Below are 144179 nucleotides of genomic sequence, written 5' to 3' on the forward strand. Positions count from 1 at the left end.
TCATCGGTACCATGGATATTTATATGCGTCTTTTTGATCGTGCGTTATTACACTTTTTGTTTGGCGGTATGATAATAAATCATTATTTTTTGCTTCGTTTTTTATTTTTATTTTTTAAGGGGTTCGCTAAAGGGGTTAACTAATGGGACAGTTTTATAGGGCGGGTCGTTACGGACGCGGCGATATCTAATATGTGTACTTTTATTGTTTTTTTTTTTTATTATTTCCAAAAAATGGATTTATTGGGGGAATATTTTTTTTTTCTAATATATTTGGCGATTTTTTTTTAATTATTTTTACACTTTTTTTTATTTTTTTTTTTACTTTATTAAATAGTCCCAGGTGGGACATCACTGTCCTGTGACAGATCGCTGATCTGTCACATCACAGATCACTGTGACAGATCAGCAATCTGTCACAGGCATTGAAGAAGACTTCCTCATGCCTGCGCTTTGCAGGCACTGAGGAAGCCAGCTTCCTCAGGCCCCCGAAAGCCCCTGTCGCCATCCTGGATTCGGGGGCCTGGAGGAAAGGAGCCCCCCGCAGCAGCGCTGCACATTGCGCTGCCGTGGGGGGCTCAGGGAAGCACGGAGGGAGCCCCCTCCCTGCCGATGCTTCCCTTTAACCCCCGGTACACCGCGATCGTGTTTGATCGCGGTGTGCAAGGGGTTAACGTGTCGGGGGCGGTCCGTGACCGCCCCTAACACATTGTGCCGGGTGTCAGCTGTGATAATCAGCTGACACCCGGCCGCGATCAGCGGCGCTCACCACGTGGGCGCCGCTGATCGCGGTAGACGTACTATCCCGTCCACGGTCATACGGGCCCGGGTACCATGGACGGGATAGTACGTCGGATGTCAGGAAGGGGTTAAACACTCTTCCAACCTTCTAGCCATTTTCTCCCCCAGCACAGCTGCACCCTCCCCATTGAGGTGCAGCCCGTCCCTAGCGTAGAACCTGTAACCAACTGAGAAGTCGGCCCAGGAACTCAAACCCCTCCTTCCTACACCAATTCCTGAGCCACTTTTTAAACTCCCTAATCTCCCGTTGCCTCTCTGGCGTGGCACGTGATACAGGAAGTATTTCCGAAAATACCACCTTGGAGGTCCTTGCTTTAAGCTTACAGCATAATTCCCTGAAATCATGTTTAAGGACCTTCCACCTACCTCTAACTTTGACTGCTGGATCCTCACCAGCCCCTCCCAGTAATCTGTCAACCCGATCAGCGATGTGTTGGACTCGAGCGCCAGGTAGGCAGCATACCGTTCGACGATCCTGTCTTTGTGACAGATTGCCCTATCTGTTCCCCTAATAATTGAGTCTCCCACTACCAGAACCTGTCTGGCCTGCCCTACTCTCCTATTTCCCCCCTACTGGAGCAGACACTCCTCCGGCTTTCAGAGGACATGCCTTGCTGCAGCAGTGCTACTCCTGCACTAACACTCCCCTCATCAGCCAACTTAGCAAACTTATTGGGGTGTGCCAGATCAGGACTAGCCTCCCTGGTGCTCTTCCGTCAACCCCACCTTCTAACTGTCACCCAGCTAGCTGCTTCATTGTCCTGCAGCTCCAACCTAGCATCCCCCCTCATCTATCCAATTGAGCGTCTGCTCAGTGAGCAGAAGACTCATTTCCATATTGTCTATGGATCGCAGTGTTGCCAGCTGCACATTTAGATCTAGTATCTGGGCTTCCAAATGCACAACGTGCTCACATCTCGCACAGCAGTATGCACCCTCGACCGGATGTTCAAGGATTTCATACATGCGGCAAGACGTGGACTGGATGGCATTGGCAATTGTGGAGCACATCCTAATGGGGATTGCACCAGACAATAAGATAAGCAAAAATAAATCAAAAGTATTAATAAAATATAACAGCAATTCAGTAATACCTCCCTTGGAAACTCCCTGAATACAAAGTCACTGAATCTCAAGTCACACACTTACCACATTTTGCACTTACGCTCAGGTCACACTCAGCTCACACTCGCTCAGGCAGAAGATTTAAAAGATTTTTTTTTTCCCCTTTTACCAGTACATCACCCTGCTGCTCAATTCACTTCCAAACCTGAGTTATATTTGTCTAATATTTAAATTTATTTGGTAGTCTGAAATATTAAAGTGTGACAAATATGCAAAAGAATAGTAAATGAGGTAGGGGCAAACATTTTTTCACACAACTGATTGTCTATGAAAATATATATTACAAAAAAATAGTCTGCTCTATCCCATATTGAGACTTAGTGTGTCTCAGAGTGACGAGGGGCTGCCTGCTGGCCACATTGCGCTGTATGTCTGATATAACGAATGAGCGCGTTGAGTAACAAGAAAGGAAGGCTGTGAAAGTGATGACTAGTCTTCTTACAAATTTACTTGATAAATGAACATCTGAATTCGGTGTTAGATAAACATATGTGTTAAAAAAACAGCATTAGCGTTATTTCCACCTGAAGGCAGCTGTAGATCAGCAGCACTGCTTTGTAAATCATTCTGTATTCAGTTAAAGGTATAGGCTATCAATCAAAAGCCAAAGGATATACTGTAATGCAAAGTTTTGAAAGTTTATCAAGTTATACATTTAAAATGATCCAATTACACATTACATCATATTTCAAAAAACCTTTCGATAGTAAAGAAAAACAATTTTGAAACATTGGCCAGCAGAACGACTTCCAGTTCTGCTATCCAGCTGTCTCTTTCCCATTTGTGGGGAGAAAAAATTATTTTATTCTGCCTCTGTGTACAGGGTCGTAGTGGCCCACTGGGACACCAGAGAATTCTACGGTGGGTCTGGGTCCTTGGCAGGCCCCTAGCAGGATGTAAAGGAGCCCACTAATTTCAACTAAATGTGCGTATGAGGAAACAGAGTCCAAGTAAATGTTTTGTGGTGCATAAATTCTGCACCGCAATAGTTATAATGGCCGCTTGCCTCAGAGGTCAGTACGCCCGTTGCAAGTGGCGCATGACAGTGACATCACCGGCGTATGACATCACTGAAATGCGCCGCCTGCGACACGGTGTACTGAAGTCTTGAAGTCAGGCTCTGGCCTGTGAAAGGTCGGTGGCAATTTCAACACAACCGTGCTGGACCTGAAGCAAGAGAACGCCGAGAGCAACAGTAGGTAAGCAGAACAATTTCTTTTTTTTTTCTTCCTTTTTTCTGTGGATGCGGCATGATTGAGACCTAGGACAAGTGGAATTTGCATGTGGGCCCAGTGCAAGGGGAGTGCATATGGGGCTCAGGAAAAGGGGAGTGTATATGGGGCCCAGGACAAGGGGAGTATACATGGGGCCCAGGATAAGGGGAGTATACATGGGGCCCAGGACAAGGGGAATATATAAGGGGCTCAAGACAAGGGGAATATATATGGGCCCAGAACAAGGGGCATAGGGAGCCAAGGACATAGGGTGCCTGGATCTTGAACATAGGGGCTCAAGATGGGGCAACATAGGGTCCCAGGATGGAGGACACTTAATTAAGGATTTCAGTTTGAGGGACTTTTTTGCTTTATGGAGGCCAAAATGTGGAACATACATTAGTTTATAGTGGCAAGTGGGGGACATAATTACTGTAGGGGCCATATAGGGGACATTATTACTGCTTTAATATAATTTACTTTATATAATACTGTTTTCCATGGGGGAAATAAAAGAGAGGTCCTGTTGCTGTGCAGGGTGGCATTATGTTGCTTGTTTTCTTCACCTGGTGTAGTGTATACGTCGGGGAATGTGCTCTAGAAGTGATCAGCTATTGATAACTGTTATTTTTTTGCAGAGAAGAGCCTCAGCTGGAAAAAGTGATGGCCGTTTGTGCCAGATGAATCTCAAAAGTGAAGATGAAGGACTTCACCTAGAGATGTCACTGGTACGTCGCTATGTTACCTGTACACTGAAGCTATACACTATATACAGGGATTATGTGTATAATGTCACTGATGATTGCTGTATTATCTATACACTGACACTATATACAGAGCTCCTGTGTATAATGTCACCAGTGATCACTGTATAACTTGTACACTGATACTGTATACAGAGTTCCTGTGTATAATGTCACTGGTGATCACTGTATTACTTGTACACTGACACTATATACAGAGCTCCTTTGTATAATGTCACTGTTGATCACTGTATTACTTGTACACTATACACTATATACAGAGCTCCTGTGTGTAATGTCACTGGTTATCCCTGTGTTACCTGTAAACTGGCACTATATACAGAGCTCCTGTGTATATTGTCACTGGTGATCCCTGTGTTACCTGCACACTGGCACTATCTACAGAGCTCCTGTGTATAATGTCACTGGTGAGCCCTGTGTTACCTGTACACTGGCACTATCTACAGAGCTCCTGTGTATAACATCACTGGTGAGCCCTGTGTTACCTGCACACTGGCACTATCTACAGAGCTCCTGTGTATAATGTCACTGGTGATCACTTATTACCTGTACAGTGATACTGCATACATAGCTGCTGTGTATAATGTCACTGATGATCACTGTATTACCTGTACACTGACATTATATACAGAGCTTCTATGTATAATGTCACTGGTGATCAGTGTACCTCCTATACATTGACACTATATAAAGAGCACTTGTGTATAATGTAAATGGTTGTAATAACAGTGTTGTTCATATTGTAATTTTTATTAATGATGAGTATTGTAATATTCAGTCACTATATCGTAATATATGGTCCGGTCATAGTGTGGGGGAATTTATCCCTTGTATGTGGTATTATTCATTTACTATGTGGTGGCAATATGTAGTCCAGTCATGGTCTGGTGGTATTTTCCCCTAGTAAGTGAAATTATTTAGTCGCTATATGCTGGTAATATGTGGTCTGGTTACAATGTGGTGTTATTTCTCTCTTGTACAGAATGTGGTATTATTCAGTCACTATGTGGTGGTAATTTGTAGTCTGGTCACAGTCTGGTGGTATTTCTCCCCTGTATGTGGTATTATTCAGTCACTATGTGGTGGTAATATATTGTCTGGTCATGGGGTGGCCGGGTTTCGCCCTTGTACAGTATGTGGTATTATTCAGTCAATATGTGGTGGTAATACATAGTCAAGTCATGGTGTGGTGGTATTTCTCCCTTGTATGTGGTATTATTGATCTTGCTATAGGGGATTGTGCTGTATCTGGGGGTCATTTGATCTCTCTGATATTAATTAGGAGAAAATTCTTTATTTCCATTAGTGATTAAATACTTGGAAAAAGATGCATTTATGGGGTTCTCCTGTGAAAACAAGTAATCACTTATCCACAGTATAAGTGATAACTTGTTGATTGGAGGGGGTCAGACCTTGACCTGCCGATCAACAGAATGTGGAGCTTTTATCCCCATTAGACTGGAACAGTCTGTGAGACTCAACAACTGATCAATCCATTTCCTCAGTGGCTGTGAGTGCTGTGCTTGTTTTTTCTGGAAGCCCCAAAGAGTTTGAATGCAGCTGCAGTAAGACATCCCACCAGCTGCTGCATTTTAAAATGGGTATAAAAGTGTCCTGTCAGAGATAAAAGTTCCCCATTATTCCGATCTGTGCAGTTTCCAATGGTCGAACCAAAGTTATTACTTATCCTCTTGAGCCCATAGATTGGTGTATTTGAACCAAAGAACCATTAATGTAACCTACCGTAACTGTACATCCAAATTGTGGTGGCGCACAGTAGATGTGCAGGAGCCGCCTGTGTGTTACAGTTAGTGCTCCACTATTACAGGGATAATGGCTAACAGATATTTGCATATAGCTGTAGGGTGGGTCCCTAGGGTCAATTCCTCCTGTGGGACCCAGACTCCCCAGTCCGATACTGTCTGTGTCTATATCAGTAGTGTGTCTAAAAAATTATTCTACTCTGAAGCTGTCTTTTTGGGAGTAGTGTGTCTAAAAATAAAATCTACTGTACTGCTGTATCGGTACAAGTTGTGGCTGTGCCTATAAAAATAACTGTGCTATTAAGCCTCTGTGTGTACTCTGCAGCCCTGCCTCTGGGAGTACTGTGGAAAAAGCCTTTGTGTGTACTGTGCCAAAAAGCCTCTGGAACTGCTGTGCCAAAAAGCCTCTGGAACTGCTGTGACAAAAAGTTTTTATGTGTATTGTGCCAAAAAGCCTCTTGGAGTACTGTGGCAAAAAATCCTCTATGTGCACTGTGCAAAAAGCATCTGAGAGTACTGTGCCAAAAAAACCTATGTGCGTACTGTGCTAAAAAGCTTCTCTGTGTATTCTTCAGCTGTGTCTGTTTGAGTAGTGTGCCAAAAAAATAGTTAGACTCTGAACCCGAGTCTGTGAGAGTACTGTGTGTAAAAACAAATTTTTCTACTCTGCATCCGTGTCGGTGGGAATGCTGTGCCAGAAAAACATGTATGTAAATCTTGTGTGTACTTTTATGACACTTGTATGGCAGCATTCAACTATTTATTTTTTTTTTTTTTCATTTTTTTTGTTTTGGTATTCCTATAATATAGTTAGGAAAATCTAAAAAATAAGTTACAAAAAGACGCTACTCGGTGTTTTCTCTTCTCTTAAATAGAGAGGGTTATATTCATAATGACCCCGAAAGAGCGCAGCTCAAAATAAATTATTGTTAGACAAAACCATCACTGTGACTGACGACTTAAGATGTGGCGAAAGCCTATTGTAGATGGATGTACTTCATCAACACAAAAGAAAAGGTCAAGTCATGGAAAATGTACTGACTCTAGGATCTATGCTGTGAATGGTATTGTAAAAAAGCATAAAGAAATGGATCATATGTACTGAATGACATGTCACTGAAATATGTCAAAACATAACGTAAATCAAAGTATATGAACTGAGTGACTTAAAATACCCAGAACTATAAAGACAAAGTAACTCCAGGAGTGTTCTATAACTCAACATTAAAGATACTTGTGATTCATTTCAAATGTATCTTATTCCTTATTCATATTTTGACACTTGTCATCCAGTCATATATTAACTTGGACTGTTCAGCATATACAGTAACACAAAATACAAAACATGTTTCAAATTGGCATAAGCACAAAAAAATTACAGTCAGTCAATTTCATAAAGCAAAACTTTTGTAGTGACTCTAAAATATCAGGTTAAATTCAATGTTAAGTACATGGTCAACTTTGCTCATGTATAGAATGTAGCCTAAGACAACTTTCACATTAGCGTTTGTTAGCGCTGCGCTTCGTGCGAAATAGAAACACATGCAAAAAACGCATCATGCATTTTGCATGCGTTTGCGCTTTTCAGGTGCTTGCGTTTTAACCAGTTTGTAGCCATGTTAACTCTTAAAACGGTTGCGATTTCAATCGCAGGCGTGCGCATGTCTATGCGCACGCCTGCGATCCCATAGACTGCAATGTGTTATTTTTGTACACTCCATGCACTAGCGTGTTTTTGACGGCGTTGGACAGACCCAAAAATGCAACAGGTTGCGTAGGCGCACATTACAAAAAAGGCATGCACACAAAAACACATACAGTGGGGAAAAAAAGTATTTAGTCAGTCAGCAATAGTGCAAGTTCCACCACTTAAAAAGATGAGAGGCGTCTGTAATTTACATCATAGGTAGACCTCAACTATGGGAGACAAACTGAGAAAAAAAAATCCAGAAAATCACATTGTCTGTTTTTTTTTCATTTTATTTGCATATTATGGTGGAAAATAAGTATTTGGTCAGAAACAAAATTTCATCTCAATACTTTGTGATATATCCTTTGTTGGCAATGACAGAGGTCAAACGTTTTCTGTAAGTCTTCACAAGGTTGCCACACACTGTTGTTGGTATGTTGGCCCATTCCTCCATGCAGATCTCCTCTAGAGCAGTGATGTTTTTGGCTTTTCGCTTGGCAACACGGACTTTCAACTCCCTCCAAAGGTTTTCTATAGGGTTGAGATCTGGAGACTGGCTAGGCCACTCCAGGACCTTGAAGTGCTTCTTACGAAGCCACTCCTTCGTTGCCCTGGCGGTGTGCTTTGGATCATTGTCATGTTGAAAGACCCAGCCACGTTTCATCTTCAATGCCCTTGCTGATGGAAGGAGGTTTGCACTCAAAATCTCACGATACATGGCCCCATTCATTCTTTCATGTACCCGGATCAGTCGTCCTGGCCCCTTTGCAGAGAAACAGCCCCAAAGCATGATGTTTCCACCACCATGCTTTACAGTAGGTATGGTGTTTGATGGATGCAACTCAGTATTCTTTTTCCTCCAAACACGACAAGTTGTGTTTCTACCAAACAGTTACAGTTTGGTTTCATCAGACCATAGGACATTCTCCCAAAACTACTCTGGATCATCCAAATGCTCTCTAGCAAACTTCAGACGGGCCCGGACATGTACAGGCTTAAGCAGTGGGACACGTCTGGCACTGCAGGATCTGAGTCCATGGTGGCGTAGTGTGTTACTTATGGTAGGCCTTGTTACATTGGTCCCAGCTCTCTGCAGTTCATTCACTAGGTCCCCCCGCGTGGTTCTGGGATTTTTGCTCACCGTTCTTGTGATCATTCTGACCCCACGGGGTGGGATTTTGCGTGGAGCACCAGATCGAGGGAGATTATCAGTGGTCTTGTATGTCTTCCATTTTCTAATTATTGCTCCCACAGTTGATTTCTTCACTCCAAGCTGGTTGGCTATTGCAGATTCAGTCTTCCCAGCCTGGTGCAGGGCTACAATTTTGTTTCTGGTGTTCTTTGACAGCTCTTTGGTCTTCACCATAGTGGAGTTTGGAGTCAGACTGTTTGAGGGTGTGCACAGGTGTCTTTTTATACTGATAACAAGTTTAAACAGGTGCCATTACTACAGGTAATGAGTGGAGGAAAGAGGAGACTCTTAAAGAAGAAGTTACAGGTCTGTGAGAGCCAGAAATCTTGAATGCTTGTTTCTGACCAAATACTTATTTTCCACCATAATATGCAAATAAAATGAAAAAAAAACAGACAATGTGATTTTCTGGATTTTTTTTTCTCAGTTTGTCTCCCATAGTTGAGGTCTACCTATGATGTAAATTACAGACGCCTCTCATCTTTTTAAGTGGTGGAACTTGCACTATTGCTGACTGACTAAATACTTTTTTTCCCCACTGTACGTGCGCGTGCAAACGCTAGACCATGCGCCCGCCATGGTAAACATAGGGGGCATGGCACATGCGCATGGTCACGCACGATGCGCTGCGCAAAAAAAACGCTAATGTAAAACCAGCCTGAGTCACCATTTTCAGTTCTGTCAACACAGGCGCTGGGACGTGTCACACAGATGACATCCCAGTGTGTCATCAATTTGCACATGTGCGGGACATTTTGTGTCCAGTGCTGACAGTAAAAAATGAACATGTCAGAGTGTTTGGCGCTTACTGTAATGCTTCTTCTCCGGTGCCAATGAGTGTCACACGGATGACATCCATGTGTGTTATGCATATGCACGTGTGCAGAACATTTTTGACCCGTGATGACATAAAAAATGGACATGTCAGCGTGTTTTACCCACGGACACACGGTCCATCGAAACATACTGACATGTGTACAGACCCATTCCCTTGAATGTGTCTACATGTGTAAGTGTCTCCGATACGTGTGAAACCTGTCACCACATGTATCGGGGACACTGACATGTGAAAGAGGCCTAAGGGTCCCGTTTCACTTAGTGATGCACCAGCGATCCCGACAACGATACAACCTGGTAGGGATCGCTGGTGCGTCGCTAAATGGTCGCTAGTAAGATGCCAAACAGGCAGATCTCTTCAATGACGCATCAGTGATCCCGACAAAGATGCAAACTGGGAAGTATCGCTGGTGCTTTGTCACACAGAAGCTATTCTGAACGATTCCAGCCTGTGTCCCTGAGTTCTGCATCGCCAACAAGGTCGCTCTTCGGCGTCAAACACAGTGATGCGAGCTGGCCAGCGGGACGCCGACGATGAAAAAATGGCCCAGGACATTCGAGCACGATCAGCGATATCCAGCTGGGGGGGCGGTCGCCGCTATGTGTCACATGTAGCGAGATCGCTGTTGCATCACAAAATCGGTGACGCATTAGCGATCTCACTATGTGAGACTGGGCCTTAACATGTAGCTTGAACAAAGATATGTTTTATTCTAGCCATTTCCTCTCTGGTTGACCACAAGAGGTAGTAATGGCAGATATATTAGGAATAAAAAAGGCTGATAACTTTTCTCACTCCAAATGGCATCGTGGGCTATAAATGATCTAGCGATAATGAATGTAGAACTTTTGGAGAAAGATTGGACTTGATGGACCTGTGTTTTTTTTCAAACTTTGTAACTATGTGATTGAAGAATGTTCATCTACATTAAGGGTAAAAAAACATATTCGTTCTCAAGGAGTTTACTCAAAGTGCTGGATTTTTACAAATGTAGAAAAGTATTGAATAAATGCAGAGTTTTCTGGAGAATAATAACACAATTTTAGATGAATCTATTGTTTTTCATTTATGTGACTCGTATGGCTCAGGGGAGTTTTCTTCAATCATTGCGAATCCTGTTCATGATAGCAAATAGATTCAATGTTATTATTACACATCGACTATCCTAATCATTACTTAATGATTTGGACTTTCCTATTCTTGATTTTTGCTACAGGTTAATGCAAGAAGAACAAAAATGATGAAGATCTCACTATTCCAGGCTATTTCTTCTGCTTGTACACATGGACATTTTCCATCTACATATTAATCTTTTAAATAAAAATATAAATGGAAAGGAAATACTACATGTATGTAATGTATGTCACACAGGCAACGAACACGAATAATTTAAAGGCGCATGTCAGTGAAACCTCTGGCGGGATCCGAGTCAGGACTTATTTTCTGGGTATAGCTGCTGGAAACCTTTTACTTATTAAACAAATTGCACTTTTAAAGGCAAAATGTATTTATTAAAATATATTTTTTTAGAGAAAACACAATTTTTTTATTCCATAAGCAGTTGAATATAAAGGCAGGATTTTGCATATCAGAGGTTGTCCGATTCTTTAACGTTGATCAACTATCCTTAGGGTAGGTAATCAATACCAGATTGATGAGGTTGTGAAGCAAACCACCACCTTGTCGATCAGCTGTTTCTGGTGGCCAGGTTCGATCAGTTGCGGAGTGCCACAGTACAGCTGCATAGTGGCCGATGTCGGGCACTGTACATCTGTCACCTATGTGATTAAATAGGGGTGGATCTGCTATACCAGTGCTGAAGCCACTGTGCAGCTTATGGCTCCACAACTGATCACATCTAGATGCCCCTTGCCCTGGGGACAGCTGATCAGCAAGGCTTTATCAAGGTTTGAGACCTTGCAGGAGTTCCCGCCAGGTCGAATTTTCGAAAAGTCACTATAGGCCACACTTTCTTCATTTGAGCCACTGTGGGTCACCAATGGGACACCACCTGATTGCTTATACATCATTCATGAGGGTGTGCCAGTCACTTTACATTGAAATGCTCTGCGCCTGATAAGTACTGACAAATTGTAAAGATACCACATATTTAAGGACCATACAAGCACACACCAAACTTGTGAAATAATCTGCATGTATCGCATTCAAGACAGAGGAAGATCAGTGTCACCGGGATCCTTAACTGATTGCTGCCTGTGGACACAGCTTAGGTATATTACACAAGTAGGTCTATCTGTCATGTTTAAAGGGGTTGTCCCCTTTCTGAAAACTGCGGTCCTTGGGTATAGAGTGTTGTAAAACAAAAAACAGCTCTTTTTTACTTTTCGCCGTCTTAAATGGAACCGGTCAACTTGAACATGCAGTCTGATCTGAAGCAAAACCAAAGAAATGAGCCAGAGCCTAATTTGGTATTTGTGCTATGTGTAAGAGCATGTCGACATTGTGGTGATTTCACAAGCAAAATTGAAGAAAAAAGCAAAATGAGCAAATACCGTGTAGTAAATTATAGTAATAGAACATGTAAATGACATAGAGAACTTATCCCATGCAATATGGTGTACCCAGTTGGGAAAGTCCTAGCCTGTCCTTATTATTAAAATTTCACCTTGTGTCAGCCGACCTCAATGTAGATAAGGGCAGGGTTGGATTGACGCTCGAGTGTTCACACACACGTCCATGGAAAGCCATATAGAGGAAATGACTAGTTCAAAAAGGGAAGGGGGCACTCCCCTGTTTATTACAAAGTACTAAAAACTAAAGCAAAACCAAATAAATGAGCCGGAGCATAAGTTCATATATGTGCAATGTGTAAGAGCACGATCACACTGTGGCCAATTCATAGACAAAACCCCCCCAAAAAACAACAACATTCAGTCTGCTCTGTCAACATCAGCAGGCCGATTGATTGTTTTGTGTAAAAATATTCAGCATTTTTTTTTGTATTTTATTCACTTTTATCCCTGATAATTTAGGTTTTAGGAGTTCAGTGGGTGGTCTTAATCAATGATGGATAGTTCTGTAGGCATTAAAGAGACCTCCCTCTGGACTCCTAAGCCCAGAATAAGCAAGGAGCCAAATAAATAAACTGAAAGCTTTATTATATCACTTTACACAATGTGATTTATTAGTTTGCTGAGCTTCCCCTCCTCTAGTATATAATCTTGGCAGACAACACATCATCTTCACGGTGACAGGTTTTCTGCAACGGCCTTGTCCGATAGTTAAGTATTCTTGGGGGGATTTATTACAAATAATAAAAGAACACATACTAAACTTTCAGTGCCCAGATGGAGAAACATTCGATGCCATTTAATTGGCTGCAGCCATTACAGACTGCTCGGGGGGCTTCCACATACCGGGAGAAAATGCATTTGAAGCTTATAGGTGTCATGATCACGTGTGTCAGGACGCAGATGATGTCGCAAGGCGAACCCATAACACACGTGACCCTGGATACACCGCCTCCAGTGGGGCGAATTTAAATAATAAAGCGTGCAGGTGGATACGCCGCCTCCACCTGGCGGATTTAAGTATTACACGCCATGCATACATATATCTGGAAACACCGCCTCCAGTAAGGCGCATTTAAATAATAAGGGGGGGAACCTGGGTAACTTTAACAATGGTGGGCCCTGCGATAGGGAATGGGGAAATGGAGACCTCCTGCACTCCCCTGAGCCAGTGTCCCTACACTCCTCACATTCCCTAAACAGGCTCCGCACCTGTCGCCGCACGCGTACCTTAACGCCCTTGCTCGCCCTGAGCCTAAACCCTCACTAGGGAATAGGTCGGTGCAGAGACTAATCCCACCACTGCACTAACAACACACATGAGGAAAGAGACAATACAGGGGAAACACCACTTATCTTTGCTCTGTTGCGTGCGCTCCTAGCAACAGAGCCCACCACCTGCGTGCATCTTCCCCTCCACCTGGATCCATCACCATAACTGGATCCGTCACCATCGTGCAGCCTGGGAGCTGAGTCCATCACCACTTGCAGCAGTCCAGTACACAGAGTCCCAAGATGAGTCCAGCCTCTGCCAAGAATCCAAGCATGCTCGAGTCCAGTTCTCAGCAACCAAGTCGAACATGCTGAGTGCAACTCTCTTCCAAGTCGCCACTCCTCTAAGCCATGCCCGCACTTCCCGCCGACACCATAAACTGCGACTCCACCAAGCCATGCCAGTCCTTCCTGCAGACACCATTAGCTGGCACTTGTTCTCTCTGGCTGACTGCGCAGGACTCCAATCCAGCTCCATCCTTCCACCAGGCTCTCCAACAACTCAGCAAGAAATATCACCAGCCATGAGTGAACACCCTGAGACCCATTTATAGAGTGTCACACCTGAACCATAATTAAGTGCAACCTAACCTAAGGTGCAATACCACAACCACCACCGGGGACAGTCAAAACACCTTTGAACTTAACCAAAGTAAAAAAAGTTCACTTTGTGCTTTTAATACCGCCAGATCCAACACTGGATCATGACAATAGGTAAATGGACAGCGTCCAATCCAGGGTGATCAACTCCAAAGGGTAACATTTATTCCGCCATCAAGTGAACAACGTTTCGACCTGTTATAGGCCTTCATCAAGTACAAGTAATAAAGTACAGGGCAGGCTTATATAGCGTGTTTTGCAAACATGTCCCAATCATCATAAAGGCCAAACCCTCCCATACAAAATACAACAACTACATTTATTTATTTAAAAGAGATAAGATCCTAGACAATTATACCTATAAGCAGAACACTACAATATAAAAAGATGGAAAATAATTCACATAAACATCAACGCAAACATCATTTATATAAAAGAATTGTGATGATCACCCAATCGGAGGATGGCTTCATCTTTGTCATGGTTATGAAAGTCCGATTTACACAAAGTGGGTCATGAATAAAATATGTAATTAATCCCATCTATAGATCCAATGAAAGGGTTCCTAGGAAAACGTGCCTAAAACAAAACATGAATGCATATTCAGGGCGTATCCACAGCCCACGCATCATAGTAAAGCATTAAAGTTGTCATGGTAACCTTAGCCCTACCACCATTTTGATCCCCAGGGTCCATCGCACACGCACGCGCAATGCCCAGTCATATTAGCCGGCCAGCAGACATCATTAAGAATCACTAAGGTCAGCCAATCGAAGTCATGACCTAATCCACACAACACCTAAGGTATATGTAATAACCCAGAACAACCCACAGAACCATTGACATAATTAAATGTCCAAAATACAGGAGGAGGAAGGAGAAGGTCAAGGGAGCAAAAGAAAGACAAGACATGAATACATGTCATTTGTATGCTATGTTATTGATAGACGTTATTCAAGGTCTGTATCAAGCTGCATCTGCAAGGCTTGGTCCCCACATCTTAATCCACCTCCATCCCAGTTTTGTCAGTAGAAAAACCATCTATAACAAAGAATAAGAATATTAATTAAACACATATCCAGATGACAAAAATGAAAAAAATATTAACATTATATATACTGACTACAACTATATTTAATTTAGCCCAAGCGGGTTCCTTGGAGATTTTGAATGTGTGTCCTCAGTAAGCGTTGCCAGCTACCCTTTTTCTCTGAATGCTTTGTAACTAGCGGAGTCCTCTGGAGCGGACTATGCTGGATCTGTGGGGATAATGGAACGTGAAAATGCCTCCTTTGATTATTTTTTACAGTCAAAATATTGGTTATTTGAAGAGTTGGGCAGCTCAATTCATGGGTCTCTAGTCCAGCGATCAGTAGTCTTTTGCAGATGGGCAGGAGGCTTGCAAATCTTTTCCCTTTGGTTATCCCTAGCTTGGCAGTTATTAGCCAGGACATTATCTGTGCGTCACACTGCAATAATGACTTTGAACCAGCCCTGGTTTTTCAAAAGCCACTTTGGGGATCTTGGAAGATTAGAGATATGAGAGCCTAAAGGCCCCGTTACACGCATCAATGTCCCAGCGATCCCACCAACGAACCGACATGGATGGGATCGCTGGGACATAGTTAGCTGATCGCTGGTGAGCTGTCACATAGACAGACCCTACAGCGATCAGGACCAGCGAGCAAGCTGGTATCCAAGGTATACAGCGGGTATCTAAGAGCTGCCGGCTCTTAGATACTCGCTGTTTACCCTTGAAACCAGCGTGCACGCTGGTTTCCAGGGTAAACAGCGGGTAACTAAGAGCCGCACGGATCTTAGATACCCACTGTTTACCTTGGAAACCAGCTCCCAGTGTCGCTGATTGTTGGTCTCTCGCTGTCACACGCAGCGATGCCCGCTGGCCAGCGGGAGACCAACGATCAAAAAATGGCCCAGTACGTTCGAGCGCGATCAGCGATACCCAGCAGAAGGGCCGGTCGCTGATACATGTCACACACAGCGATATCGCTGGCAAGATCGCTGTGGCGTCACAAAATCAGCGATCTCGCTGGCGATCTCGCTGTGTGTGACGGGGCCTTAACACAAAGTGGCTAGAAACTACTGACCTGACCAATGGACCGGAGTCCAGCGAATTGATCAACGCATCTTTAGTCATTTAAACATTATCTGTGCGTCACACTGCAATAATGACTTTGCACCAGCCAAGGCTTATTAAAAGCCACTTTGGGAATCTTGAAAGCTTAACACCCAGCTTAACACCCAGCGGGCAGAGACTACTGACCTGTCTGATGGACAAGAGTTTGGCGAATTGATCGCACACCTCTAGTCATCTAACCATTATCTGTGTGTCACACTGCAATAATGACTTTGCATCAGCCGTGGCTTATCAAGAGCCACTTTGGGGATCTTGGAAGATAAAAGATTTGAGAGCCTAATACCCAGCAGCTAGAGACAACTGACCTGACCAATGGATCGGGGTCCGGTGAATTGGTCAGCTCATCTCTAGACATTTGTCCGTGGATGCAATAATCAGATCTATCCCATTGTTCACTAAGATGTATAGAAGAGCCTTATCCTACACTCCCTGTAATTCCCTACGTACAGCTATACCACTATAATAATTGCACAGATGTCAAAGAAGAACCCATTCAATACCCGTATATTTCCTGCCAATGCTTTCAGCTCACCACAGGCACCATAGGCTGTGGAGAAAGATTATATACTACCGATTCATCATTTCGCATCCATTTTCATTACAGTCAATTTTTAATACACTGAGCAAAAAAAAAAAAAAAACACATTTCTGGGTAAGTGCATGATACCATTTATTTAGAAATGTTAGTAGGGTGGGGTATGGAGAGTCGTAGAAAAAAAAAACATGTATACAAATGTCGGCCAAATGTTCCCCTCCCTGCAGCTATCAGAGTGGAATGATTCTGTAATATTTAATGGCTTGTTTTGCTCCCTAAATGATACAACAATGAAAAGGATTATTAATGTTAATAGCATTCTTATCATATTTTAATAGCATCATGTATAACCGAAATGTCATCTCAGCACATATGTCTATCTCTCACCCAGGGCTCGGAATAATCACACTTCTTACTGAGAGGGAGAAGTTGTACAGCTGCCAGAGCTGGGAGCACTACCAGAGAAATGAGAGGGATCTTTCACTGCCCGGGCGATGAAACACAAAACCAAGACAACATTCATTTTCTCAACAACAAATACTATGAAGAGGAGATGAAAGGAGAAATGCCTATGGATTACATATTCAGGGCAGTCGGAGGATGGGGTAATAGCGGAAAGAGAAAACTGATAGCCTGGTAATCTTGGGAAAGGAAGGAGAAAATACAATGGGAAACAAATGATTCCGAAATGAATAGAATGTATAATTAACACGTGTAACACTCAATATTTGGATGTTTCTGACGGGACAAGGGTGGCGAAAATTGTATGTAAATTGTACCTAAAATTGCAGATAAATCTGACTATCACAATAAATCTCTGTCAGAAATCAAAATTGGGAGGTGAAGCAAAGTGGTCCGTAATCTCCTATAGACTTGTCAGACATCAATATTATGCAGATTTGTTTAGTGTCTGTGTAAGAAGAGAAACCGGGTTGGAGGTGCCTTTCTTGTGCCAGGTCCGGAACTGTCGGGGCTGTCTCCTCTGTTGTCCAGGGGAAAGTTTAGGCAACCAGACAGATCTTTATACTTGCTGACAGGGGCCTGGCTAAGCGTTACTAGGAACAGCACCCACAGGATTGGCGGGAGGGCGCAGCACGTGGCTGAGGACAATGAGCACTCCTGCTTCAGAGACCGTTATTGATGCAGATTCGCACCCGGCCATAACAGGAATTTACCGCGAGGACTCAGACCAGAAGCCCGCTGGGTGTAGGTTGACTCCGACCCATCGAGGTAGAAACCGCTATGCTACAGTCAGGGTGCTTCCATGACGCCTGATAGAGACAGTGGCTTTTACCGGGGACGGTTTCTTGAACTATCGGTGAAGAATCATCGAGCCTCGCTTAATTCTGTCAGCACAGTGGCCCGTACCCTGCCTGGTCACAGGAGTCTCTGTATTGAGGACTCCACAGAATGTTTCAAAGACTTAACGTTGCCGACCGGGCACAGACCGTCGCCTTCTTCCTGACCACACCCGATCCACACGGTGCCGACGGCTGTTGCCGCCATCTTCTACTCCGGGAACTTTTCTGTCAGGAAGACCTCTGATTGATAAGTGACTTCACTGAGAATGACTTTGTTATTTCTGCATTGATTTCTCCCTACCATACCCCTGTATTCCCTATATTGCCTGCATTTTACCGCACGTTTTCCCTATCTTCCTGCGTGGAGTAATACCCTGTTAAGTAAAAACTTGTTTACCCTTGGTCTGCCTCCTAACTGTCACTGCATCTGCCAACCTGCTCACATCTGCTGATCTGGAAAAAAAAGGAAAATTCATGCGTGTCCCAGTAAAGGAATCACACACAAGATAAAATTGGAATCTTCACACGTGAGAAGGGATTGAGACCAGACCAAAATCCAAGAACGTCTGCATAAGCCCAAAATATGAGAATAAAGGGATTGACATCGATGGATGTTATCCACGTTGCTGAATAAGACAAAGACGTAGATCCAGGTATAGTGAAATAAAAGATGGTGGTTTATTCAACGCATTTTGAAGTACAAGGTTAGATGTGCTCATTTTCTGATGAAGAAGTAACTTTGTGTTTTGAAACCTGTTGAATAAACCACCACCTTTATTTCATCATACCTGGATCTACGTCTCAGTCCTATTCAGCAGCGCGGATAACATCCACAGATATCCCTTTATGCTTGTACTGAAACAGTCACTTGCTGACCTGTGGACCTGCTGCAGATGAAACTCATTTATATATATTTCCAACCTAACAAAGGATACATCAGGTTAATATAATCAGAGTAAAACTTAATCTATCGGATACAACCCTATTTTGTGCTGATTTCTCCTACAGCTTCATCGTTTAAGCCCTAAATCTGTGTGAAATTGTGGGAAATTACAGGATTGCTACTTCCAACAGGTGGCACTATAGAATTCAAGTCCTCTTCCTCTCTGAAGAGGCATTTTGTATATTCAATTTCCCAGAGGAGCATAGCACAGCGAATAAGTCTCCTTATCTTGGCATGCCAGGGCCTCAAGGAGAAATGGTACCTCTTATACCTCAGTCGAAAGACTCTCACCTAACCCAATCAGTTCTCATACATTGCACTGATAAGGTGCAATACCCCGAAACACCGTATCTGCAAATTGAGATTCTGTTCCTACCATGAAGTTGGTCCAGTTCTCCATGAAACCAAACCATTCCTTCATACACCAATATTCACTTATTTATGTGTACCATGATGGCTGGGTTTTCACCAGCCACATCCAGCAATCTGTCTATCTGATGCATAATATACTGAACCCGAGCACCAGGCAGACAACACACTGTTTGGCATTCATGGTCTCGGAGGTAGATGATCGTGTCAGTCTGCCTTATAAAGCAAGAGAAATTCCTATCTGTGTATTTAGAGGATTATGTAAATTCCAACCAGTGACTTGTGTCCAAATAAATGAAATTCTAAATATTCCAGATGCTCCCATCCTTCATGTGATGTATAGCAGTAAACACTTGATAATCCTCAGGAATTGATCTTCGGAGAGCTCAGTTTACTTTTCATTTTCAGTAGATACCATTCAAAGTGATCACTAGGCAGTATGTACTCTCCTGCGCAGTCAGCTTGTTTTATTGTCTGATATTACTAACCATTGCTTTGCCAAATTATTGAGACAAAAAAAACGACAAAGTCATAACAGGTTGTAAATCACCAGACACAATTATACTTAAGATTAGAGTTGAGCGACTTTTGGTTTTTAGGGTCGCGTTTCGTTTCGTGAAACCCAACTTTTCCAAAAGTCGGGTCGAGCAAGATCGTCCGATTATAGGGAAAAGTCGGGGTCGTCCCGAAACACAAAACCCAATGTAAGTCAATGGGGAATAAAAGTCGGCAGTGAGAGGAGGACAGGAAACACACCTACAGTGCCCATTTGAATGCCAAAAGCATCAATTCTTCTTACTTAAGCTTGTCAACCTTAATTAACTTCATAATACAAGTTACGCACTGAAAAATGGGGGTTATTTGGCTACAGACTGTGGGGGGGAGGGCTGGCTCCAGGTTTTCATGTGCCCTGGGCGAAAGAGCGCCCCTTTAACACATACCACAACTCATCATGCTCCGATACGGCAGAGAAATAGCGGTATAGTACAATGAAAAATACCTCACTTTTTACATCTCATGACGAGGCCCATCTATTTCTCCATACAGAATCATTGGTCCCATATAATGTTTGAAACAGTATATGATGAGCTCCACATAATGCTACAGTATATGTTGGTCCCCATGGATGAAGCTCTACTGTCTTATGGGCCCAAATAATGCTCCAAACATAATGGGCCCCATTTCTAATGCTCTAGTGTATAATGGGCCCTGTAAATGCTGCTCCAGTGTCTGATGTCCACCTTTGGAATGTTCCAGTGTATGGTGGGCCCCATCTATCATTCTCAGACGGTGTTAGGCCCAGTATGGATTGCACATGATTGCACAAAGGTGAGAAAGGGTACCGTATCCCCAGATAACATGTATGGATAGTGTACACATTCAAAATATATGTCTATACATCAGGAGGCAGGCTCAGACGGTGTTAGGCCCAGTATGGATTGCACGTGATTGCACAAAGGTTAGAAAGGGTACCGTATCCCCAGATAACATGTATGTATAGCGTACACATTCAAAATATATGTCTCAGGAGGCAGGCTCAGACGGTGTTAGGCCCAGTATGGATTGCACGTGATTGCACAAAGGTTAGAAAGGGTACCGTATCCCCAGATAACATGTATGGATAGCGTACACATTCAAAATATATGTCTCAGGAGGCAGGCTCAGACGGTGTTAGGCCCAGTATGGATTGCACGTGATTGCACAAAGGTTAGAAAGGGTACCGTATCCCCAGATAACATGTATGGATAGAGTACACATTCAAAATATATGTCTCAGGAGGCAGGCTCAGACGGTGTTAGGCCCAGTATGGATTGCATGTGTTTGCACAAAGGTTAGAAAGGGTACCGTATCCCCAGATAACATGTATGGATAGCGTACACATTCAAAATATATGTCTCAGGAGGCAGGCTCAGACGGTGTTAGGCCCAGTATGGATTGCACGTGATTGCACAAAGGTTAGAAAGGGTACCGTATCCCCAGATAACATGTATGGATAGCGTACACATTCAAAATATATGTCTCAGGAGGCAGGCTCAGACGGTGTTAGGCCCAGTATGGATTGCACGTGATTGCACAAAGGTTAGAAAGGGTACCGTATCCCCGGATAACATGTATGGATAGCGTACACATTCAAAATATATGTCTCAGGAGGCAGGCTCAGACAGTGTTAGGCCCAGTATGGATGGCACGTGATTGCACAAAGGTTAGAAAGGGTACCGTATCCCCAGATAACATGTATGGATAGCGTACACATTCAAAATATATGTCTCAGGAGGCAGGCTCAGACGGTGTTAGGCCCAGTATGGATTGCACGTGATTGCACAAAGGTTAGAAAGGGTACCGTATCCCCAGATAACATGTATGGATAGCGTACACATTCAAAATATATGTCTCAGGAGGCAGGCTCAGACGGTGTTAGGCCCAGTATGGATTGCACGTGATTGCACAAAGGTTAGAAAGGGTACCTTATCCCCAGATAACATGTATGGATAGCGTACACATTCAAAATATATGTCTCAGGAGGCAGGCTCAGACAGTGTTAGGCCCAGTATGGATTGCACGTGATTGCACAAAGGTTAGAAAGGGTACCGTATCCCCGGATAACATGTATGGATAGCGTACACATTCAAAATATATGTCTCAGGAGGCAGGCTCAGACGGTGTTAGGCCCAGTATGGATTGCACGTGATTGCACAAAGGTTAGAAAGGGTACCGTATCCCCGGATAACATGTATGGATAGCGTACACATTCAAAATATATGTCTCAGGAGGCAGGCTCAGACGGTGTTAGGCCCAGTATGGATTGTACGTGATTGCACAAAGGTTAGAAAGGGTACCGTATCCCCGGATAACATGTATGGATAGCGTACACATTCAAAATATATGTCTATACATCAGGAGGCAGGCTCAGACGGTGTCAGGCACAGTATGGTTTTGACGGCCCAGATTACACAGCGGAGGAGCAGGGAGAGGTAAAGATTGCAAATGCTGGGGCCCTGCCCAAGCAAGGGGGGCCCACTCGTGGGCGTCGGTACTGGCACTGGGCCCCTCATAGTACAGCGGTGTGTCTGACGGCGGGTGTGCACCACCACCGTCAGAGACACTTGATTGCACTATGAGGGACCCTGTGCCAGTGCCCGCGCCCAAGAGTCGGCCTACCCACCTGTCCAGGGCAACGGCACTCGCACGGTGTCGTGCGCTAGGTGGTGACCCCGGCCATGGGGGGGGGAGGCAGCACAGTTAGGGAGTTTTAGAAAGTGGCATATGTTGATGTTGGACATTCACCTGATGCAAAAGGCGAAATAGGTGAAGTACCAGGAAGAGGTGGACCAAAGCAAGCCATTTTTCTGTCACCCTATGTGTCATCAGGGGAAGGTGGGACAAAATCCTTGGAAACCCATGCGTGGTTCATTTTAATGAAGGTTAGATCATCCACATTTTGGGTTGACAGACGGGTCCTTTTTTCTGTCAGGATTGATCCAGCTGCACTGAAGACTCTTTCCGATAGCACACTTGCAGCTGGGCAAGCGAGCTCCTGTAAGGCATATTGTGCCAATTCAGGCCAGGTGTCCAGTTTAGCGGCCCAATAGTCAAAGGGGAATGACCTGTGTGGGAGAACATCGATATGGGAGGAAAAGTAGTTTGTAACCATAGTTGACAACTGCTGTCTCCTGTCACTTTCCATCGATGCAGTATTACCAGTTGTGTGAGCGGTATTTGAAAAATCAGTCCACAACATTGTCATGAAACCCCTGTCTCCAACGCCACTTCTGCTGTGTGCACCACGAACACCTCTGCCAAGCTGCCCCTGGCCCGTACGGCTCGTGTGAGAACCATCACCGCTGCTGTGTGCTGGGAATGCCTCAAGCAACCGATTTACCAGAGTTGCTTGTTTATTAGCCAATATTAGGTCAAGGTTCTCCTGTGGCATGATGTTTTGTAATTTGCCTTTATAGCGTGGATCCAGGATGCTGGCCAACCAGTAGTCGTCATCGTTCATCATTTTGGCAATGCGGGGGTCCCTTTTTAGGATCCGCAAGGCATAATCTGACATGTGGGCCAATGTTCCCGGTGTCAATGATGCACTGCGAGTGCTGGGTGGAGGAGCACTTTCTGGCAAATCCACATCCCTCCAGTCACGCACAAACCCTGTACCAGACCTTGCCACGCCAACATTTTCACTTGCCCCACGAGATGCATCCTCCTCCCCTAAGTAATCATCCCCATCATCATCCTCCTCCTCCTCTTCTTCCTCCACCTCGTCCAGGAGAGGTCCCTGAGCAGACAATGGCTGAATGTCATCAAGGATTCCCTCCTCCTCTTCCTCCTCATCAACATTGGCTGCAGACGCCTGCTCCTTAAGGTGCGTCAAAGTTTGCATGAGCAGACGCATAAGTGGGATGCTCATGCTTAGGATGGCGTCGTCTGCGCTTACCAGCCGTGTGCATTCCTCAAAACACTGAAGGACTTTACAAAGGTCTTTCAGCTTCGACCACTGCACACCTGTCAACTCCATGTCTGCTCTCAAAGTGCCTGGCTGGCCGTATATCCTCCCACAAATGCATTATGGCCTGCCTCTGCTCGCACAGCCGCTCCACCATGTGCAGGGTGGAGTTCCACCTTGTTGCAATGTCGATAATGAGGCGGTGGTTGGGAAGGTGGAGCAATCGCTGCAGCTTCTGCATACGAACGGAGTGTACAGGCGACCGGCGGATGTGCGCGCACAGTCTTCGCACCTTCTGGAGCAGGGCTGTTAACTCCGGATAATTTTTGAGGAAGCACTGCACCACCAGGTTCAAGGTGTGAGCCAAGCAAGGTATGTGGCTGAGTTTTGAAAGGGCTATGGCTGCCACAAAATTACGGCCGTTATCACTAACTACCTTGCCTGCCTCAAGATGTACACTGCCCAGCCATGACTCAGTTTGACGCTTCAAGTACTCGGCCAGCACCTCGGCAGTGTGTCTGTCGCCCAAACACATCATCTGCAACACAGCCTGCTGACGCTTTCCACTAGCTGCTCGATAGGGGGACACATCGTGTGCAACAGTGGCAGCTGCAGATGGAGTGCTCGTACGACTGCGCTCTGTGGACGAGCTTTCGCTTCTGGAGGAGGAGGAGGGTCGAACGCCTACAGCCAACTGTTTCCTATACCGTGGGCTAGGCAGCACTGTCCCACCACCGCTGTCCCCTGTAGACCCTGCATCCACCACATTAACCCAGTGCGCAGTGATGGACACGTAACGGCCCTGGCCATGCCGACTGGACCATGCATCAGTTGTGAGGTGCACCTTTCCGCTCACTGACTGCTTGAGTGCATGGACAATGCGGTCTTTCACATGATGGTGGAGGGCTGGGATGGCTTTGCGAGAGAAGAAGTGGCGACTGGTTAGGTCATAGCATGGTACTGCATAGGCCATGAGTACGCGGAAAGCTGTGCTTTCCACCAACCGAAAGGGCATCATCTCAAACGAGATTAGTTTGGCAATGTGGGCGTTCAAACCCAGTGTACGCGGATGAGAGACTGAGTACTTTCTTGACCTACTCATAGTGTCTGGGAGGGTGAGCTGGACTTGAGAGCTGCATATGGTGGAAGTAGCGGTGGACAGGGCGGACTGAGAGAGGGTTGATGATGGTGATGGAGTTGGTGTTCTTTCTGATGGCCTAGAATCAGTCTTTCGTTGATATAACAGTGGGATTCCCTGACTGCTGTGGTCTTGCAACGACACCTCAACATTTGCTGCTGTGCAAACCGGTGGGCTTACAGTGGGGGAAACAATGTAGCGTTGCTGACTACCTTCGTTGTGATCAGTTGCACATGTGGCACTTGAGGTTTGGTGTTGTGTCCACGCTTGCAAGTGCATGCTGGTTAAATGTCTAAGCATGCAACTGGTATTCAAATTTTTCAGATTTTTCCCTCGGCTAAAGGTCTTTGCGCACTTCTTACAGATAACCTTGGCCTGATCATGAGGATTTTGGTCAAAAAAGTGCCACACTGCACTCTTCCTACTTTGGCAGACATTTTGCGGCCTAGCACGCTGTGATCTTTTGACCTTCTGGACAAGCTGTCCAGCAACTCTTTTGATGTTTGGAACCTGTCTTTGGAGTGCTCCGGGCCTGCCAGATAACAGCTGTTGCGATGTCGATGTCTGCTGTGGATGCTCCTCATCTGAGCTATTGGAAGCAGCACCCTCTTCTCCCATTGGATGCCAATCTGGGTCAACAACTGGGTCATCCATCACCTCCTCTTCTATGTCATGTGCACCTTCCTCTGTGTCACCGTGTATGGTGGTATAGTGTGCGGGAAGGGGCACCTGAGTCTCATCAGGGTCAGAATCTGGCTCTGTACACTGCGAGGACAATGTAGTGCTCTGAGTGAATGTACCAGCAGAATCATCCATCAGCGGCTGTGCATCAGTGCACTCCATGTCAGATTCATCTAGGCCTGGGTAATTCACCATTTGACTTGATAATCCAGGCATGGTATGTGAAAACAGCTCCATGGAGTAATCAGTAGTATGGCCTGCGTCATCCTTCAATCTTGGTTTGGGGTGAAGGACACAAGGAAAGGTGTGGTTCATGAACATGAGCCTCCAATGACGACTCAGTGCTTTTACTTTTTACAACTGAAGAAGAGGAGGCGATAGAGCTGGAGGCTGAGTCAGCAATGTAAGACAAAACTTTTTCCTGATGCTCTGGCTTTAAAAGCGGTTTGCCAACTCCTAGAAAACTAAGCGTTCGAGGCCTTATGTAGCCAGACGATGACGCAGGGTCAGCACCTCCTGCATTCGGTCCTATTTTGCTCTTGCCACTACCATCAGATCCACCACCAACACCATCATTACCAGCTGCCAACCCCCGCCCAATTCCACGGCCTCTTCCACCAGCCTTCCTCATTTTTGGTAGAAATGTAGACAAAATCCAACAAACTATATAGTAATGTAAAACAAGGTACAAGGTGTCTATAGGACAGGGGAGATTTTGAATTTCTGCAGACACTTGTGGACACTGGACACTTTTGGATTGTGTGAGGCCCACTGATATCTGAGCGCTATGTGACAGGCTCGATGGCACAGCTGTGACCAAAGTGACTAGAGGATAAGGGAGATTTTGAATCTCTGCACACACTTTTGGACACTGGACACTTTTGGATTGTGTGAGGCCCACTGATATCTGAGCGCTATGTGACAGGCTCGATGGCACAACTGTGACCAAAGTGACTAGAGGATAAGGGAGATTTTGAATCTCTGCACACACTTTTGGACACTGGACACTTTTGGATTGTGTGAGGCCCACTGATATCTGAGCGCTATGTGACAGGCTCGATGGCACAGCTGTGACCAAAGTGACTAGAGGATAAGGGAGATTTTGAATCTCTGCACACACTTTTGGACACTGGACACTTTTGGATTGTGTGAGGCCCACTGATATCTGAGTGCTATGTGACAGGCTCGATGGCACAGCTGTGACCAAAGTGACTAGAGGATAAGGGAGATTTTGAATCTCTGCACACACTTTTGGACACTGGATGGACACTTTTGGATTGTGTGAGGCCCACTGATATCTGAGCGCTATGTGACAGGCTCGATGGCACAGCTGTGACCAAAGTGACTAGAGGATAAGGGAGATTTTGAATCTCTGCACACACTTTTGGACACTGGACACTTTTGGATTGTGTGAGGCCCACTGATATCTGAGCGCTATGTGACAGGCTCGATGGCACAGCTGTGACCAAAGTGACTAGAGGATAAGGGAGATTTTGAATCTCTGCACACACTTTTGGACACTGGATGGACACTTTTGGATTGTGTGAGGCCCACTGATATCTGAGCGCTATGTGACAGGCTCGATGGCACAGCTGTGACCAAAGTGACTAGAGGATAAGGGAGATTTTGAATCTCTGCACACACTTTTGGACACTGGACACTTTTGGATTGTGTGAGGCCCACTGATATCTGAGCGCTATGTGACAGGCTCGATGGCACAGCTGTGACCAAAGTGACTAGAGGATAAGGGAGATTTTGAATCTCTGCACACACTTTTGGACACTGGATGGACACTTTTGGATTGTGTGAGGCCCACTGATATCTGAGCGCTATGTGACAGGCTCGATGGCACAGCTGTGACCAAAGTGACTAGAGGATAAGGGAGATTTTGAATCTCTGCACACACTTTTGGACACTGGACACTTTTGGATTGTGTGAGGCCCAATGAATATCTGAGCGCTATGTGACAGGCTCGATGGCACAGCTGTGACAAAAGTGACTAGAGGATAAGGGAGATTGGATTGCTTTTAAAAAAGCAGTTTGCGGAGCAGTGGGTAAACAGCAATGCAGGAATGTCAGGAAGCCTTAGAAGGCAGCCCAACAACCAACACCACTGATACACCACTATATAGCCTCCCCTTGCACTGCACACACAGTGACTGGTGTGTTGTGCAGGCCAAATTGCTAGCAGCAGAAGCAGTTTTTTTTTCTTCTCAGCAGGACAAAAAAAAAAAATTGGGATTGCTTTTAAAAAAGCAGTTTGCGGAGCAGTGGGTAAACAGCAATGCAGGAATGTCAGGAAGCCTTAGAAGGCAGCCCAACAACCAACACCACTGATACACCACTATATAGCCTCCCCTTGCACTGCACACACAGTGACTGGTGTGTTGTGCAGGCCAAATCGCTACCAGCAGAAGCAGTTTTTTTGTCTTCTTCCCTGCCTAACGCTCTCCCTACAGAATCAGCAGCAACCTCTCCCTATACTAAGATCGGCAGAAGTAAGATGGCGGTCGGCGTGCACGCCCTTTTATACCCCCTGTGACGCCCACCAAAGCAAGCCAATCACTTGCATGCCCTTCTGAAAGATGGTGGTGACCCGTGCCTATGTCATCACGTTGCCCACAGTGTCCGTGGATCCTGATTGGCTGAAAAAGAGCGCAAAACAAACTTTTGAAACGCGACTTTGGCGCGTAAGTCGCCGACCTCATGGCCGACCTCATCCTAGGGTCGGGTTTCGTTTCATGAAACCCGACTTTGCCAAAAGTCGGCGACTTTTGAATTTTTTCGACCCGTTTCGCTCAACTCTACTTAAGATGTGATACTACTCTACATCATTCCACTTGGGCTTATATATTTCTTCACCAATTATGACTTCCAGGCCTCGTTACACATCCTGGTGATTCCTGTACCGGAAAAACCTGCACTGGTGTGATCATTGTGGCCATATGTACAAAACACCATATTCGTCACCTGTCCAAGGATAATCCATTTGTCTCAGATCATAAGGCTGTGTGCACACGCTGCGGATTATGTGCAGATTCATCCGCGCGGATTTTGTAAAATCCGCAGGTGAAACCGCAGGTCAAAAGACCTGCGGTTTTACCTGCGGATTGCTCTGCGGTTTTGCCCTGCGGTTTCTTAAAGAAGAAGTTACAGGTCTGTGAGAGCCAGAAATCTTGATTGCTTGTTTCTGACCAAATACTTATTTTCCACCATAATATGCAAATAAAATGAAAAAAAAACAGACAATGTGATTTTCTGGATTTTTTTTTCTCAGTTTGTCTCCCATAGTTGAGGTCTACCTATGATGTAAATTACAGACGCCTCTCATCTTTTTAAGTGGTGGAACTTGCACTATTGCTGACTGACTAAATACTTTTTTGCCCCACTGTATGTAAGCACAACCGTATCTGCGGCCCTTAAAAATCTGACCGCATACGGACATGAAAAACGGACGTATAAAGGGGGCCTTAGGCCACGTTCACACATTCAGTATTTGGTATTTTACTTCAGTATTTGTAAGCTAAAATCAGGAGTGGCAAAATCAGAGGAAAAGTATGATAGAAACACGTTACCACTTCTGTATTTATCACCCACCCCTGATTTTGGCTTACAAATACTGATGTAAAATACAGACAAAATACTGAGCATGTCAACATGACCTTAGGCTAGGGCAGTGGTGGCGAACCTATGGCACGTGTGCCAGAGGGGGCATGCAGAGCCTTCCCGGTGGGCACGTGCACCATCTCCTCAAAGCTAGCACCGCCACCACTGTCCTCAACCCGCTCGTAATCTCCCTCATCATCACTAGCGCTGGCGCCGCGGCCACTCTCCTATGCTCCTAAGTCTCCCATCAGGCTGCGCATCACATGCTGAGCACAGGGATCTCACACATGCTCAGGATGAGGATAGCGCATGGGCTGGGGAGAGTGGCGGTGGCGCTATTGAAGAGACCAGATCAGCGTTGGAACGGGCAGAGGTGAGTATTTTTTTTTCTGCACATGGGTCCTTTACACTGTATGCAGCATCACATAGGGTCATTACACTGTATGCAGCATCACATGGGACCATTATACTGCATGCAGCATCATGTGGGGCCATTATACAGTATGGAGCACTGTGTGGCCATTATACAGTATACAGCGTCATAAGTGGCAATTTTACTTTTGAATAAGAATCCACTCTATTCTCAAGAACAGACCGCCACTGCAATCGGTGGCTGGTATCTTAGGCTTGGAGTGCAGGGCTTACAAGCTCTTTGCAATAGCGTGCTAATGTAGGAGTTGTTTTTCTAATCTAAAACCTCAGTATTCCAGTTAAATTGCCATGTTTGCACTTTGCGATAAATAAGTGGGTTTTAGATTGCAGTTTGGGCACTCAGTCTCTAAAAGGTTCGCCATCACTGGGCTAGGGTAACACCAACATATTTTCTCTCATCCTTGAGAAAGGGCCCAATTATTCTGATTACATTCTTATCAGACTCTGATCAGAGTTTAACCAGAGTTTGATCACAGTGTGATCTCATTTTCTAGGTTGAGGAGAAGATAGAGAAAAAGAAAATTTCTCCATCTTCTCCATTCTGTCAGTCCGTGAAAATCAGACTGTGATCATATTTTTTCCACAGACTCATTGCCTTACAAGGTCGAGTGTGATTTGATAATTGGATCCAACTTGGGAATGCTGCAATTTTTTCTTCAGATCGACTTGATCTGAAAAAAAAAATTGGCCTTGTGCTTGGCCTCGTAGAACAACATTGGTCAGAATGCGATCTGATCGGATAGCACTCAGACAAAAATTACGGTCATGTGCACAAGCCGTTTATGATGTTTTTCTGGCTTTATCTTTACCCAGTCTAGTCATTGACATTGTGCATGCTAGAGGAAGTGGCAAGTGAATAAAAAAAGATAATGTCTTGTCTCTCACGTGTCCATCTTCCACAGCCTTTTGTACTAATCTTCAAAAAGCACCCTCTGGGCTCTTCTTTACTTCTCCAACATCATCTTTCTCCATCTTCACTCTGTGTTAGGGCATCTGGCAGGGAGTAGGTGTGGCGCCCCTGAGGGTCCAGTCACCACAGAGGTACTGCACCTCACCCAGAGGTGTGGTGTATCCCACAACCAGGTAGGGTGAGTGCACCCGACCAGATTCCAACACCCACACACACACACACCAGTAGTGTAGCAGAGAACCCTTTATGGCCCCCTGCTTGGAACACAAAGAGTGCTGGGAGGTGGGCGGAGCGTAGCATAGAGCGGGAGCAGGATAGAAAGTGAGAACAGACCCCTCTGAGGGAGGGAAAGCAGAAGGACGTGTCTGGAGCAGCTCTACTGCTTAGAGGCTGCTGGACGGATTGGAATACAAGGGAAGCTCCCTAGGAAAAAAGGTTATTCTGGGACATGGCTGGAGCAAACTCCTCGTGAGTCCCTTATCCACACTGACTACAGGTCAGGTGAGAGAGAAACTGGTCACAAAGGGAACGGCCCCTAGCCTAGATCGCATTCTTCAGGGTGCCACTAGCAAGCCGATAGCTTTGGTTACTTTACGGACCATCGCTAGTCTGACTGGAAAGGTGGCTATATAGAGTCACAGAAACGGTGAGGCGTTGTCTGAACAGGATTAGCAGCTGCTGGCCCAGAATGATAATTGTGAAGTGCTGGAGTGGAAGGAAGGAGTTTAAGCAGCATATTGTTTGGAGACGGCCAGGAAAGGTACACACTGACAGGGAAAGCTGGAAAGGTGCATTTCATCTTATCTGGAAGTTGGCTGGAACCCTCACCTGGAGAACTCAGCACCAAAGCGGGCACCTGTACCGCGGACAGAACTGTGAGTAAAGCCCACTGAACTACATGCAATTGTGTCGTCCACATTCTTTCTGCGCCTCTCGTCCAGCACTGCTACATCCTCCACTCGACACTACCTCACCAGCTACTACCTCACTTCATCTGCCCTGCGACCCAAGCTCTACCTGTGGAGAGCTTCTACATCTCAGCTGCATCACAATATCTGTCCCAGAGAAGCAACACTGCAGCGCTGGTCAATCTGATCAGAAACCACAGGTGGTGTCACGAATCACTTCATAAACTTTATCCCCATAAATTCTACCCCTTTTACATGACCGCCTGAGGCCACGGACCGGGTCCCTGCCACTGTGACATTTCCCATTGAAGGTAACGGGCCCGAGTATCCCACGGCCTATGGGGCGCGTCATTGGCCTCTGACATTCTGATGTTTGTCATATCGTTGCAACAAGCGCCTCCCATAGCACTTACGAGGCTTTTTGTGGTGCACATATGACGTTGGTATGGCAGAAGCCTACTCACAACCAGATGCTCCAGTGCAAAGGAAAGATGGAAGATGTTGCGTGCCATGGAGAAGTTAAAAAGAGGCTGGAGGGAGCTGAATGAAGAACCGGGCGGGGGCTGTGGTTGTGTGATACATAAACAGAAAACACCTGAGCACTAAGCAGAGGAGGCAATGACTTTGGGAAGGGTGGACCTTTGTTTATATAGCGGTGTAGACTTTAAGCAAGAGTGATGTTGCTTTAACCCCTTCACCCCCAAGGGTGGTTTGCACGTTCATGACCGGGCCAATTTTTACAATTCTGACCACTGTACCTTTATGAGGTCATAACTCTGGAACGCTTCCATGGATCCCAGTGATTCTGACAATGTTTTCTCATGACATATTGTACTTCATGTTAGTGGTAAAATTTCATTCAAATAACTTGCGTTTATTTGTGAGAAAAATGGAAATTTGGCGAAAATTTTGAAAATTTCGCAATTTTCCAACTTTGAATTTTTATGCCCTTAAATCACAGAGATACGGCACACAAAAAACTTGATAACTAACATTTCCCACATGTTTACTTTACATCAGCACAATTTTGGAACCAAAATTTTTTTTTGTTAGGAAGTTATAAGGGTTAAAAGTTGACCAGCGATTTCTCATTTTTACAACACCATTTTATTTTTACGGACCACATCACATTTGAAGCCACTTTGAGGGGTCTATATGATAGAAAATACCCAAAAGTGACACCATTCTAAAAACTGCACCCCTTAAGGTGCTCAAAACCACATTCAAGAAGTTTATTAACCCTTTTGGTGCGTCACAGGAATTTTTTTGAATATTTAAAAAAAAATGAACATCTAACTTTTTTTCACAAAAAAAGTATTTCAGGTTCAATTTTTTTTATTTAACCAAGGGTAACAGGAGAAATTGGACTGCAAAAGTTATTGTGCAATTTGTCCTGAGTACGCTGATACCTGATATGTGGGGGGGAACGACTGTTTCGGCGCATGGCAGAGCTCAGAAGGGAAGGAGCGCCGTTTGACTTTTTCAATGCAAAATTGTCTGGAATTTAGATCGGACGCCATGTCACGTTTGGAGAGTCCCTGATGTACCTAAACAGTGGAAACCCCCTACAAGTGACCCCATTTTGGAAACTAGACCCCCCAAGGAACTTATCTAGATATGTGGTGAGAACTTTGAACCCACAAGGGCTTTACAGAAGTTTATAACGTACAACAGTACAATTAAAAAATCATATTTTTTCCACAAAAATGATCTTTTCACCCCAATTTTTATTTTCCCAAGGGTAACAGGACCCTAAAAGTTATTGTGCAAATTGTCCTGAGTATGCTGATACCCCACATGTGGGGGTAAACCACAATTTGGGCGCATGGCAGAGCTCGGAAGGGAAGTAGCGCCATTTGACGTTTTTGGCTGGAATTGAGATCTGACACCATGTCACGATTGGAAAACCCCTGATGTACCTAAACAGTGGAAACCCCCACAAATGACACCATTTTGTAAACTAGACCCCCCAAGGAACTTATCTAGATGTGTGGTGAGCACTTTGAACCCCCCAGTGCTTCACAGAAGTTTATAACGCCCGGGCGTGAAAATAAAAAATTCGTATTTTTTCCACAAACATGATCTTTTAGTCACCATTTTTTTATTTTCCCAAGGGTACCAGGAGAAATTGGACCCCAAAAGTTGTTGTCCAATTTGTCCTGAGTATGCTGATACCCCATATGTGGGAGAAAACTACTGTATGGGCACACGTCGGGGCTCAGAAGGGAAGTAGTGACGTTTTGGAATGCAGACTTTGATGGAATGGTCTGCGGGTGTCATGTTGCCTTTGGAGAGCCCCTAATGTACCTAAACAGTGGAAACCCCCCACAAATGACCCCATTTTGAAAACTAGACCCCCTAAGGAACTTATCTAGATGTGAGGTGAGCACTTTGAACCCCCAAGGGCTTCACAGAAGTTTATAATGCCCGGGCATGAAAATAAAAAAATTGTATTTTTTCCACAAACATGATCAATTGGTCCCCAATTTTTTTATTTTCCCAAGGGTAACAGGAGAAATTGAACCCCAAAAGTTGTTGTCCAATTTGTCCTGAGTACGCTGATGCCCCATATGTGGGAGAAAACTACTGTATGGACACACGTCGGGGCTCGGAAGGGAAGTAGTGACGTTTTGGAATGCAGACTTTGATGGAATGGTCTGCTGGTGTCATGTTGCCTTTGGAGAGCCCCTAATGTACCTAAACAGTGGAAACCCCCCACAAATGACCCCATTTTGAAAACTAGACCCCCTAAGGAACTTATCTAGATGTGTGGTGAGCACTTTGAACCCCCAAGGGCTTCACAGAAGTTTATAATGCCCGGGCATGAAAATAAAAAAAATCGTATTTTTTCCACAAACATGATCAATTAGTCCCCAATTTTTTTATTTTCCCAAGGGTAACAGAAGAAATTGGACCCCAAAAGTTGTTGGCCAATTTGTCATGAGTACGCTGACACCCCATATGTGGGAGAAAACTACTGTATGGACACACGTCGGGGCTCGGAAGGGAAGTAGTGACGTTTTGGAATGCAGACTTTGATGGAATGGTCTGCGGGTGTCATGTGCGTTTGGAGAGCCCCTGATGTACCTAAACTATTGAAACTCCCCACAAGTGACCCCATTTTGGACACTAGACCCCCCACAGAACTTATCTAGATATGTGGTGAGCACTTTGAACCCCCAAGTGCTTCACAGAAGTTTATAACGCTCGGACGTGAAAATAAAAAAATCATTTTTTTCCACAAAAATGATATTTTTGCCCCCAATTTTTTATTTTCCTAAGGGTAATATGAGAAATTGGACCCCAAAAATTGTTTTGCAATTTGTCCTGAGTAGGCTGATACCCTACATGTGGGGGTAAAACACTGTTTGGGCGCATGTCAGAGCTTGGAAGGGAAGGAGCACCATTTGACTTTTTCAACTCAGAATTGGCTGGAATTAAAATCAGTTGCCATGTTGCATTTGGAGAGCCCCTGATGTGCCCAAACAGTGGAAGCCCCCAATTCTAACTCCAACCCGAACCCCAACACACCCCTAACCCTAATCTCAGCCCTAGCCCTAACCCTAGCCCTAACCCTAGCCCTAACCCTAACCCTAGCCCTAACCCTAACCCTAGCCCTAACCCTAACCCTACCCTATCCCTAACCCTAACCCTAACCGTAATGGCAAAAATGGAAATAAATACATTTTTTTTATTTCAACATTTTTCCCTAACTAAGGGGGTGATAACGGGGGGTTTGATTTACTATTTATGGCGATTTTTATGTTTGGCGGCTGTCGCACGCTAAAAGACGCTTTTTATTGTAAAAATAGTTTTTGCATCACCACATATTGAGAGCTATAATTTTTCCGTATTTTGATCCACCGAGTCATGTGAGGTCTTATTTTTTTGTGGGACGAGTTGACGTTTTTATTGGTACCATTTTTGGGCACGTGACATTTTTTGATCGCTTTTTATTCCGATTTTTGGGACGCAGAATGAACAAAAACCAGCGTTTCATGAATTTCTTTTGGGGGGGTGCGTTTACACTGTTCCGCGTGCGGTAAAATTGATAAAGCGGTTTTATTCTTCGGGTCAGTACGGTTACAGCGATACCTCATTTAGGTCGTTTTTTTATGTTTTGTCGGTTTTATGCAATGAAAACTATTTTATATAAAAAATAATTATTTTTGCATCGCTTTATTCTGCGAGCTATAACTTTTTTATTTTTTCGCTGATGATGCTGTGTAGCAGCTCGTTTTTTGCGGGACAAGATGACGTTTTCAGCGTTACCATGGATATTTATATGCGTCTTTTTGATCGCGCGTTATTGCACTTTTTGTTTGGCGGCATGATAATAAATCATTATTTTTTGCTTCTTTTTTATTTTTATTTTTTAAGGGGTTCGCTAAAGGGGTTAACTAATGGGACAGTTTTATAGGGCGGGTCGTTACGGACACGGCGATACCTAATATGTGTACTTTTATTGTTTTTTTTTTTTATTTTCAAAAAATGGATTTATTTGGGGGAATATTTTTTTTTTTTTGTAATTTATTTGGTGATTTTTTTAAAATTATTTTAACACTTTATTTTTATTTTTTTTAACTTTATTAAATAAACAGCGATCTGTCACAGGCAGTGCACAAGGCTTCCTCATGCCTGCGCTTTGCAGGCACTGAGGAAGCCAGCTTCCTGCAGGCCCCCGAAGGCCCCCGTCGCCATCTTGGATTCGGTGGCCTGCAGGAAAGGAGCTCCCGGCAGACATTGCGCTGCCGTGGGGGGCTCAGGGAAGCTCGGAGGGAGCCCCCTCCCTGCCGATGCTTCCCTTTAACCCCCAGTACACCGCGATCATGTTTGATCGCGGTGTGCAAGGGGTTAACGTGTCGGGGGCGGTCCGTGACCGCTCCTGACACATTGTGCCGGGTGTTAGCTGTGATAATCAGCTGACACCCGGCCGCGATCAGAGGCACTCACCACGTGGGCGCCGCTGATCGTAGTTGACGTACTATCCCGTCCATGGGCATAGGGGCCCGGGTCCCATGGACGGGATAGTACGTCGGATGTCAGGAAGGGCTTAAGAGGAAGGAGCACAGTATGTCTGTGCCTGGTGTGTTACTGTGATGAGGGTGGGCTTATAACGAGGAGGTAAGTCTGTCTCTCTTCCTCTTTCTCTCACCGGATGAACTGAAGGAGACATCACCCATTAACCTCTAAGACCAAGGGAAGGGCAATCCTTCAGCCATGGTTCCCTAGAGGATAACTCCACAGGGTTTTTCCTTTCTTGAGCACTGATGGATGACTCTTTGTGAGCCAGGGTTTACCAAGTTTGTTCCCCTTAATGCTTTTCGAAGGGACTACTTTATAAGTTTACTAAAGTGATTTATAAAAAAAATGGCTAAAAGTGTCATATGTGACTTGGAATTTGTAACCTTTCACAGCCTTGAGGTTCAGGAGTCATGTGGAAGCTGCAGGCAAGTTAAGGCGGACTCATTTTAAGTAATAGAGGATATGAAACCTCATGGTGGGGAACAGGCTCGGCTTTGATAGCCAGCTTCAGGGACGTTATTGTTAGGAATCTGAGTTCTGCCATACCTATGCAGAAACCCAGGTCCTCACATTTATCTCCAGAGGCTAAGTCCTTTGTGCCAGTGTCTGAGCATGCTCACAGGACGAGCTCCTATCGGAGTTCGGGAGTCAGGTGCTCAGGTCCTGCTCTGAATCCTATTGGCTCCTATTGGAGTTCTGGAGATTTCCGGCAGGTCCCGTACGCTATAAAAAGCGCGCATGGCTGTTCCGCCATGCGCTAGTATAGTCATACTTGCTGCTGTATGTTTGTTGATGGATGCATGGACTGGTGAATGACTCATGTGAAACCCCCATTCCTTGGTTATTACGAATGTGTGAGAGTTTGAGTTAGAGCCAGTACTAGCGCCAGTGCGCCATTGCCCCAGCGCTCAGCAGCTAGCGTCAGCTTGCACCTGCTTGACAGCAGCGTTTCTACAGCAGCTTAGTTAACGCCGCGCTGCAGTAGCAGCTCTATGTGCGTTCGCACTTGCAATGCCCTATTTCCCAGACGTACACGGTAGGTCTAGACGGAGTTGGTGCCGTCAGCTAGGGCCGCTCCTGTGACCAGATACCTCGTCTGTGTCGCTGAGCTCCTGTGACATTCAAACAGACTCAGCATTGTTGCACATGTGTTTATGCTTGCAGCTCTGTGTGTGTAACAGAGCTTGTGTATACTTGCAGCTCTGTGTGTGTAACAGAGCTTGTGTATACTTGCAGCTCTGTGTGTGTAACAGAGCTCGCTGCAGCCTTATCTGTTCATGTGCTCTGTGAGTGAAACAGAGCTTGTCCAGTGCTCTCGGGTGAAGCCTTAACCCTGTGCACTCTACCGCCAGATACCTCTGCCACCACCTAGCAGCGGTCTTACCATCTACCGCACGGTGGACCCCGAGCGGTGAGCGCACTTTATTTATAATTTTATTTAGTGCGTTTCACCGCTCCTAACAGTTATAATGCTAACGTCAATCAGGTGGGGCACGGTGGTTAAGCACAGGAGTGAGGACAATAGGGTCATTGATGCCCTGAAAGTTAACTGGCTTTGTTTCAATGGTAAGCCAGTGCGTGCCGCCCCTTTATGCCTGTCTATCCTGGTGCTGCACGTCAGATAGCTGAGGATATCAGTACTTGTGAATCCCAATGTACCAGCACTTCACCTGACTCCTAGTGTGATTGCTTTAATCTTGTGATTTAACCCCTTACTGCCATGTGACGTACTATCCTGTCCATGTGCCCTGGGACTTCATTCCCAGGGACGGGATAGTACGTCACAGAGATCAGCGGCGCCCACGTGGTGAGTGCCACTGATTGCAGCCGGGTGTCAGCTAATTATCACAGCTGACACCCGTCACAATGTGTCAGGGGTGGTCATGGACCACCCCTGACACGTTAACCCCTTGCACACCACGATCAAATGCGATCGCGGTGTACCGGGGTTAAAGGGAAGCATCGGCAGGGAGGGGGCTCCCTCCGTGCTTCCCTGAGCCCCCCACAGCAGCGCAATGTGCAGCGCTGCTGCGGGGGGCTCTATCCCTGCAGGTCCCCAAATCCAAGATGGCGACGGGGACCTTCGGGGGCCTGCAGGAAGCTGGCTTCCTCATGCCTGCAAAGCGCAGGCAAGGAGGAAGCCTTGTGCAGTGCCTGTGACAGATTGCTTATCTGTCACAGTGATCTATGATGTGACAGATCAGCGATCTGTCACAGGACAGTGATGACCCACCTGGGACAATGTAATAAAGTTAGAAAAAAAAAAAAGGTGTAAAAATAATTTTAAAAAAATTGCTAAATAAATTTTTTAAAAAAATATTCCCTAATAAATTCATTTTATGGAAATAAAAAAAACAATAAAAGTACACATATTTGGTATCGCCACGTCTGTAACGACCCGTCCTATAAAACTGTCCCATTAGTTAACCCCTTTAGCGAACCCCTTAAAAAATAAAAATAAAAAATGAAACCAAAAAATAATGATTTATTATCATACCGCTGAACAAAAAGTGCAATAACGCGTGATCGATCAAAAAGATGCATATAAATATCCATGGTACCACTGAAAATGTCATCTTGTCCTGCAAAAAACAAGCTGCCACACAGCATCATCAAAAAATAAATAAAAAAGTTATAGCTCGCAGAATAAAGCGATGCAAAAATAATTATTTTTTCTATAAAATTATTTTCATTGCATAAAAGCGCCAAAACGAAAAAAAGACATAAATGAAGTATCGCTGTAACCGTACTGACCCGAAGAATAAAACCGCTTTATCAATTTTACCGCACGCGGAACGGTGTAAACGCACCCCCCCCAAAAGAAATTCATGAAATACTGGTTTTGTTCATTCTGCGTCCCAAAAATCGAAATAAAAAGCGATCAAAAAATGTAACATGCCCGAAAATGGTACCAATAAAAACGTCAACTCGTCCCGCAAAAAATAAGACCTCACATGACTCGGTGGGTCAAAATATGGAAAAATCATAGCTCTCAATATGTGGTGATGCCAAAACTATTTTTACAATAAAAAGCGTCTTTTAGCGTATGACAGCTGCCAAAAATAAAAACCGCCATAAATAGTAAATCAAACCCCCCGTTATCACCCCCTTAGTTAAGGAAAAATATTAAAAATATTAAAATTAAAAGAAAATGTATTTATTTCCATTTTCCCTTTAGGGCTAGGGCTAGGGTTAGAGCTTGGGTTAGGGCTAGGGCTGAGATTAGGGTTAGGGGTGTGTTGGGGTTTGGGTTGGAGTTAGAATTGGGGGGTTTCCACTGTTTGGGCACATCAGGGGCTCTCCAAATGCAACATGGCGTCTGATCTCAATTCCAGCCAATTCTGCGTTGAAAAAGTCAAATGGTGCTCCTTCCCTTCCAAGCTCTGCCATGCGCCCAAACAGTGTTTTACCCCCACATATAGGGTATCAGCCTACTCAGGACAAATTGCAAAACAACTTTTGTGGTCCAATTTCTCCTGTTACCCTTAGGAAAATAAAAAATTGGGGGCAAAAATATCATTTTTGGGGAAAAAAATGATTTTTTTATTTTCACGCCCGGGCGTTATGAACTTCTGTGAAGCACTTGGGGGTTCAAAGTGCTCACCACACATCTAGATAAGTTCCGTGGGGGGTCTAGTTTCCAAAATGGGGTCATTTGTGAGGAGTTTGAATAGTTTAGGTACATCAGGGGCTCTCCAAACGCACATGACACCCGCAGACCATTCCATCAAAGTCTGCATTCCAAAACGTCACTACTTCCTTTCCAAGCCCCGACGTGTGCCCATACAGTAGTTTTCTCCCACATATGGGGTATCGGTGTACTCAGGACAAATTGGACAACAACTTTTGGGGTCCATTTTCTCCTGGTACCCTTGGGAAAATAAAAAAATTGGGGACTAAATGATCATGTTTGTTGAAAAAGTAAGATTTTTTTATTTTCACGCCCGGTCGTTATAAACTTCTGTGAAGCACTGGGGGGTTCAAAGTGCTCACCACACATCTAGATAAGTTCCTTAGGGGGTCTAATTTCCAAAATGGTGTCATTTGTTTGAGGTTTTCACTGTTTTGGTACGTCAGGGGCTTTCCAAACATGACATGGTGTCCGATCTCAATTCCAGCCAAAAAAGTCAAATGGCGCTGCTTCCCTTCTGACCTCTGCCATGCGCCCAAATAGTCGTTTACATATGGGGTATCAGCATACTCAGGACAAATTGCACAATGTCTTTTATGGTCCTGTTACCCATGGAAAAATAAAAATTGGGGGTGAAAAGATAAATTTTTGAAAAAAATATGATTTTTTAATTGTACCGCTGTACGTTATAAACTTCTGTGAAGCCCTTGTGGGTTCAAAGTTCTCACCACCTATCTAGATATGTTCCTTGGGGGGTCTAGTTTCCAAAATGGGGTCACTTGTGGGGGGTTTCCACTGTTTAGGTACATCAGGGGCTCTCCAAACGTGACATGGCGTCCGATCTGAATTCCAGCCAATTTTGCATTGAAAAAGTCAAACAACGCTCCTTCCCTTCTGAGCTCTGCCATGAGCCGAAACAGTGGTTCCCCCCACATATCAGGTATCAGCGTACTCAGGACAAACTGCACAATAACTTTTGCAGTATAATTTCTCCTGTTACCCTTAGTAAAATAAAAAAAATTGAACCTGAATTATTTTTTTTGTGAAAAAAAGTTAAATGTTCATTTTTTTTAAAATATTCAAAAAATTCCTGTGACGCACCTGAAGGGTTAATAAACTTCTTGAATGTGGTTTTGAGCACCTTAAGGGGTGCAGTTTTTAGAATGGTGTCACTTTGGGGTATTTTCTATCATATAGACCCCTCAAAGTGGCTTCAAATGTGATGTGGTCCGTAAAAATAAAATGGTGTTGCAAAAATGAGAAATCGCTGGTCAACTTTTAACCCTTATAACTTCCTAACAAAAAAAAAATTTGGGTTCCAAAATTGTGTTGATGTAAAGTAAACATGTGGGAAATGTTACTTATTAAGTTTTTTGTGTGCCGTATCTCTGTGATTTAAGGGCATAAAAATTCAAATTTGGAAAATTGCGAAATTTTAAAAATTTTCGCCAAATTTCCGTTTTTTCACAAATAAACGCAAGTTATTTGAATGAAATTTTACCACTAACATGAAGTACAATATGTCTGGAGAAAACATTGTCAGAATCACCATGATCCATCGAAGCATTTCAGAGTTATTACCTCATAAAGGGACAGTGGTCAGAATTGTAAAAATTGGCCCGGTCATGAACGTGCAAACCACCCTTGAGGGTTAAGGGGTTACATAAAGCTGCGGCCATTTTGACAACCAAAAAATGTGGTTTGTGTATTTATTCCAGTGTCTAAGTTACTGTAGCTATGATTGTTTTAAGATGGAGTGCGGGTCCATCCCATATCCAAAAGTCAAGCGAGGTATTATATTTTTTATTTTTTTTCATCCCATATTTTTTCACGAATCCTCTGCTCAGTGAGTGATTGCCATGCTGTTCTATGAAAACTGTCTTGTTGATTTGTCTGTGTCTTGATTGACAGCTTGGCTATCCAATCCTGTAATTGGCTTGCTGACCTGTCGGTGCCTTGAATGACTGCTCAGCTGTCCAATCTGTGACTGTGAGCTATGGGATTTTCTCCAGGGGTTTGGTGTTCAAGTGATCGCCTAGTTACTTAACTGAGATGAATGCCCCTGATCCCTGCCAGATGTAGTTTGCACTTCTTGGTGATTGTTAGCCTGATTCTGCTGCTCTAAGTTCTGATCTTCCACTTCCTGACCCTTTGAACCATGTTCCTTTGGTATCCCTTTGTGTTGTCCTTTGGTTTTTGATTCACTATCTCTTGTTATTGACCCTGCACTGTGACCTGACTTACGCCTTCTTCTTTTCCCTTGGCTATCTACTTACTATCTTGGTATTGACCCTGGAACATCTGACTTTTCTGCCTCATGGTCTTTTTGAAAAGTGACTAGCGTCACACATTTATTATGCTCTGGGTCTACAGAGATCCTGGAGTGTAATAAGGCACATTCAATTCACCTGGAATAAATTCAATATAAATCATATTTAATGAACAATTGCCAAATTTGAATTTTGGCAAAATCTCTCATAACTAACAACCTTTTTAAAGACTTTCAATGCCTTATTCTTTTTCAAATATTGTAAGTGCATTAGAATACTGTTGTCTATATTGGGGTACATCAAACCTTTATATACCTTTACGTACCTGATCTAAATTAAGTAGAAATTATATCCAGGTTAGGTAATGTTCAACAAGATAATTACAACAGTGCTGGGTGGTACTCTTTCTCCTTGTGGAGTCTACCATCTGGCATAGGTAGACTTATAGACCAGGCAATGTTCCCATTGACAAAAATATGCAAATTAACTCCTCCTCAGTAGGAAGACTGTCTAGTGCCAACTGTTGGTGATAACTTCACTGTAAGTAAATTATTACAAGCTGTTCCACGTCTTAAGATATTTTGCCAAACCAGCTTTCTGAAAATGGTAAAAAACAATCGCCCGCAGACAGTTCTTTTGAAGAATTGGCTGACTTGGTTAAAAGCCTTTGATAGAGGTCTTGGAGCATATTTTCTCCAATATTTGGCAAACTTCGTTGAAGGATCTGACACTGACTGTCACAGAGTGACTGACCAGTGCGAAACGACCCAACGATTGGTCGGTCACCAAACAGCAAAACCGAAAAACAATCCAGGAAACACCAGGGGAAACTTTAACAACGGTGGGCATTGTCGGTAGGGAATCGGGAAAATGGACACCTCATGCACTCACCTGAGGAAATGCCCTGATCTTACTAGCATCCCTATACAGGTTCTTTCAACCTGTCACCAAGCAGAATACCTGAGCCCTCACTTGCCCTGCTCCTATCCCTAAGTAGGGAATTGGCAAGTGAGGACACTGGTCCTGTTATGAACTGGTCACCGAGGAGGATGGCAGGAATAGGCTAAGCCACCAGGAAGGTTGGTAACTGAGCGGATTGCAGACCCCTAATCATAACAGCACAACTAGCAGCAGCAGTGGAGTGTACCTATGATGCCCTATATGCCTCGGCACAGCCGGAGAGCTACCTAAGCCTAAAGCAAGAAAGGTGAAATCTAAACTGCCCCGGAGTAGAACCCAAAAGGAATAGATAACCCCCAAACATATATTGTCGGTGAGACAAGATGAGACACAAACACAGGCAGAAAATAGACAGAGCAAATGATGGGGCCCAAACTGTCTAGACAGGATAGGACAGGAAAGACACTGTCTGCAATCATGCAAAACCCTAAAAAATCCAACATGTCTGATGTACAAAAAACACTGAGATCTCATGACCTCTCCCCCACTAAGTCAGCATTCTGGTGTGAACTGGATGCAAAGCAAAAGAGACTAATATAACAGGGGACTGAACAAACTGACACAAACTGTAAAATATGGAGCAGGGCCCAGCGCTGCCCCAGCAGGGAGCATGCTGAATCCTCACAGCAAAACAGAAAGCAGAAAACGGCAAAACCAGATCAGATGCAAAGGATTAGCAAAAGAATCACTTAGCTGAAAATTGCAGGATCAGGCAGGAGACAGCAGACCTCAAAATGCACAAGGAGAAACAAATCACCAGCAGCAACTGAGGGAAGCCTGCTCACTTATATATATAGCTTGTAGTGAGGGTAGAGGTTTGCCCCGACTCCCTGGCAGCACCTCTGCTGCCCTACTGGAGTAGAAGGGGTAGGTTGCAGAAGGACGGCAGAGATCGTAGCTCCTGGGCAGCAGTCCTTACACGACTGACCCCAGCTGTCTACTTCCCTGGACCGCCAATCTATGACCTAATTGTGTTTTTTCAACCAAGGGAGTCCTAAGACCATGGGAGTTGGCATACCCTCCAAGATGTAGCATGACAGAGACTCTTCATGACAAGCCCCTATAAGCAGATGTATATTGTCAACGACTTGGGTAACCCTCCCCTGGCTGAGTGGGACAGAGTCAATGGCCTGGACGCTTGGGGTATCGCTAGCGTACTACTCATCAGGCCATGGGTCTGGACAAAATGAGCATCCACCAAATTGACTCCCGCTCTACTGTCCACAAGAACCGGAATATTCTCAGTTACCCCACCGACAACCACCTCAGCAGATAAGTTACACTGAGATGAGGAAATGGAGGAAATATACACACCCTGGTCGCCTCCTTCCACATGACCAGGGGGGCACGGCTCTTTAGATGGTACAGGTACTTTGGCACGTGCTGGGCAGAAATTGATAAAATGACCAGTTTGCACACAGTAAAAACATGTCCCCACTCCATGACGAACCGCAGGCAACCACGTTTGGGAACCAACTCCTCCCACCTGCATGGGTTCGTCCACCTGCTCAGGGGTGTCCTCCTCCCTATCAAGGACTACAGGGGGCACATTTGGTGTATGCCTCTCCCGCAAGCGTCTATCCACCAGGATGGCACCCTGATGGCAAGGGACATGGCGACCTCCAATGACCTGGGGCGGCGTACTGCACAAGAGTATCCTGAAAACTTGGGGACAGAAGCGGCACAAAATGACTCCTAAGGGCAGGGTCATTCCACTGTGTGTCAGTGGCCCACCTCCTGAACTCCGAGCAGTACTCCTCAGCCGGTCGACCCCCCTGCTTGATTTTATGGAGTTGGGATTCCGCCAGGGAGACGCCATCTGGATTTCCATACACCAGTGCCAGAGCCGTGAAAAACTCGTCCACTGACCGTAACGATGGAGAACCGGTCGGCAGGGTGAATGCCCAGGATGGGAGATCACCGTTAAGAAGGGAAACAATGATTCCCACTCGTTGTTCCTCACTCCCTGATGAATGAGGGCAGAGCCTGAAGTACAAATTGCAGCCTCCTGAAAAACTAAAAATGTATCTCTCCTTCCAGAGAACCTGTCAGAGATATCTTGGGTTCTGGTTGAGCCTGCACCTTAGCCGAGGTCCAGAACCCCATCAACTGCTGCAGCTGCTGCACCACCACACCATGCAGCTCCTTAAACTCATTGGTGAGAGTCTGGAGTAGTTGGGCAAAGGTCTGCATTTAGGCCATGGCTCACCAGAAAAAATGTGAAGGTCGGTGTTAATGTCATGGAGTGACTGACCAGTGCGACACGACCCCACGATTGGTCGGTCACCAAACAGCAAAACCGAAAAACACTCCAGGAAACACCAGGGGAAACTTTAACAATGGTGGGCCCTGTTAGTAAGGAACGGGGAAAATGGACACCTCCTGCTCTCACCTGAGGATGTCTCCTGATCTTACGAACTTCCCTATACAGGTCCTTTCAACCTGTCACCGAGCAGGATACCTCAGCCCTCGCTTGCCCTGCTCCTATTCCTAAATAGGGAATTGGCAAGTGAGGACATTGGTCCCACCGTTGCACTACGACAACATGAGGTAAGGATAGACAGACAGCAAAAGGAACAGGGTAACATAAATACATCATTAAGCTTACTGCTGTAAAGCACCACACAGCAGGATCTCGACACCAGACACATAATAAACAGCTGAGGCACCACTGCTCCCAACAAACTCCTTCTCCCAGCCAGACCGTTGCAGAAGGAACTAACACCGACTGTCAGCTGATGCATCAAGTGACCTTTTGAATGAAGGTGGGAGTGGTCACCACCTGCATCAGCAAACTCAGCAGCAATGTAATTACACCAGCGGCCACCGGGGGAAAAAACTGACATTAACCCCAGATGGCCTGAAACGCCAGATCTGCCACAGATCCAAAAATGGATCGTGACATTGACTTATAGGATAACAACCTCCAATAGATAGCACTGGAAAGTCAGCCTTTTTCCTTCTGGAGTAAAGCTTAATAGCAGTAGCAGTAGTACAATCCATTTTTTATTTTCCCATAATGCAATACTTTGGAGGTCAGACTTTTACAGTTTAGTTGCATAGACTAGATATGATTGTATCACTTCTCAGCTGCGAGCTGTGGCAACTACATACAGGTTTGCTGTTTCCAGTAGCATAGCTACCGGGGTCAATCAGAGGGGTTCACCCAGAGCTTCGCTGCTCTTAACTTTATTGGCGTTATGCTCTGTGGTAGAGCAAGGAAACATTATCTGCCTGCAATACCGCTCTCAGCTACGTCAGGATGATGCAATGGACAAGATGCTTCCATTGTGTATGCATAGGGAGGTTAAAGACTATGAAGGTCTGTGCATGCCCGATGCCCTAGCTGGGGTATCAGCAGGATGAGGAGGTTGTGCAGTTTTGGAAATAGATGGAGACGGTGCTGGTAATGTGAGAAGTCAGATGTATCTTTGTTGTAATCTCTGCAGCTGAGTCCTGGCTGGAGAATTTGTCAAGTCGGTCTGGGCCAGATGGAAAAGATGGGAAAAGTGAATGACTCCACTAGAAAGAATGCCAGCTGTAAGTCACCATCTGTAACTGTACTGTGATCTCTTATATGTTCTGCGGGACTGGTATGTACCACTATATGGTCACCATGTGGCAGTAATATCAGTGTTGGCCTTTGTATAGAGATTTATTTTCAGTAACAATGGCAGGCTCAGAATAAATGGTCACAAGGGAGCGCTGAGGTTGCAACCATGGGAAATAGATGCCGGGAGAGTCCATTGCAGCTCCAGCCGGGTGCCTCCAATGCAGGAAAAGATGCTGTAATATGACAAACCACGGTTACAACGGAGCACACAGGACACAGATTAAAGGTGGTAAATTCAATCCTGACCTATTTCTTGATCCACTGTGGATCAAGAAATTAACCAAGGTTGAATTTACCACCTTTAATCTGTGTCCTGTGTGCGCCGTTGTGACCGTGGTTTGTCATATTATTTTCGGTAACGGCACGGTCATCTGTTGGTGTTCGCTACACTAGATCTAATCAGGGTTACCTGGTTAGGGGCCCCCACAAATGTTTCGATCTGCCCTGAGCTGAACCCCTAGCTACACCTCTGGCTGTCTATGAAAAAAAAGCATTTTTCACTTTCATTGACAGCAAGCACATACCGGTAAGTAAAATTATGAGGAACTGAGGATTTTATCAATTTGCATTTGCACTAGTTTTTGCAGTAGAATAGTCACAAACGATGACATGCACAATATATGTGCACAAATTTGCAACTTTTCTTATCACTTGGAAAGTAACTGCACTCAGCATTACACTTCCCATGAATACAGGGCAACAAGCAGTGGCTGACCCTAATAAATAAAATAGTCTGAAAGATATAATCACGATCTATGTGTTGCACAGCTGGTGGAGCCTTGCACTCCTCACACACATCAGGACATGGGATATGGGCTGTGCGGAGGTTGCAGTTTCTCCCAGGCCTGGAGAAGGTTAAAGGTCCCTTACCACAAGAAGACAACCCTGGTACATAGTATGTAATGGTTTGAAATAGGTTTTGCATTGTTGCTAATGAAATTATTTATATATAGTTACATTAGGCCAATGATAGACATCATGCATTTAAGATTTCGAAAGGAGAGATTGTTTCTCTAAATATTGGCTTGGTGCGTTGCAGGACCCTAGAAAGCCATAAACGGAGCCATATATGAATAGTATTATTTTTGTAAGCTGCAGTTACAGCTATTTGTTTGCCCAGATAGACTTACTGGGTTCTACAGACCCACAGATGCTCTTTCTTCTAAGGAGCCAAATCAGCAACCAATCGTTTTTGTGCCAGAAGTCTGGTGTAAAACTGATTGAAATGGCTACAATTTATTTTTTTACACATTTTTTTTTACTTTAGACATTAAATTGTCAATCTCAGCCAACTCCAATAAAGAAAGTAAATGAGCTTAACCAGGGGTAGGAGTAGCCAAGCACGGCTGGCAAATACGTTGCAATTAACTTAAAAAATGTGGCGTATATTATGACAAAATTTACTCCAGTTTCTGAGTGGATTAGATTTTTTTGCACTGGCTAATGGAAACTGAATGATGTGGCAAATTCTTTAAGAGGCTCATCTAATGCTAGCGCACTCTACATTTACACTTGCAACCAAAAAGATAGTCTTCATGAATTGGGATCTAAATGTCTATAAACACATGAGCATAGCGGTGATCTATTTGAGGTCACCGCAGTTCATCGGGCCTCTCACAGTGAAGTGTTGGAACGCAGCTTCACAGCTAGTCACTGACGCTGCTCTCGCAGTACCTCATTGTCCCATGGTTTTCAGCGTGGACGGTTGCATCATGCCACCGTCTAAGTTGAAAACCACATATCGCAGAGATGGATTATGACATGGGACAGTATGGCTTTTCTGCACTTCAGACAGGTGAGGAATATGGTTGTCTTTCTTTTTTTTTACAGGGGACATGGGCTTCAATGGAATAGGCATAAGGTGACTATAACTGTTTTTTATTTTTAAATATATGTTTAAAACAGGGTGTTTTGTATTATTTCAAATAAAAGACTTTATTCTTGCTATGTATTCATTTCAATACATACTATGGGGTTACTACTATTACTAACTCCTGGGCTTGATGTCACCTGAAAATACAATCAACCCTATCATCCCACTTGCCACTGCCACAGACTAACATGTCTGCATTTTTTTCAAACAGGCATACTTACTGTGTGAAAGACTTGACAGGTGCACAACACCATTGAATACAATGGTTGGGCATATGTCAGTATTTGCAATCCTTAAATACGGACCACATATGGACATAAAAAACAGACGTGTGAAGATAGCCTTACAAAAGATTGCAATATCAATTCTTATGGAAATAATTTATGGACTTCCATGTGCTGCTTGACAAAATACAGAATCCCACTTACGGTGAAATATTAATAATAATATAATAATAAATTTTATTTCTATAAAATGTATTATTATTATTATTGGGAAAAAACGATTAATCTTTACCGTAAGTGGGATTCTGTATTTTGTCAGGCAGCGCATGGAGGTCCATAAATTATTTCCATAAGAATTCATGTATCAGCAGTCTCTCGGTTTGACCTTTGGACGTGCAGCAGCTGACTACGAATCCTATGTGCTTGATCTCTCCTACAAATAGGTGAGTGAATTTCTTTTAATCTTTTAATATTAACTCGGATAAGACCCTATTGTGCTTTTCTGTTCCATTAGTATATTGCATTAAAAGATTGCAATAATCACAGTATGCTCATGTGACCTCAGGTCTAACTATAATGCCTTGTAGCTATCACATCACATGGTACTGCAAAGCCAATTGCGGCAGATTATCATAGCCTATTTCGAATAGTCTAGGCAGTGTCATGCTCCACCAAGAAGCCAGACGGCGCACTGCTAGATAGATGAGAAAGGGAGCACTGCGACTATGGAAAGTTTAAAGATCCCACAAGGAGCAGAGGCCATCTTAGTGATGTGAACAGTTTGGAGGAAGAGAAGGTTGCCATGCTGCACCAGTAGCACAGCCAAAGAGGGTGTAGGGTGCAAATACATGCTTCCAAAGGCATGGGTGCAGATTACACATAGATGTGCTTCTCCCAAAATTAGAATATCAACAAAAAGTGTCAATTTGTCAATGACTGCCTTCTGGACATCTGTCAAGTCAGCAGTCTTCCCCATGATTGTGGAGCCTACCGAAGCAGACTAGGGGACCTTTCTGAATGCTTAGGAAGCCTTTGCAGGTGCTTTTAGTTAATTATTCTAATTTGCTGAGATAATGACTTTGGGGTTTTCTTTGGCTGTAAGCCATAATCATCAACATTAACAGAAATAAACATGTGAAATAGATCACTCTTTGTGTAATGACTCTATATAATATATGAGATTCACTTTTTGTATAGAAGAACTGAAGTACATTAACTTTTTGATGATATTCTAATTGTGTGAGAAGCACCTGTATGTATGCAATATATATATATATATATACTAGATGGCGGCCCCATTCTATCGCATCGGGTATTCTAGAGTTTCTGTTAAAATAAAAAATAGTTATATACTCACCTTCCGACGGCCCCCAGACTCTTTCTCTCCTCTCCACGCTCCCGGCATCTTCCGGTTCCAGTAATGCTTTGCCTAATGTATTGTACTCCAGTTACACCCAGATCTGCAGTCACTGTTCTCCTGTTACCTAATGTACTCCTGTTACACACAGAGCTGCAGTCACTGTTCTGCTGGTACCTAATATAGAGTACTCCAGTTACACCCAGATCTGCAGTCACTGTTCTGCTGTTACCTAATGTATTGTACTCCAGTTACACCCAGATCTTCAGTCACTGTTCTCCTGTTACCTAATGTACTCCTGTTACACCCAGAGCTGCAGTCACTGTTCTGCTGTTACCTAATGTAGAGTACTCCAGGTACACCCAGATCTGCAGTCACTGATCTGCTGTTACCTAATGTATTGTACTCCAGTTACACTCAGATCTGCAGTCACTGTTCTGCTGTTACCTAATGTACTCCTGTTACACCCAGAGCTGCAGTCTCTGTTCTGCTGTTACCTAATGTAGTGTACTCCAGTTACACCCAGAGCAGCAGTCACTGTTCTGCTGTTACCTAAAGTATTGTACTCCAGTTACTCCCACAGCTGCAGTCACTGTTCTGCTTTTACCTAATGTATTGTAGTCCAGTTACACTCAGAGATGCAGTCACCATTCTGCTCTTAATGTATTATACTCCTGTTACAGCCAGAGCTGCCGTCACTGTTCAGATCTTACCTAATGTATTGTACTCCAGTTACACCCAGAGCTGCAGTCACTTTTCTGCTCTTACCTAATGTATTGTACGCAAGTTACACCCAGAGCTGCAGTCACTGTTCTACTGTTACCTAATGTATTGTACTCCAGTTACACCCAGAGCTGCAGTCACTGTTCTGCTGTTACCTAATGTAGTGTACTCCAGTTACACCCAGATCTGCAGTCACTGTTCCGTTGTTACCTAATGTACTCCTGTTACACCCAGAGCTGCAGTCACTGTTCTGCTCTTACCTAATGTATTGTATATGTACAGGACTGTGCCTGTGTAATGAGTGATGCAGCAGTGATGCCTTTAACGGCTGTAATGTGCCTGTACAATAAGCGATGCGGCCGTGTTGCCGCGACGACTAAGCAACTGTCGCTGATTGGTCACGGCCTAACTGCCGCGACCAATCAGCAACGCATGATTTCGGTTACAGACAGACATGATAAGACGATTATATATATAGATATATGTAATATCTTTTTAAAGATAAAACAGTCTAAATTTTGCTAGTGCTGTTTCACCACTATAAAAAATTCTTCTGTAAACGTTATTCAGCTGTGATATGTGGACACAATATCAGTATCCCAGGCACAATTAATATGGCCACCATTATGGCTTTTCAGTGCTTGTTACTGAATTTTTCCACTATAGTACAGAAGGAATTTTCCTAGTCATATTGTTGCATAGCAAGAGAGAATTGCCATAACATTCTGTTATCGCCGTAATAGTTGGTAAAAAACCTCACACAAAAAATTATGCCAGGGATGCATTTCTTATTATTTTTATTTACGTATTTATTTTCAAGTGGATAAAGAAATGAAAAGTAAAAATAATTATAATTTTAAAAAACCTAATGAAATGACCTGACATTCTACAAAGTTCCATACTTTCAAATATATATATGTTGTATATGAAAATGACTTTTAATTAGTATTAAGAACAAGTACATTTTTACATTGTCTATTTTGTTATCTCAATGCAACACTGCACATTGGAACATTATACACTCCATACGCGTACAATAGTACTAATGATATAGGTTCAACATTTCTGAAATAAATTGCCTTGGCATTATGCAAACCGAAAGGGTCTAGTCTTCTTGTGACCTCCTGTTATTTCACTAAAATGTTATTTTTATTATTAAAAGGGTAAAGGATAGGACAGGCCAGCTCGGTCTCTTATCAGATCAATAAAAGGTTTGTGTTTGTTGATGGCTGGATAACCGAGCACAGGTCTGGAATGCTGCTCTCCATCTACATGGACATCCCAAGGGACAATTCATGAAAAAGCGTAATTAGATTAGTAGATGGGGAACGCTCATAATAGCGCTTTGTTAATCAAATGAACAGTTGCCTATTTATAAAATGACTGCTTAAATTGACTCTTATGTCATTGTTATGTTCAAATCGTTTCTCCTTGGTTTGTACCTCATTGTACCACCCATTGCGGCTTCAATTACATTAAAGATATGTTATAAATAATAATAATAAAAACAGGTATTCTAGTACATAAGCCCGTAGAGCCCACTTAATGGGTTGCTCACTTTTTAATTTTGCTATGGAAATCTCATCAACATCAGAAGGCCTTTTCTCACAAAGCTGTTTGAGCTGCAGACCCCATCTTGTGCCTAATGTTTTATCATTTTCTGCCAATTTATAAGCACAGTAGATCTTCAAATCAGTCAAAGTTAGGAATGAGCGGACCCGTGGAAATCTAAATCAATGGAGACCCGAAATTTAGAACTGGAAAATCTCTTTCTCTCTCCTACCCTGGATCCCGAATTGTACAACGGACTTCTCTTTCCCTCTCTCGTTCTCTCTTGCATGCAGTCTCTCTCACATTCTTTCTTACACACTCTCTCTCTAGTTCTCTCTCTTGTTCTTTCTCTCTCTTGTTTTCTCTCGTTCTCTTTCGTCCTTTACTTGCCCCAGAAATCCGATCAATAAAACCGTGTCACACACAGTGTAGGACAGACTAAAGGCCCCGTTACACGCAATGATATTGTGAACGATATTGTTGCAACGTCACCAGTTTGGTGACGTTGCAGCGATGTCGAAATGACAATGCTGCGTGTGACACGTAGCAACGGTCAACGATCAGTTGGCTGATCGTTAATCATTGCCTAATGGTCTGGGCCATTAATCTATCATTGGTCTCCAACTGAGCAGCACACATCGCTGCATGTGACAGCGAGAGACCAACGATCAGCGAGCTCCCAGCGCCATACAGCAGATGCTGGGAGCTTGTATTCAGGGTAAACAGCGGGTAACTAAGCACCGTGTGGCACTTAGTTACCCGCTGTTTACCCTGGATACCAGCGTGCTCGCCGGTCCTGATCGGGTATCCAGGGTAAACAGTGGGTAACTAAGCATTGCACGGCGCTTAGTTACTTGCTGGTTCTGATCGCTGGTGATTCTGCCTATGTGACAGCTCACCAGCGATCAGCTAACTATGTCCCAGCGATCCCATCCACGTCGGATCATTGGTGGCATCGCTGGGACATTGAAGAGTGTAACGGGGCCTTTAGTGCAACACAAAGGGATAAGGGAAGGGGAACCAAACACTAGGGAAGGGGGAAGTGGAGACCCCTAGACAGATCTAACATCACCCTGTCTATCCTACTGCACTAATATACAGTAGATTCTGCACCTATCGCCGAGCAGGATACCTAATTCCTGGGTGACCCTGGTAATAAGACCTGCTCTGGAAAGGACAGGATGGGCGCTAGTCAATCCCACTAACACTAAGGACAGCAACAATAAATGAAACAAGAGGGACACTTAGCGTGATTAAACTTAGAGAGAAACGCCGGCACTCTCCAAACCTCAAAAAGACGCTAGCAGACTGCCACAGCTCCAAGCCTCAACAGAGAATTGCAAATAGGAAATAACACTCTCAACTCCCCACAGGAAGTTGAGAGTTATAAACACCCAGATCCAGGTGATACCATTAACGCCAGGGGAGGTGGCCACTAGTCTGCAACGCCAACCGCTGAGACCTTCTGCAGCCAGATGCAGTGCGACTGTCTGCAGGTTCTGTCATACCAGTGAAATAAATGGACTTCTAGGAGAAGTCCATGTTCAGAGTTCAGCACCGGACACAAACCCTGAACTTTACAATTCGGGTTCACTCATCTCTAGTCATAGTTAATTTATCTCCAAATCTTCTAGTTCATATCATTCTAGAATAAAGAGAGAAAAAGATTGCATTCTAATTTGAGTGCAGATGCTGCTGTGATCACAGGACTTTATAAACTAGCAAGTTCCTTCTACAGATATATTTTGAAATAAATAAAATCTATTATTGCATTATCTACACATCAAGGTTTTTTTTAGTATATTGAAGATGAAAAATCTCATTCTGATTTACACTTTTTACAGAAACAAAAAGCAGACCATATACAGATGTTTAGTCTCAAGCCATTAGACACATAGCATGCACAGTTGTGTGATTTACCGCTAGTATTATCTATAGGAGAATTCTTAATAATATAATACTATATTACCCAGTAACTCACTGGTGGCAGCAGGGTTATGGCAATCGCGTGTCTGCTGATAAATGGAACAAATAAATAGTGGAAAAGAACAGGTCACTTTATAAGATCAATGATTTATATAGCTCAAAGGATACGAATAAGCTAAAATGGTTGCATTCTATGGTCTTAATGCTTATTTGTTGCTAATAAATCTTAAAATATTGGAAAATACATGGAGCAATAAAAAAGGTGATGACTAAAGCAAACATTTTTTAAAAGTAGAGCACATAAAGCTAAAATCAGAAAGAAAAGGCTCCATTTTTTTCAACTTCAGTAGAGATGATTCAAAAATAACTTATTGGATTAGATTGCAATTCACAGTGCACTTACTGTGTCATATTTAATAAAAATGGCATCATTTGCCCCCAAACCTTTTGGCTCTAATTCATCAAAGCAATTTTGACAGAATTCTGATGTAAATTGTTTTGAAAAGTCCAAAAATTTGGGATTTGAGGGGGGTTCAATATCAAAACAATTATGCCCACAGGTGGCGTATGAGGACCCAATGTGTCCTAGGGCCGGGTCTGCCTAGGAAGGGGTGTAGCTAAGTGGCTGCCTGGGGTTCACAGGAGCTCTTGAAGAACCTGGAACTGCAGCTGCTGACTTCAGAGGTCAAGTTCATTGACACTGATTAAGGACTAGGACTCCATTCAGATTAATCCTGGTCCTCTACAGAATGGTTACTGATATGGATCTGGGCTACGTTAAGACTGGGCTGATTCAGAGACTGGTTTTAGCAGACTGGACACAAACTAACCTGAGGACAAGGTTTCAGGCATTGGCCACACATGGATCAGGGGAGCAGTCTCAGGCACTGACCACAGTGGAACCAGGGATTCAGGTACAGGATGTTAGCCACACCAGTACCAGGGGACCTCACAACTCACTAGTAACAGAAGCTACAACCTAATGAATATTGTTGCTTCAGTGACTCCCTAAGGGGGAAGTAGTCTTTTATTCAGGATGAGCCCAAGCTATTTGCTGGGAGCCATCTTACAGGTGTACTAATTATACTAAATGTCTCTCAGCTACAGGCTAAGGGCATTTTACAATATGTATGCGCTGTAAGACCTGTAAGAGAAGAAAAATAACTTTTATTATACATACCTGTGGGGCAATCCGGTCTGATGGGTGTTGCTCTCCTTGGTCCGGCTCCTCCCATCTTCTTATGAACGCCGTCCTCCTGCTGGCTTCGTGTCGAGGACACGTCCCTGTGTCATCAACACAGTCTCCTTGGCACTGCGCTCCTGCGCAGGTGTACTTCTTTGCCCTGTTGAGAGCAGAGCAAAGTACTGCAGTGCGCATGTGCCGGGGCTCTTTGACTGGTGTCTGCACACTGCAGTACTTTGCTCTGCCCTCAACAGGGCAGAGAAGTATGCCTGCGAAGGAGCACGGTGCCGAGGAGACTGTGTTGATGACACAGGGACTCGTCTTCCACACGAAACAAGCAGGAGGACGGCATCGCAAGAAGAAAGGAGGTGCCTGACCAAGAAGAGCAACACCCCTCGGACCAGACAGCCCCGAAGGTGAGTAAAAAAAAAGTTATTTTTCTTCTCTTACAGGTTAGGATAGGGGCAGATATACAGCATTATAGAATGCTCTATATCAGCCCTGAAAGGTGATGGCTGTAACTTATATCGGCCAAAACTGGTGACAGGTACCCTTTAAAAGCAGGGGAGCCGGGAACTGCAGCTCTCACTGCTGAAGAGGACAGGTGTCACGCCGGGAACTACGCAGTGGAGCCGGGGTGGTGAATATGTCATCGTCCCTGGATGATGGGGAAAGGGGAGCTATACTGAGTTGCCTGCTGCGGCATTACTAAAACGTTAACCATGCCCCTTTTCTCTTAAGCTTTGGAGTAGGTACTATAACCAGTGTAATAATTGGCCTAAAACATTGAAACTTGGCTATGTCATTTCGAATATGAATTGTTACAATTTGAATAAACATTATCATTGTCTTACACGATGTACAAATGCCGGGCGGATCCACTGAAATATTTCCCAAGGAAACTCCATTAGATCTTGTGGTTGCATGTTTATGTATGGGAGTAGCAAATGATCATTATATTCACTGCTATCCTATTATAATTAGGCATGTTCCAGCTCAGTGCCAGACTATGTTTTTTATGTTTTTGTTTAAATCAGCTGAGATAGCTGCAGCAGTTTGCTCACGAGGCATGGGCCAACACATCTGTGAACATATTTCATATTATTTCAGTGATCAGTCTACCCTTCTTACTTAAACAGAAAGGTACCAACATGTTTGTCCTCATCTGTATTTGCTCCTCTCTAATATATCTCATGAGGATTAAAAGGAACCACAAGATCAATACTTGCCAACCTGTGGATCCAGTGTTGTGTTATATCATACTGTGAGATATAGATTTAAAATAGCTGAAGAGTCACTGGTTGGGGGTAACTATACTACATGGAGTTAATTAAATAGGCCACAGGCCTCAATCACGAGTCCCGCGGGTCACATGTGGCCGCCAAAACAATTTTTAATGCCCAAAGCCAAGGGTGGCTTAGGCAGCTATTGTTTGGGTTGCTTCTGCATCTTCTAGGTGCCGTCCAGGCTGTATTTGAGAATAATAGACGAGGCCATACAGTGTACTGTGCATGGATGCATCTACTGAATTATTTCATGCAAGCACACCTGACACGGCCTGCACTCACTGCAAAGAAGCTCCAAGCCACAGGCCTGGAGATGAGATGTGCAGTACAGCTCGAATTAACCTGTATAGATTGTAAGATTATCGTGAAAATAACTTTTCTGGGACCCCTTAAGGGTCCAAGCAGCAGGACAATGGAGCATCCCACAGGGCCTTAGGTTACTTGGTACCTGGCTGGTTGATTCTTAAAGGGGATGTCACGGCAGCAGTGACCCGGTCCGTGGCCCTGGGCGTCCAGTATAATTAATAAATGATGATGATAATGATAGGGTAGTTTGTAGAGGAAATAGTTTGTGACGCCACCCGTGGTATTCGGCAAGGGTTGCCTACACTGCAATGCAGATCCTCTGGGATGGTGTTAGGGCAGCCAAGATGGTTAAGCTCTCCACGGGTAGAGCTGTGTCCCAGGGCATTAGGATGTCAAAAGCATTGATAGTGGCTGTTGTGGTGAGTGCGGTGCAAGGCAGGTGAGACGTGAATGACACAGATGACACAGGTAAATGAAAACCAAGGATCAAGTCAAATGGCTTATCTAATCCAGAGGGACCCAACTTGTTGTAGGTGAGAAGACACTAACAAGCACAAATAGTGTTATACTACTGTGGCGCCCCCAGGAGTAAGGTCACCACAGTGGCATTGCCTTCCTCCAGGGAGGGTGATGTCAGGCTTGGCAACAATGACGGGTCTCTCTGGCAGTTAACCATAACATGCAACACAGTTCCCACTCCAGGCCAGCAGAGGGAGCTTTGAACCAATACTGCGGGGAAGAGCTTCTCTCTGGGGGCCAGGAGGGGAGATTAGTCAGTTAGTGTGAGGAGGGCAAAGAGTGTAGACATGTGGAGAGAAGCTGGAGGTTGGGCTGAGGATAGAAAGCTCCCTCCCAGTGATAGCACATTATCTGGAGCCTGGTCTCCACGGTTGCATGGATACTGAAGGTCCTGCAATGGAAACCAGAGGAATAGGAAGCTGTAAATGCTCTATTCCCAACTAAGACTCGGAGCCACAACAGCGACGGGTGAGCCAAGAGAAATAGAGGGCTACAGCTGTCTGCCATACGAGGTAGATCCAAAAGGGAAGAGGAAGGAGGAACTTCAGTGTATCACAGTACTGCATGTACCTCAAGTAAGCGCTAGTGAGGAGAATACACAACCTATCTGACAGAGAGATTCCTAAGTTGCTCCCAGGCTAATCATCTCCTGTACCATCTGTAATCTGGACCCTGGACTGCACTTACAAGTAAAGGTAAAGAAACTACATTCCGCTGTGTCCTTGCCTTCTTCCTGCAACTTCTTCAGCACTGCTACATCTCTGTGCCAGACACTGCACCCTCTTCCCCAACACCTATCTACACTGCCCTGGGACCAACAGCCTTGCCTGTGGAGGGTTACAACATCTTTGCTGCAGTACACAATCTGTCCCAGAGGATCTGTCTGCAGCGTCGGCTTAACACCTTCATTGCCGAACACCACAGGTGGCTTCACGAATCACTCATAAACTTTATTTCATCACTCAAACCCCCTTTTACATGGGCACCCAGGGCCACGGACTGGATCACCGCTGCTGTGGCACCTCCCTCTGAGAGACCGGCCCGGTACCGAGTACCCCACGGCCCTGGGAGGGCGACCCACTACCCTGAGCTCTAAAATTATAAAAAACAGATCTTAAAGGGGTATTCATATCTGGGTCATTTAATGTGTATCTACAGAATGATTAGTAGAAACTGAAAGAAAAGGGCGCAATAGGGTCTTACCCGAGAAAAATAAAGATATAAAACAATGATTTATACTCACCCTCTGCAGGAGAGTATCAGGCATAAAGGAACAAAGGTCAGCTTGCTGCACATCCAAATGACCACGCCGTGGCCATAAATCTTCAGATTCAAGCAGGGAATTTTTATGGATTAAACGTGAGCTACCAGACCATCACTCCTCACAGGTTGTGTAGTTAATATGTTTTTTAACTTTGAAACGCGTAGGGAAATAAACATATTAACAACACAACCTGTGAGGAGTGATGGTCTGGTAGCGCACGTTTAATCCATAAAAATTCCCTGCTTGAATCTACAGAATGATTGAAAGATGTGGTCCCACCTCACTTATCACAAAAAGGTCCAAGGTGCCCTAGTCTGTCTCTATTTAATGCATTAATTACAATATGCCATAAATGTCCGAGATGGGAGTATGTTCTACTTATGTTATTATCACCATAATTTACTATAGTTTTTTTAAATAGTCTATAAAAGTAACAAAAACTATAAAGTCTCATTCTGGAGGCCCTAGAAGCTACATATGGCTGCTAGAACACTGGTTCGGTAACATTGGTTTGATATGCAGTGCTAGTATATTGTACAGCAGAAGATCAAACAACTAGATCGAGAACCATATAGTTGACTACCTAGTTTAACTTTTTTTTAATTTTTACTCAACTGTTATCAGCAGAATTCCCTTGAATTATCATGACATATTAGTTCCCTGACAAAACAGATGCAAATAGAATAACAACCTTGAAAATTTGTTTCAAAATGTAATATAAGGATGTGACCATCCTAATGTATATGTTGTGATTATTCCTTTCAATAGCAACAATATGTTGTGAAGTTGTTGATTCATAGCTTATCGTCCCCAGGGCTCTTTAAGTCAGCAGGGTGTTAATATGTAGCATGTGGGCTCATCAGCTCATCGTTTTGTCCTCGTTTTCCGCAGATTAGCCGCCCGCTGCTCCCAAGAGCCCCATCTGGCAGGACCAGATCATGAGAGCAGAGCCGGAAAAGAAATTGAGTATACTCTTCCTGGAGGCTAAGATGTAAGAAGAGTGCTGTGTGTCCCCTAAATTAATGATGTCTTTGTGTATGAAAAGATTCTACTGATGTGTTTGCAGTAAAGCAACTGTAATTAGATCCCTGCAAGGAGGGATGGAGTAATGGAGTGATAATTCAGGATCATTTTTTTGACTCATACACACCCTTGTCATGGAGCTCTACAGGTTAGAGATTGCCCATCTGGAGTTTAAGTTTGTGATGGGTTTAGGGTCGTAGAACTCTCTAATGTACTTTTATTACTTTTATTAATTAGTTCAAAGCAACAAACAGAAGAATTTATTTTCAAAACTTTTCTAGGGAAGACTGTATTGAAGGCGCACAAAAAGATCCGATAATGTCAGTAAAGACAGTGCAAGAGAGTGTGCGCCCATTATGGCAGCTGCCATGAGTAAGGGCTCCTGTAGAAATCCGTGAAACTTGGTTACAGCATGGATTGCAATGCACAGATTGTCCTCGGGTCTCTCGATGGAAATCAAACGCTATTCTACATTCTAATTGTTTCAGAGACAGAAAGAGTTGAACTTTGTGATGCTGAAAACAAATATGATGCTTAACTTTGGTGATCGGCTCTAATTTTCAAGATCAGGAGGAGGTTGTAATTACTTATGACACCTTTTATGCAGGCTTATAGAAAAAATGCGTCTTTGTTTTTTTATCATAATTGTTGTATTATTAGTAGATAGTTTATTACATCATCTATTTAGTCTATTGAGCCTTTTCTATTCTATCAGCTTAGGGTGATTAATCAAAAAATGCTCTCTGTGTAAGGTATACAGTTTTAGGATTTCTTAGCTTTGTTTTATTAGCATTTATCTTGCATTAACAAAGCAAATAGTTTTTGCTACATATGTGGAGAAGTCACTTTCGCGTCACAAAGGCAAAAATTGACTACCATGATAAGGAAAGCCTACAACCTGTATGTAGGCTGCAGAATAGGAGATCAGGACAAGAGTTGGGCTCCACACATATGCTGCAATAGATAGGCATCACATGTTACCCAATGGTTGCGTGGGGAGAGGCAATCTATGGCTTTTGCAGTCCCTTTGATCTGGAGAGAGCCAACCGATCACACTACCAATTGCTATTTCTGCATAGAGTTCCCCATTAGCAAAGGAGTTTCATGGAAGAAGTGGACTTTACAATATCCCAAACATTCCAACTGCAATATGTCCAATGCCACATACAGAAGAACTGCTGATTCCAAAAGCACCAGAAACATTTTCAGTTGAGTCAAGTGAGGAAGAAGAGGGTGCTTGGTGTTATGAAGCATCTTTATCTCATGACGCAGACTTTTTGTCATTAACTTCAACTGAACTACACCTTAAAACAAAAAGTGAATTGAACAATCTTGTTAGAGATTTGGATCTGCCCAAGAAGGCTGAGCTCTTATGTTCCTGGCTACAGCAATGGAATCTCCTACCTGCAGATGATTGGATTTCTTTGTTCTGCAACCATGATAAAGATCTTGCCCAATACTTCTACATGGAGGAATATCTTTTGGCATGCAACAATATCAACAGTTTAATGGAAGCTCTGAAGAAAAGTCATAATCTAGAGAAATGGACGCTCTTCATCTATTCATCCAAAACAAACCTAAAAGTCATCTTGTTGCAAAGTGGAAATGCACTACCTTCAATTCCAGATTGTTATGCAGTCCGCATGAAAGTAAACTATGACAGCATGACATACCTGGTGAGGTGCCTGAACTATGACCAAACATTTGTGACACCTTTGTTGTGACTTAAAGGTGGTTGCCCTCTTACTTAGTCTCCAGGGTGGATGCACAAAGTACTGCTGCTTTCTGTGTAATTGGGATAGCAATAAAAAAGACTTGCCTCTTCAATATTCACTTCAGCCAGGGAGTAAAATTGTCCTTCAGCCAAGACTTGTTGACCCACATAAGATTTTGTTACCACCATTGCATACCACGTTGGGCCTAATGAAGAACTTTTTAAATGCAATGAATAAAAATGCAAAAAGCATTCAAGTATCTCATTAATACATTTCCAAGGTTGAGTGAAGCAAAGATAAAGGAAGGAGTCTTTATTTGACCTCAGATTTGTAATCTTCATCAAGATGAGGAGTTTCTCCGTTTGTTGCAGGGCAAGGAAAAGGCCACATGGGTAGCATTCACATTAGTGGTAACTCATTTTTGGGGAAATTCAAGAGTAGATAACTATGAAGAGGTGGTGGAAAAATCTCCTCAAAACACGTAAGGATTTTGGCTGCAGCAATGGCTGAAGTAAATTAATTTCTTATATTCACATCTTGACTTTTTTCCACCAAACTGTGGAGCAGTGAGTGACTTTCACAGTGAAAGATTTCACCAAGATATTACGGTTATATTGAAAAAATATCAAGTAAAATGGAATTCATCAGTGCAGATTAATGTTGAACAGTTGTAAGAGATGATCCGATCCAGGAGTACAAGAGACAAGCAAAAAAGAGTTGTCACTGAATGAGGACCAAATTTTGTAGTGCAATTTCTGTAACTGTTTATAGTTCGCCATAGTGTTTAGACTTGTTTTAGTTATTTTAGTTGTTGCTCAGTTTCCTCTAGATAAATTTCAGAAAATTGGCATCACAAAGTATTCTACATCTTTATATTTGTAAAAATAATATTTCAAAGTACTGAAACCTTTATGCATTAATTTTATAAGCAGTAAAATGAAAACTCTTTGATATCATATAAACAAGAGACAACTAAATATTTTCATTGTCAGGTTTGAATTCAGGATGTCAAAATCATAAAAAATGGATCATTTCAGCTGAGCGTGACAACTTATTGAAATATATAGAATGATGAAATGTGCCCCTTGCTGCTAAAAAAAGATGTTTGTTTTACTCTAAGGACTCCAACTCAAAGCAGAATATATTGGCGGCATCCAAAACAAACAGGAAACAGGGTAAAAAACAAAAAGCTGTCATACTTCGCTACTCCCCTGTTGAAGTTTACTGCCGGTGCTCCACTCGCTCTTTAAGGCTATGTTCCCACAATGAACTTTTGGTGAGTTTTTGCTCCTGCAGAATTTATGCACCTATTTTTTACATTAGGTAACGTGCATTTTTCACTGCGCTTTTGAATATGTTTTGTTCCTGAGTTTTTAGTGTATCTTTGACACTGCAGTTTTTTGCCTCTTTTTGGTGTGTCATGCTTTAATTAAAGCTGCTTTGATTTTGATACTTATTGGTATTTGGCTTTGAGAAAACCTTATTGCCATACTTATGGTAGGTTTGGATCACAGGCCTTTTTATGCGTTTCAAGCGCGGAAATGCACTCAAATTGCATGTGTTTTTTACCTGCAGATTTTCCACAATCTAATGCAAGTCTGTGGGAAAAATCCACATAGAAAACTCAACGTACCCACCAGAGAAATTGCCTGGCTGTGGATTTGAAACGTGCATCACAGGTCAGTTTACATTTCTATAAATCCCATACACTGTGTTAGAACCGAAAGACACTGCATTTTTGAAGCAGCAAAAACACGCAGAGTCAAAAATGCATCAAAAGTTAATCTTGGGAATGTAGCCTAAAGGGCTTACCCACTGCTTGGACAGCCGCTTCTGAATCCCAATGTTTTCCCCCCAGTAAAATAATAATACTCATACTCACGTGTGGTGCTGGCGCCATTAAAATGGTTTCAGAATTGGCTCTCCCAGTTATCACTTGAAATTGATTCTTCATGTATCCCTGTGGTGAATCAGCACTCGCTTCACTCTTCTGCTTTACGGACGTAATTGACATCCAGAAGAGGTGAGAGGGCAGCTCCAACTTCCTCTGGATTTCTTGATTTTTCCAGAGGAGGGAGAGAAAAACCAGTGCTGATGGATAGTCGTGACTGCATGGAGTCTGCTGTCATCCCCGTACCTGCCGTGACGGCTCTCCTGTGAATACCAGCTTCTGGCAGGCACTCATGTGTTTGGCAGCGCAGCACCAAAAAAAAATGCAATCGTATGCAATCAGAACACTGCATCTACCTCAAAATGGTATTAATCATAATGTTAGTTCAGGGCATGACATAAGAATATGGCGACATGAACAAATTATTTATTTTTTTTAAATTTTGAATTTTTTTCCCCCACGTAAAAAAACAAAACAAAATATGCATGTCTGCTATTCTCGTAATCATACTGACCTGGAAGATCATATACACATGTAATTTTAAATAAAAACTAAAAAAGAAATTTGGATTTGCCCCTTTTTTTTCAATTTTGCCCCACTTATTTTTTTTCCCGTTTTCCAGTACATCACAGGATAAAATGAATGGTGTAATGTAAAAGTTATACTTGTTCCACAAAAACAAGACCTCACATGGCTATGATGATGGGAAAAAAAGAATAAAGAAATGTAAAATAATAGTAATAATAATAAAAATAAATAATAATAAAAAAACCTTATGAATCCTGGAATGAGAGTGAAAAACAAAAACACAAAATCGGAAAATGGCTGATTAAAATCTGACTGAGAATGAGCAGATGGCTGTAGATTCTCTCTTTTGAGAGAATGGGCAGATTACTGTGTGCAAATGACTGATCACAGTTTGATCATAGCCTGATTCAATCTTCTCGAATGAAGAGAAGATGGAGAACAAAATTTCTCCATCTTCTTCATTGTGTCATTGAGCGGAAATTGGACTGTACCCAGATGTCACCCAACTACAGTCTGATGGTTTCCACAGACTCTTTGACTTGCATGGCAGAATGCGATCTGAATATCTGATCAAACTTGGACATGCTGAGATTTTTTTCCTCGGATCGACATTGGTGTCCAATCATTTACCTTGGTAAAGAAGTTGCAGTGGCCAGTGTTTGGTAATACCAAAGGCCTCGTCTCACATGGCGAGATCGTTAGCGAGATCGCTGTTGCGTCACAGATTATGTGACACAACAGTGATCTCACCAGCGATCTCGCTACGTGTGACTCACAGCGGCGACCGACCCCCCGCTGGATATCGCTGATCGTGCTCGAATGTCCTGGGCCATTTTTTGATCGCTGGTGTCCCACTGGCCAGCATGCATCACTGCGTTTGACGCCGACGAGCGACCTTGTTGGCGACGCAGAACTCATGGATGCAGGCAGGAGTCGTCAGAATATCTGCTGTGTGACAAGGTACCAATGACCGCCGAGGTCGTTATACGGATCGCCGTATCGCTGCTGCGTCGTTGAGTAGATCTGTCTGTTTGGCAGCTTACTAGCGACCATTTAGCGACGCACCAGCGATCCTTACCAGGTCGTATCGTTGTCGGGATCGCTGGTGCGTCACTTAGTGTAATGGTACCCTAAGCTTGGATAGTACATAGTCAGCTACCAGTAGGTAAATAGAGACTACACATCTTAAGGAGTTTAGGGCCCTTTAAGTTGCACCTCTAATAAAACTCACAATGCTGTGAATTGATTGCTATGCATTGCTCAGTAAATAACCACCATATTGACAATTTGTAATATTACATTTCAATGAAAAATCTAAATGTAGCAAAAATGCCATGATGTTTCACTGCAAATAGACTGTTTACATTTTAAAAATTCTGAATCTTATAATTACAGTTTATGTCTCTCACAAACTCATAACTTTAAAAATTCTTGGCAGATCAGATCAGAACAAGTCATTGATATTTAAATTAGCAAGATGCATGACATTCTCGTCATATGGTGCTTAACACTACAATTACATCTGCTTTAATAACATTTTTCTTCAGAATTTTTCAAATATCAAAAATACAATATAAAGAGGAAATGATAATTATATGAAGTGGATATAAAATGTTACAACCCCCCCCCACACTGGAATGCCAGGCTTTTGTCATGTAAAAAAAAATGCGAAAAATCTATTTCTAACTTCTTCCTTAGATTAAGAATCATTACAAGCTTTTATCTCAATCATACCAAAAGAAGGTAAGGACACACTACTTTGTAGCAGCTATCGTTCCATCTCTCTTTTGAATATTGACATCAAGCTTTGATGCCATACTTCTAGCCAGAAAAATAGGCGATATCCTCCCTTGTGTAATTCACCCTGGCCAGACTGGTTTTATTAAGGGTAGAGCAGGTAAGTCTAACTCCGCTAGGATTATCCATACAATTTCGTATGCCTTGAGGGAGAGGACACCTCTGAGTCTTCTTTCAGAAGTAGAAAAGGCATTCAACAGAATCAGTTGGCGCTTCATGGTGGGTACATTGGAAAAGTTCACTTTCCCAGCCAAATTTATTGATTCTATCATTTCCGTCTATTCTCAGCCCTCGGCATGAAAAAGAATGAATGGCACACTGTCTCAAAGCTTTCACCTTCAAAATTGAATGCTCCAGGGATGTTCTCTCCCTCCCTCTCTCTTCATTCTAGTCACCAATACAAAATTTTAGACAAGACCCTGACGTTCACGGTCTCAAAATTGAACATACATATCAAATAGCAGCTTATGCAGATGATATCCTTTGTAGAAATCTACAACAACCCTAACAGAGCTTTCCTAAAACTTGTAGAGATATCCATGCAATTTGGAGAACTAAACTTTAAAATCAAACTAGAAAAATCCGAAGCACTCAACATCTCATCAACATAAGGCTAGTTTCACACTAGCATTTATTCGATGCAGCGCATGGTGCCGCTAAGCCCCGCCCCCTGCTGGCTCCCTGCCCGCCCCATCTCGTCATCGCCGCCTACTATCGCACATGGACGCTTGCGATCTGCGCACCCTATCTTTAGCATAGGGTGCGCAGATCGTGCGCTAGTAGGATTTTGGTGTGCGCTGCGCACTTTTGAAGGTGCGCCCGTGCGCGCCGAACGCAGCATGTTGCATTTCGGCGCGCACAGCGCACCTTCAAAAGTGCGCAGTGCATGCCAAAATCCTACTAGCGCATGGCCAGCGCACGATCTGCGCACCCTATGCTAAAGATAGGGTGCGCAGATTGCAAGCGTCCATGTGCGATAGTAGGCACGATGGCCAGATGGGGCGAGCAGGGAGCCGTCAGGGGGCGGGGCTTAGCGGCGCCGTGCGCTGAATAAACGCTAGTGTGAAACTAGCCTTAGCCGACATTAGTCACCTATTGAACACACCTTTTAAATGTCTTTCAAACTATGTTAAGTTCTTAGGAGGTAGAATCACCAATACCCTGAAAAAGCTGTTCCAGTCAAACTATCATCCCTTATTAGAAAATATCAAATCTCTCCTTAAAATCTGTGATTTGCCCTTTGTATCCTGGTTGGGTAGGAAAAGTACAGTTAAAGCCTATATACTTCCGAAACTCTTATATACTTTAAATATCCTTCCCAATGATCTTCCACTAACCTTCTCCTCAGTCAAAAAACTTTCTCCCTATATATCTGGAAGTTAAAAAAAATCTAGACTCCTTTACAAACTTCTCACACAGTCAAAAGCAAGAGGAGGTGTCGTTCTTCTGGGTGTTTTTGCTTATTATATAGCAATACACTTATACAGAGTAATGAAACTAGTCAACTCTTTAAAACAGCACAGCAAATTGGATATGGAATGCCTACTGCTATATAAGCATGTTAATAGATACACCTGGACTGAAACCTCACGCCCTCCTGACTCGGGTTGCTATGATATCCCTAATGCTACTCTCACCATTAGAAAAAAATTGAACCCCCATCTGCATCCCTTCGACACTAGCACCCATTCCACTTTTCCCTACTTTCTGCACTGTAACTACTCAAACATATATAACTTATGGTTTTCAATACCCAACTACAGCATTTCTAAACAGTTGCACAACAAAGTCCCCATGATTGACTCTTGGCAAAAAGAATCCATGTGCCATCCCTGCAATTTCCTGTAACACAACCGTGCCTCTCATATCCTAATACTATGTAAAACAAGATTCCCTGTTCTTAGGGATTGTAACTGGCCAATCTACTCACTGAATTTCCCTTCCCAGTCCTCAGAAGGATTTAAAAAATATATGACCATTTAATTTCCCCAGAGAGGTCTTATAAGCCAACCTTCATTTACTCATAGGAAAAAGAACTCAACATCACCTTATCCAATTCCGACGTAAAGTCTATTCTGTCTAACGGCTTCTCCAGATGCATATTATTACAAGAAAGTTCTTACAAAATACTGTTCCGGTGGTATAGAACTCCAGAGTTTTTACACCATTTAGACCTAACTGAATGAAATCTGTGCTGGAGATGTGAATCTCACAGAACGACAATTTCACATATTTTCTCTTTTTGACCTAAATTAAAACAATTCTGGAAGGAGATAGAATTCTTAAGGAATGATGTTGCTGGTTGGCGTGGGTTACATGTGCTACTGTCATCTGGAGGAGCATGGACTGTGACTACAGACTGTGACTGGGGGGAGATTCAAAAGCTGTGGGCCAACCAAGTGTTGGGGACAGTGAGTATCACCTGGTACAGGGTCAGTGGAACTACTGGCTGCAGGTTGGGATGTTGTGGATTGAGATACATTGCATTGTGGCCATCTATCCAAAATTTCTGTAAGACCATGGAGGTAAGGAATAAAAAAATAGCTGCATTGTTAACCTGCCTAGGTGATTATTACAACCCACAACCTCAGATCTTCACACTTTGTTACTATTTGTTTCAGTGACCTTAATTGCACTACCATGAATACTATATTGGAATTTTTTTTGCATATTCTTTATTTAAATATTCAATAAATAAAAAAAATATTAAAAAAATCATACCACATATCTATTCAGAACCTTTCTCACATTTAAAGGGATTCTGCCACCCCATTTTAGCCCTATAAGCTGCGGCCACCGCCATCGGGGGCTTATCTACAGTATTCTGTAATGCTGTAGATAAGCCCCCAATGTAACCTGAAAGATAAGAAAAACACGTTAGATTATACTCACCGGGGGGCAGAGTCGGGTGCGGTGGGTGTCGAGGTCCGGTCCGGCGCCTCCCATCTTCATACGATGATGTCGCCCTCCTTGCTTCTCCTTCGGCTCCTGCTCAGGCGTACTTTATCTGCCCCGTTGAGGGCAGAGTAAAGTACTGCAGTGCGCAGGCGCCGGGAAAATTCAGAGAGGTCCAGCACCTGCACACTGCAGTACTCTGCTCTGCCCTCAACAGGGCAGATAAAGTACGCATGTGCAGGAGCCGAGGGAGAAGCAAGGAGGAGGACATCATCGTATGAAGATTGGAGGTGCCGGACGGGACGGCGACACCCATCGGACCAGACCAAACGCCAGGGTGAGTATAATCTAACTTGTTTTCCTTATCTTTTAGGTTACGTCGGGGGCTTATCTACAGCATTACAGAATGTTGTAGATAAGCCCCTGATGGCTGTGTTCACAGCTTATAGGGCTAAAATGGGGTGACAGACTCGCTTTAATGTCAACTAAAGTCTGTACAATTCCACTGAAAATTAAACTGAAATCTTTTCGGGTGGAAAAAAAATACAGAGCCAAAATAATGTTGTTGCATAAGTGAATGATTTAATTCTGTTCTTCTATGAATTTGTACAGGTGACAATAAAGGTATGAAAAGTTATTAAATGATTTTTGGTGTGATTTTATTTTATATAAAAAAAACTTCCATTTTAAAAGGGACGTGTAGACTTTTTATATCGACTAAAGCTTAAACAAGGTACCAGACTTGTGCTATTCTCCCCCATATAAAATAAAGATCTTAATTTTTTTTAAAAACAATCACATACCGTATATACTCGAGTATAAGTCGATCCGAGTATAAGTCGACCCCCCTAAATTTGCTAGGGTGGGAATTGCCGAAGATACTGGTAAATTTAATGCTGCACAACATACAGTATGCCCCCATAATGCTGCACAGTGAATGCTGGCCCAAATAATGCTGCACAACATACAGTATGCCCCCAAAATGCTGCACAGTGAATGCTGGCCCAAATAATGCTGCACAACATACAGTATGCCCCCAAAATGCTGCACAGTGAATGGTGGCCCAAATAACGCTGCACAACATATGCCCCCATAAATGCTGCACAGTGAATGGTGGCCCAAATACCGTAATGCTGCCCCCAAAGTGATAGGACTGGTAATCCTATCATGTTGCTGCCGCTGCCGCTGCCCCTGCTGGAATTTAAAAAAAAAAAACACTATATACTCACCTACGTTGATGACAGCTGCTCCTGAGCGTCGCCGGCTCTTTAGTGACTCAGGCAGAGGGCACGTGCTTTCCACGTCATCTCGCCCCTGCACGTCACTGCCGGAGGATGGGAGAGAGCGGCATGCAGAGATTTTGAACGCCGCGGCCCTATCATCGCCCGCCGCCGCCGCCAGGATGCTGCAGGGGACCGCAGACGAACACCGGGGACCGTGGAGACGACTGGGACCGCAGAGATGAGCAGTTATTTTCTCACCTCAATCCCCCATGCTCTCAGCCCGTGACAAGCTGTAAAATCACCAATCAGCACCCTTGGCTGCTTCAATAGCAGCTCTCCTAATAACAGCTCTCACTTTCCTGAACTGTGTGCTTGCTCAAGTGCACTATTATTTTACAAATACAGTGATAACAGTGTAACCTTCAGAACAAACAAAACAGCACAAAATAATTTACACTTTCTATTTTTAATTAATTGCCCTCATGTACGAGGTTTTCCCACTATACTGGGATTGCCCCCGAAAGAATAGCCCCTCGTCTCCACTGTTTTTTGTATACAGCCATTGGCTGAGTTAATATGTATGAATCAAAATATGGATGTAGCAATAATAATGTTAGTAATAGTCGCAAAACCGCCCCAATAACTGCCGAAACAACGCCAAAGAAGACGCTTCAGGAAAAATGCCGCCGGTATTTTCCTGAAGCATTTTCCTGTTGAAAAACTCAGCAACTAGCCCATCGTTTAACCCCTTAACCCCAAGGGTGGTTTGTACGTTCATGACCGGGCCAATTTTTACAATTCTGACCACTGTACCTATATGAGGTAATAACTCTGAAACGCTTCCATGGATCCCAGTGATTCTGACACTGTTTTCTCGTGACATATTGTACTTCATGTTAGTGGTAAAATTTCATTCAAATAACTTGTGTTTATTTGTGAAAAAAACAGAAATTAGGCGAAAATTTTTAAATTTCGCAATTTTCCAACTTTGAATTTTTATGCCCTTAAATCACAGAGATACAGCACACAAAAAACTTAACAAGTAACATTTCCCACATGTTTACTTTACATCAGCACAATTTTGGAACCAAAATTTTTTTTTGTTAGGAAGTTATAAGGGTTAAAAGTTGACCAGCGATTTCTCATTTTTGCAACACCATTTTATTTTTACGGACCACATCACATTTGAAGCCACTTTGAGGGGTCTATATGATAGAAAATACCCAAAAGTGACACCATTCTAAAAACTGCACCCCTTAAGGTGCTCAAAACCACATTCAAGAAGTTTATTAACCCTTCAAGTGCGTCACAGGAATTTTTTGAATATTTTAAAAAAATGAGCATTTAATATTTCAGGTTCAATTTTTTTTATTTTACCAAGGGTAACAGGAGAAATTGGACTGCAAAAGTTATTGTGCAGTTTGTCCTGAGTAAGCTGATACCCGATATGTGGGGGCGAACCACTGTTTCGGCGCATGGCAGAGCTCAGAAGGGAAGAAGCGTTGTTTGACTTTTTCAATGCAAAATTGGCAGGAATTCAGATCGGACACCATGTCACGATTGGAGAGCCCCTGATGTACCTAAACAGTGGAAACCCCCCACAAGTGACCTCATTTTGGAAACTAGACCCCCCAAGGAACTTATCTAGATATGTGGTGAGAACTTTGAACCCACAAGGGCTTCACAGAAGTTTATAACGTACAGTGGTACAATTAAAAAATCATATTTTTTCCACAAAAATGATCTTTTCACCCCCAATTTTTTTTTTCCAAGGGCAACAGGACACTAAAAGTTATTGTGCAATTTGTCCTGAGTACGCTGATACCCCACATGTGGGGGTAAACCACTATTTGGGCACATGGCAGAGCTCGGAAGGGAAGCAGCGCCATTTGACGTTTTTGGCTGGAATAGAGATCGGACACCATGTCGCGTTTGGAAAGCCCCTGATGTACCTAAACAGTGGAAACCCCCCACAATTGACCCCATTTTGGAAACTAGACCCCCTAAGGAACTTATCTAGATGTGTGGTGAGCACTTTGAATCCCCAAAGGCTTCACAGAAGTTTATAATGCCCGGGCATGAAAATAAAAAAATCGTATTTTTTCAACAAACATGATCATTTAGTCCCCAATTTTTTTTATTTTCCCATGGGTACCAGGAGAAAATGGACCCCAAAGTTGTTGTTCAATTTGTCCTGAGTACGCTGATTTCTCATATGTGGGAGAAAACTACTTTATGGGCACACTTCGGGGCTTGGAAGTGAAGTAGTGACGTTTTGGAATGCAGACTTTGATGGAATGGTCTGCGGGTGTCATGTTGCCTTTGGAGAGCCCGTGATGTACCTAAACAGTGGAAACCCCCCACAAATGACACCATTTTGGAAACTAAACCCCCTAAGGAACTTATCTAGATGTGTGGTGAGCACTTTGAACCCCCAAGGGCTTCACAGAAGTTTATAATTCCTGGGCATGAAAATAAAAAAATCATATTCTTTCCACAAACATGATCATTTAGTCCCCAATTTTTTTATTTTCCGTTTGGAGGGCCCCTGATGTACCTAAACTATTCAAACTCCCCACAAGTGACCCCATTTTGGAAACTAGACCCCCCACGGAATTTATCTAGATGTGTGGTGAGCACTTTGAACCCCCAAGTGCTTCACAGAAGTTTATAACGCCCGGGCGTGAAAATAAAAAAATCATTTTTTTCCACAAAAATGATATTTTTGCCCCCAATTTTTAATTTTCCTAAGGGTAACAGGAGAAATTGGACCCCAAAAGTTGTTTTGCAATTTGTCCTGTGTAGGCTGATACTCTATATGTGGGGGTAAAACACTGTTTGGGCGCATGGCAGAGCTTGGAAGGGAAGGAGCACCATTTGGCTTTTTCAATGCTGAATAGGCTGGATTTGAGATCAGACGCCATGTTGCATTTGGACAGCACCTGATGTGCCCAAACAGTGGAAACCCCCAATTCTAACTCCAACCCTAACCCCAACACACCCCTAATCTCAACCCTAACCCTAGCCCTAACTCTAGCCCTAACCCTAGCCCTAACCCTTGCCCTAATGGGAAAATGGAAATAAATACATTTTCTTTTAATTTTATTGTTTTTCCCTAACTAAGTGGGAGATAACGGGGGTTTGATTTACTATTTATGGCGGTTTTTATTTTTGGCAGCTGTCACATGCTAAAAGACGCTTTTTATTGTAAAAATAGTTTTTGCATCACCACATATTGAGAGCTATAATTTTTCCATATTTTGACCCACTGAGTCATGTGAGGTCTGATTTTTTGCGGAACGAGCTAACGTTTTTATTGGTACCATTTTCGGGCACGTGACTTTTTTTATTGCTTTTTATTCCGATATTTGGGATGCAGAATGAACAAAAACCAGCGTTTCATGAATTTCTTTTGGGGGGTGTGTTTACACCGTTCCGCGTGCGGTAAAATTGATAAAGCACTTTTATTCTTCGGGTCAGTATGGTTACAACGATACCTCATTTATGTCTTTTTTTATGTTTTGGCGCTTTTATGCAATGAAAACTATTTTATATAAAAAATAATTATTTTTGGCATCGCTTTATTCTGCGAGCTATAACTTTTTTATTTTTGTGCTCATGATGCTGTATGGCAGCTCTTTTTTTGCGGGACAAGATGACGTTTTCAGCGGTACCATGGATATTTATATGCGTCTTTTTGATTGCGCGTTATTGCACTTTTTGTTCAGCGGTATGATAATAAATCATTATTTTTTGTTTTGTTTTTTATTTTTTAAGGGGTTCGCTAAAGGGGTTAACTAATGGGACAGTTCTATAGGGCGGGTCGTTACGGACGTGACAATACCAAATATGTGTACTTTTATATCGGCAGGGAGGGGGTCGCAGGGAAGCACCGAGAGAGCCCCCTCCCTGCCGATGCTTCCCTTTAACCCCCGGTACACCGCGATCGTGTTTGATCACCGTGTGAAAGGGGTTAACATGTCGGGGGTGGTCCGTGACCGCCCCTGACACATTGTGCCGGGTGTCAGCTGTGATAATCAGCTGACACCCGGCCGCGATCAGCGGTGCTCACCGCGTGGGCGCCGCTGATCGCTGTGACGTACTATCCCGTCCCTGGGAATTAAGTCCCAGGGCACATGGATGGGATAGTACATCACATGGCAGTAAGGCTTCTTTCACACTTCCTGCTTTGTGTCTCCGGCACCGTGCGGCAAAAAGCCGTAGGGGCGGATCCGGGATGTGCCGGAGACACCGGATGCCTGTGTGGCCAGATACGGTGGCACCCACATTTAAAAGAGCAGCGCGAGACTCACAGTCTCCGCACATGCGCTGTGAGAAAAACTGGTCTGGCGCTGTCAAACATTGCAGCGAACGTTTTTTGCAGACGCCGGACGGCTACTTCTTGCCGTATCCGGCAAAAACCAGATGCGCTGCATACCCATCTGGCACGGTGCGGCGACAATACAACTCTATAGGACAAAACCGGATCCGGTGCCGGATCCGGTTGTTCCAAATTTCGCTGCATCGTGCCGGATTCAAAAAGCCGGATGTGTGAAAGCAGCCTAAGGGGTTAAAAGATGTTGTGTTCACACACCCTAATGCAGCATATGCCCTAGCTTCAGAATCAATTTTTACGTCTTGGGAAGAGTGTTCTAGCTTTTACAATGAACCACATATAAATTATATAAATACTTCACATTTATAGGAAAAGCTTATTTTTTTCAAGAAAGAATCTGAATGTCTTGATCATTACTGATTAATTCAAAAGATACACGAACCTGGTCAAAAAGCCCCAACTTTCATTTCCTTTGACATGTTTTTTTTTTCCCTTAGTTTGAAAATAGAAATCCAGCCTTTCAGCATCTCTTAATTTTTCTCCATGCTGAGAGCGATGAAATTGATACTTGCTGCTGCTATATTTTTATTTGAGAGCATTAACTCAGTTTCCCGCTGTGAAAAAAAACTACCATTCCTCCATTCCAGATGATTAGTTTGAAATTAGTGTTTTTCCCCAGCATCTTATTTTGTTTTAAATTCATTTTTATTTTTTCATTTTTTCCATCATCTTGACAGTTCTAGCTGACGGTTAAGTGCATGGCATATTAACGCTACGCTTAGGTCATGGGAAACCGGAGAAAGAAAATAGACGTTAATAATGTTGGTCCAAATGGTTGATGTTTAGTGAATGGAGCCAGTTTAGGATTAAAGAATATTTCATCCATGAGCTAAAGAAGAATGTTCCTTGTAGTCAGTTACTTACAAATGTTGTTTATGGTCTAGGACATAGTGCAGCCGGAGCTAGAAATACATTGTTTAATTACCCATCAAATACTTTATTTCTAGTCATAATTAATTGTGAAACTTTGGACTTGTTTGTTTCAATTGTGCTTGGAAATGTTTGCAGTATGTGTTACAATATCCATAAGAGCCAATAGGATTTAATTCAAAATATGGAATGCAATCTCAGACATGTCCGAGACATTAAAGAACACTATTTGTAGATATCTTCTAAATGATCAATGCCAAATGTAAGCCCAGTTGGGTTCAACAATAGTCTGATGAGTCTTATAGTTCAAATAATGAAACATATAAGCACAGAGGCGTAGCTAGGGTTTTGGTCCGGGGGGGGGGGGCGAAACTTCTGAGAGGGCCCCTAACCAGAGAACCTCAATAGATGACCGCGCTGCTGCCAAAAATAATCTATATATAAAAAGACCAATATTGATATTACCGCCATATGGTCAGTGGTAAATAATACCAGTCCTACAGAACATGTAATAGACTACAGCAGAGTTACAGATAGTGACTTACCTCTGACGTTTTTTCTGATGGAGTCATTCACTTTTCACGTCTTTTCCATCTGGCCCAGACCGACATGACTTCTCCAGCCAGGACTCGGCTACAGAGAATACAACAAGACACGTTTCACTTCTCACATTTTCAGCACTGTCACCAATTGGACTATTCTCAACCAGCACAAACTGCTCATCCTGCTGATACCCCAATACTGAGCCGCTGCTGCCGTATGTGTCCCTATTACTGCACCTGATACCCCAATACTGAGCCGCTTCTGCCGTATGTGTCCCTATTACTACACCTGATACCCCAATACTGAGCCGCTGCTGCCGTATGTGTCCCTATTACTGCACCTGATACCCCAATTCTGAGCTGCTGCTGACGTATGTGTCACTATTACTGCACCTGATACCCCAATACTGAGTCGCTGCTGCCGTATGTGTCCCTATTACTGCACCTGATATCCCAATACTGAGCTGCTGCTGCCGTATGTGTCACTATTACTGCACCTAATACCCCAATACTGAGCCTCTGCTGCTGTATGTGTCCCTATTACTGCACCTGATACCCCAATACTGAGCCGCTGCTGCCGTATGTGTCCCTATTACTGCACCTGATACCCCAATACTGAGCTGCTACTGCCATATGTGTCCCTATTACTGCACCTGATATCCCAATACTGAGCTGCTGCTGCCATATGTGTCACTATTACTGCACCTGATACCCCAATACTGAGCTGCTGCTGCCGTATGTGTCCCTATTACTGCACCTGATACCCCAATACTGAGCCGCTGCTGCCGTATGTGACCCTATTACTGCACCTGCTGTGTGGTTCTGTGTGACTTCTAAATTTTAAAGCAACCCTCTACAATATGTGTCCCTATTACTACACCTGATACCCCAATACTGAGCCTCTGCTGCCGTATGTGTCCCTATTACTACACCTTATACCCCAATACTGAGTCGCTGCTGCCATATGTGTCCCTATTACTGCACTTGATACCCCAATGCTAAGCCACTGCTGCCGTATGTGTCCCTATTACTGCACCTGATACCCCAATACTGAGCTGCTGCCGTATGTGACCCTATTACTGCACCTGATACCCCAATACTGAGCCACTGCTGCCGTATGTGTCCCTATAACTGCACCTGATACCCCAATACTGAGCTACTGCTACCGTATGTGCCCCTATTACTGCACCTGCTGTGTGGTTCTGTGTGACCGCTAAATTTTAAAGCAACCCTCTACAATATAGTGATGCTGGGTGCAAGTGCCCTAGAAAACAGTGCCCACATTTTGTCCCCTAGAATGTAATAGTGCCCTGTGTGCCCCTTTGAGTCACAGTAACCCAAGTTCCCCTATAAAAAGTGCCCACTTTACATTAGTAATGTCCCAAATCTCCTCCCTGTACAGCTCCTCTATACACAATATAATGCTCTCTTATACACAGTATAATGCCCCCTCACTGTATGATGGCCCCGTCACTATAATCACTGTATGATGGCCCCCTAGATAGCATCCATATAGCACAGTGGTCTCCAACCTTTCTGACCTTGAGAGCCACATTCAGCTTAGACAGAGGGTCGCGTGCCACCTTCAGCTCCCATCTCCTTCAAAGTAGTGTCACTCAAAACCCCCATTACAGGTATAGTGATAACCAATGCTTTTCCACATAAATCATTCCAAAGCATCACACTGAGATCCAGGGGTTCCCACAATACCCCCATTCAGTATTCTCCCATCAAGGACTCCCAACACACTGTCACATCCAGCTTTGAGCACCTCCTCTAACAGGTAGTACCATCCTCCAGCGTACCATACCTAAAACATCTCTAAACCCCTAAGACCAGGTAAGACCAGGATATGTGCAACCAGAGCTGCTCTTCTGTGCAGGGCTACTCACGTAAATCACTATTTTGAGATGTACTCCTCATACTTGTTTGCTAGACCTGGAGCTAATGCACCAAGCTGGCAGACAGTCGCAAGCCACAATTCATGGGACTGCGAGTAACATGTGGCTCCCGAGCTAGAGGTTGGGGACCCCTGATATAGTATAATACACCAGATAGTCCTCAATATAGTATAATGCACCCCCCATAGGCAGCCTCTATATTATAATGCACCCCCCATAGGCTGCCTCTGTATTATAATGCACTCCCCATAGGCAGCCTCTGTATTATAATGCACCCCCATAGGCAGAGTCTATAGTATGATGCACCCCCATAGGCAGCCTCTAAATTATAATGCACCCCCCAAAGGCAGCCTCTATATTATAATGCACCCCATAGTCAGCCTCTGTAGCCCCATAGACAGCCTCTGTATTATAATGCACCCCCATAGGCAGCCTCTTTATTATAATGCATCCCCATAGTCAGCCTCTGTATTATAATGCACCCCCATAGTTAGCCTCTGTACCCCCATAGGCAGCCTCTGTACCCCCATAGACAGCCTCTGTATTATAATGTACCCCCATAGGCAGCCTCTATACCCTCATATTCAACCTCTGTATTATAATGTACCCCCATAGACAGCCTCTGTACCCCCATAGACAGCCTCTGTACCCCCAAAGGCAGCCTCTGTAACCCTATAGGCAGCCTCTGTAACCCCATAGGCAGCCTCTGTACCCCTATAGGCAGCCTCTGTACCCCCCCATAGGCAGCCTCTGTACCCCCATAGACAGCCTCTGTATTATAATGTACCCCCATAGACAGCCTCTGTACCCCCATAGACAGCCTCTGTACCACCATAGACAGCCTCTGTACCCCCATAGGCAGCCTCTGTAACCCCATAGGCAGCCTCTGTTCCCCCAAAGGCAGCCTCTGTAACCCTATAGGCAGCCTCTGCAACCCTATAGACAGCCTCTGTAACCCCATAGGCAGCCTCTGTACCCCATAGGCAGCCTCTGTAACCCCATAGGCAGCCTCTGTACCCCCAAAGGCAGCCACTGTAACCCTATAGGCAGCCTCTGTAACCCCATAGGCAGCCTCTGTACCCCTATAGGCAGCCTCTGTACCCCCCCAAAGGCAGCCTCTGTACCCCCATAGACAGCCTCTGTATTATAATGTACCCCCATAGACAGCCTCTGTACCCCCATAGACAGCCTCTGTACCCCCATAGGCAGCCTCTGTAACCCCATAGGCAGCCTCTGTACCCCCAAAGGCAGCCTCTGTAACCCTATAGGCAGCCTCTGCAACCCTATAGACAGCCTCTGTAACCCCATAGGCAGCCTCTGTACCCCTATAGGCAGCCTCTGTACCCCCCATAGGCAGCCTCTGTACCCCCATAGACAGCCTCTGTATTATAATGTACCCCCATAGACAGCCTCTGTACCCACCATAGGCAGCCTCTGTACCCACATACAAAACAGAAGCCGCGGAGACACCATCACGTGTTTCTCAACGCAAGCAATGACCAGCCAGGTCTTTGTCCGGGAAGGAACAACCACGGGAAGGGCAGTCTCCAATGAAGGAAACCACCTATGCCAAAACATGGTATCCATCCACACACAGCTGCCTCGGGGTATTGCCCCTCATCAGTGCGCAGTAGGAAACTGGCTGGTAGGAGCAATGCCTAGTAAAAAGACTATGAAGAGGAGGATGAATGAAATCATGGAGATCAACATCCGACACTGCGGAGACACCATCACGTGTTTCTCAACGCAGTGATTCTAGAGCACTGCCCCCATCCCTTATGGGAAATATGCAAAACATGCAAAACAGAAGCCGCGGAGACACCATCACGTGTTTCTCAACGCAAGCAATGACCAGCCAGGTCTTTGTCCGGGAAGGAACAACCACGGGAAGGGCAGTCTCCAATGAAGGAAACCACCTATGCCAAAACATGGTATCCATCCACACACAGCTGCCTCGGGGTATTGCCCCTCATCAGTGCGGAGTAGGAAACTGGCTGGTAGGAGCAATGCCTAGTAAAAAGACTATGAAGAGGAGGATGAATGAACTCATGGAGATCAACATCCGACACTGCGGAGACACCATCACGTGTTTCTCAACGCAGTGATTCTAGAGCACTGCCCCCATCCCTTATGGGAAATATGCAAAACATGCAAAACAGAAGCCGCGGAGACACCATCACGTGTTTCTCAACGCAAGCAATGACCAGCCAGGTCTTTGTCCGGGAAGGAACAACCACGGGAAGGGCAGTCTCCAATGAAGGAAACCACCTATGCCAAAACATGGTATCCATCCACAGACAGCTGTTTCGGGGTATTGCCCCTCATCAGTGTGGAGTAGGAAACTGGCCAGTAGGAGCGATGCCTAGTAGAAGACTGTGCCCACATAGACAGCCTCTGTATTATAATGTACCCCCATAGACAGCCTCTGTACCCCCATAGACAGCCTCTGTACCCCCATAGGCAGCCTCTGTACCCCATAGGCAGCCTCTGTAACCCCATAGGCAGCCTCTGTACCCCCAAAGGCAGCCACTTTAACCCTATAGGCAGCCTCTGTAACCCCATAGGCAGCCTCTGTACCCCTATAGGCAGCCTCTGTACCCCCCATAGGCAGCCTCTGTACCCCCATAGACAGCCTCTGTATTATAATGTACCCCCATAGACAGCCTCTGTACCCCCATAGACAGCCTCTGTACCCCCATAGACAGCCTCTGTACCCCCATAGGCAGCCTCTGTAACCCCATAGGCAGCCTCTGTACCCCCAAAGGCAGCCTCTGTAACCCTATAGGCAGCCTCTGTAACCCTATAGACAGCCTCTGTAACCTCATAGGCAGCCTCTGTACCCCTATAGGCAGCCTCTGTACCCCCCATAGGCAGCCTCTGTACCCCCATAGACAGCCTCTGTATTATAATGTACCCCCATAGACAGCCTCTGTACCTCCATAGACAGCCTCTGTACCCCCATATACAGCCTCTGTACCCCCATAGGCAGCCTCTGTAACCCCATAGGCAGCCTCTGTACCCCCAAAGGCAGCCTCTGTAACCCTATAGGCAGCCTCTGTAACCCTATAGACAGCCTCTGTACCCCCATAGGCAGCCTCTGTACCCCTATGGCAGCCTCTGTAACCCCATAGGCAGCCTCTGTAACCCTATAGGCAGCCACTGTACCCCTATAGGCAGCCTCTGTAACCCCATAGACATCCTCTGTTACCCCATAGGCAGCCTCTGTACCCCCATAGACAGCCTCTGTACCCCCATAGGCAGCCTCTGTACCCCCATAGGCAGCCTCTGTAACCCCATAGGCAGCCTCTGTACCCCCAAAGGCAGCATCTGTAACCCTATAGGCAGCCTCTGTAACCCTATAGACAGCCTCTGTAACCCCTATGGCAGCCTCTGTACCCCCATAGGCAGCCTCTGTACCCCTATGGCAGCCTGTGTAACCCCATAGGCAGCCTCTGTAACCCTATAGGCAGCCTCTGTACCCCTATATGCAGCCTCTGCAACCCCATAGACAGCCTTTGTAACCCCATAGGCAGCCTCTGTAACCCCATAGACAGCCTCTGTACCACTATGGCAGCCTCTGTAACCCCATAGACAGTCTCTGTACCCCTATGGCAGCCTCTGTACCCCCATAGGCAGCCTCTGTACCCCCATAGGCAGCCTCTGTACCACTATAGGCAGCCTCTGTAATATAATGCACCCCGTTACAAAAATAAATAAATCTAATACTCACCTCTCTTCCTCCCGGCTCCTGCGCTGCTCCCTGCTCATCTCCTGGCAGCAGGCGCCGGGCAGTGACGTCAGCGCACCCGCTGTCAGGGAGAGGGGGATGATGGGAGAAGGAGCGCTCTCTCTCTCAGCACTGCAGTCAGCTGTATGGGCTAAATGCCGATACAGCTGACCCTGCAATGACGGGTGGGGGCCCACTGATGGCACAGGAACCCTCACTGCCTGCTCAGGGGCCCATAGCGGCAGAGCGGGGAGATCGATTCTCCCTGCTCTACCGCAGAATGTAATTGTATCGGCGTGCTGCACACGCTAATACAGTTACAGTAGTGTAGCTCGGGGTGGGACCCCTCAGACCGCGGGGCCCGGGGCGACCGCCCCCTCTGCCCCCCTGGTAGCTACGCTACTGGGCAAAGGCATCAACATAGAGTTTACAGGAGAAAAAAGAGGCATTCAAAGAAAAGAACACGGTCCCTACAGTCAAACATGGCAGAGGTTCCCTGATGTTTTGGGGTTGCTTTGCTGCCTCTGGCATTGGACTGCTTGACCGTGTGCATGGCATTATGAAGTCTGAAGACTACCAACAAATATTGCAGCATAATGTAGGACCCAATGTGAGAAAGCTGGGTCTCCCTCAGAGGTCATGGGTCTTCCATCAGGACAATGACCCAAAACACACTTCAAAAAGCCCTAGAAAATGGTTTGAGAGAAAGTACTGGAGACTTCTAAGGTGGCCAGCAATGATTCCAGACCTGAATCCCATAGAACACCTGTGGAGAGGTCTAAAAATGGCAGTTTGGAGAAGGCACCTTTCAAATATCAGGGACCTGGAGCAGTTTGCCAAAGAAGAAAGGTCTAAAATTCCAGCAGAGCATTGTAAGAAACTCATTGATGGTTACCGGAAGCGGTTGGTCGCAGTTATTTTGGCTAAAGGTTGTGCAACAAAGTATTAGGCTGAGGGTGCCAATACTTTTGTCTGGCCCATTTTTGGAGTTTTGTGTGACATGATCAATGTTTTGCTTTTTGCTTCATTCTCTTTTGTGTTTTTTCATTTAAGACAAATTAAATGAAGATAATAATACCAAAGAATTTGTGTTTGCAATCATTCTCAGGAAGAAACTGAATATTATCTGACAGAATTGCAGGGGTGTCAATACTTTTGGCCACAACTGTACATACTACATATATACTACATTAATACAACATACATACATACTACATACATACTTCATATATACTACATTCATACAACATACATACATACTACATATATACTACATTCATACAACATACATACATACATACATACTACATACTACATACATACTACATATATACTACATTCATACAAAATACATTCATACATACTACATACATACTACATATATACAACATACATACATACTACATACATACATAGTACATACTACATACATACTACAGACATACAACATACATAAAACATGCTACAGACATACAACATACATACTACATGCATACTACATACATACTACATACTACATACAATACATTCATACATTCATACTAGAGTTGAGCGAAACGGGTCGAAAAATTTCAAAAGTCGCCGACTTTTGGCAAAGTCGGGTTTCATTAAACGAAACCCGACCCTAGGATGAGGTCGGCCACGAGGTCGGCGACTTACGCGCCAAAGTCGCGTTTCAAAAGTTTGTTTTGCGCTCTTTTTCAGCCAATCAGGATCCACGGACACTGTGGGCAACGTGATGACATAGGCAGGGGTCACCACCATCTTTCAGAAGGGCATGCAAGTGATTGGCTTGCTTTGGTGGGCGTCACAGGGGGTATAAAAGGGCGCGCACGCCGACCGCCATCTTACTTCTGCCGATCTTAGCATAGGGAGAGGTTGCTGCTGCTGATTCTGTAGGGAGAGCGTTAGGCAGGGAAGAAGAAAAAAAAACTGCTTCTGCTGCTAGTGATTTTGCCTGTACAACACACCAGTCACTGTGTGTGCAGTGCAAGGGGAGGCTATATTGTGGTGGATCAGCGGTGTTGGTTGTTAGGCTGCCTTCTAAGGCTTCCTGACAGCTGCATTGCTGTTTACCCACTGCTCTGCAAACTGCTTTTTTAAAAGCAATCCCAATTTTTTTTTTTGTCCTGCTGAGGTACTGAGCGTGCATTTTTTCACACCATACAGCGGTGTACGCTCCTCACACAGTACCGTGTAACGGCTGTTATCACAGCCACAGTGAAGCTATCTGTGTGTCACTGTGGAAGGATAAGTGGAGGACTTGTTCCGTTCGTACAGACCTACACTCTAGGGAGATTCCTATTCTGCCCAATTCTACATACACCTTGTAGTTTGTGATACACTAGCCAATTTCTGCCTGTGACATAGCGCTCTGATATTCAGTGGGCCTCACACAATCCAAAAGTGTCCAGTGTCCACTAGTGTGTGCAGAAATTCAAAATCTCCCTTATCCTGTAGTCACTTTTTTCACACCTGTGCTATCGAGCCTGTGACATAGCGCTCTGATATTCAGTGGGCCTCACACAATCCAAAAGTGTCCAGTGTCCACTAGTGTGTGCAGAAATTCAAAATCTCCCTTATCCTGTAGTCACTTTTTTCACACCTGTGCCATCGAGCCTGTGACATAGCGCTCTGATATTCAGTGGGCCTCACACAATCCAAAAGTGTCCAGTGTCCACTAGTGTGTGCAGAAATTCAAAATCTCCCTTATCCTGTAGTCACTTTTTTCACACCTGTGCCATCGAGCCTGTGACATAGCGCTCTGATATTCAGTGGGCCTCACACAATCCAAAAGTGTCCAGTGTCCACTAATGTGTGCAGAAATTCAAAATTTCCCTTATCCAGTAGTCACTTTTTTCACACCTGTGCCATCGAGCCTGTGACATAGCGCTCTGATATTCAGTGGGCCTCACACAATCCAAAAGTGTCCAGTGTCCACTAGTGTGTGCAGAAATTCAAAATCTCCCTTATCCTGTAGTCACTTTTTTCACACCTGTGCCATCGAGCCTGTGACATAGCGCTCTGATATTCAGTGGGCCTCACACAATCCAAAAGTGTCCAGTGTCCACTAGTGTGTGCAGAAATTCAAAATCTCTGTGATCCTGTAGTCACTTTTTTCACACCTGTGCCATCGAGCCTGTGACATAGCTCTCTGATATTCAGTGGGCCTCACACAATCCAAAAGTGTCCAGTGTCCACAAGTGTGTGCTGAAATTCAAAATCTCCGTTATCCTCTAGTGACATTTTTCACACCTGCGACATCGAGCCAGTGACATAGCGCTATGATATTCAGTGGGCCTCACACAATCCAAAAGTGTCCAGTGTCCACTAGTGTGTGCAGAAATTCAAAATCTCCCCTGTCCTATAGACACCTTGTACCTTGTTTTACATTACTATATAGTTTGTTGGATTTTGTCTACATTTCTACAAAAAATGAGGAAGGCTGGTGGAAGAGGCCGTGGAATTGGGCTGGGGTTGGCAGCTGGTAATGATGGTGTTGGTGGTGGATCTGATGGTAGTGGCAAGAGCAAAATAGGACCGAATGCAGGAGGTGTTGAGCCTGCGTCATCGTCTGGCTCCATAAGGCTTTGAAGGCTTAGTTTTCTAGGAGTTGGCAAACCGCTTTTAAAGCCAGAGCATCAGGAAAAAGTTTTGTCTTACATTGCTGACTCAGCCTCCAGCTCTATCGCCTCCTCTTCTGAAGTTGTAAAAAGTAAAAGCACTGAGTCGTCATTGGAGGCTCATGTTCATGAACCACACCTTTCCTTTTGTCCTTCACCCCAACCAAGATTGAAGGATGACGCAGGCCATACTACTGATTACTCCATGGAGCTGTTTTCACATACCATGCCTGGATTATCAAGTGAAATGGTGAATTACCCAGGCCAAGATGAATCTGACATGGAGTGCACTGATGCACAGCCGCTGATAGATGATTCTGCTGGTACATTCACTCAGAGCACTACATTGTCCTCACAGTGTACAGAGCCAGATTCTGACCCTGATGAGACTCAGGTGCCCCTTCCCGCACACTATACCACCATACACGGTGACACAGAGGAAGGTGCACATGACATTGAAGAGGAGGTGATGGATGACCCAGTTGTTGACCCAGATTGGCATCCATTGGGGGAAGAGGGTGCTGCTTCCAATAGCTCAGATGAGGAGCATCCACAGCAGACATCGACATCACAACAGCTGTTATCTGGCAGGCCCGGAGCACTCCAAAGACAGGTTCCAAAAATCAAAAGAGTTGCTGGACAGCTTGTCCAGAGGGTCAAAAGATCACAGCGTGCTAGGCCACAAAATGTCTGCCAAAGTAGGAAGAGTGCAGTGTGGCACTTTTTTGAACAAAATCCTCATGATCAGGCCAAGGTTATCTGTAAGAGGTGCGCAAAGACCTTTAGCCGAGGGAAAAATCTGAAAAATTTGAATACCAGTTGCATGCTTAGACATTTAACCAGCATGCACTTGCAAGCGTGGACACAACACCAAACCTCAAGTGCCACATGTGCAACTGATCACAACGAAGGTAGTCAGCAACGCTACATTGTTTCCCCCACTGTAAGCACACCGGTTAGCACAGCAGCAAATGTTTAGGTGTCGTTGCAAGGCCACAGCAGTCAGGGAATCCCACTGTTATATCAACGAAATACTGAATCTAGGCCATCAGAAAGAACACCAACTCCATCACCATCATCAACCCTCTCTCAGTCCACCCTGTCCACCGCTACTTCCACCATATGCAGCTCTCAAGTGCAGCTCACCCTCCCAGACACTATGAGTAGTTCAAGAAAGTACTCGGTCTTTCATCCGCGTACACTGGGTTTGAACGCCCACATTGCCAAACTAATCTCGTTTGAGATGATGCCCTATCGGTTGGTGGAAAGCGCAGCTTTCCGCGAACTCATGGCCTATGCAGTACCACGCTATGACCTACCCAGTCGCCACTTCTTCTCTCGCAAAGCCATCCCAGCCCTCCACCATCATGTAAAAGACCGCATTGTCCATGCACTCAAGCGGTCATTGAGTGGAAAGGTGCACCTCACAACTGATGCATGGTCCATTCGGCATGGCCAGGGCCGTTACGTGTCCATCACTGCGCACTGGGTTAATGTGGTGGATGCAGGGTCCACAGGGGACAGCGGTGGTGGGACAGTGCTGCCTAGCCCACGGTATAGGAAACAGTTGGCTGTAGGCGTTCGACCCTCCTCCTCCTCCTCCTCCTCCAGTAGCGAAAGCTCGTCCACAGAGCGCAGTCATACGAGCACTCCATCTGCAGCTGCCACTGTTGCACACGAGGTGTCCCCCTATCGAGCAGCTAGTGGAAAGCGTCAGCAGGCTGTGTTGCAGATGATGTGTTTGGGCGACAGACACACTGCCGAGGTGCTGGCCGAGTACTTGAAGCGACAAACTGAGTCATGGCTGGGCAGTGTACATCTTGAGGCAGGCAAGGTAGTTAGTGATAACGGCCGTAATTTTGTGGTAGCCATAGCCCTTTCAAAACTCAGCCACATGCCTTGCTTGGCTCACACCTTGAACCTGGTGGTGCAGTGCTTCCTCAAAAATTATCCGAAGTTAACAGCCCTGCTCCAGAAGGTGCGAAGACTGTGCGCGCACATCCGCCGGTCGCCTGTACACTCCGTTCGTATGCAGAAGCTGCAGCGATTGCTCCACCTTCCCAACCACCGCCTCATTATCGACATTGCAACAAGCTGGAACTCCACCCTGCACATGGTGGAGCGGCTGTGCGAGCAGAGGCAGGCCATAATGCATTTGTGGGAGGATACACGGCCAGGCACTTTGAGAGCAGACATGGAGTTGACAGGTGTGCAGTGTTCGAAGCTGAAAGACCTCTGTAAAGTCCTTCAGTGTTTTGAGGAATGTACACGGCTGGTAAGCGCAGACGACGCCATCCTAAGCATGAGCATCCCACTTATGCGTCTGCTCATGCAAACTTTGACGCACCTTAAGGAGCAGGTGTCTGCAGCCAATGTTGATGAGGAGGAAGAGGAGGAGGGAATCCTTGATGACATTCAGCCATTGTCTGCTCAGGGACCTCTCCTGGACGAGGTGGAGGAAGAAGAGGAGGAGGAGGATGATGATGGGGATGATTACTTAGGAGAGGAGGATGCATCTCGTGGGGCAAGTGAAAATGTTGGCATGGCAAGGTCTGGTACAGGGTTTGTGCGTGACTGGAGGGATGTGGATTTGCCAGAAAGTGCTCCTCCAACCAGCACTCGCAGTGCATCATTGACACCGGGAACACATGTCAGATTATGCCTTGCAGATCCTATAAAGGGACACCCGCATTGCCAAAATGATGAACGATGATGACTACTGGTTGGCCAGCATCCTGGATCCACGCTATAAAGGCAAATTACAAAACATCATGCCACAGGAGAACCTTGACCTAATATTGGCTAATAAACAAGCAACTCTGGTAAATCGGTTGCTTGAGGCATTCCCAGCACACAGCAGCGGTGATGGTTCTCACACGAGCCGTACGGGCCAGGGGCAGCTTGGCAGAGGTGTTCATGGTGCACACAGCAGAAGTGGCGTTGGAGACAGGGGTTTCATGACAATGTTGTGGACTGATTTTTCAAGTACCGCTCACACAACTGGTAATATTGCATCGATGGAAAGTGACAGGAGACAGCAGTTGTCAACTATGGTTACAAACTACTTTTCCTCCCATATCGATGTTCTCCCACACAGGTCATTCCCCTTTGACGATTGGGCCGCTAAACTGGACACCTGGCCTGAATTGGCACAATATGCCTTACAGGAGCTCACTTGCCCAGCTGCAAGTGTGCTATCGGAAAGAGTCTTCAGTGCAGCTGGATCAATCCTGACAGAAAAAAGGACCCGTCTGTCAACCCAAAATGTGGATGATCTAACCTTCATTAAAATGAACCATGCATGGGTTTCCAAGGATTTTGTCCCACCTTCCCCTGATGACACATAGGGTGACAGAAAAATGGCTTGCTTTGGTCCACCTCTTCCTGGGACTTGACCTATTTCGCCTTTTGCATCAGTTGAATGTCCAACATCAACATATGCCACTTTATAAAACTCCCTAACTGTGCTGCCTCCCCACACCATGGCCGGGGTCACCACCTAGCGCACGACACCGTGCGAGTGCCGTTGCCCTGGACAGGTGGGTAGGCCAACTCTTGGGCGTGGGCACTGGCACAGGGTCCCTCATAGTGCAATCAAGTGTCTCTGACGGTGGTGGTGCACACCCGCCGTCAGACACACCACCGTACTATGAGGGGCCCAGTGCCAGTACCGACGCCCACGAGTGGGCCCCCTTGCTTGGGCAGGGCCCCAGCATTTGCAATCTTTACCTCTCCCTGCTCCTCCGCTGTGTAGTCTGGGCCGTCAAATCCATACTGTGCCTGACACCGTCTGAGCCTGCCTCCTGATGTATAGACATATATTTTGAATGTGTACGCTATCCATACATGTTATCCGGGGATACGGTACCCTTTCTCACCTTTGTGCAATCACGTGCAATCCATACTGGGCCTAACACCGTCTGAACCTGCCTCCTGATGTATATACATATATTTTGAATGTGTACGCTATCCATACATGTTATCCGGGGATACGGTACCATTTCTCACCTTTGTGCTATCACGTGCAATCCATACTGGGCCTAACACCATCTGAGCCTGCCTCCTGATGTATAGACATATATTTTGAGTGTGTACGCTATCCATACATGTTATCCGGGGATACGGTACCCTTTCTCATCTTTGTGCAATCACGTGCAAGCCATACTGGGCCTAACACCGTCTGAGCCTGCCTCCTGATGTATAGACATATATTTTGAATGTGTACGCTATCCATACATGTTATCCGGGGATACGGTACCCATTCTCACCTTTGTGCAATCACGTGCAAGCCATACTGGGCCTAACACCGTCTGAGCCTGCCTCCTGATGTACAGACATATATTTTGAATGTGTACGCTATCCATACATGTTATCCGGAGATACGGTACCCTTTCTCACCTTTGTGCAATCACGTGCAAGCCATACTGGGCCTAACACCGTCTGAGCCTGCCTCCTGATGTATAGACATATATTTTGAATGTGTACGCTATCCATACATGTTATCCGGGGATACGGTACCCTTTCTCACCTTTGTGCAATCACGTGCAAGCCATACTGGGCCTAACACCGTCTGAGCCTTCCTCCTGATGTATAGACATATATTTTGAATGTGTACGCTAGCCATACATGTTATCCGGGGATACGGTACCCTTTCTCACCTTTGTGCAATCACGTGCAAGCCATACTGGGCCTAACACCGTCTGAGCCTGCCTCCTGATGTATAGACATATATTTTGAATGTGTACGCTATCCATACATGTTATCCGGGGATACGATACCCTTTCTCACCTTTGTGCAATCACGTGCAAGCCATACTGGGCCTAACACCGTCTGAGCCTGCCTCCTGATGTATTGACATATATTTTGAATGTGTACGCTATCCATACATGTTATCCGGGGATACGGTACCCTTTCTCACCTTTGTGCAATCACGTGTAATCCATACTGGGCGTGAGAACGGCTGGCGAGCTGTTAAGCAAGCTACAGCACCTGTGGTTTGCACACGTAAGTTTTTCATTTTTTCAGGAATGACGGTTAGGCCTAATTCCGGAACTGCAGTTGACCTGCACTTACTGGGAAATCATCGTTCGCGGGTAATAATTGTAATCAGTGATCCCCATCACTAACGTTGTTCAGCGGGTTATCTGCACCTGTAAGCGACAAATGCTGGCCTTTTCAGTGTAGCGCACATGCAGCCACGGACATGTAAGGGCATGACACACCAGTTATTGGCCAATCTCATGTGCCAGAGCCTCACGTGTCCCTCTAGTAAGCCGGACTCGGACCGCAGGGCATGACGGAGTCTCGTTCGTTAACGGAATTAAGCTTGCAATGTGTGCATCTTTTCTGTAGCTGGCATGGTTGAGGTTTCCCAGGTGGAGTCGAATTTAACCGTAGGCTCCACTCCTGGTGGTGCCCTTCTGGACATTCCTTTAAGGTTCAGCTTTGAAACCATACTGCCCACGTAAAACAAAAACTTTGCCTTCATGAACGCTGTTTGGAGGGTCATGACTCGTGGGAATAACGCCGCCCAATCAGTTAACCTGCTAGAGAGATCCTTCGTTGCTCCCAAGCATGACATCACACTCCCTAGGAGGAAGGTAATGCCACTGTGGCGACCGTACTCCTGGGGGCGACACAAGTGCACTGATGCCCAGCCACTGCTCGATGAATCTGCTGGTACATTGACCCAGACCACTACATTCCCCTCGCACGCTACACGGCCTGAATCTGACCCTGATGAAACTCAGGTTACCCTTCACATATACAGTTCCATCTTACACGGTGACAAAGAGGAAACTGCAGATGAAAGTGCAGGTTCGGCCCACCCGCCATCAGACACACCACCGTACTATCAGGGGCCCTGTGCCAGTGCCGTCGCCAACGAGTGGGCCCCCCTGCTTGCTCAGGATCACAGCACTTGCAAGGTTGAAATACTGTGCAGTGAGATGGAAGATGGGGACGACGAGGAGTCCAGACTTGTAGAGGGATTCCCTAGCGAGGAGACTTATTTGATTGTTTTCAATGTTGGGACAGCAATTTTTGGGGAGCACTATACTCTGGAGAATGATAGATGGGGCCCACCATACACTGGAACATTCCAAAGGTGGACATCAGACACTGGAGCAGCATTTACAGGGCCCATTATACACTAGAGCATTAGAAATGGGGTCCATTATGTTTGGAGCATTATTTGGGCCCATAAGACAGTGGAGCTTCATCCATGGGGACCAACATATACTGTAGCATTATGTGGAGCTCATCATATACTGTTTCAAACATTATATGGGACCAATGATTCTGTATGGAGAAATAGATGGGCCTCGTCATGAGATGTAAAAAGTGAAGTATTTTTCATTGTACTATACCGCTATTTCTCTGCCGTATCGGAGCATGATGAGTTGTGGTATGTGTTAAAGGGGCGCTCTTTCGCCCAGGGCACATGAAAACCTGGAGCCAGCCCTACCCCCCCACAACTTTAGCCAAATAACCACCATTTTTCAGTGCGTAACTTGTATTATGAAGTTAATTAAGGTTGACAAGCTTAAGTAAGAAGAATTGATGCTTTTGGCATTCAAATGGGCACTGTTGGTGTGTTTCCTGTCCTCCTCTCACTGCCGACTTTTATTCCCCATTGACTTACATTGGGTTTCGTGTTTCGGGACGATTGGGAAATTTTCCATTGTCTAAATTTCTTAGTGCACCTTTTTGAGACGCTCATTTAGAGCTAGATGGTATTGCTTGCTTATAGAATATTTTCATATATTGGGTTATGCCCTTGTCCATAAGGAATAATTTTAGTATGTTTACTCAGTTGATATGAAAGCAATTCATATGGGTGTTACCATGGACATATGAGTTTGGCATTTTTTGTAGGCATGAAGGCCTTTGCAATATTATGCATTTGTTAATGCCAGCTTCGGGCAAATGTGCAATATGGCTCCACTATAGGATTGCAGTATCCCTGTTTTATCTGTGAATTTTCTTGTTATGTCATGCTATTGTATTTAATAAAATATAATTATTGGCAATTTATACTAGTTTGGTGTCGTGCATTAATTGAGACTTTTGAGTTTTTGCCTACAGTACTATTTATTGGGTTTTTGTTGATTACTTATGTATGTATGTTGTATGAATGTAGTATATATGAAGTATGTATGTAGTATGTATGTATATTGTATGAATGTTTTATATATGCAGTACGTATGTAGTATGTATGTAGTATGTATGGTTTTTTTTTCTTTCTTTTTTACATTCAACACATTAGCCGGATGATGGGGCTACTACTGTCCCATCATTGGCGAATGTGTCAATCACTGTCATTGTAGCAGGCGTAGCCCGATGGGACTTGTAGTCCCATCGGACGATGCCTGCACACACACACAACCCCGGCAGGCCCGCACAGACCCCCAGCATGCCCGCACAGACCCCCGGCAGGCCTGCACAGACCCCCGGCAGGCCCGTACAGACCCCCGGCAGCCCGCACAGACCCCCAGCAGGCCCGTACAGACCCCCAGCAGCCTGCACAGACCCCCTGCAGGCCCGCACAGACCCCCGGCAGGCCCGTACAGACCCCCGGCAGCCCGCACAGACCCCCGGCAGCCCGCACAGACCCCCGGTAGGCCGGCACAGACCCCCGGCAGGCCCGCACAGACCTCCGGCAGGCCCGCACAGACCGCGCATCATGATGACATCATTTCAGCAGCCAATCACAGCCATGCCATTAATTAACATGGCTAACACAACTGGCTCATTGTAAAAATATCGGTACTCGGTATCGGAACTCCGATACAGCGAATATCGGCCGATACCCGATATTTGCAGTATTGGAATGCTCAACACTACTCTTCATGGACTGTGCCATATGCATCCAGCTCTGACACAAGAAAGGAAGATCAACCAAGGTTGTGTCTTCATCAGCATAGCAAACAAAGGTGTGCCAGTCAAAATAGACTTGTCAGTTCCTTCCATTGTAGAAATTGCCACACAATGAGGTGCATTTATTTTTTTTCCTCATTATAGACTCTCACACCAATTAGAATTAGACTGTTATTCTGCTGACCCCTAATGGAAGGTTAGACGGTGCCAGGGGATCTTTAAATTATCAGCAAATCAATAAGTCAGATATGCTGTATGTATTATTAATATTGTTGTATAGAGGAATTTATTCTTTATTTATTGCAACCCTCACACCACACTCGATAACAAACCCTCAAGGATTGACCTGTTTTGGAACCTTTAGAACCAAATGATTTGTAAGTATTTTATCAATTCAGTCCAAGAACTAAAACTTTTTTTCCAATTTGACTGTAGAAGGACCTTTTTTTTGCAGGATGAGTTGTACCATTTTTGAGGTAATGTACATATGATTTATTGAACAAAATCTGTTTTGGTATAATGATGTCAAATATATTTTTGGCTTTAGTGTCATTGCTGAAATATAAATTGGGGGTTAAAACTAAATCGGGGCTCAAATTTCTGTCATGTGTAACATGACATTTGCTTGCAATGCATTTATAACATCAGTTTTTTACATATGTCATTTCATGCTAGTTTGCTAATAAACGAATCTTAAGATGCAGATAGGTAGATAGATCGATAGATAGATAGATAGATAGATAGATAGATAACTGCTCAAAGAAATAAAGGGAACACTTAAACAACACAATATAACTCCAAGTCAATCACACTTCTATGAAATCAACCTGTCCAGTTGTGAAGCAACACAGCTTGTGAATCAATTTCTCCTACTGCTGTGCAAATGGAACACCTAACAGGTACAAATTATAGGCAACTAGCAAGACAACCACTATAAAGGAGTGGTTCTGCAGATGGTGACCACAGACCATTTCTCTGTTCTCATCCTTTTTGGCTGGTGTTTTGGTCACTTTTTGTTATTGTTCTCACCCTAGAGGTACAGTAGCAAACCACAGAAGTTGCTCAGGTAGTGCAGCTCATCCAGGATGGCACATCAATGCGAGCTGTGACAAGAAAGGTAGCTGTGTCAGTCAGCACAAGTGTTCAGAGCATGGAGTGGTACCAGGAGACAGACCAGCACACCAGGAGATGTGAAGGGGGCTATAGGAGGGCAATAACCCAGCAGAAGGACTGTTACCTCCTCCTTTGTGCAAAGAGGAACAGGAGGAGCATTGCCAAAGCGCTGCAAAATGACCTCCAGCAGGCCACTAACATCCATGTTCCTGTTTAAACTGTCAGAAACAGATTCCATGAGGGTGGCATGAGGGCCCAATGTCCACAAGTGAGTGTTGTGCTTACAGCCGAACACCAAGCAGGGTGATGGGTATTTGCTAAAGCACACCAAGATTGGCAGATTCAACATTGGCGCCATGTGCTCTTCACAGATGAGAGTAGGTTCACACTGAGCGCATGTGACAGATGTGATACAGTCTGGAGACGCCATGGAGAATGTTCTACTGCCTGCAATATCCTCCAGCATAACCAGTTTAGTAGTGGGTCAATAATGCTGTGGGGAGGCATTTCTTTGGAAGGCCGCACAGCCCTCCATGTGCTAGCCAGAGATACTCTGATTGTCATTAGGTAGTGTGTTTAGAACCTCCTACACATTGTGAGACCACTTGAAGGTACAGTGTGTTCTGGGCTCCTTCTGATGCATGACAATGCTAGGCCTCACGTGACTGAAGTGTGTCAGCAGTTCCTGCATGATGAAGGCATTGATGTTATGGACTGGCCTGCCCGTTCCCCATACCTGAATGCAATCAAGCACATTTGGGACATCATGTCTGGTTCCATTCACTAACACCATGTTGCAGACTGACCAGGGGTTAAATGATGATTAAATCCAGGTCTGGCAGGAAATTCACAGGAGAACATCTGCTGCCTCATCAGGACCATGCCCAGGCATTGTTGGGAGGTCATTTAGGCATGTGGAGGAATATTTAAAATATTATTTAATTCAGTGATATCTAGGATGTGGTATTATAGTGTAGAGCAGTATAGATAGATCGATGTCATTGAGATACATAATCAGTGCAGGACATGTGTAGTTTACAGTACATGTATTTGGCTAATAATTCAATAAGTTAAATAAAAAAATGGAGTGAGATCCCCCTACTTAACTAGCTGAGGGAAAGCCAACAGCTGGAATCTGATGTTTATAGTATGGTGTTTATAGTCTTATAGTCTGGGAAAGGGGTAATAAACATGGAGTTTTCAGGCTACTAATGTCATCTCACAGCTGTCTACTTAGCCATTACTGTTTATTAACAAGGGGTGACCCCCCAAAAAATGATGTGGTGTTCCCCCTATAATTAATAACGGGAAAGGCTAAGTAGACTAAGATGCACCAATTCTGGCGCTTAGCCTCCGCTCTTCCCACTAGCCCATGCGCAGTGGCAAGTGGGGTAATAGCATTGGGGTTGATGTCAACTTTATATTGCCAGCTGACATCAAGCACATGGGCTAGTGTTGGCGAGGCGTCTATAAGTCTTCCCATTGCTAATCACATAGTCAAATGTGATAAAGCATAGAATAAAGTACTTTAATTGATATAAAGACACAGACACCTTTATCTGAAACACTTAACATCCTCTTTCATCCATTTATTAATGTAAAATCAAAAATAATAAACCACCATATTCCTCAACAGTCTCAAGAAAATCCATTCATCCCACAAAGAACTCCAGGTCTGCTACATCCAGACGGTTTGTTGAACGGTTACATGACGGAACCGCTCAGCTTGCCAGCCAGAACACACTGAGACAGGAGCGTGATTATTCTCCAGCATGTGTTGCGCTAATGTGAGAAAAGTCACCGGAGTTAATAGCAGATGAAGCAAGGTGACCTTACTGACATCATCACTTGCATCTCGAGAAGTGAGTAGTAACGTCAGTAAGGTGAGCAGGGTTCATCGGTTCATGTGTGCTGCAGACATGTTTATATATAGTGGGTCTGTTGACATGTCTGATTTTTTTGTGTGGACTGGGTGGTCCATACAAACTTGCAGAGAAGTGTCTAATATTGTTTCGTTCAAAACCGGGAACGCAAGTCAATAGGTCTGTAAATAAAGTCAAACTGCACTCGGATACCGAAGCTTCAGTTATGAATCAGCCCTGTGGCCAAAAAGTGGGCTACTGATAGCCAGACAAAGGGAAACCCCTTCTTCTGTCATACTGCAGAGATGCTGTGGTCACATCTATGGAGTAAGCAAAGCTGCACTAGAACAAGACCCTTGCTCACTTGTTGCCAATGTATCCAAGTTATTGGAAATTAGCTGTTAAAGTTAAATTTATCCAATGTACTAAATATATATATTTTATATTTTTTTGTTTCATAAACCAGCACTTTGTGAAAATGATGAGAAATGCAAAATTATAAAAAATCTATGATTATTATACATTGACCACACAATCTCACTGTGTATTATGATAACATTTATTTCTTCTCCTTTTTTCCCCCTGTCAATAACACATTTTCTGCAAATCTGAACATGTCTTCACTACATTTTTTGTAACTTGTGATTTACTCCAGACTTTCTGTCTTTCTATTATATAAATTGGTGAAACAAAAAAGTTCTTTGCTAATAATCCTATGTACCCTGTTGTGTCTATCATTAAAGCACCACTTCAGCTTTTTTTTTATTACAGTGCTGAAGTGGTGCTACTAACAAAAGATCCCTGTTGTACTTACCAGTCTTTGTATTCACCTCTTCCCGATGACACATCTGTCCCGCTCCGCTATGTAGTGACCGCAACTTCTGACTGACCGGAAGTCAGAGTTAATGGTCACAAGCTGTCAATGGAGGTCTATGAGAGTCACATAAGGCTCTCATTGACTTGTATTATAAAGTGACCTCCATCTCACTCAAGAAAACATTAGAGCGATGCGGCAGTTAATAAACAGTCGAGACCGACTGGAGCTGCACTGATAAAAAGTGAAGACGGCGAATGGTAAGTATAAGACTAGATGCAGGAATAAAAATCACTGGAGTGGAGCTTTAAATATTTATTCAATAATTCTTCTATTCACTATGGGCATGATTTATTATTTGCATTCTTTAAGGTCACTTTAACTTTTTTTTAATCTTATAGTATAGAGATGGGAGTATTTTTTTTAAATTTCGCCTACTTTGCAGAACTTTGACCAAAGATTTGATTTGAATAAATTGTCAAAAAATTCAATACTGTTAAGCTTGTAATTGCTTGTAAATTAAACATGGGTGAGAGGAAATAGAGAGAGAACCTCACTGAGCATAAGTGTTCACACTTTACAAGTGAAAGAGAGGACTCTTCTGACCATAATAGCTTACACTAAATAGGAGATAGAGAGAACCCTGCTGACCACAAGAGCTTACACCCTACAAGAGGGAAAGAGGACGCTGCTGACCATAAGAGCTTATGCTCTACAGGAAAGAGAGGATCCCACTGATTATAAGAGCTTACACTCTACAGGAGCGAGAGAGAGGATGCTGCTAACCATAAAAGCTTACACATTACAGAAGGGAGAGAGGACCCTGCTAACCATAAGAGCTTTCACTCTACAGGAGATAAAGAGGATGCTGCTGACCATAACAGCTTACACTTTACAGGAGAGAGAGGATCCTGCTGACCATAAGAGCTTACACTCTACAGGAGAGAAAGTACCACACTGACCAGAAGAACTGATACTCTACAGAAGAGAGAAGACAACACTGATCATAAGAGCTTACACTCTACAGAAGAGAGAGGACCCCGCTGACCATAAGAGCTTACATTCTACAGGAGATAAAGAGGATGCTGCTGACCATAACAGCTTACACTTTACAGGAGAGAGAGGATCCTGCTGACCATAAGAGCTTACACTCTACAGGAGAGAAAGTACCACACTGACCAGAAGAACTGATACTCTACAGAAGAGAGAAGACAACACTGATCATAAGAGCTTACACTCTACAGAAGAGAGAGGACCCCGCTGACCATAAGAGCTTACATTCTACAAGAGATAGAGGACCCTGCTGACCATAAGAGCTTACACTCTACAGGAGATAAAGAGGACGCCGCTGACCATAAGAACTTACACTCTACAGGAGAGAGAGAGGATCCTTGCTGACCATAAGAGCTTACACTCTACAGGAGAGAAAGTACCATGCTGACCATAAGAACTGATACTCTACAGAAAAGAGAGGTCACCACTGATCTTAAGAGCTTACACTCTACAGAAGAGAGAGGATCATGCTGACCATAAAAGCTTACACTCTACGGGAGAGAGAGGACCCAGCTGATCATAAGAGCTTACACTCTACAGGAGAGAGAGGACCATGCTGACCATAAGAGCTTACATTCTACAAGAGATAGAGGACCATGCTGACCATAAGAGCTTACACTCTACAGGAGAGAGAGGACCCTGCTGACCATAAGAGCTTACACTCTACAGGAGATAGAGAGAGGATCTCGCAGATCATAAGAGCTTACACTCTACAGGAGATAAAGTCTGTGCTTATAATAACGTTAAGAAGCAGCCTGTATATTCAGTGCTGCAACACATGAAGCATAGGGCATTCTGCTAAATCAATATCAATCTCTTGAAGTAACACACTTTACAATTGGCAATATCAACAATTATAATTGGCATAATCTTTAAGGAAATAAATTATTAACTTACATAGCGTGCGATGTCCGAGCCGCGTTCCTGCACCCCGACGCGTGTTTCATCCACACTTCTTCAGGGGGCCCCCATATTATTTATCAATAGAACATTATACATTAATAATGTGTGTTTAGTGATGTCTTTAGCCAGTGGTTTTCCTCACATTGGAGGCATTTGTCTTTTTTGTCATGAATTGTATTTTATATGAATTGTATATTTAATAAAATTGCAAGCTTTTTTGAGACAAATTCCTCATTATTTGTGCTTCTCTGTTCACTTTTCTCTTGATGTAGAGGTTTAAGTGACGGATGTGGTTCTAATCTTTTTCAAAATGTAGCAAAAAAATAGCTTAAAAAACTTCCAGTGTACATAAAGTCACTGCAAGAGGGGCGACAATTTTTGCGAGCTTTTTAAAAGTCGCAAATTGTAAAGCAAACAAATACATCTGGAAACTGGAAACCTTACCCACAGAGGTGAACTAAACAGCATACAGGTGAACACATACACAATAGAATTAACAAAATACGCCAATGGAAAGTTGAGCTTGGTGCAAAGGAAAAAAAGGTGCAAAACACCAAAAGCTACAAAAAACAGGTGCAAATGCAGTAATGAATCAAACTATTTATTCCTTAAAGGGAACCTGTCATGTCCTTTTTTGCTTTTAAACTGCTCTCTACATCTTGTCAGTAATGCACATTGCATCACTAAGGCTAGTTTCACACTAGCGTTTATTCGACGCAGCGCACGGCACCGCTAAGCCCCGCCCCCTGTCCGCCCCATCCGGTCATCGCCGCCTACTATCGCACATGGACGCTTGCGATCTGCGCACCCTATCTTTAGCATAGGGTGCACAGATCGTGCGCTGGCCGTGCGCTAGCAGGATTTTGGCGTGCGCTGCGCACTTTTGAAGGTGCACCCGTGCGCACCGAACGCAGCATGTTGCATTTCGGCGCGCACGGCGCACCTTCAAAAGTGCGCAGCGCACGCCAAAATCCTACTAGCGCACGGCTAGCGCATGATCTGTGCACCCTATGATAAAGATAGGGTGCGCAGATCGCAAGCGTCCATGTGCGATAGTAGGCGGCGATGACCGGATGGGTCCTGCAGGGGGCGGGGCTTAGCGGCGCCGTGCGCTGCATTGAATAAACGCTAGTGTGAAACTAGCCTAACATGTTTATCTCAAGCAAAACGTCTCAGTATTTATCGCAAAAATCACTTTTTAGATTTTGATAATTGCCCCACATACCTTCTATTTCAGTCATAGGGAAGAGAATCGGATCACACTAAAGTGACACTCGGATCAAATTCTGACAGCGCTTGATCCAAGTGTCATTAGCATAATCAGCACTATTTCTTCGCATGAGAAAATCAATGGGTGTGTGACCTCGCCTTAAAAAAGTAACACCTCTAGTGATGATCGAGTGTGCTCGTTACTCGAGTTTTCCGAGCATGCCCAGGTGTCCTCCGAGTATATAGGCAGTGCTCGTAGATTATGTTTCAGTCCCCGGAGCTGCATGATTTGCGGCTGCTAGACAGCCTGAATACATATGGGGATTCCCTAACAAACAGGCAAACTCGGAAAACTTGAGTAATGAGCACACTCGATCATCACTAAACACCTCCTTGTAGTGCATCTCTTCTACTCTCTTCCTTCCTCCTCTTCTCTTGTTACATAGACTTTGGTAGTCAGTTGAAATCAGATACCTCAGGGAGCTAACAGTCAGTCGTCTCTTGAGCAAAATGAAATTTACTGGGTAAAGAAGCATATTTTTCTGGTTAGGTATATTGCAAAGTTTTTAATATTTGCTTGGAGTATTGATTTTTTTTTCAGGCATGGTTTGTTGAAATGACAGTGACCACTTCAATCTATGAAATTCTTTTGAGGACCTCTTTTCTGAAAATTGTGTATCCCATATGGTATTGATTAAACCCCAGGGTTTTTTTAGTTCTCTCGCTACATGCGTTAGCGCATTTTCCAATTGTCAAATAAAGGAAACTTCAATCTCATTACTTTGTGACTGCAAAGTGTTTACAGTATTAATAAATGACAACATCATGCTGAGTGATGATGAAATATAAATGGCCACAGCAGGCTTTATTAAATATAACAATTATTTGCATAATTACAACATTTAATATTCTGAGGAGATTCTGGATGGCCCCTATCAGCTTCACCACTCCAACTCGGGTTGACAAGCCATCATGGCAGTAGTACATGGTACTGCTCAAACCATTTTCCTGTTACCTGGGAACTGCCCTATTGAGAACTAACCACACAAAATAATGAGGGGTCACCATACTGTCGATGGGACCCTGGTCCCATTATCCAAGGCCATCCCTGATGTCCTCACCTCCAGTATGAACCAGCGAGTCTCGCCCAACCTTAACCGCTTTTTCCTGACCTTCCCTTAGGTCCAAGGACCAAAGGTGCAATCTCACCTCATTCAAGTGTATCGGATGCGCAATCTCCAGCTCTATATTTGTCAAGACCAGACCCCTATTTTTGATCATGAAACTAGACACAGTCCTGTTCAGACGCCCTCTGGTTTTATTAATTTTGTCAACTGAACGACCATTATGCCATATGAGGCAGGCTATCATCTCTGACCACACCAGGATCACCTTTGGAAACAATGACTGAATGTGAAGTATATCAAATTTAACATCTTTAATCAGATGCCTGAATGACCTGGTTCAGAGATCATTACCTCCAACATACAAAACCAGGACATCCAAGGCTTGGTGCAATCTTGAATAATAATGTAGCTGAGGGAGAACTTCCCCCCACAGCAACCCCCAGGTTTCTGCCAAGTGCCAGTAATCTACACTCAGGTCATGCGTCCGCTCATAAAGCCACACAGTACATGAACGAATGACCCACAATCCATACCAAGCACATATCTGTGTCTGCAGGAAGTGGGTAAATGAAAACATGAAACATAACAAACAACCAAATGCTAAATGATCTCTTCACAAATGCAGATGAACATAAGCTCTACATCTGCAAGATTCCTAATGGCTGATCTGCTTGATCAATCTTTAACTTAAAATCCACCTTGCTGCTTCTGTGTGGCAGCTCGATGCTAAATAAATGGGATGCAAACTCAGTGTAATTTACCCAACCTGCCTTGTCTTTTATGAAAAACCACAACAAATTGAAATTTAGATCGGGCCTTGCCATCCTCATGAATCAAAAGGGAGCTCTGCACCACCTTAGACCTGTGAACCACATACAACTCTACACGTTGAATCGGGCATGCCATGGAGCCATGTATCCTAAATAGAACCACTTGTCTTCCTTGCCCATACTGATCCATTTTTGAATAGTGCAAAATACATAGTACATGATCCTGTAAAAACGATACATCCCCGCAGTCCCGATTGTCTTGTAATACCACTGTACGGCTGAACAATTTGCTGATCCTGAAAGCACCAAAAAAAGCAAGAGGGAAAGCTACAACAAACAACATTTCCTGAATCTCATTCAAACAAACCTCTTTTGAACTACTAATCAAACTGTTTAACAACACCTGTGGTGAGAAGCAATCCCCAATAAAGTACAGCAACAGTGGTAACAAATCAACACTCCTGCCTTCACTTCGCAACCTTTCACAGAAAACCTAAAATTGTTTCCAAGACATCTCATAATTCATCCTGGTAGCTTCTCTTACCGACTCTAACATTAACTCCCAAGCTATCTGAAGGCCAGGTCCTCTAGATGATCCAGTCTGTGTGTGGCAATGAGTCCCACTGAAAGCGAAAAATGGAATCAGTTATACAGTTTTTTTTACACCTGGAACATACTTTGCCCACAATAATGTATTAAATTTCAGACTTCACAACACTACATGTCTGGTCAGATTGATAACCATGGGAGAAGATGCCGACACACTGCTAAACGACCTGCCTCACTGCCAAATTTTGCTTTAAACCCTCTTATTACAAAACAGTTCCCCAAAAACGCAATTGAAACCATGGGACATATCTACAACAATGCCATATTATGCACTAAGCCCATTGCTTTTCATTCCTCCGGCCACAAACCTTCAAACTATCTACCCTGAAAATATGCCTCAAAACCATGGGAACCCAGTTCCAACTCATAGCTGTCAACCGATTCTTCCATCGAAACTGACCAACCATTCTACTAAGATAACAAAACTCTCAAATCAGCTCTGTGACAAGCAGATAATAGTATAAAATGAACCCTGCCAACTTTCAGCAAAATATCTGGCCCATTGGCATGATGCGTCATGCAAAATTTTAATTTGTGAAGGTGGGATTGGAGCTCTTTAAGGCAAGCCTCACCTCTGCCCTCAAATCTCGCACCTTATCCATACGTAATTGGCTTTCCATAGACATCTTCATCCAAAATAACACATAACTGTCGATGGACCTTCAATTTTCTCAGGAGCTAAAGTAATTTCAAAATTCCTTACCACCTACTCAACTGTATGTAGAAGGATAGAACATATCGCAGACCCTGCTGGACCCAGACACAAGAAATCTTCCAGGTAACACAGCACTGACTGTTTGCCCAATTCCTGTCTAATTACCCATCCCACGAACTCTTATGATATATCTATTCCCAGAGCTACAGATTGGTGGTTCCGTTCCATACATTGTTTACAACCAGCTGATGGTAACGGTTGATTGGAGGGGTTTTGGGTGTCAGACCCCCATAAATCTAATATTGATTCCCTATCCTAAGGATAGATTATTACTACTCTCCTATTAGAAAAGCTCGTTATTACTCCATAACTAGGCTGCAAGTTTTCCTGAGACAGTCCTTCTACGAATGTCTGTATTGAACCAGTACTCACACCAAGTACTTTGTCCGATGGTGTCAGTTCTGCATCAGAGCTAGATTACAGTAAGACAGATAGGACAAGCTTCAAAATGCAAATCTGATGGCATAGCAGAAAAACAGAAATAATACAATCATATTACAATGCTGTATAATTCCGTTGTCGTGGGACATGACACCCATTTACAATACCCCTAGGGGTTGCATCAAGAATTTAAATTGTTATGCCATGCAAAAGTTGTGGACCTTCAAATCCTTGAGCAAAATCAAGATCAATGGTAAACAATATTAAAACTAAATGTTCTGGCAAAATTTGGTGATATGCCTAATCTGGAGTCTAAAACTTGACAAGATTAATAAAGTTGAGCAAAGGAACTATTATTTAAAATTGTCACAATAAAACATCTACTTGTCAGTACAAAAACAAGCATAGAGCGGAGCTTCATAAAACACGAACTATATAACACATTCCAGGGTTTCATTGCGTTCTGTAATATTTCCAGCAATATTTTGTTTTGGAATAAATTTTAAGAAATAAAAAATCTTCCAAAATACACGTAGAATACATCTGAAGCAATTGCAACATTAATCATATAGCGCACACAACGGTCTCCAATAATGTATTGTTGGGCAGTTCCTTAAATTAAATTTTTCATGTAATTTGTATTCCAAAGGTTTAAGTCACACATTTATAATTTCACAGGCACAAAATACACAGAAAAAAAAGAGAATAATTTTAAACCTACAAATATTGGTTAGGGTAGATGACATATTAATGCTAAAATCAACACAAAATGCAATTTTCTGCAGATGTATGCTGCTCCACATGAAATAATAACTGTTATTGTTAGGCCTAGTGCACACAGTGTATAAGCCAAACATTTAGGATATATGGCATTAAAATCTCCCGGCTAATACATGAAATGTATCCATATGGGCTCAAAATAAGCCTCTTTTGATTCTCGTTGGGGTTGTATGTGTCGGTTGGCTACATTTTCCTACATAGCGGGCCATCACAAAAATATCTTATCTAGACTAGAGATGAGCGGATCAGATAAGATTCAAATTGTCTTGTTCAGGCTAATTTTCCCATGGAAATATGATTTGTGCAGTTATTCTCTGGGGATTTAATGTTCATTACTATTCTCTTTAGTCTCTCCGGACATAAAAAATAGAATACGTAAAAAAAAATAAAAAATAAACTTATACTCACTGCTTACTTCTTCAGCCCCTCCATTCCTCACCGTTACCTGTCCAGTCCTCAGCGCATCTTCTGATCAATGCTGCTTGTGCTACAATGCCCTGATGAGGCCTTGGAGGATTCTGAGCAAGCGGGTAAAAGGTCATGATGTGTACCATAACCTTTTGTGAAAATGAACAGAACTGCTCTTGGCCTCATAATTGCAAGAGGCCCAGGGATTTCATCATGAATGGAGGCGATCAGAAGATGTGAGAAGGAAGAAACGAGTGACAGTGGGGAGTGGAGGGGCCAAAGAGGTGTGCAGTATGGTGAGTATAAGGATTTTTTAAATTTTTTAACCTTTTAATTGTCATTCATGGATTAGAAAAATGTTGGCCAGATATTTATAGAGGTAAAATGGCATATACTTATACATTGGTGGAATACAGGATCTGGTGCTGTCTGCAGTCCTAAAGCGGCCATACAAATTAGACTAACGTCAGCCAAACCCACTGATATCAATGTGTTTGGCCAGCAGTCAAAGGTGTATGGGAGTCCCCGACAGATGATTGTTGGGAGAGATAAGGATTCGACATGTCCAATTTCAATCTGGTAATTCTTAAAGAAGCACTCCCACTAACTTTTTTATGCATTAAATGTGTGTGTACATGCATGGTACATAGCGCGAGTGCATTAAGATACTCACCTACTTCTCTCTCCGATGTCCAATGCTGTTCTTCTTTGTCATTGACGTCACTGCTCTACAGACTCCCAGGATCATGCTTCGCTCTGCATGACCTGAAAGTGACTTTTACAAAATTGCAAAAAAATTGTCACCAATAGTCACTGACGCTGCGCTCGCAGCTGCTCAGTCACCAGTGGCTCTCAGCCTGGATGGTCGCATCTTGGTACCGTCCAGGTTGGAAACTATTTCTCACCCAGATATGGAATACGGTGTGGGACAGAACAACAGATAGGTATGGTATATTGTTTTTTTTATTTTAGTTTTATTACAGGAGATCGAGGGCTTTGGTGTAATTAGGCGAAATCGTAAGTATGATTGAAGTAAGATTATTAAAGGAATCTGTGTCATTCATTCAATTAAAGAACTTTTTTTATGAGTGTCTGTGTCTTCTTACAATGTGACTATCGGGTTAGTAATGGGGGTGTCTTATTGACGTCTCTCCATTACTAACCTTGGGGATTGAAGTCACCTGACAATAAAAAAGGTGACATCAACCCCCCAAACAATCACCCCACTTGCCACCGCAACAGGGCAAGTGGGAAGAGCCGGGCAAAGCACCAGAATTGATGCATTTAATAGGTTGTTCCTTTTCTGGGCAGCTGCTATTTTTAGGCTGGGGAGGCCAATATCCATGGCCCCTTACCAGCCTGAGAACACCAGCCCCCAGCCATCTGCTTTAGCATGGCTGGTTGTCAAAAATGGGGGGGACCCCACGCCGTTTTTAAAATTATTTATTTAAACAATTAAAACAACAGCGTGGGGACCCCTCTATTTTTGATAACAAGCCTTGCTGAAGCTGAGAGCTGAGGGTTGCAGCACCTAGCTGTGAGTTTTTCCTGGCTGGCAAACATACAGGGGAACCCACGCTGTTTTTTTCAATTATTTATTTAAAGCGCAGGAGCGGTGTTATGATCCAGACCGGGTTTTGAGTCTTGTCTGCCCCTTTCCCGGTTTGGTCATGTCAGGGGTTAACTTTGCCTTGCCTCGTTTTGGTTTCAGGTCTGCTATTTCTTCCCTCTGCATCTTGCAGGTGATGTCAGTTATATTTTCTGAATTTGGCATAAGTATCTGATTCTGGTAGTACCCTGATTTGTCCTGATTTGCACGTGTCTGTTCCTTCCTCTCTGCCCATCTCATCTTAGTGTTTCCCTTTGTTTTTGGATTTCCCAGTGTTTGACTTGGCTTTGACTCTGACCTGACTTTGTCTCTTGTTTCTGGTACTTCTGCCTTTTGACTGGAATTGACCCTCTGGTGCTCCGCTGACTCTGCTTGTTTTTTCTCTTTGCACTGTGTGACGGTCTAGGTTTTGACTCAGCTTGTTTGACCCCTCTGCTGCTACCTGAGAGTAGCCTCACTGCAGCACTGCAGGTCTGCTCTTACAGACTTGCTATCATCCTTCTACTCTATTGCCATCTAGTGGAGCTTTGAGCTACCTGCATAGCTGCAGTGTGACTGTGACAAGCGGTTGATGAATACTCCCATTCGCAGCTCCTGCTCTCACTGTTATTAGTGGCTGCAGGTGTCAGATGATGGAAGCAGTAGTCCCATCAGCTGACACCAGTGAGAGGAGGTAAACTCCTCCAATCACAGCTGCGTGCTCAAGCTGTCTTTTGACAGCGTGGGAACCGCGGCTCTCTCATCTGCGGGAATGATTTCACTGCCGACCAGAAGCAGTGTTTGCTACGCTGTCATGCACATGACAGCGCGACAAACACCCAGTGTTCGGACAGCCGAATCTGAACAGTAACACAGACTTCCTGGTGAAGTCCATGTTGGGTGTCCGTGCCCGAACAGTAGGTATTCGGTACTTGAAATGGGGTCACGGTAGCCATCCTAGACCCCTATGCATGTCCCAGTGTAAAGTGTACAAAATGTATATATTTATTGGTATTACCTAATGTCGCTAGTATGTGTAGATATGTTGTAATATGTGTATTGTACAGGGAAAGTGTAATATTTGCGCTAGGCCACTAGATAGGAAATTTTAGTGCACCTAGTTTAGTATGGTAGTGTAATAGCGTAAATAGTTAATATAGGAGAGGTCATTGTAGTTATGGGAGGGAGTTTCCTGACTAGGAGGAGAAGGGTGATGACACCCAGAGATCTTTGGTGGCTAATAGCCGGTGCAACTTAGATGCCCCGTAATGTTATGCACAAGCAAGAGCCGAGACATCCAGGGCAAGTGGGACAGCACAGTCACAGCTGCAGTAGCTACAAGTGTGTAAGCTACAGGAGAAGACACGGCAGGACAGGCGGGCGGGTCGCTCACCATGTGGCAGGTTATAGCATGGGCTGATGCCCTCAGATCCGGGGTGAAACGGCTGAGGGAACACCCGGTGGCAGTGAGTCTGGACAGGGAGGACGCTGAGAAAACATACAAGATGGTACAAGTAATTCCCCAGTGAATCCGCAGGTAAAACGCAGGTCATTTTACCTGCGGATTCTGCATATTCCGCGACTAAAAATCCGCACACGAATCTGCAACATGTGCACATACCCTAACACTCTAAATAAAGCCATGTCATTAACATGAACAAAACTTAATAGTATAAATAAACTTGTAACAGTTTAAAATTGCTCTTTAACTTATCAATTACATCTTCTTTGATCAGTCACCCTCAAAAAATGCTCAAATCTGTCTACAAATCTGTCTGCAGTGAGGTATGAATTTATGCTTGCTACCAATGAAACTCTATTAAGAGAGGAGAGGCGAGAAACACAAACAAAAAGGCAACAGTATAAACTGCTGAGGCCTCTGTGACAGGAGAACTACTACCAAAAATGTAGGATTCAAGTCATGTAAATGCCATAAATTGCCTATGCATACAAGCAAAGCAGTTTTTCTGAAAAGTTCTCTGAAACTTCAGTTACACTTTCAATGCAATTATTTTTGGTCAAAAAATAATTTTAACATATGGCTTAATTAAAATTGTTGGATTGTTTGGCTTTCACAGCCTCTATGCATTATTGTACAACTGTACAAAGCTGGCTGCAGAATTAACAGTGAATCCATGATCTGATCGCAGGTCTACACCATACTCTCACTTTTCATGCACAATCTTCTAAGCTGATTTATGAGTACATGAAAGTTGAACTTTGATTTGTTCATTAATAAACTTAGAATATCTATTAAAATTCGATTTAGAAGGTCCTCTTGAATTTGGTCAAAAAATTCAATGCACATTAAATGTATTGTAAAAAAGGAGAGAAGAGAGTGCTGCTGGTGGTCAGAATGCAATACATAAAGTGCATATGCACATATTAGTTTCTAACTGTATTTCAAAATGAGACATTTAGCAAAAAATTGATTTCATTTGAGCTATCCCACCACGCCAAGGCAATCCCACATGGGGCAGTCCTACTCTACGTTTTTTATATTCGCTGTGCCATTGCGGCCTCCTAAATGTATTAAAAGCAAGACGCTTCAGGTACAATGACATCATTAAGTCATTGACTATTTTAGTTTTAACTAATTCTGCAGCAAGTTATAAAAGCCAAAAGGTCAGAAATTGCTAATGAAACATTTTGGAAAAATTGTATTTTTTTTGCCCAAAATACATGTGTTTTTGAAAAAGAAAATGCTTTTAACTCTATAATATATAACTCTTCTTTTTGTTACTTAGTCTAGTAATAGCCCACCTTTTCAATATCATGACAACAGGACACAGAATTTCCATCTCCTATATGAATGTAAATGTATTATTATTTTTTTTATTTCTTGGTTGAGTGATAGTTTTGGAACAGTCATGCTTTATTCCAAGACACAATCAGTGATGGTTTTGGCACTATTAACATACAAATCTCACCTGGCCTATTTTTCTGCTTATTTTGATATTCATGTAATCAAATAACTTTAAGGAAACTGCTGGGAAATTCTTGAGTTTCTGACGTTGAATTCAGATATTGCCTATTTCTTAAAATAATTATTTTCTGCAACAAAAGTTTAAAAAATAAAACTTTGTACAAAAATGTCAATAGCAATATTATGTAAAAGGAATTTAGTATGGATTTTGCCAAAGAGTGAAGACATCTCTCCAAAGAGAAAATCTTCATATGTCTTGTATTATTTGTTCAGGGTCTAAAGCTGACAGATTGGAAGTCATCTATAGAGAGCAAGGCTTACAGGATTTAAAAACTGTTGATTTTTCATTCTTCATTAGCTCATGCTGTAGTCTACGTTCTTCTTCGCCTTGCCTGTCTGAGGTCTATTTTTAAAACTGGTCTCTCAGGTTTTCGACACTCAACCCTACCGTCTTCCTCATTACACTTCCTGCAAAGAATGGCCCTGCACACAAAATCAATTGGCCTGTAGAATCGTCCCTTACTGTGTCACTGGCTTGTTGCTTTTCAAGCTTAAAAATCCTCCCCAGGATGCAAATCACATGCAGTACACTGTTATGGAAACGTCATTTCCATATATATTGGAGTTTTGATATTGCATATTGCTGCCTATGTGTATAACTGGAATAATAGTATATAAAAAGTCCATTATTTCAGATGTACAACAAAAATGAGAGGCAGCCCATGAGGCATTTTCTGCTCATATTATTTCTTCTTTCCTTATGGACGTCAAGTTTAGTAAATACATATAAATGCATATGTACATCTATACATATATATATACTGTGTATATATATATATATATATATTTATATATATATATATATTATACAGCGCTGGCAAAAATTGAGAGACCACTGCAAAATTTTCAGTTTGTCTGATTTTTCTCTTTTTAGGTATATTTTTGAGTAAAATGTAAATAGCTCTTGTATTCTACAAAGTACTGACAACATGTCTCCGAATATCCAACCACTAGATTTTGTATTTATTTTCAGAAGATGAGAAATGGTCATAATAACAAAAAATGCAGTGCTTGCAGACCTCAAATAATGCTAAGAAAACAAGTTCATAATCATTTAGAAACAACAATACTAATGTTTTAACTCAGGAAGAAATCAGAAATCAATATTTTGTGGAATAACCATGAATTTTAATCACAGCTTTCATGCGTCTTGGCATGCCTTTCACACTGCTTTTGGGTGACCTTATGCCACTCCTGGTACATATGTTTAAGCAGTTCTTCTTTGTTTGATGGCTTGTGACTATCCATATTTCTTTTGATTACATTCCAAAGGTTTTCAATGGGGTTCAGGTCTGGAGATTGGGCTGGCCATGACAGGGATTTGAAGTGGTGGTCCTTCATCCACACATTGATTGACCTAGCTGTGTGGCTTGGCACATTGTCCTGCTGGAAAAACCAGTACTCAGAGTTGGGGAACATTGCCTGAGCAGAAGGAATCAACTGTTTTTCCAAGATAACCTTGTATGCGGCTTGATTCATATATCCTTCGCAAAGATTAACCTGCCCAATTCCAACCTTGCTGAAGCATCCCCAGATCATCACCAATCCTCCACCAAATTTCACAGTGGGTGTGAGACACTGTGACTTGTACACCTCTCCAGGTCTCCGTCTAACCATTAGACGACCAGGTGTTGGGCAAAGCTGAAAATTAGACTCATCAGAGAAGATTACCTTACTCCAGTCCTCCATGGTCCAATCCTTACTGTATTTGGCAAACTTCAGCCTGGCTCTCCTTTGCTTCTCATTGATGAAAGGCTTTTTTCTTGCTTTACATGACTTGAGCCCTATCCTCTAGGAGCCTGTTACAAACTGTTCTTGCCATGCACTTCACCCCAGCTGCCATTTGCCATTCCTTTTGTGGGTCACTTGATGTCATTCTGTAATTGCTGATTGACATTCGAATAAGATGACGGTCATCCCGGTCAGTGGAGAGTTGTTTTCGCCCTCTGCCAAGTCTATAGCTTTTGTTGTCCCTAATGTCTGCTGCTTGACTACACCACACCATCAATTATGGGTGTCAGGTCCGAGCATTCCTGAACAGTTTCCTGGAAAGTGGATTGGTTGTCATGGGCCAGTTGAATGGCCACCAAGGTCTCCCGATCTGACCCCCTTAGACTTTTATCTTTGGGGGCATCTGAAGGCAATTGTCTATGCTGTGAAGATACAAGATGTACAGCATCTGAAACAACGGATACTGGAAGCCTGTGCTAGCATTTCTTCTGCAGTGTTGCTCTCAGTGTGTCAAAGGTGGGAGAAGAGGGTTGCATTGACAATCCAGCGCAATGGGCAGCACTTTGAACACACTTTATAAGTGTCATAAACTTGTAAATTACTCATGAAAGAATAAAGTTACGTTAAAACCAAGCACACCATTGTTTTTCTTGTGAAATTATCAATAAGTTTGATGTGTCACATGACCCTCTTCCCATTGGAAAAAATAAAGTTGGAGCCAAAATGGCCGACTTCAAAATGGCCACTATGGTCACCACTCATCTTGAAAAGTTTTCCCCCTCCCATATAGTAATGTGCCACAAACAGGAAGTTGATATCACCAACCATTCCTATTTTATTTAGGTGTATCCATATAAATGGCCCACCCTGTAAATATAAATATATAAACAGATATACATGTATGTCTATACCTATTTCCTATAGTAACTAAATAAGTGAATAGTAATAGTGCATGGAAACCTCATTGGGTACGTGGTGTTAACACTATTCTGATCAAAAAATGTAAAAGTCATCCCACCGTGTCGAGTTGTACCCAATCAGAACTGTCCTATACTTTCTCTACTATTAAAATCTAAAATATTAAAAAAATTCATATACCGAACAAAAATATAAACACAACATTTGTTATTGCTCCCATTTTTCATGAGCTGAACTCAAAGATATAATACTTTTACTATGTACACAAAAAGCCTTTTTCTCTCAAATATTGTTCATAAATTTGAATAAATCTGTGTTAGTGAGCACTTCTCTTTTGCCAAGATAATCGATCCACCTCACAGGTAGGGCATGCCAAGATGCTGATTAGACAGCATAATTATTGAACAGGAGTGCCTTAGGGTGGCCCAAATAAAAGGCCACTCACATGATATGACCGTTGTGACAGGGTGCACCTTGTCGCGGTGGGATGGCATTAGGCTGTGTACCCACGTAAGCATTTTTTTCATGTTTTTTAAGCGTTTTACCAGCAACAATGCTTAAAAAATGCTTACAAGAAGCATCCCATTCATTTTAATGAATTCCACACTTTTTGTGCACATTGATGCATTTTTTACCGCAAAAAAAACGCATTGAGGTAAAAAACGAAGCATTCTCATTAATTTCGCGGAAAAATCCGCATTTCTATCTATATTCTATGACCAGTAGGATGCTCCTGTAAAAAACGCATAAAAAACATGCAAAAAAAAGTGCTTTTTTCCTGGGAAGGAGTCCATTTTTCCTGCATACGTGGGTACATAGCCTTAACGCTTTTTGATCAAAATAGTGTTAACCAAGTACCAGATGCTGTTTACATGTACTATTACTATTCACTTATTTACTTACTATAGGTTGGGAAGTAACCTCCCTGGACCCCTCAATACTGTAAATCTGCACATTGTAAAGTGGTCTTTTATTGTGGCTTCCCTAAGGCATATCTGTGCAATAGTCATGCTGTCTTATCAGCATCTTTATATGCCACAACAGTGAGGTGGATGGATTATCTCGGCAAAAGAGAAGTGCTCAATAACACAGATTTAGACAAATTTGTGAGCAGTATTTAAAAGAAAAAGGCCTTTTGTGTACATAGAGAAAAGTCTTAGTTATTTGAGTTCAGCTTGGGAGGAATAGGGCTAAGCAACAGCACATGTGGAAAAGACTTGGGAATACTAATCGATCACAGACTGAATATGAGTCAACAGTGTGATGCAGCAGCAAAAAAGGCAAATGCAATTCTAGGATGTATTAACAGAAGCATACAGTCTAGATCACGTGAAGTCATTATTGCCCTCTACTCCTCTTTGGTCAGACCTCATCTGGAATGCTGTGTCCAGCTTTGGATGCCACATTTTAAAAAAGACATCAACAAACTGGAGCAAGTTCAGAGAAGAGCGACCAGAATGGTGACCGGTCTGCAAACCCTGTCTTATGAGGAAAGGTTGCAGGATTTGGGAATGTTTAGCTTGCAAAAAAGAAGACTTAGAGGAGACTTAATAGCTGTCTACAAATATATCAAGGGCTGTCACATTGTAGAAGGATCATCTTTAATCTCATTTGCACAAGAAAAGACTAGAAGCAATGGGATGAAACTGAGTGGGAGGAGACACAGATTAGATATTAGAAAAAACTTTTTGACAGAGTGATCAATGAGTGGAACAGGCTGCCACGAGAGGTGGTGAGTTCTCCTTCAATAGAAGTCTTCAAACAGAGGCTGGACAGACATCTGTCTGGGATGATTTAGCGAATCCTGCTTTGAGCAGGGGGTTGGACCAGATGGCCCAGGAGGTCCCTTCCAACTCTACCATTCTATGATTCTATGATTAAGTGTTGCATTTGTATTTTTGATCAGAATATTTACAGATAGATAAATAGATAAATATCCAAAGAAGGGTTGGTTTTGCCCGGTAGTCTTTGCACCTATTGATATTTTTTTGCCTTACTAGTGCTGCACCTATATTTTGCTATTTAGATAGACAGATAGATAATAGATGGATCGACAGAGAGATAGATAGATACATAGATAGATAGATAGATAGATAGATATGCATTTATTGAACGTGAAATCCAAAAGGAAAGCAGAAAGGATGTGCTGAATATGTGTCATGGGTTACAGTGGGGAAAACAAGTATTTAGTCATCCACCAGTTGGGTAAGTTCTCCCATTTAAAAAGATGAGAGAGGCCTGTAATTGACATCATACGTAGACCACAACTATGTGAGTCAAAATGAGAAAACAAATCCAGAAAATCACCTTGTCTGATTTGGCAAGATTTATTTTGCAAATTATGGTGGAAAATAAGTATTTGGTCACCTAAACATGCAAGAGTTCTAGCTATCAAAGACCTGTAACTTCTTCAAGAGGCTCCTCTGTCTTACACTCATTACTAGAGTTGAGCGATACCAGCAGATACTTGAAAATATCGGATCGGAATGGATCGGCCAATCTTAAAAAAAAGTATTGGTATCGCCGATTCCGATACCGGGAACCAATGCAAGTCAATGGGGCCAAAATATCGGAATTAAAAAAAACCCTTTCTTTCCTTGTAGGTTAATTCTACATGAAGAAAAACAACTAAGAATAATGTAGAATGTATTGTGGGAGGTGGAGGAGACATTAAAGCCATAGAGGTTTAGCCCAATCAAATGGAATAGCAGGAATTAAACTTTTTTTTTAAAGACGTTAGGAGTTACAAAGATATTGACTATGTTAGCCTCATTTATATTTTGCCAGACATGTATGTCTTCTTCTTCTTTCTTCTTTCTTCTTCTTTCTTATTCTTCTTCCTTTTTTTACCTTCTTCTTCTTATTATTCCTTTTTTTACATTCTTCTTCTTCTTCTTCCTTTTTTTACATTCTTCTACTTCCTTTTTTTACATTCTTCTTCTTATTCCTTTTTTTACATTCTTCTTCTTCTTCCTTTTTTAAATTCTTCTACTTCCTTTTTTTACATTCTTCTTCTTCTTCCTTTTCTTACATTCTTCATATTCTTCTTATTCAACAATTATTATTCTACATATTCAACTTCTTCATCTTCTTCCTATTCTTCTTCATCATATTCTTATTTGTGTCAGGCATTCCTGTAGTTGTTATCTAGAAAAGTTAGAAGTTTACACCTTCCGTTCTGCCTGTCACAAAAGATTTACAACAGGATTTGTCCGCATTCAGTTTGGCCTGCAGCAGCAGGCCTTTTCCAGGGGCACCACGAGGAGGAACGGACTCACCCCCATACACTGCTTAGTCTTCTTCTGCTTATAAATAAGATAATATCATTTGCTCAGAGTATTAGTCTTATGCTTAATGTTCTTCTGCTTTGTTTTTTTATGCTTCTTTGTCTTCTCTCTCTTGTTGTTCTGCATCTTGGTGGTTGTCTTCCTGTTCTTTGTCCTCTTGAACCAGCTGACGGTACTGGCACCCGGAGGGGCAGCAGAAGGAACAAGAGCCAATGGCACTACCGAGGACCAGCTGACGGTGCTGGAACCCGGTTACTAAGCAGGAGGTACCTGTGCTACAAAGCACTACCAAGGACCAGCAGACGTTGCCGGAACTCGGATACCGAGATGGAGGCACCTAGGCCAAAGGCTCTGACGAGAACCAGCTGACGGTGCTGGAACCCGGAGGGGTAGCATAAGCTGCAAGAGCAAATGGAAATAGCGAGGACCAGCTGACAGTGCTGGCACCCGGAGGGGCAGCAGAAGGAATAAGAGCCAATGGCACAACCGAGGACCAGCTGATGGTGCTGGAACCCGGTTACTAAGCAGGAGATACCTGTGCTACAAAGCACTACCAAGGACCAGCAGACGTTGCCGGAACTCGGATACCGAGATGGAGGCACCTAGGCCAAAGGCTCTGACGAGAACCAGCTGACGGTGCTGGAACCCGGAGGGGTAGCATAAGCTGCAAGAGCAAATGGAAATAGCGAGGACCAGCTGACAGTGCTGGCACCCGGAGGGGCAGCAGAAGGAATAAGAGCCAATGGCACAACCGAGGACCAGCTGACGGTGCTGGAACCCGGTTACTAAGCAGGAGGTACCTGTGCTACAAAGCACTACCAAGGACCAGCAGACGTTGCCGGAACTCGGATACCGAGATGGAGGCACCTAGGCCAAAGGCTCTGACGAGAACCAGCTGACGGTGCTGGAACCCGGAGGGGTAGCATAAGCTGCAAGAGCAAATGGAAATAGCGAGGACCAGCTGACAGTGCTGGCACCCGGAGAGGAAGCAGAAGGAATAAGAGCCAATGGCACAACCGAGGACCAGCTGACGGTGCTGGAACCCGGTTACTAAGCAGGAGGTACCTGTGCTACAAAGCACTACCAAGGACCAGCAGACGTTGCCGGAACTCGGATACCGAAATGGAGGCACCTAGGCCAAAGGCTCTGACGAGAACCAGCTGACGGTGCTGGAACCCGGAGGGGTAGCATAAGCTGCAAGAGCAAATGGAAATAGCGAGGACCAGCTGACAGTGCTGGCACCCGGAGGGGCAGCAGAAGGAATAAGAGCCAATGGCACAACCGAGGACCAGCTGACGGTGCTGGAACCTGGTTACTAAGCAGGAGGTACCTGTGCTACAAAGCACTACCAAGGACCAGCAGACGTTGCCGGAACTCGGATACCGAGATGGAGGCACCTAGGCCAAAGGCTCTGACGAGAACCAGCTGACGGTGCTGGAACCCGGAGGGGTAGCAGAAGTTACCCCTGAAAAGCAAAGTTGGCATGCCGCAAGCTGGCCGCAGTTACCGAATCACACAGTCCTACAGGGGGTGCTTGTCCTACTGGCACTACGGAACAAGCCTTTCTTACCAGAACCCGCAGTCCACATAGGAAGCACCTAAACTGCTGGCACCCTAGCCTTGGCTAACCCAACCGCAACACGACATGGCAACTTGGGGTGGCAAACTGACATTGACACTTCCCGGAAACAGCAGGCAGGGCTGGAACCAAGCTGGGCAGGAGGGAGTACCCGTGCCAAAGTCAGTTATGAGCAGCAACTGGCGATGTTGGAGCCCAGGGACAAGCACTTAGCAGGCTGAGGCCTGATGTGCTGTCAATTGGGAGGCAGCAGGACAGATTGCCATCAAAACAGCAGGGGAACAGCTGACGTTACTGAACCCCACAAACACAGGAGCTAGTGTTTTACTCTGTGAAGACGGCACTTCCGAGCAACAACTGGCTGTGTTGAAGCCCAGGGACAAGCACGGAGCAGGCTGAGGCTGCATTGAAGAAATTTTAAGATCGGTTGTAGACTTCTACTAATTTTAACCAAGCTCCACTTAGGCCTGTGGCTTCACTGATTTTCGTATTTCCCCTGTCCTCCAACCCCGCCAGTTACAGCTCCGAAGTGGCGTCTGCACAATCCACACTTGTTCCTGTGTAACAGGTGTTCAGTCCGGTCAGTTAATCCCCTGATGTGTTATGGGAATGTGGACAGAGCAGGCGACATTGCCGGACACACATCAGGGGATTAACTGACCGGACTGAACACCTGTAACACAGGAACAAGTGTGGATTGTGCAGACGCCACTTCGGAGCTGTATCTGGCAGGGTTGGAGGACAGGGGAAATACGAGAGACAGTGGAGCCACAGGCCTAATTGGAGCACGGTTAAAAATCAGTAGTGGTACGACTGTGTAGGCAGCAGGAGACTTTGCCATCCACACAGCAGGGGATCAGCTGACGTTACTGAACCCCACTGAGACACGGGAGCAAGTGTCTCTTTCCGTGTGGACGGCACTTCCGAGCTACAACTGGCTGTGTTGAAGCCCAGGAAATAGGAGTGTGTAGGCAGAGGCCTACTGTCTTTGGAATGTGGTGACAGCAGGAGAGACTGACATCCACACAGCAGGGGATCAGCTGACGTTACTGAACCCCACTGAGACACGGGAGCAAGTGTCTCTTTCCGTGTGGACGGCACTTCCGAGCTACAACTGGCTGTGTTGAAGCCCAGGAAATAGGAGGGTGTAGGCAGAGGCCTACTGTCTTTGGAATGTGGAGACAGCAGGAGAGACTGCCATCCACACAGCAGGGGATCAGCTGACGTTACTGAACCCCACTGAGACACGGGAGCAAGTATCTCTTTCCGTGTGGACGGCACTTCCGAGCTACAACTGGCTGTGTTGAAGCCCAGGAAATAGGAGGGTGTAGGCAGAGGCCTACTGTATTTGGAATGTGGAGACAGCAGGAGAGACTGCCATCCACACAGCAGGGGATCAGCTGACGTTACTGAACCCCACTGAGACACGGGAGCAAGTATCTCTTTCCGTGTGGACGGCACTTCCGAGCTACAACTGGCTGTGTTGAAGCCCAGGAAATAGGAGGGTGTAGGCAGAGGCCTACTGTATTTGGAATGTGGTGACAGCAGGAGAGACTGCCATCCACACAGCAGGGGATCAGCTGACGTTACTGAACCCCACTGAGACACGGGAGCAAGTGTCTCTTTCCGTGTGGACGGCACTTCCGAGCTACAACTGGCTGTGTTGAAGCCCAGGAAATAGGAGGGTGTAGGCAGAGGCCTACTGTATTTGAAATGTGGTGACAGCAGGAGAGACTGCCATCCACACAGCAGGGGATCAGCTGACGTTACTGAACCCCACTGAGACACGGGAGCAAGTGTCTCTTTCCGTGTGGACGGCACTTCCGAGCTACAACTGGCTGTGTTGAAGCCCAGGAAATAGGAGGGTGTAGGCAGAGGCCTACTGTCTTTGGAACGCGTAGACAGCAGGAGAGACTGCCATCTCCACAGCAGGGGAACAGCTGGCAGTGCTGAACCCCACTAACACTCGAACGAATGTGTTTGGCTCTGTGGAGACGACACTTCTGAACACCAACTGACGCTGTTGGAGCCCAGGATTAGGCATGGAGCAGGCTGGGGCCTACTGGATTTTGGCAGGTGAAGGCAGCAGGAGACTTGCCATCTCCACAGCAGGGGAACAGCTGGCAGTGCTGAACCCCACTAACACTTGAACGAATGTGTTTGGCTCTGTGGAGACGACACTTCTGAACACCAACTGACGCTGTTGGAGCCCAGGATTAGGCGTGGAGCAGGCTGGGGCCTGTTGCTTTTGGCAGGTGAAGGCAGCAGGAGACTTGCCATCTCCACAGCAGGGGAACAGCTGGCAGTGCTGAACCCCACTAACACTTGAACGAATGTGTTTGGCTCTGTGGAGACGACACTTCTGAACACCAACTGACGCTGTTGGAGCCCAGGATTAGGCGAGGAGCAGGCTGGGGCCTGTTGCTTTTGGCAGGTGAAGGCAGCAGGAGACTTGCCATCTCCACAGCAGGGGAACAGCTGGCAGTGCTGAACCCCACTAACACTTGAACGAATGTGTTTGGCTCTGTGGAGACGACACTTCTGAACACCAACTGACGCTGTTGGAGCCCAGGATTAGGTGAGGAGCAGGCTGGGGCCTGTTGCTTTTGGCAGGTGAAGGCAGCAGGAGACTTGCCATCTCCACAGCAGGGGAACAGCTGGCAGTGCTGAACCCCACTAACACTTGAACGAATGTGTTTGGCTCTGTGGAGACGACACTTCTGAACACCAACTGACGCTGTTGGAGCCCAGGATTAGGCGAGGAGCAGGCTGGGGCCTGTTGCTTTTGGCAGGTGAAGGCAGCAGGAGACTTGCCATCTCCACAGCAGGGGAACAGCTGGCAGTGCTGAACCCCACTAACACTCGAACGAATGTGTTTGGCTCTGTGGAGACGACACTTCTGAACACCAACTGACGCTGTTGGAGCCCAGGATTAGGCGTGGAGCAGGCTGGGGCCTACTGGATTTTGGCAGGTGAAGGCAGCAGGAGACTTGCCATCTCCACAGCAGGGGAACAGCTGGCAGTGCTGAACCCCACTAACACTCGAACGAATGTGTTTGGCTCTGTGGAGACGACACTTCTGAACACCAACTGACGCTGTTGGAGCCCAGGATTAGGCGTGGAGCAGGCTGGGGCCTGTTGCTTTTGGCAGGTGAAGGCAGCAGGAGACTTGCCATCTCCACAGCAGGGGAACAGCTGGCAGTGCTGAACCCCACTAACACTTGAACGAATGTGTTTGGCTCTGTGGAGACGACACTTCTGAACACCAACTGACGTTGTTGGAGCCCAGGATTAGGCGTGGAGCAGGCTGGGGCCTACTGGATTTTGGCAGGTGAAGGCAGCAGGAGACTTGCCATCTCCACAGCAGGGGAACAGCTGGCAGTGCTGAACCCCACTAACACTCGAACGAATGTGTTTGGCTCTGTGGAGACGACACTTCTGAACACCAACTGACGCTGTTGGAGCCCAGGATTAGGCGTGGAGCAGGCTGGGGCCTGTTGCTTTTGGCAGGTGAAGGCAGCAGGAGACTTGCCATCTCCACAGCAGGGGAACAGCTGGCAGTGCTGAACCCCACTAACACTCGAACGAATGTGTTTGGCTCTGTGGAGACGACACTTCTGAACACCAACTGACGCTGTTGGAGCCCAGGATTAGGCGTGGAGCAGGCTGGGGCCTACTGGATTTTGGCAGGTGAAGGCAGCAGGAGACTTGCCATCTCCACAGCAGGGGAACAGCTGGCAGTGCTGAACCCCACTAACACTTGAACGAATGTGTTTGGCTCTGTGGAGACGACACTTCTGAACACCAACTGACGCTGTTGGAGCCCAGGATTAGGCGTGGAGCAGGCTGGGGCCTGTTGCTTTTGGCAGGTGAAGGCAGCAGGAGACTTGCCATCTCCACAGCATGGGAACAGCTGGCAGTGCTGAACCCCACTAACACTCGAACGAATGTGTTTGGCTCTGTGGAGACGACACTTCTGAACACCAACTGACGCTGTTGGAGCCCAGGATTAGGCGAGGAGCAGGCTGGGGCCTGTTGCTTTTGGCAGGTGAAGGCAGCAGGAGACTTGCCATCTCCACAGCAGGGGAACAGCTGGCAGTGCTGAACCCCACTAACACTCGAACGAATGTGTTTGGCTCTGTGGAGACGACACTTCTGAACACCAACTGACGCTGTTGGAGCCCAGGATTAGGCGTGGAGCAGGCTGGGGCCTACTGGATTTTGGCAGGTGAAGGCAGCAGGAGACTTGCCATCTCCACAGCAGGGGAACAGCTGGCAGTGCTGAACCCCACTAACACTTGAACAAATGTGTTTGGCTCTGTGGAGATGACATTTCTGAACACCAACTGACACTGTTGGAGCCCAGGATTACGCATGCCGCATGCAGAGGCCAATGGGCAGCGGTTTTTATGGAGGTTGTTGACTACTACTGATTCTAACCATGCTCCACTTAGGCCTCTGGCTCCACTGTCTCTACTATTTACCCTGGCCTCCAACCCCGCCAGCTACATCTCTGAAGTGGCGTCAGCACAATCTACACTTGTTCCTGTGTTACTGGTGCTCAGTCCCGTCAGTTGATCCCCTGATGTTTGTCCGGCAAGTTCGCCAGCTCTGTCCTCATTCCCACTACTGGTTATGGGAATGTGGACAGAGCAGGAGACCTTGCCGGACACACATCAGGGGATAAACTGATAGGACTGAGCCACAGGAACACAGGAACAAGTGTAGATTGTGCTGACGCCACTTCAGAGATGTAGATGGCGGGGTTGGAGGTCAGGGGAAATAGTAGAGACAGTGGAGCCAGAGACCTAAGTTGGGCACGGTTAAAAATCAGTAGTGGTTTGAATGTTGATGGAGCTGGTGACTTTGCCGTCCACACAGCAGGGGATCAGCTGGCGTTACTGAACCCCACTAACACAGGAGCTAGTGTGTTTCTCTGTGCAGACGACACATCTGAGCGACAACTGGCTGTGTTGAAGCACAGGGATTATAGTTGAGGTGGTAGAAAAATGAACACACCAGCAGACCTGGATACAGTTGCCAACCACTAATTTAGTGTGTAAGAGGAATGGCAAAGTCTTTGGAGATCCAGGCCTTGTTCATTTTCAGAAAAGTCAGCCGGTCAACATTATCGGAAGATAGTCACGTGCGACGGTCTGTTAGTACACCACCTGCGGCACTAAAGACACGTTCCGATAATACACTGGCAGCAGGGCAAGCCAGCACCTCCAATGCATACTGGCTAAGCTCTGGCCATGTATCCAGCTTAGAGACCCAAAACTTGAAGGGGAAGAGCCATCTGGGAGTACAGTGACAGGGCAAGACATGTAGTCTGACACCATCTGACGGAAGCGTTGCCTCCTGCTGACTCGAGGCGTCGCTGATGGTGTAGACAATTGTGGTGGACACACAAAACTTTGCCACATTTGGGCCATAGTGGTCTTGCCTTGTGCTGCGGCGCTGCCTCTGCTCCCTCTTTGTGCAGAGTTTCCTCCACTGCCTCGGCGCACAGAGCTGCTTTGTAAAGCACTAGCAACAATGCTGTCGGGTGGAATGGAAAACATTATGGACTGCACCAGTGACTCTTCGTACTCCCGCAGTTTACGCTCCCGGTTCAACGTTGGTATGAGCCTTTGTACGCTGTCCCGGTAGCGAGGATCTAGGAGGGTGTACACCCAATAATCAGCCGAGACGAGAATGTGGGCGATGCGGCGGTCGTTTCTCAGGCACTGCAGCATGAAATCAACCATGTGCTGCAGACTCCCAACTGCCAAAGAACCGCTGTCCCCTGTTTGAGGCGTGACCTCGGCCTGCTCTGCATCACCCCACCCTCGCTGTACATACTGAGTAGAGGTTTGTGTACCTCCCTCCTCTGGAGAGATGTCTTCCTCCTCCATCGACTCCTCCTCATCCTCCTCACAAAGTGTCCCCTGCCTAGGCCTTTGTGAGGAAACACGTAGCGCAGACTGTCCAGAAGCAGATGGCATTTGGGACTCCTCATCCTCCACCTCTTCCGAAACCTCATCCCTTAGTGCTTGCAGTGTTTGTTGAAGCAGGCAGATAAGGGGGACAGTCATGCTGACTAGTGCATCATCTGCACTCGCCATCCGCGTGGATTCATCGAAGGCACGCAAAACGAGGCAGATGTCCTTCATAGAGGCCCACTCAATGGTGCTGAAGTGTGAACGGCGCACAGTGCGACTTGTTTGCGCCTGATGCAGCTGGTACTCCATGACTGCTGCCTGCTGCTCACACAACCGCTCCAACATATGTAACGTTGAATTCCACCGGGTGGGTAGGTCACATATGATGCGATGTTCCGGAAGGCCAAATTGTCGCTGCAGAGCAGCGAGGCGCGATCTTGCCGTGCTGGAACGCCGCAAGTGAGCGCACTCTATGCGGACCTTGTGCAACAGTGCATCAAGATCCGGATAGTCCCTCAGAAAGCTCTGCACGACCAAGTTAAGTACATGTGCCAGACATGGGATGTGTGTGAGGTTGCCTAGGCCAAGAGCTGCCACCAGATTTCGGCCATTGTCACACACTACCAAGCCCGGCTGGAGATTCGCTGGCCCAAACCACACATCGCTCTCCAGCTTGATAGCATTCCAGAGCTCCTGCGCTGTGTGGCTTCGATTCACCAAAGAAATTAATTTGAGTACAGCCTGTTGACGTTTGGCCACGGCTGTGCTCATATCGGTCATAACAGGCTCCTGCTCTGCTGTTTCTGAGGAACTTGAGTAGGAGGAGGAGTCTATGTATACAGACTGGAGTCCTGCAATCCGTGGCGTTGGAAGAACACGTACAGCGCCACTCTCCAGATCTGTACCCGGCTCCACAACATTGACCCAGTGGGCAGTGAGGGAAAGGTATCGTCCCTGTTCATGGTTACTGGTCCACGCATCGGTGGTCAGGTGGACCTTGCTACTAACGGCGTTTAGTAGCGCATGTTTTATTTTGCCCTCAACATGTTTCTGCAGGGCAGGGACGGCTCGCCTGCTGAAATAAAAGCGGCTGGGCACGTTGTATTGGGGGACTGCCAATGCCATTAAGTCCCGGAAGGTGTCAGTGTCCACCAGCCTGAATGACAGCATTTCAACTGCCAGAAGTTTGGCAATGCCAGCATTCAGAGACTGTGCTTGGGGATGGTTTGCCGAGTAAGGGCGCCTTTTATCCCATGCCTGTGCTACCGATGGCTGTGATGGATGGGAACGTGCTGCTATGGGTGGAATCTGACAGGGTCTCCGGACAACAGTGGCAGAGGTTCTTCCTTGGCGATCCTGTGAGGAAGCCGAACCAGCAGTGTGTGAGCTGGAGGAAGAGGCCCCAACACGAACTGAAGAGGTGGTAGGTGGTGCTGTACGTTGGCCTACGTCTTCAGGGTGTCTCTGCAACTCCAACTCATGCTTGGTGCGCACATGTTTCCACATATTTGTGGTATTGAGGTTGCTGACATTTCTCCCTCTTTTGACTATCTGATGACACAGCTTGCATTTGACAAAGCAAATGTCATCTGCAACTGTGTCAAAAAAGGACCACGCACTGCAACTCTTGGGAGCGCCCGTTTTGCCTTTGGAATGAGGAATGCTCCTAACGGGTGCCGAAGTGGAGGGTACAGGCAACCAAGTCTTCCCCCTCCCTCTGCCTCCTGTTTTGGCCGGTAGGGGAATCTCTTCCTCCGAGCTGCTCCCACCACCTTCCTGTTCCTCACACCATGATGGTTCAAGGACCTCATCATCTTCCCTCCCCTCTTCAAACAGCTGCTTCTCCGGGGTTGTCTCGCCAGCACCGTACGCACCAGAAAGTGGCAACTGAGTCTCGTCATCATCTGATGCGTACTGAGGTGTGCTGACCATAGGCACTGGCCCACTCGCCTCTTCAGATTCAGAGGGACAAAGAAGTTGCGCATCACTGCATACTCCCTCTTCTTCACATTCAGGAATGCTGCTTGGCTGGCCCCCTCTTTCCAAGCCAACAGATTCCGAGAACAGAAGTAGAGACTGTGATGGCTCCTGTCCATGTCTCTCTGACGGCCTGGGCACTTTGGCAGGTGGTGAAGAGACAGATGGTTGCTCTTCGGTGCTCTGGTCCTTAGAGGCTGTGGAAGTAATTGAAGTCGATGCATTAGCTGCCATCCATCCGACAACGGCTTCAATTTGTTCCTCCCGCAGCAGTGGGGTACGTTGAGGTCCTACAAAGCTGCGCATAAAGGACTGTTGCCTGCTAAAACTGGGGGATGCTGATCCACTGGTGCCTGCAGCAGGCCCAGAATCCCCACGTCCTCTACCTGCAGAATCCCCACGTCCTCTCCCTGCAGAATCCCCACGTCCTCTCCCTGCTGAAACTCCATGCCCACGCCCATGCCCACGTGCCTTACTCCCTGCCTTCTTCATCTTGCCAGACTGCTTAAGATAGGCAGAAAAGTACAAAGGGGGGCCTTAGTGTGCTTATTCCTGAACAGCTGGTTACAGGTACAAGAAACACTAATTTTATGAAGTGTGTGTGTGGATTACACTTTAATAGGAGCTGATGTGGCCTACATAAGTTCCAAATGTAGTGTTTGGTGAACTTTTTTTGTGGTTTCTTTGTTGGAAACAAACTCAAAGTATGTGAACAAAGAATTGAAACTGATAGTATCACCAACTTTTTGGAGCTATTACAATGCAGGCAGGTAACCTACAATGCAAAAGATGAGGCTCCAAAAAAATTGGGTAATACTAATCTGGCTGCGCCGGCAGGGCACAAGCCAGAAAAAAAGGCTCCTCTATCTACTCCTATATAGTGTTTGCAACCAACCAATGTTGATGGATACGGATGGATGCACACTAATAGAAGAAGAAAAAATGAGCTGCACTCAAAGACAAATATGTGTGAGGCAGTGACGCACGTTGAGCGTCCTACAACCAGACGTAGCTGCAGGACACTCTACTCTGCGTGAGCTGCACTCACACACAGTCAGAGACCTCTCAGACAGCCGTGAACAGTGCAGCTAAGTGGGCACTGGCACTGACAGGCTGCAGAAAGGCTCCGCTGTGTACTCCTATATAGTGTTTGCAACCACCGTAGACGGAGACGGATGGATGCACACTAATAGAAGAAAAAATGAGCTGCAATAAAAGAAAAATGTGTGAGGCAGTGACACGCTGAGCGTCCTACAACCAGACGTAGCTGCAGGACACACTACTCAGCGTGAGCTGCACTCACACACAGTCAGAGACCTCTCAGACAGCCGTGAACAGTGCAGCAAAGTGGACACTAGCACTGAAAGGCTGCAGAAAGGCTCCGCTGTCTACTACTAGTGTTTGCAACCAACGTATATGGATACGGATGGAAGCACACTAGATTGAAATTATGTAAAAAATGCAGCTCAAAAATTAAAAGATTTATGAGGCAGCAGTGATCACACTGGGTGGCCTACAGCCTGACGTGGCTGCAGGACCCACTCCACAGCGTGAGCTGCACTCACACAGCCTTTGCAGACAGCTGTGAACACTGCTGCTAGGGCAAAGAAGGCTACAGTGGTGGTTTATGTAGCCTGGGTAAAGCACTAGATGTTTGGTGGAATCGCTATTTCTAACTGTCCCTCACAGTCTTCTACAGCAGCCTGTCCCTAACTGAATTCACAGCAGAGTGAACCAGAAATGGCGGCTGCGGTGGCTTTTATAGTGCATCATGACATCATTTCGGCAGCCAATCACAGCCATGCCAATAGTTAACATGCCTACATGCCTAACAGGATGTGCCCACACTTCGGAGGATTCCCATTGGCTTAATCAAAGCAAGCAGGCTCATAGCATGATGGGAACTTCCGATTCCGATTCCGGAATACGATATGACAAAAGTATCGGAAGTCAGTATCAGAATTCCGATACCGCTAATATCGGCCGATACCCGATACTTGCGGTATCGGAATGCTCAACACTACTCATTACCTGTAGTAATGGCACCTGTTTGAACTTGTTATCAGTTTAAAAGACACCTTTCCACAACCTCAAACAGTCACACTCCAAACTCCACTATGATGAAGACCAAAGATCTGTCGAAGGACACCAGAAACAAAATTGTAGCCCTGCACCAGGCTGGGAAGACTGAATCTGCAATAGGCAAGCAGCTTGGAGTGAAGAAATCAACTGTGGGAGCAATAATTAGAAAATGGAAGACATACAAGACCACTGATAATCTCCCTCAATCTGGGGCTCCACACAAGATCTCACCCTGTGGGGTCAAAATGATCACAACAACAGTGAATAAAAATCTCAGAACCACACGGGGGGATCTAGTGAATGATCTGCATAAAGCTGGGACCACCGTAACAAAGGCAATCATCAATAACACACTACGCCGCCAGGGACTCAGATAATGCAGAGCCCCCTGCTTAAGCCAGTACATGTCCGGGCCTGTCTGAAGTTTGCTAGAGAACATTTGGATTATCCAGAAGAGTATTGGGAGAATGTCTCCTAGAAGAAGAATACATCGAAACGCCCTTTGGGGTGGGAGACGGGGCAATTTCGTCTTCCCACTAAGGTAATGGTATTTCTATGCACCTTCTCTTCATTTGGTTTTTATATTGCTTACCTGGGCCTGCAATGTCGTTTACATGCACTAATGCACTTTCTGGGATTTATTTCTAGTGGTCATTGTTTAAATTGTCTATTACCTACCTGATATATACCTAACTTTTGTACCTTGGGACTTTACTATAGAGACATACAGCTCTGGCAAAAATTAAGAGACCACTTTCAAATGTTCAGTTTGTCTGATTTTTCTCTTTATAGGTATATTTTTGCGTAAAATGTAAATTGTTCTTTTAATTTCCAAACTTCTGACATCATGTCTCCGAATTTCCAAGCAATAAATTTTGTATATTACTTCTGACAAAGAAAAATGGTCAAAATTAAACAAAAACATTGCTTTCAGACCTTAAATAATACAAAGACAACAAGTTCATAAGAAACAACAATACTAGTGTTTTAACTCAGGAAGAGTTCAGAAATCAATATTTTGTGGAATAACCATGATTTTTAATCACAGCTTTCATGCGTCTTGGCATGCTTTCCACCAGTCTTTCACACTGCTTCTGGCGCAAAAATGTAAGCAGTTCTTCTTTGTTTGATGGCTTGTGACTATCTTCCTCTTGATTACATTCCAGAGGTTTTCAATGGGGTTCAGGTCTGGAGGATGGGCTGCCCATGACAGGGTTTTGATGTGGAGGTCTCTTAATTTTTGCCAGAGCTATATATATCCATATAAAGATTTACATGATATACAGATATTTATGACCCAGTAAATCTAGCAAGCCATATTATCATTTAGATTTGGGCTTTTTTCATTTCCAAAACTATGTGTGGGTGATTGAATTAGACCTATTTTTTGACACGAGGCACCCTTTTTTGCTGTTGAATTATTGTATGATTTTGAAATATAAATAAAACCCATTGATTATTTTAGACAATCCTTTCCATCCATTACTATCATAATATCGGAGTGTGACATTAGTTATTAAGTGTATTTATGGACTAATATGTATAGTATTCAGGCAGTATTCTGGTCGTTGGCACCAATAATGTGGACCTTGTGACAAATCTAGCTCTGCTACATCGTTGGGTCTCTTTTTTAATTACATTGCTCAACTTTGAATTGGATCTTGTGACAAATCCAGATTTTTTATATCACTGTGACACTTCAATTCTGACATTTTTGCTCTGCCTTGGAGTTTGTCACAAACCGAGCTCTGTAACATCACTGAGACTGTGTTACTCTACTAGTCAGTTCTGCTTAGGGCCTTGTGACAAATTCAGCTCTACTACATCACTGGATACTTTGCTGTACCACTGATAGCTCCACCTTGGACTTTATATCACTAAGTTAACTCCTTTATACCACTGTTAGCTCTATATTGGACTCTGTAACAAACTAAGCTCTGGTATATTGTTGACTCTGCTCCCTCAGTTTCTCATGACTGAGTGTATTTTGCTTCATTGGATGCAGGGATTCCTATTTGCCCCTCCTGCTGTTGCTCTACCATTGTGAGCAGAGAGCGGGATGCAGTGACAGGCAGGAGGCAGAGCAAGAATTAAAAGGTTTATTACAGGGCATGCTCCACGCAGGGAGATGATGGGTTAAGTCGGGAGTATGGAGAGTGAGATAAAGTAAAGAACAACTGTTCATGAAACAAGTATACTTATCAGTCCGCTGGCTTCCTTGCTGTAGAGGTTTGAAATCCCACGATGGCGCCCGCAGGAGTGGTGCGTGAAGTCTCTGGCGGGGTCCTGAAGAAGTTGAGGATCTGGTTCCTGATGAAGGCGGCGTATCCTGGCTGTCCCAAACAAGGTCCTGTGTTCATGGCTCATCGTGCGGAATGCGGCACAGTCTGAAACACTGCCGAAACCTGACTCGGTTTGGTGGTGGTGGCGGGGTAGGAATTACCCAGCCCCGTGTGAGTCACCAGGTCAGTCTAAGGCGGCACACTCGCAGCATTCACCTGAACGATAGCAGTTGGCTTCTCAGTCACAGGAGCGAGCTGGCATGCAGCAGCTTGCTGCTCACAGTCAGTGTGCTTGTGTCTCGTGTATCTACAGCTGAGGCCTGCTGCAATGAGGGAGCACAAGTCTTACCCTGCTGCATGCTCTGTCTTCCCGCCAAGACTGTCGCTTTTCCGTGCACAGCCCCTTTTATCACTGACACCCCCTGCTGTCGAGTTCAGAGGTCCATCCTGGCCAGAAAGCTTTCCCCCCGGCAACAATGGTGACAGCTCCGACATTTCCAGGAGCAGCGCAGGAGATGTACCCCCGGTCCGGTCCATCTTCCTACACTAGCATAGTTCCATCTGGATCTCATTGTCATGCGAACACCATCTGTTCATGCTGAATCACAAATGATCATGCAGACAAAGGATCTTGAGGTTCCACATCACCAAGTGAGGCATAGCATTGCGTCTATCTTCATTGTAGTTTATGGGAGTAGTCAGTCACTGTTGTTTCAACATCTTATATGAACTACAACAGACAGATGCCTGAATGTATTGCTTCTTTCTTTTTGGATTGTGGATGCGGTGGAAGCAGAGCCTTTGTTTGCTCAGTAGGTGGATTACTGAAGTAATACTAGATTATGATAGATGGGTAGAGTATATAAAAAATAAAAAAAATGTAATAACACAAAAGAAACATAAATCTTAAAAATAGATTAGTGTGCCCTTTCCCATAGGGTTCCAGACTTATGCATTGATGTCTAGTTCTCATCAAGGAATTACCATGCATTTTGGGATTGACTATTAACCCCAATGTCCTAGTTATTCCATTTAGTGTTCATGATGGCGTTTCTGGAATCTAACAAATCTTCAGTTCCTTGAATTTAGCTCAATTTTGTGAAGACTATTGTAAGCAAAGGGACAAACCTCTAAATCTCTTTTCCCAGCTTAACACTATTGCTTATAGAATGGGAGACAAGTATCAACTCTCCGGAGATAAGTGGTGCTCAGGATGTGTGGTCATAACAAATGCCAACTCTCTCGGCAGAGGTGCTAGCAATTAGTGTCATTGGTGATTGTTATTTTATTCTACCTGTCCTCTGGGATCTGTACACCTCATTACATGGCTGGCTATTACACTTGGCAGATTTGCGAGATTCCTCTTGCAAGGCTATATGGAAACCACTGGGGCAAATAACCTTTAAATAAATCATAACTATCCAGAGTAATACAATAGGAAAGGGGCATGTGATATTATAAATACTGCTGGATGTTAACGATATGTCACTAATGCCACTGCTGGAAGCATCATGGAATTAGGCAGCTAAACTTTCTGCAAAAATATGAAGTGTGTGCACGCCGGCTGACGATAACAGGTTCTTCTCCTCAACCTGTCACCGTGAGAAGAGAGGAAAAGCGATAAGGTTTGCAGGGTGAAGCTTGTTATGCTGATGGACAGCAGAGAAAATTATAGACTGCCATTTGTTTTTTACTCTTATTGGAACAGGAAAATATTTGATTTCATTCCTTTTTTATTTGATCTTTGTTATTTTGTGTATGTTTTCATTTTATTTTTCTTTTAACTATATAGATGACTTTTTGTGCCACTTCAATATTTCAGGTGAAGTTGAGAAATGAAGGCTAATAAAGTCTTGAAGAAGATTTACTGCATAAGTAAGTAAGTTGAAATTGTTACAGACGTATTATATCTAATAAAAGGAGTATCCACAAATAGTAAAATTACGAAAAAGGTAGCGATGCAAAATTATTTGTTACTTAGTATTTTTTTTCCATTTTGTTCTTATTATAGTACATTATATAGGTAAATAATGTTCTATTTTTTGGTCACTGTCCTTTCAAGTAAAGAAGCACTGACATCAAAATTTGTATCCTGTTATTATATCGCAGTCACCATTCTATAGAACTGTGTACTTACAATTGCTCATTTTTCGCTTTTTGCCCAGTTAATTCTTCTCTTTTCCATTAGATTTATAACATCGTGTGATTAAAAACAGACTGGCTGAATCTTTCTTAGCTCTATGTAGAAACAGGAAGTCTCTTTTCCCAGCATGAGTCATCATTAGAACAACAAATCTACATCACTGCAAAGCATTTTGTTATCTTTTGTTCATTATGGTAGTGGTTGTTGAAAGATTGTCCACTACTTTTACATTGATGATCTATCCTTAGGATAGGTCACCAATGTCTGATCAGCTGGGGTCCGACACCCCCGCCGATCAGCTGTCACTGGTGACAGTGGTGGCCACCAGCCTGTGGTGCCCATATGTTGATCTGCTCCATCTTCTGGTAGTGGGCAGAGCTTGGTACTTCACATCGGTCTAGTATTCAAAGCAATAGGAGGCAAATGTGTAGTATCAAATCCCAGCCACTACAAATAGATGGAGCAGCTCAGCAAGTGAGCACAACAATAGCAACTGATTGTCGCTGGTGTCAGGCATCAGACCCTGGCCGAAGAGACATTGATGACATATAAAGGATAGGTCATCAATGTTAAAGTAGTGGACAAACTCTTTAATGTTTATTTAATCCTTAAGGCATCTTCCACTTCTAATATTTTTTCTAAATGTCTAATGCCTCATGTATTGTATTTGCTACAACAGCACCACTGTCCTCATTGCAAATGTTCTACCATTTAATTTAGTTTGTGTTTCTATGAAACTAAGCTGCACACTGTATTGAATATGCTCCAGTCTCTAGTGATGTGTGTATAGAGATGGGCAAACTCGATCAGTAAAGTTCAGCGTCCGTACCGAACACCTGTTGGACATGGACACCGAACACAGACTTCACCAGGAAGTCTGTGTTACTGTTTGGGTTCGGCCTCCGAACTCCAGGAGCTTGTCACGCAGTCATGTGCATGGCAGCATGGCAAACACTGCTTCTGATCGGCTGTAAAATAATTTCAAATGACAGTGTAAGCCCGCAGCTGTGATCTGAGGTATACAGTTTACTTCAGGTCACTGGCATCAACTGATGGGACTACTGCTCCCATCAGCCTATGTCTTCTGCCGCTAAAAACAGCAAGAGCAGGACCGGCTGATGGGAGTATTCATCAGCTGGCACCTGCACTATAAATGAATTAAAAAAAAAACTGTCATAGGTTCCCCTGTGTTTTTGATGACTAAGCTGTGTGCTTGATGTCGCCAGACAGTACAAAGGTGACATCAACCCCACAAACATTACCCCACTTGCTACCGCTACAGGGCAAGTGAGAAGACCTGGGCAAAGCACTAGAATTGGTGCATCTAAGCAGCAGTCCAATCAGCCAACACCAGGGACTAGAGGTAAACCTTTTACCTCTGATTCCAGCTGCGGACTCACGCTGTCATTTGACAGCGCGGTAACCGTGGCTGTCTGACCGGCGATAATGATTTTCCTTCTGGTCAGAAGCAGTGTTTGCCGCACTGTCATGCACATGACGGCATGGCAAACACTGGATGTTTGGGCCCCTCATTCAACTGTTCGGCCAAACCCGCCAGACCCGAACATCCAGGGGTCCCATCTCTATGCGTGTAGGGTTACTGATGGCCACCTTTGATGGAAGGGTCTGAATGGATATCCTTCCAATATTGGCGGCTGTGCTTCAGACAGAAATGCTGCATCTGGAGAAGTAAGGTAGAAAACTGCAATGACAATAAGCGCAATAGGGTCTGAACCAGGTAAAATGGGAAGATTCTGGGCAAAAATGCTCACTGTGAATAGTTGTGTGCCCACAACCACTGTAAAGGTTCATGGCTGCTGCAGACCTACAGCTTGGAAAACATCAGAAATAGGAGTGAATTTTGATAATTCTGCACTGCCGGTAAATGATGATGGAAAAAAAGAAGAAATCCAGGAGAAATCCAGAAATGCAATTTATTTGTCTACGCGTTTTGAAGTTTGAAAAAGCTGAAGACTGCAGTCACTTTATTTGAATTCAGATGGTAAGCATTCATGTGATCCTTAAAGCATGTACAGAGTGCAATGTCAGGATTCTTCGGTGACAGCATCGAGACTGAGTGAGCAACTGACCGCAGGTATGGGATTTGCATACTTCCGACCACATTCTGACAAGAATCAATTCACTTGTATTGGGTGAGGCAGAACACATGTAGTCAGCACATGACTGCAGGTGTTCAAATCGCATACTTGCCGTAACGCACCCGTTCACTCTCGATGCTTGAGAATCCTGATAGCGTGCACTATGCACGCTTTGAGGACTCACAAGTCTGTGTTCACATGATAAGCCTAATACTTTTGATGATCGGTGATGTTCACTATGCCACAAATCTTACTCCAGCAGAGGTTGAATTAGGATTTGTGGTGAGGCACGCACAGGGTGCATATTGCTGATCCAAAACTCCTGATTCATAAGGCCTTCCTGAATCAGGAGCATTTGACTCCAGGACGAACCCACATCAAGAGTGATGTGAATAACGCCAGTCTTCATGAATCAGGTCCAATTTGTGATCCACCTATGATCAGCAGACCTTCTCTAAATATTGTCCTGATTGACTCAAAAGTAGATATACTCAAATTTGGGATATTGTAAATCCCCTTCGAAACTGTTTGAAACTCTAAACAACAACAAAGCTCAACTTAGAAATGTAAAAGAATGAAAACAATTGCCACAGAATGATTGTATGTGTTGTCTTTTTTGTATCCCGTCCTTACATTTCCCCAGAGAAAATAGTTTTGATGAGTACACAGCAGTTGTAGGTTGGTGTGGTGAAAAAACCTTCAGTGATGACAAGTTGGGCAAATGAAGCTGCAAAACAATTAATCCAAATCTACTGATACACTTGTCTGGAAAAACATCATTCCTGAACTGTAACATATTGAGCACATTGTGGCAGGGTTGACAATTCCTTGCTACCAAAATGTTTGATACAAGCTGCAATATTTTTAGAAGAAAATTAAAATTCCCTAGTGTACAAATGAGGAACTCGTTGGATTTGACATTTTTACTCTGTGAGTTTTAAAAGTGCCTCTGTCTAAATGCTGGACTTGAGAAGACTAGGCCCATAAATTACTGTACCAGTTAAAAGGGGTCATTTGAGTAATTTAAATTTTACAAAATGTTCAGAATAGAAAAGAAAATGTCCACCCACCGCTCATATTCTAATGCTGCTCAGTCTCCTACCGATCTCGGCAGACACTACTTCTGGAGCGATGATCTAAATCACAGGGACATGTGATAGCTTTTAATCACTATATTCCCTATAGGGTTAATTTTATATGCAACACAGCCCTTTTATACATCCTAATAAAGATTTCAATAAGTATTGCAGTACACACGTTTTTAGGGCAGATATTTATTTATCGTGTCTATTTTACTCGTGCACCTTCCAATTTATAGCTGATCGGCATATAAAAATACAAGGTTTGATATTTACAAACCAACATTAACTTGCACTACTATGCCTGTCCCTATCAAGTACTTTCTTATGGCATTAATGATCGATGCAGGGCACTCGCATTGACGGTATGTGGTTGGGGGGGGCACCGGCAATTATGCATATATAAGGCAGGGTGAATCCCAGGTCAGCATCCCTGACAAAGAAGGTCCGAGCACCTTTGAAACGCTTCGGAAAGTCTGACCCTCACGCGCACCTGTCCTCCGGTGGACATCACCCTGACCACGCCCCCCACACAGCACTACATCACGGCGGCGTCTCTTGGCCAAAGCACACCACCACTCATCTGTCCAGTCACATAGCAGCATTGGAGGCTTACCCACTGCTCAGGGAGGACACTCCCTCGGTGGCACGCCATACTCCCATTCTAACTTTGCTTCAATCCCTGCTGGACTCCTTGCTTGCCAACTTTGTGAGTGCTCTCTGCATCATCTTCAGCAAACTGGATTTGTGATCAACTACCCTGCACCTTACTAGGCACAAGTTAGTTATCCTCACTGCTTACCAGTATCTCTGGATGTGTATTTTTGGCTCATTTATAGCTGCATTCACTGTACGTGGGGAAATTCTTTTGCAGGTGATCCTTGCACACTTACTGAGACTTGTCAGGTATACTCATTTGCTGCCATGGCCTATTTGGTTATTATTTTATTTCTAGCGCAGGTATATTTTTATACCCTATTTCTTCAGTTTAACGCTGTCAGAAGTGGCACAGATTCTGGCTTGACACCAGCAGCTTTCAGCACTTTATTTCAGGAGCACCAGTGTATATTCTAATCTATACAATAAATTAAACTGTTAAATTTGTTTGCCCTTGCTCTGCCTTCTGTCTGTCACTGCATCCCGCAACCTGATTACACGTCGACAGGTTGTGTCTGGTTTTGCAGCCACTTTGAAGCAAATAATGTTAATCTAGGATTAGTAAAATGTTATTTTTTACGGGGAAATGGTCATATTTTTTCCAATCCTATACAATATCTTTTCTAAAAAATTCCAAGTCATTAAAAATCAACTATATCATAAACATGTAATTCTTTTCACAGGGGTGGGGAACGTCGGGCCCGTGGACGTATATGGCCCGCGATATCATCTGATGCGACCCGTAACCACTTTTACCATTTTTTTGGCCGCGGGCTCTTTAAGGATATGCAATCACGGTCAGTAAACACTGTGGGTTGGACGCTGCATACATCCGCAGCTTACAACCCGCAGTGGCCAGATGTTACAGCATTATGGATGGGATTTAGAATCATAGAATCGTAGAGTTGGAAGGGACCTCCTGGGCCATCTGGTCCAACCCCCTGCTCAAAGCAGGATTCGCTAAATTATCCCAGACAGATGTCTGTCCAGCCTCTGTTTGAAGACATCTATTGAAGGAGAACTGCAATTCGCTGCAAAATTACCCATACACTTTCATTAGATGTGGTAAAACCGCATTATCTTCCTAGTCTCATGCGTATTAAGTGCGGGAAAGCAGTTACTACTCATTTGTTCTAATTTTAATAATGGTGTACCTTGTTTTATGTGGATGTACACATGCACTGCAGTTCTTGCGATCAGCTACAAGTTCAGATGTGTTCAGCCAAAGGCATCTAGATGTAGCAGAGCTTGCCTTCTCGTGGGAGATTAACTATATCTTTTCGGAGGACAGGTAAGGAATATTGTTGCTTTTTTATCTTAATTCTCTTCCAGGAGACAAGGGCATTGGTGGAATAAGCGATGCAGTAAGTATGGTTTAATTAAGATTTATTAAAGGAGTCTGTGTCATTATTTCAATTAAAATACTTTATTCTGCATGTCTGTGTGTTTATTTACCAATTAACTATAGGATTAGTAATGCATAGGTGCCTTATAGATGCTTCTCCATTACTAAGCCGTGGGCTTGATGTTATCTGTCAATACAAAGGTGACATCAACCCCACAAATATGAAATCCACTTGCCACTGCTACAGTGCAAGTGGGAAGAGTCGGGTAAAGTGCCACAATTGGCGCATCTTTTGGATGTGCCAATTGTGGGACTGCTGTTGGCTGCTATTTTTAGACTGGTGAGGGCCAAAATCCATGGGCCTCACCAGCCTGAGAATACCAGGCCTCAGCTGTCTGCTTTATCCTTGTCTGGTTAACAAAAATAGGGGGTCCCCATGCTATTTTCTTTGGAGGGGATCCCACTATTTTTGATAACCATCCAAAATAAGTGGACTGCTGCGGCCTGGTATTATCCGGCTGGTAAGGTTCATGGATATTGGATCCTTACCAACATGAAATACCAGTCCTAGTAGTCTGCTTTACTCTGGCTGGTTAACAAATATAGGGGGACCCCAAGCTATTTTTTTTACAATTTATTATTTATTGAAAAAGGAGGGGACCTCTCTCTGTGCTTTCCTCCACTTCCTGTGTCATGTACTTCTGGCTGTGTTACACCATTCACCATGATTTAAATTAGTGCACATGCGCAGTGTTAGGCGTCGGATTTCTGGCGCTGCACAGCGGGAATCCCAAGCCTTGCCTCCGACGGTCTCCCATTCCTCCCCAGCCGCAGAGGAGCTTGCTCAGCAAACTCATCAGTCCCGGCGCTCTGTCCAGACCAGCTCCGTGGGTTTGCTTGCTGCTGCCACCCCTGGTTCAGCTTTGGCAACGCATGCTGCTCAGCAGCAAGATCCTCCAGGGACTAAGTCCTCATGTCGGGCCACTGAGCATGCCTGTGGAGTGACCTCCCATTGGAGATCAAAGGTCATGTGCTCAGGTCCTGCTCGTGTTCGGATTGGCCCATCCGAGAAGCAAGGAGGATCACGGACGCCTGCGGCTATAAAAGGTTTGCATGGCCGCTCGGCCATGCGCTAAGATAGACTCAAATAGTTTGGTGTGTATTCTGATGGATGCATGTATCTGGTGTCTGACTCATTATGAAACCCCTACCCTTTGAGACGTCTGTTGTTAAGGTTTAGAGACTGAGTCAGCACCTGCTAGTGGCTAGCCTGTAGGCCACAGTGCATACCGGCCATCTGCACACTTGCACACGCCATTTATTTGATCCCTGTTGGTATCGCAGTCGCGGTGCCGGGCGCTAGCGGTCTAGAGGGGCTTCAGTCCTGCTGTCTAAGGGCTGAGTTCTGTGACGTTACGCTAGCGCTTACTCTGCCGAGCTCTGTGAGCGAAAACAGGCTACGGCATCTATTATTTGCGGTAGTGCGGCTCTAAGTCATAAGAGTTCGCCTCGGTACACCTTGGGTGAGGTTAACCCCGTGTGTGCCGTTATTTCACCGCCATATCGCGTCCGCCATTACCGAGCAGCAGTTAACACCTCTGCACGGTGGACCCCGGGCTGCGAACGCACCTAAACACCATCTTATTATTTGGTGTGTTCCGCCAGCCCTTAACATTATCTTAGCGCCAGGGTCTGGCCGATAATGGCGGATGAACAACGACTGCATAGGTACATCCAGCATCTGGAGGGTAGGTTGGCAGCGCTAGAGCGTTCCACCTCAGCTGCGGATGTTACCTCGGTCGCCATTCAGGCAGCTACAGAGGCTGTCGCTCGTGTCTCCACGGCCAGTCCTGCCCCGACCTTGTCTCGCCTCCCGCTGCCCGAGAAGTTCTCAGGGGTTAGTGCTTCGAGTAGGGGTTTCGTGAGTCAGTGCTCCATTCACCTAGAGCTGCTGGCTACACGATCTCCCTCTGAGCGGGCCAAGGTGGGATTTATCATCTCCCTCCTGTCGGGCAGGGCCTTGGAATGGGCCACTCCACTGTGGGAGCGTGGGGATCCCCTGGTACAGAGTGCCACCCACTTCTTGGTCGCTCTGTTCCTGGGACCTCAGGTCACACATGATACGGCACTCCAGTTGCTGGCGCTAACCCAGGGTTCGTCTTTGGTCAGCCAGTATGCCATCCTCTTCAGAACTCTGGCCTCTGAGCTGGAGTGGCCAGATAAGGCGCTCATACCCATATTCTGGAGAGGCCTGGCTGATCATGTCAAGGACGCCCTGGCCACCAGGGAGGTGCCCACCACCCTAGAGGAGCTCATTACAGTCTCCACCCGGATTGACGTTCGCTTCACTGAGCGAGGGTTGGAGCGCTCCAGGTCCCGCCAACGCTATAAGTTGGCTCCAAATATTGCCAGACCGCTGGAACCCCTCGGCCCACCGCCTGAGCCTCCAGAGGCCATGGAGGTGTCCCTCACAGGGTCCAGGGCCCGGTCCGTGCGGGTACCCCCAGTCTGCTTCCGTTGTCGGCAGACTGGGCACCACGCTAACCAGTGCCCACAGCGGCCGGGAAATGCCCCCGTCTAGTGGTTATCGGAGGGGGTCTACTAGACACAGCTAATTTCTCCTCCAAGCTCCTGTTTAAAGGGGCGTTAGAGTTTGAGTCTTCCACTCTGATGGTGGAGGTTTGCGTGGACTCTGGGGCGGAGGGCAACTTTATGTCATCTGCCTTCGCTCAACAACACGCAGTCCCTCTGGTCTTGCTACCTCAGCCAGTCACCATTAGGGTGGTGAATGGGGCGACACTCCTGTCCCAAATCACCCACCAGACGGCTCCACTGAGACTCTCACTGTCTCCGTCTCATCAGGAGATGCTGTCTCTCCTTGTGATGCCAGAAGGTATCGACCAGGTCCTCCTAGGGGTTCCCTGGTTACGGGCCCACTCTCCCCACATAGACTGGTCCTCGGGGAAAATCCTCGCTTGGAGTAAGTCCTGCGAGGGTAGGTGTCTGAGGGACTGCATTCAGGTCGCTACTTCTGAGGTTCCTGCAGATCTCTCCTCGCTTCCCAAGCCATGTCGGCAGTATGCAGACGTTTTCTCCAAGAAGGCGGCGGCGATCCTTCCGCCGCACCGCCCTTACGACTGTCCTATTGACCTCTTGCCAGGCGCTGAGCCTCCTCGGGGTCGAGTGTACCCCCTATCTCTCCCAGAGACAGAGGCCATGTCGCAGTACATCAGGGAGAATCTGGCAAGGGGATTCATTAGGAAGTCGGTGTCCCCGGCGGGAGCGGGATTCTTCTTTGTCCAAAAGAAGAATGGGGAATTACGTCCATGCATCGATTACAGGGGACTTAACGCCATAACCGTTAAGAACAAGTATCCTCTGCTCCTGATATCGGAACTATTTGATAGGCTACGGGGAGCGAGAGTGTTTACTAAGCTTGATCTGCGGGGAGCCTATAACCTGATTCGCATCCGTGATGGGGACGAATGGAAGACGGCATTTAACACCAGAGATGGGCACTATGAATATCTGGTGATGCCCTTCGGGCTATGGAATGCCCCAGCTGTCTTCCAAGATTTTGTGAACGATATCTTCCGGGATATGCTTGCCACCTCGGTAGTAGTCTATCTGGATGATATTCTTATTTTTTCTCCAGATATTGACTCCCACCGGAGAGATGTTCGCAAAGTTTTCGATCTCCTGCGGGCCAACTCCCTCTATGCCAAATTGGAGAAATGTGTGTTTGAGCAGGAGTCCTTGCCTTTCCTGGGTTACATCATCTCAGCCCAGGGTTTGGCCATGGATCCTGCCAAGCTACAGGCGGTGATGGATTGGCAGGAACCCCATTCTCTCAAAGCGGTGCAGCGCTTTATGGGGTTCATAAATTACTATCGCCAATTCATTCCCCATTTCTCAACTTTGGTTGCACCCGTGGTAGCCCTCACCAAGAAGGGTGCGAACCCCAAACTGTGGTCGGAGACTGTCTCCGAGGCTTTCGCCTCCATTAAGTCCCATTTTGCTAGCGCTTCCATTCTACATCGCCCTGATGTAGATAAGCCATTCATTCTAGAAGTGGATGCCTCCTCCGTCGGTGCTGGGGCGGTCCTTTTCCAGAAGGACTCGCAAGGTCGGAAGCACCCATGCTTCTTCTTCTCCAAGACCTTCACACCGGCGGAGAGGAATTATTCCATCGGGGACAGGGAGTTGCTAGCAATGAAGCTGGCCTTCTCAGAATGGAGACATCTCCTGGAGGGGGCTCGCCATCCTTTCCAGGTGTTCACCGATCACAAAAATTTGGTCTATTTGCAGACGGCTCAGCGGCTGAATTCTCGTCAGGCCAGATGCTCCTTGTTCTTCTCCCGGTTCCATTTCACACTACATTTTCTCTCTGGGGAGAAGAACGTCCGAGCCAATGCTCTTTCTCGCTCTGTGGTGTCATCAGAGGAGGAGGAGGAGCCTCGACTGATAGTCCCATCGGAGAGCCTGAGGACCGTGGCTCCGGTTGCTCTTGAGTCTGTACCTCCGGGCAAGACTTTTGTCGCTGTCCATCTGCGACCGGAGGTCCTCTCGTGGGCTCATTCGTCCAGAGTGGGAGGTCATTTCGGGATCAAACGGACCACTGAACTACTGGCGAGGACGTACTGGTGGCCGCATATGGCCCGTGACGTCAAGGACTATATTCAGGCGTGCGTCTTTTGCGCCCAGAATCGGCCCTCTCGGCAGCGGCCCGCTGGGTTACTCTATCCTCTGCCGGTTGCGGACAGGCCCTGGGAGATGGTTGGTATGGACTTTGTGGTGGGTCTGCCCAAGTCCAGTGGCAGCACCGTCATCTGGGTGATCACCGATCATTTCTCCAAGAAGGTGCACCTAGTACCACTCTCTCGGCTACCGTCGGCACGAGGCCTAGCAGCATTGTTCATTAAACATGTTTTCCGCCTACACGGCATGCCGGATAAGATTGTCAGCGACCGGGGTCCCCAGTTTGCTTCTTGGTTCTGGAGAGAGCTCTGTTCTCTGCTCAGCATTGAGCTAAATCTCTCTTCGGCCTATCATCCCGAGACGAATGGGTTGGTGGAGAGAGCCAATCAGACCCTGGTGACATATCTGCGACATTTTGTCTCGGCTAGGCAGGATGATTGGGCGTCATTACTGCCGTGGGCGGAGTTCGCCTTGAACAACGCGGTAGCCGATTCCACCGGTCAGACCCCATTTCTCTTAAATTACGGTCAGCATCCGCGCGTCCCCGTGCCCATGCCCGTGTCATCCACCGACTCTAGGGTGGCAGACTGGGCGGTGGAAGCACGTGACATTTGGGACCGCACGCAGGATGCTATCCGGGTCTCCAAGGAGAGAATGAGGTCCTCCGCTGATACCCGCCTGCGCCCTGCTCTCACCTTTGCCCCTGGCGACTTAGTATGGTTCTCTGCCCGTAACATCAGGCTGCGGGTGGAATCCGCTAAGTTCGCACCACGCTACATCGGTCCTTTCAAGGTCCTCGAGCAGATTAATCCTGTGGTCTACCGTCTAGCCCTTCCACCACACTTGGCTATCTCGGACACGTTTCATGTGTCTCTCCTCAAGCCAGTTCACATGTCCCGGTTTTCTGAGCCAGCTGCCAGAACATCAGATCTGTCGTCTGACGAGTTTGAGGTCAATGCCATCGTGGGATGCAAGGTGATGCGGGGCAAAAAGTTTTACTTGGTGGATTGGAAGGGTCATGGTCCAGAGGCCCGGACCTGGGAGCCGGTGGAGAATATCCACGCTCCTCTTCTCATTGCAGAGTTTGAGCGGAGCGAGGCTCAGAGAGGAGGGGGCCCTAGGAGGGGGGGTAATGTTAGGCGTCGGATTTCCGGCGCTGCACAGCGGGAATCCCGAGCCTTGCCTCCGACGGTCTCCCATTCCTCCCCAGCCGCAGAGGAGCTTGCTCAGTAAACTCGTCGGTCCCGGCGCTCTGTCCAGACCAGCTCCGTGGGTTTGCTTGCTGCTGCCACCCCTGGTTCAGCTTTGGCAACGCATGCTGCTCAGCAGCAAGATCCTCCAGGGACTAAGTCCTCATGTCGGGCCACTGAGCATGCCTGTGGAGTGATCTCCCATTGGAGATCAAAGGTCATGTTCTCAGGTCCTGCTCGTGTTCGGATTGGCCCATCCGAGAAGCAAGGAGGATCACGGACGCCTGCGGCTATAAAAGGTTTGCATGGCCGCTCGGCCATGCGCTAAGATAGACTCAAATAGTTTGGTGTGTATGATGATGGATGCATGTATCTGGTGTCTGACTCATTATGAAACCCCTACCCTTTGATACGTCTGTTGTTAGGGTTTAGAGACTGAGTCAGCGCCTGCTAGTGGCTAGCCTGTAGGCCACAGTGCATACCGGCCATCTGCACACTTGCACACGCCATTTATTTGATCCCTGTTGGTATCGCAGTCGCGGTGCCGGGCGCTAGCGGTCTAGAGGGACTTCAGTCCTGCTGTCTAAGGGCTGAGTTCTGTGACGTTACGCTAGCGCTTACTCTGCCGAGCTCTGTGAGCGAAAACAGGCTACGGCATCTATTATTTGCGGTAGTGCGGCTGTAAGTCATAAGAGTTCGCCTCGGTACACCTTGGGTGAGGTTAACCCCGTGTGTGCCGTTATTTCACCGCCATATCGCGTCCGCCATTACCGAGCAGCAGTTAACACCTCTGCACGGTGGACCCCGGGCTGAGAACGCACCTAAACACCATCTTATTATTTGGTGTGTTCCGCCAGCCCTTAGCACGCAGTAAGCTGCGATCCCGAACTTAATACGCATGTGACTAGAAAGATAATGCGGTTTTACCGCATCTAATGAAAGTCTATGGGTAGTTTACGCAGCCATCAGATTAGGTGGGAGTTATTTAAATGTTTGAATAAATGTCATTGGCTAATGTTTAAGTTAATAATGTTATATAGCCCCAGAATGCTATTATAATATTCCAAATGGCCCTTAGCAGAAAAAAAGGTTCCCCACTCCTGCTTTAGCATTTAACATCCGGTTCTACTATAACATTGCCAGCAGAAAATTCACCCGAAAAATGAAATAAAATACATGTGAATGGAATCAAACCAACTCTCATATACCACTGCAAATAAAACTCCCATTAAATGTGAAATAATATTACAAATTACCAAATGTGCGGCATCTTTTTTTTATTTTTCAATTTTGCTGTGGGTTTCCCCCATAGCTATGCTGGATTGCAAGATTTCTTCCCCCGAGTTATCCTGTAACCCTAAGGGTTTGCTCATACCAAATTTTTATGCAAGTGTCAGAAGTATACATTTGTATAAAAGAATAAAATCTAAACACACATATAATATAACATTCCCATAGGCTTCTATTGAGCAGACTTGTAATGGAAATGTATCCTTTTGGCATTGGTTTGACAAGTCTGGATATTTGTTTTAAAGTGCTGAGAATTTTATTTTATGTACCGTGTTCTTTTTTATTTTTTCTTATATAATACATCTGATATTATTTTTTAATGTGATGTGATACCAGTATAATTCCTCATATGGTTTCTTAGGATTTCCTACAGTGCTTTAGAAAAACCCGAAAAAGAAATGTTTTGTAATTTGTTTAGAAACTGATAATAAAGCCGCACAGTTTCTAAGCAAAGAGCAATATCTTTATAGGGTTTATTTATTTTATTTTACTTTGAGCCTAAAAACTAACATGCAAGTAGTTGCTAGCTACCTACCTGTTGTTCCCAACACTGATCATTGCTTGTACAGAGTAGCATCAACAGATCTGCAGCTTCTCTTCCACTCCACTCTGTTGATGGAGCGTTAATGCTGATGTCATGTTGATT

Source organism: Dendrobates tinctorius, unplaced genomic scaffold, assembly GCF_039654945.1.
Source record: "Dendrobates tinctorius isolate UK_male_01 unplaced genomic scaffold, ASM3965494v1 ptg000020l, whole genome shotgun sequence".
In the NCBI taxonomy this organism is placed as follows: Eukaryota; Metazoa; Chordata; class Amphibia; order Anura; family Dendrobatidae; genus Dendrobates; species Dendrobates tinctorius.